This window comes from Silurus meridionalis, chromosome 16 (assembly GCF_014805685.1).
Source record: "Silurus meridionalis isolate SWU-2019-XX chromosome 16, ASM1480568v1, whole genome shotgun sequence".
NCBI classification, from domain to species: domain Eukaryota; kingdom Metazoa; phylum Chordata; class Actinopteri; order Siluriformes; family Siluridae; genus Silurus; species Silurus meridionalis.
In genome coordinates, this window is record NC_060899.1 from 2,909,681 (window position 1) to 3,053,859 (window position 144,179).

The 144,179-nt window shown below is 35.2% G+C and overlaps 4 protein-coding genes across 10 annotated transcripts; all 4 read right to left on the reverse strand.

The window, feature by feature from the left end:
* Positions 1 to 7,341: 7,341 nt before the first annotated feature.
* Positions 7,342 to 25,463, reverse strand: LOC124398676 (cadherin-13-like). 3 transcript variants are annotated; one of them, XM_046868921.1, is made up of 18 exons: positions 25,387 to 25,463; positions 25,160 to 25,242; positions 23,406 to 23,519; positions 22,716 to 22,865; positions 20,516 to 20,657; positions 20,261 to 20,433; positions 19,060 to 19,191; positions 17,427 to 17,609; positions 16,863 to 17,161; positions 16,509 to 16,651; positions 15,211 to 15,441; positions 13,521 to 13,739; positions 13,128 to 13,246; positions 12,215 to 12,289; positions 11,514 to 11,567; positions 11,088 to 11,135; positions 9,579 to 9,662; positions 7,342 to 8,235 (listed from the first exon to the last, which is right to left on the reverse strand). In XM_046868921.1, exons 2-18 carry the CDS (start codon positions 25,199 to 25,201, stop codon positions 8,011 to 8,013), a joined length of 2,433 nt encoding a protein of 810 aa, XP_046724877.1. In that variant the 5' UTR covers positions 25,202 to 25,242; positions 25,387 to 25,463; the 3' UTR covers positions 7,342 to 8,010. The 3 variants fall into 3 exon arrangements, with proteins under 3 accessions (XP_046724877.1, XP_046724878.1, XP_046724876.1); XM_046868922.1 differs by lacking the exon at positions 25,387 to 25,463 and having other exon boundaries at positions 22,746 to 22,865; positions 25,160 to 25,288; XM_046868920.1 differs by lacking the exon at positions 25,387 to 25,463 and having other exon boundaries at positions 25,160 to 25,288.
* A 7,223-nt stretch (positions 25,464 to 32,686) lies between these two features.
* Positions 32,687 to 60,292, reverse strand: LOC124399357 (cadherin-like protein 26). The gene is made up of 17 exons (XM_046870229.1): positions 60,213 to 60,292; positions 47,736 to 47,849; positions 46,592 to 46,741; positions 46,273 to 46,417; positions 44,843 to 45,015; positions 42,692 to 42,823; positions 42,332 to 42,514; positions 40,519 to 40,838; positions 40,213 to 40,355; positions 38,507 to 38,731; positions 36,468 to 36,689; positions 36,132 to 36,253; positions 35,160 to 35,267; positions 34,744 to 34,806; positions 33,794 to 33,841; positions 33,420 to 33,500; positions 32,687 to 32,925 (listed from the first exon to the last, which is right to left on the reverse strand). The coding sequence occupies exons 1-17, from the start codon at positions 60,246 to 60,248 to the stop codon at positions 32,713 to 32,715; spliced, it is 2,478 nt and encodes an 825-aa protein (XP_046726185.1). The 5' UTR covers positions 60,249 to 60,292; the 3' UTR covers positions 32,687 to 32,712.
* Positions 60,293 to 69,776: 9,484 nt separating this feature from the next.
* LOC124398679 (cadherin-like protein 26) lies at positions 69,777 to 91,448 on the reverse strand. 4 transcript variants are annotated; one of them, XM_046868928.1, is made up of 20 exons: positions 91,370 to 91,448; positions 86,474 to 86,530; positions 86,257 to 86,352; positions 85,325 to 85,479; positions 85,085 to 85,227; positions 84,352 to 84,533; positions 83,471 to 83,599; positions 82,251 to 82,436; positions 81,536 to 81,816; positions 80,649 to 80,791; positions 79,870 to 80,100; positions 79,531 to 79,749; positions 76,839 to 76,960; positions 76,301 to 76,342; positions 75,014 to 75,088; positions 74,292 to 74,356; positions 73,935 to 74,000; positions 73,826 to 73,891; positions 73,453 to 73,494; positions 69,777 to 71,082 (listed from the first exon to the last, which is right to left on the reverse strand). In XM_046868928.1, exons 5-16 carry the CDS (start codon positions 85,215 to 85,217, stop codon positions 74,318 to 74,320), a joined length of 1,782 nt encoding a protein of 593 aa, XP_046724884.1. In that variant the 5' UTR covers positions 85,218 to 85,227; positions 85,325 to 85,479; positions 86,257 to 86,352; positions 86,474 to 86,530; positions 91,370 to 91,448; the 3' UTR covers positions 69,777 to 71,082; positions 73,453 to 73,494; positions 73,826 to 73,891; positions 73,935 to 74,000; positions 74,292 to 74,317. The 4 variants fall into 4 exon arrangements, with proteins under 4 accessions (XP_046724884.1, XP_046724883.1, XP_046724881.1 ...); XM_046868927.1 differs by having other exon boundaries at positions 73,671 to 73,891; XM_046868925.1 differs by lacking the exon at positions 73,826 to 73,891.
* Positions 91,449 to 106,024: 14,576 nt separating this feature from the next.
* On the reverse strand, positions 106,025 to 123,440 carry LOC124398667 (cadherin-like protein 26). 2 transcript variants are annotated; one of them, XR_006928094.1, is made up of 20 exons: positions 123,311 to 123,440; positions 120,956 to 121,015; positions 120,738 to 120,833; positions 118,035 to 118,190; positions 117,796 to 117,943; positions 117,337 to 117,518; positions 116,592 to 116,720; positions 115,854 to 116,039; positions 115,299 to 115,579; positions 115,013 to 115,155; positions 114,546 to 114,776; positions 113,304 to 113,525; positions 111,911 to 112,035; positions 111,139 to 111,201; positions 110,112 to 110,177; positions 109,750 to 109,812; positions 109,023 to 109,079; positions 108,856 to 108,918; positions 106,656 to 107,837; positions 106,025 to 106,554 (listed from the first exon to the last, which is right to left on the reverse strand). XR_006928094.1 is itself a non-coding variant. In XM_046868903.1 (19 exons), exons 1-19 carry the CDS (start codon positions 123,386 to 123,388, stop codon positions 107,616 to 107,618), a joined length of 2,571 nt encoding a protein of 856 aa, XP_046724859.1. In that variant the 5' UTR covers positions 123,389 to 123,440; the 3' UTR covers positions 106,025 to 107,615. The 2 variants fall into 2 exon arrangements, 1 of the variants encoding a protein (XP_046724859.1); XM_046868903.1 differs by having other exon boundaries at positions 106,025 to 107,837.
* Positions 123,441 to 144,179: the final 20,739 nt, after the last annotated feature.

Consider the following 144,179-nt stretch of genomic DNA (forward strand, 5'->3'; position numbering starts at 1 on the left):
GAGAGAACGGTTCTGTAAATTTATTTGTATGTGTAAGTAACATGGAGTGGCAGGAATAGTGAAAAAAATAAGGACAAAGAGGAGACAAAGTGCTTACACTTTGAGTGAAATGAAATGCATTTTATTTGTGATCAACTTGGAACAGTTTCAATAAAACAGATTTGTATTTTTTTTTTTTTTTGACAAAATAGTCATGACAGTGTAACATTATGATAATAATCAGAAGTTGAATACAGAAGTAAACTAGATATGATTATGTACATATAAATTACATATGTTTAGCGTTTAAATCGGTCTTCTTTTGATCTTATTTGAATAAGTTGGTCAATTTAAATACATTTAAGCAAACTGCATATAATCAAAGACAACTCATATTTGACATATAAGTGAAAAATAGAAACAACAATTTAAATAATACAAATATCTCAATTAAATAAATCATATCTATAATTATTTTTTTAATTCATAATAATTATAATGAAAAAGAATAATTTTATATATATAAATATTATAATCATGATTGTAAAAAAATAATATAATATATAAAAAATATAAAATAAATATATAAATACAGTATAATTATTTATAATGATATGTGTAATGTACAATTATATATATATATATTTGATATTTATAATTTCAATATTCAGTAATTACAGCCTAGTTAGTAGTTAGATGTTTTACTGGTACTCATTTGTTTCTACATCCATGCACTAAGATACAGTATAACTTAATTTTTACATACAAATTGTTCACAATCATTTAATTTTGGGACTATAAAATGAAGAGGTGAAGGCAGATGAGTGTCTAGCATCTTGGTTTCCTTGAAAATCATTCAATGAACCCTGTGTATAAAAGTGTAAAAAAAAGAAAAGGATCTGCTCATGATGCAAAGCTCAGCAGCAGAATGATTTCGGAAATCTACAGTAACACTGTGTCTGCTCAGAAAAGCAGCTGATCTATTTTGTAGGACGCTTATCATGCAAGATAATATCTAAAGCACACAATCTGAATGAAAATATGGTTTTAGACTGGCCAGGTCAGTCAGCACACCTTAACCCACCCGAGCGGCATTTTTACCTCGTCAACAGGAGCTTGAAATAAGAAACTTCCCAAAAAAAAAACAAGCAAACAAACGAAACTGCTTTGCATGCCTCTAAAAGCTTAAAGAAAAGGATCTATACTCAGGTACAAGGTGTTATTTAATTATTTAATTACATTATGATTATCAGTGCGCAACTTTAATTTGTGTAGTTCGCCATGTTCCAAGTTTTTTTAACAATCCTGTCAAATCATTTTCAGCACAGAACAAAGTAAAAAGAATTGGTCTTTTATATAAAAAAAATCAAAGGCTACTTTTGATCTTTTGAACTAGATAAATATTCGAGAGCAGAAAATATAATCTTATCGTAACTTTTATATATATAATTTTTTGACGCCTTCACATGAATCTCTGAACAAATAAACGCACAAGGAAGCAGTAAGACTTTGAGCAGGATGATTTCAGTTTCCCATGAATAATAAATACATTCCAGTGCACACCTTAAAAAAATAAAGTGTACTTACTGTCAATATAAAGAGGAAGACCATGAAAATCATCGTCCTCATGTTGTCTGCAGTGAGACTACAATCTGGTAATAGGAAAAAAAAGTACACAAAAAAGTCTTTGTATGTAGATATGTAGAAGTTGGATGGAAGGAAGAGTTTTTTCTGGCTTGCGATAGATGTCTTGTTTTCTTTTTTTTGTTAGTTTGTTTTTTAAGAATTGTTTTCTTCCTCTTTTCGGTGTAAGTTGTCCTCCTATTTGCTTTCCTCTTGTATTTGCGTTTGGCTTTCCAGTTCTTGGCCTTCTTTTATACTGTAGCTGTGGTGGGAGGAGAATGAATTTCTAGTGTCGGAAGAAATTCTCCTGAAATGAGCTTCATCTTAGATAATGCCCCCATGGCATGTGTTTTAGTTTCAGTGCCACTGTGTAACCTTAAACCAGCACTCGCGCAATCATCTGCTTATCATATAAAGTTTATTTCCATTCAATCTACTCAAGTGTCAGTGTTTTTTTATTTTTAATAAAATAACCTTTAGACTTAGTCTGTTGTAACATTTCTAACTAATCAGAATTACAGGGTTTTATGTTACCGAAGTGCAAAGAGGCCGAAATTTCCATTGACTTCCATTGAAAACCAATGAACCATAAAATTCTTCAAGCCGTCAAAACTCCCACAATTCCACGCTCACAGCTTAAACCACTCTTCTATTTCTTTCATTTTACCTGTAAAACAAACTCTCACTCTCATCTATCTTTTTATAAAAGCCACAGTATCTCACTCTTTCTCTTTCTTACTTTCTCCATATTTCACAGAATCACTTCCAGTCCTGTCTTTGTTTCACTCTTTCACTGCATCTGCCTTTTTACTTTTATCACTACTGAATGTCTATTTTTATACTGATAACTGCATCTTTCTTTCTTTCTTTCTTTCTTTCTTTCTTTCTTTCTTTCTTTCTTTCTTCTTTCTTTCTTTCTTTCTTTCTTCCTTTCTTTCTTTCTTTCTTTCTTTCTTTCTTTCTTTTCTTTCTTTCTTTCTTTCTTTCTTTCTTTCTTTCTTTCTTTCTTTCTTTCTTTCTTTCTTTCTTTCTTTCTTTCTTTCTTTCTTTCTTTCTTTCTTCCTTTCTTTTCTTTCTTTCTTTCTTTCTTTCTTTCTTTCTTTGATAACTGCATCTTTCTTTCTTTCTTTCTTTCTTTCTTGGTTTCTTTCTTTGATAACTACATCTTTCTTTCTTTCTTTCTTTCTTTCTTTCTTTCTTTCTTTCTTTCTTTCTTTCTTTCTTTCTTTCTTTCTTTGATAACTGCATCTTTCTTTCTTTCTTTTTTCTTTTTTTTTCTTTCTTTCTTTCTTTCTTTCTTTCTTTCTTTCTTTCTTTCTTTCTTTCTTTCTTTCTTTCTTTGATAACTGCATCTTTCTTTCTTTCTTTCTTTCTTTCTTTCTTTCTTTCTTTCTTTCTTTCTTTCTTTCTTTCTTTCTTTGATAACTGCATCTTTCTTTCTTTCTTTCTTTCTTCTTTCTTTCTTTCTTTCTTTCTTTCTTTCTTTCTTTCTTTCTTTCTTTCTTTCTTTCTTTCTCTCTCTCCTTCTTTCTTTCTTTCTTTCTTTCTTTCTTTCTTTCTTTCTTTCTTTCTTTCTTTCTTTCTTTCTTTCTTCCTTTCTTTCTTTCTTTCTTTGATAACTGCATCTTTCTTTCTTTCTTTCTTTCTTTCTCTTCTTTCTTTCTTTCTTTCTTTTCTTTCTTTCTTTCTCTTTCTTTCTTTCTTCTTTCTTTCTTTCTTTCTTTCTTTCTTTCTTTCTTTCTTTCTTTCTTTCTTTCTTTCTTTCTTTCTTTCTTTCTTTCTTTCTTTCTTTCTTTGATAACCACATCTTTCTTTCTTTCTTTCTTTCTTTCTTTCTTTCTTTCTTTCTTTCTTTCTTTCTTTCTTTCTTTCTTTCTTTCTTTCTTTCTTTCTTTCTTTCTTTCTTTCTTTCTTTCTTTCTTTCTTTCTTTCTTTCTCAAAAGCTGTGGATGGTGTATTTTTTAACAAATAATTTCACTACTGTACTGGACTTTTTTGCATGATATGACTGATAATAAAAGTTGGGTTATTGTACATTCAGGTAAATTCTTTGTAACTTTTTGCATCGCTGAATGAAATATTTATAAGTCGATATAAAAATCTTTAAAGTTTCAACTTCAAACTTTTTTTTTCTTTTTTTATTATTTACATTTACAGCATTTGGCAGATGCTCTCATCCAGAGCGACTTACATTTATCTCACTTTGTGCACGGGGGCAGTGCCATGCTGGAGCAGGTTTGGGTTTCCGAGTTCAAGTGAATGCAAAATGTTATTATGAAGCATCTAAAGACGTCCTGTACAATTGAGTGCCTCATATATATATATATATATATATATATATATATATATATATATATATATATATATGAATAAACCAAAAATCCTTTGCATATGTACGATTAGCAATAAATCCCCTTCTGGTTGTGATTAGCACATACCCTTAGCAGCAACATTGTCATTGTGCATTGATACCTGAAGAGAAGAATGATAACACATTTCCTGAGAGTCATACTTTACATTTTTTGTTGCAAGAGTCCTAAAGTATGCCTTTTAATGTCATGAAGATGAAAAGGATTTATTTGGCGGTTCATTTCACCATATCAGGATGAACTTTAAATGCATGAGCTATTCTCATGAGCCATTAGGAAGAAAGAAAGACGTTGGAACCTGTTTGTTATGATGTAGAAGTCACACTGGACATTTTCGCTGCTTTCTTAACATTGCGTGAGAAGGAAACGAAAAACAGAAATGCACAACCGATCAGCCGTGTAATACTGAAACGTTCCGCTGTTCAGATTGTTTTTGCCTGTGTGTTTATACGGCACTGTTTTTAGATTTTTACATAATGTTTTTACGTGGGCATGTGCGCACGTGTGTGTGTTTTTTTGCAACTCCCCGATCTCACCCCATTTAAGTAAAGCCAATATTTATCTTTAATTCTATCACGTGATATCTTTCTAAAAAGAACTTGTATTGCAAGCACTAGCTAATCTATTACAAAAGAATTAAATAAATAAATATAATTAAAGCTATTTTTTATAATATACAATGAGTGTCCATGTCAAAATGAGACTTTGGGGTTTAGAAAATAAAATAACAAATTTAAAATGAGTGGAAACTGCATTTATTGTTTATATTTTATTATACTCACCTGATACATTCATACACTTATCCTAGCGTTTAACTAATGCCTGGAAAGCTTCGACATAGAAAGATTTGCCGGTACGCCTGAACTGTAGGGTCCATTTTCAGAATTTTTTGAGGACTGCTGTGGGCTGAGAACCACCACGACAGAGATCATCACTGACAGACGCACAGCCATCTTTAAAATGTTTACACCATTCAGATATCTTGCTGCAGTTGAACTTCTCATCACTGTATTTTGCTTGAAGTCTTTTGTAGATATCTGCACCCTTGTTCATAAAAAACTTCAGCACCACACACTGCACACACTAACTCTGTTGTCTGCCTTCTTGATTAACGGCCTCAGGACCAGCCCACGTCACGTGCGTCACCTATCAGTAATAGGACACACTGGGCATTTACAACTGCATGTAATCCCGCCACGCCAGCATCCATCTTTAAACGTGTAAAAAAAAAAAAGTCCCGCTTTGACTTGAACGCCTCTTGTACAAGTGCTAGCTCTATTGGACTTCTCAGAAGGTTGTTAGTTTGAAGCTGGGCCATTGCTGAACCCTTAAACAAAGCCCTTAACACTCAACTGCTTAGTTGTATAAATGAGATAATTGGGAGTATAATAAATACCGTATTATATTAAATACCGTAAATGTGAACGTTTTCCTAGTGAGATTTTAACCGTGAGATTGATTTTAATACGTAAAAAATCTTAAAAATCCTAATCTTAAAAAAGATTTCTAAGCCACGTTGATGAAAAGTGTTTATTTCCACTGATGGGCCCCTAAGCAGGGCCCCTAACTCTCATTTGCTCAGCTGTATAACTGAGATAACTGTACTGTCAGTCGCTCTGGATGAGGGCGTCTACCAAATGCTGTAAATGGAAATTTCCTCTATGCATGTAGTTGCATTGATATTCAGCGAAGGTCTAGACAATGTAATTACTTTATATACGACTGACTTTTATCTGTTTTATCGGCTTTCTTATTCGATTATTTGAAATCCATCATTATTAAGCAGCATTCAGGTACGTTTTTGTTCTGTACATCGATACCTTTCTCATATCTTTACCTCCAGAATGTTATATTAACACTGACAATGTCACTGATATTGACGATAAAATCGAATCAAACCTGACTCTATATAAAGGTTAACTCAGGTCGTGTCACTGATAATGAAGTGAAAATACAACTTCCTCCATGATCACTGTCAACATTTCACCACCTGTGTGTGTGTGTGTGTGTGTGTGTGTGTGTGTCTTTTTAAAGCCTGACATGACTGTCATTACTATTGTTTTTTTTTTGTGTATTCGGTTCTACAGAAGGGATTTAATTCAGGATTTCTTATGCGGAAACCTTTTCAAAGATCTTCCTAGACCTGTTTGTAGCATGTAGAACTTTCTAGACCTGCTTATTCTATCCATCCGAATCACATAGTAACAGATCGGACATTAGTAGCTTGACAATGCGACTCAGACCTGATGGAAATAGCCTGTGTGAGTTGTGTTTTGTCATTTTGTTCAAAGTGAATGCACACCATTTTGTTTATTTTTACACTGTAAAAATAAAAAACCTCAGTCTTCTACGAAGGATTTGCAGCATTAAAGTGACGATAATAAAACATCTCAATATAATGCAGTGTAGTTTGGAAGTACTGAGAAACCATTCATGACGTTGATTATATGTTGGTCATTTAAGAGGGTAGTGCTTACATGACAATAAGGTGTACCGGCTTTGGCATTGTGTGAAACCTGTCCAGTGAGTTCCTCAGAAATCCCTCATCTACCTCGTCCGATGCTAGATATAGAACATAAATCTGGTGCACAGGCCTTTAGTGAACGTTTGCCTTGTAAATATACTAATGCTCTTAGTAAAGCTCTTCAAAATAAGTTTGATTTATGGACTTGAAAGATGCAGCAATATGCTGGATATAGTTTTCGGTATATGAGCTGTTAGTATAGAATAGATCACATATTAGAATGAGGAAATTAATACAAATACTAAAGAAAGTGGAAGATCACTGGTTAGGTTCTGGCTTACTGATTGGAAGGTCATGGGTTTAAGACTCTGCAACTTTTGGGCTCTTGAGCAAGGTAATTAACGCTCTGTGCTCCAGGGGGCGCTGCATCATGAATGACCACAGCTTCCTAACAGTGTTGAGATATGCAAAGATAGAATTTCACTGTGCTGTAAGGTACATATGAGAAGTAATTTGACTTAAACTGGTCTGCAACCAGAAGAAAATGAGCAGTTGAAGCTCAATGAGCTCGGTAATGCCAAAGTTATCATTTTATTTGGTGAAAAAATCGGGCCATTTTTCACAGTTTTTTGTTCTGCGTGCTGAGCTCCAAAAATGTTTCTTTTTTTAATAACGAGGTTGTCGGTCATTTCGATCCAGAGCTATTTGTCGTTCGGTGCACGATTCGGATTGATGATGGTGCAATGTCTCATGAAAGAACGATCATTCTACGTATTTTGTTTGCAAAATTGGGACCGCTGGTGTTCAAACAGTGTGACTGGAACTTCCTGTTTCAGTCCTGTATTCGGACTGTTTAACCTCATGTCATGCTTTAAAATTAATACAAAAATAATAGACACTAAAAGATTCTTTCCGAATGACATTTTAATAAATCAGCAGCATTTTTTTAAAGATTTATGTACAAAGCTCAACTCAGACTCCAGTGCGACAGTGTTTTTACAGTAAAAAACTATATCCAATCGGTAAAGTAAAAAATACTAGAACTTAAATAGAAATCGCTAAAAAATGACAATGTTACAGAAAAAACAAAAAGGTAACAGGAAGTCTAGAAATAATGTCAACGGATGACAAAGTTTACGGACACGCAACACAGCAGCAACCAAACATTAAAAACAAACCACAAAAAGCTTCAAGTGTAAATACTCTTGAAATGATGCAGCGAGAACATATTTGTAATGAAAAGTACTTGTTTGATTCGATACTTTTTTTGTTTTTGTTCGATTTTTAAAAAAGGTACCGCAACCTTTCGTTTTTTAATTATTTATTATTATTATTCTTTTTTAAATTAACTTCGGTTTCTGTGGTTCGAAAATTCATAGGTGAAATTCGTCCTTTTTTTTGTTGAATTCTTCTTTGTTTTCTTCTCGAAAATGAATTTTAATTTCTCACTGCATTTGTGTTTGTTCCAACTGCATTTTGAGACAAAATAAGATTCATTTTATTTAGTGAACGTCCTCGTGCGTCTTCGCACTGGTTGCAAATTTAGATATAGAACACACTTTATAAGAATTGACCCTAAGTCTTTTGGGGCGATGACATTAAATCAGGTCTGCACACAGCTGCCAGGCTGCTGAAGCGTAAATCCAGATCAGTGAGGATGTCCGGATGAAAATCAATCTCAGGAATGGAGATGGTATCGGGGTTTTCATCGGGGTGTTCGTCGGGGTCTCCTTCATACTTATAGCAGTGAGGCTCGTAATCGCCAAGCTCCTGTTCTGGAGCCTGGAGCCTGTGCAGGATCTGGAGTGAGCAAGTAAAAATGCATGACTATTTTTTATATGATTTTATTAGTTACTATAAAAATCATCTAAAAGTAACAACACAGAATCTGAATATATATATTTTAATTGTATTTGTTTGTATTTCTGCATTTCTTCAGTTAGATTAGAAGTTATTTTTATGATACTGTACACTACAAAGATTATTAAACTTGTATAGTATAAAATCCTCTTAAATCCTGCTTTTCTTTCAGCTGATTTAACCATCAACTGTACAAATGAATGTGTATTCAATTACAATCATCTCTTTTTTCTTTCTTTCTTTCTTTCTTTCTTTCTTTCTTTCTTTCTTTCTTTCTTTCTTTCTTTCTTTCTTTCTTTCTTAAACTAACCTGGTTTGCAATTTAGAGTTTTATATTTGTTAGTAGTAAATGTTAATTAATCAAACATTCATGTAAACAGTTGTTTGGTGGCAGTTTTTAGTTTAATTGCCGAATTGTTGAACGCAATAGTTATGATTGAATATATAAATCTCCCATTTTGCTACATTTTTCTGCGTGACCATCCGCTGTGACAAAAACATAACAATACACTGCTTTTTGCTGCTTTTAAAAAAGGGCCTTAATTCGATCTACATTCATGCAGCTTCCTTTCATATAAAGTATGACTTTGGATGAAAGCATAAAGGATTATAAAGCATTATATTCCAGAATTGTGACTTGAATCTAATTATGACTGACTTTCCAATCACAGTTATGTAATAAGTTGTGTTACATTGTTACAAGTGATCGCAAATGTTGAGCTATTTTATGAGTTGCTCAGTAGCTCCTGGTTCCATAACCTCAACTGACTGTAAAAGACTGTAGAAAGATCATTACTCATAATCTCACACTCCAGTGCTCATGTTAGTTCTCACTCTCCAGTGTTCTGTATTGTTTAAAGACTATAATCACACTCTTGATGTCACCCAAATGAGGATGGGTTCCACTTTTGAGTCTGGTTCCTGTCAAGGTTTCTTCCTTATAACATCTAAGGGAGTTTTTCCTTCACCACAGTCACCATGGCTGCTCATCAGGGATAAATACACATCGTTCTCCTTAACTCTTAAAACTCTGTAAAGCTGCTTTGAGACGATGTCTGTTGTGAAAAGCGCTATAGAAATAAACTTGACTTGACAAGATACTTTGGTTCCAATGTAGAGCAATAAGCTATGTTTAGAATTCAGGTGTGTATTTTTGATGTACTGTTCTGTGCTATTTTATGATACGCACATTTTTTTTTATTTCATATGTAATTCATTCAGTCTCATAAATCCTGTAAAGTCTCATAAAATGTAATAAAAATGACAAAATAGCAAACCATTACCTGATCAATTTGTTTTGAGAGGACTTTGGAGAAATATTTGAAGTCCTCTATGTTGTGAGTAGTAAAGTTTTTGCTCATTGATTCCTGTTTGTAAAAAAAGGCAAAAATAAAATCAATACAGAGATTTGCAAACATCAGCAAAAAACACCAACAAAATATAACAATTAAAATATATGTTTTATAGCTCTTTCAACAATAAACTTTGTTTAACACTGGACAAAACAAAGTTGTTTTACAAAAATGCAAAGATTCTGGTATTAAAGTTTTAATCTGATACATTTGTCTCTATAAAATTTTCCTTAAAGAACAAAGCAGAGGTTAAAGTGGACCGGAACCTGTCGTCTGGATGAAATCTAAAATGTAAAAGATTGAGTAAAGTATGTATTAAGGATGTGCATCTCCATAACCGAGGCTGATGTAATTCGCATCTCGATGCATAGCCAATGATACGATACATTAAAGATACATATGAAGCAGCTACCGATGCGATGGGATACGATTCACCCCTTTTCTATGATCTAATTTTATTTTATTTATTAATAAATAATTTCAAATAATATTGCAGCTCTACCTCTGCCATGTTAATCTATATTCTATATGACTCTCAGGACACGCCTCGATCTCTGTAGTGTGAGAAATCAATCTACATAAAAATATTGGGCACATATTATTGCTATAAAAGAATAGCACATCAACTAATAATTATATATAAATAATTTTTTTTACTATTTCTTACTGATAAAAATATGTAAAAAATATATTTATCAATTGATTAAAATAATGAATATTAACTATTTAATAAATATTTTAAATAATCACGATTATTCACATGATTGTTATAAGTTAACAACATCTTAATTGCATGTTTTTAATCCATTATAAATTAAATCATTTAAGTTTTTAATACTCTAATTCACATGCGCATGGAAAAATATTGATGCTTTATGCAAATGTATGTTTATTATTAGTGAAACCAAACTCAACATAGAGCATTAAGACAAAATATTCTTGTACATGATTTAAAGTAATTATGGTTTTTAAAATTGCGTAAATCATCAGAACACTAAACTGAACTTTTGATATGTTTCCACACGGACAGTTTTGATTGCCGGATGTGCGCATCATGGCAAATTTTGGTGCTCGATTTGAGACGTGGCGCATCAAAAGAATTTTTTGCTAAAGTTTATTTATTTATTTTTATATCTGAGTAAAGAAAAGACGACGTGAATCAATGTGTGTTGCGTTGAAAGGTTTCCTTTCGCCTTTTTATATTTATATATTTATATTTTTTCTGAAAAACTGTTTCTGAAATTTTTTTTTTTTTTAAGGATCAATTACATCTTCTGGTCTGATCTTTTCTTTTTTTCTTTTCTTTTCTTTTTGTTTTTCTTTATATGTTTTTTTTAAATCAAAAATGGCGTGTTGTTGAGTTATTGTTCTGATATTAATTTAACATAACATAACATAATGACCTAATTCAGTAAACATGTCAATACTTTTGGGTCTTACCGCCATGCCACAATTTTTTATCAGCCGATACGAATGTTGTGTAGAACCCTGAAATGTGCAGACAGAAGAAATAGTATGTCAGATAAAAAAAAAAAACAACTAAGGGTTAAGGGCCTTGCTCAAGGGCCCAGCAGTGGCAGATTAATGGTGGGGGGAATTGATCTTACAACCTCCTGATCGAATGTTCAACATCTTATAGATCTATCTATCTATCTATCTATCTATCTATCTATCTATCTATCTATCTATCTATCTATCTATCTATCTATCTATCTATCTATCTATCTATCTATCTATCTATCTATCATCTATCATCATCATCTCAGTACAAATGAGTAAAAATGCAAACATTAAAACAGTTGAAATTTAGACTAAATCTAAATTATATAATAAGATTATGTTGCAATATTGAAATACAGAATTTACCCTCCAGTGTGTTTTTCCCAGGACTTGATTTTCAGTGGATGTTGCAGAACCTCCCTGGAAATCCCAAAAGAGAAAAAGAAAACAAAGACTTAAACAAGACCACAATGAACACAGTTTTTATAAAAAGTGCTGCCTGCTGTGTCTCCTGTTTTAATCGGGCTCTGGCTCCAGTCTAACCACAGCCTTTGACTGCTTTGCCTACTCCAATATCTACTTCCAGTTTTGTCATTTCTGTCTGCATGCACCGATCTCATTATTATGGTGTAGTTTTCAATGGAACTGCACGCAACTTAACTAGAAGTCTAAAGAGAGTTCTCGCCGTCCTTCGACTTCAAATTAACCAAATTTTTGCCATTTGATTGATAATGTCAGATATTTGAAAGCTGCAAAATAACTGTAGTGACAGATATCAGGTAGCTTAAAAAAAAAATCCCTGTGTGTTCAACAGGTTTGAAATCAGCTACCAGCCAATCAGAATGAAGCATTCATTATGCAATACGTCAACTTTTTAACAATGCACAGCTCATTGCACACTAAGGGGAAGTGGTATTTAAGTACAATTTACATTAATGTTTGCAAATGTTTTCTTTTTTACATAACGTTACTTACATACATACAGAGAAATCAGTTGGTTTTATAACCGTCATTTAAAAACACAGTAAACCAATTGTAGCCGTTTAATGGTGAATGTAATTACATACCTTGTGCATTGAGTGTTTGGAAAATGCTTCAGACATCACACCATTCTTGTTTATGTGTAATTGGTCAAATGGGACCTGTATGAAAGAGAATGAGAAACTTTATCAATATGTTTAATGCAATATCCAGAAAAAAAAAAAAAAAAAAAAAATATATATATATATATATATATATATATATATATATATATATATATATTAAAATTCCATATAAATGCTGTGCATTAACTGGATAAATACAACATTGCTGAATTCAAGTATATGAAAAAAAAGGGAAATTATAAAATGGGGGTAAAAGGTTTTATACTTGTCACATTTACATTACAGCACAATGAAATTCTTTCTTTGCATTTGCATATGTCCAGGAGCCGAGATCAGCCATGAAAAGACTTAAATCCCCAAACTTCCAGTAATGTTTTCTATTTTTTCCATCTATTGTTATATATTTATCTGTATATTATATTCATAGTACATACATATCTGTAAATTACTATAGTCCTATAATACCATTCTATTTAATTTATGTAAATCATGTAAACACTATATATCCTGCACTTGCTGTTATTGCACTCTGGTTAGACCCAAACTGCATTTCGTTGCCTTGTACTTGTACATGTGTAATGACAATAAAGTTAAATCTAATCTAATCTAATCTAATCTAATCTAATCTAATCTAATGTTTACAATTTACAACAACTGTTTAGCTTCACGATTTGAGTCTATAACATATATATATATATATATATATATATATATATATATATATATATATATATATATATATATACATATATATCTTTTTTTAATATATAAAACCTACATCTAGAATCCTTAATAATTCAACTTTGTGTGAAAAAACAGAATATAAGATTATTATTTCCAAGGAACCCCGCCCTTTTTTGTATATTTTTCGTACCTCACAGTCTGTACCAGGCATCTCGATGTTACATTTAATAATATTCCCAGAAACATCATCATGCAGGATCAAAATTTTCTTTTGTTTTATGCACTGCGGGAAAGCCATCAGGAGTATCGCTGTCAGACAAAAACACATTTTTAGCCATTTCATCTGCTAGAAACAAATTTATCAGATTAGATTTTAATTGTAATGTATGTTTTCATTTGCAACATTTGTATTCTGCACCTTCTCTTCTGCTCCTTTTTCCTTTTTTACTATGTAATAAAAAACTAACAGAGATCTAATCATTTACATCAATCCACAAGAACAACCTCATAAAACCTGCATATTGCATTGGGTTTAATATTAAAGTTGTGTCAGTATACAATAAGTCATGCATATGAGTCTTACCAAGAAGAAGCAGGAAAGCGAGGACCATCATCCCTATGGCACTGAAATTTGGTCCGGCCGTGAAACTTCCAGCACCGCACTTGGGATTGGTGGTGCAGTTACACACACTGATTGACAGGTTTTGAACTGATCCATGTCCTTGTTTGTCTAAAATTTTGATCCTAATGTTGTAATTGCCTGTGTAGACTGTGTTCTCTGTGACTAGGTTTGCAGTTGTCTCTGCAGGAAGATGCAGAAAAAAAAATCCATCTTTTCTTTTCATAGTTACAGAATATTGTTTTTTCTTTACATTATATTCATTTGTGGTGGTATGGAAGCCCATTTCCGTGACATTGAAATTATATACTGTAATTTCCAGACTATAAAGCGCACCCATGTATAAGCCACACCCACTGAATTTTACAAATATTTTTATTTTGAACATAAATAAGCCGCACCTGTCTACACTAATGTACTTTACACAGGCTTTAACGAAAGACACGTTACACACGGTGTAACGGGTGAAATATGTTGCACTTCCTTTAGGAGCAGAGCGGTATTTTGGGAATAGCATGCCACTGCATTTTTCCGGTATTACTGCATGTGTTCAAGACTGAGGAATATGTCCTTATTATTTTCTGATGCTCATTTCTAAGTTTCTTTGACTAACCTGTAACGCTGTTGGCAAGAAAAATAAAAAAGCACGAGTTTTGGAAACCTGTCTGTGCTTATATGATTTCTGTTGTAACTGGAGTTAGCGAGCTCTCCCTTCACCCAGACTCAACGCGCTACAACGGCTCGTATCTAAACAGTAGCCGACCAAGAAAGTCATTGTTCACTGTCTTCCTCCTTCCTTTCACAACTATTTCTCTCGGGAGAGTTTATATTTTTGCATCGTCGTGCGTTTAAAAATCACCCGATGGAAGTTTTTTCTCCCGATGCTGTGCAGCTCAGAACACAGGTGAGGTGCGTTTTTTCGTTTCCCTTCGGAAATTTTATTGGTCTAATGTTATGGGGTTCAGTTTTTTGGCTTGAATTTTGTGAAACCGGGAAAAACCTAGGAGAAATTCATAAATTAGCCACTTCGTTGTTTAAGCCGTGGGGTTCAAAACGTGGGAAAAAAGTAGCGGCTTATAGTCCGAAAAATACAGTATATATTTTTCAAGTCTCCTCTTGAAAAAAGGAGACTTTATTTCTTGGAATTCTGTTTTTATTTCTCGCAATCGTTACTTATTTCTCATGATTCTGATTTTGGCAATTCCACCTTTTTTTTCTCACAATTCTGACTTCATTTCCAATGAATCTTTTATTAACTGCCAATTCGGAGTTATTTTTCTTTTTCAAAGTTCTCTCCAGGGTTCGGAAGTTTTAATTTGATACCATGCAATTTTCCCAGTAAAACACCACACCTCAAACAGTCCTCTTTGATTCATAGATCGATCTATAGATTGCAGCCCAAAGCTTTCTGGCACTACAGAGACAAATTGGCCCGATTGGCAAAAAAAGTCAGAACTGTGAGATAAGTCAGAATTAGGCAAAGCTTTTTTTTTATGTAGTAGAAATTCTAAATACATTTATTTTATTTATATCAATAAGATTTTTCAGAAATCAGGAGAGACTATACTTTTACAAATATTCTGTTATATAGGTTCATTGTTAGTTTAAGTTACATTGGCAAATAAAACGTTCAGAAAATGTTCAGAAACTGTACCATTTATTTTCAGAATCTTCCATTTCCCTTCTACTTGGTCATTCTCCAGGAGCTCAAATTCGAATGGTGCACTGTATGGTGGAAGGTCCACATCTACAGCTGAGATTTCAGTCATGCTTTTCTCATCTGATAAACACATGCTTACTTTATCGTCCACTAACAGTGGGATATTATCGTTTTCATCTATTAAGTGGATTTCCAGTGTCCCTGTACCGGTCTGTGGAGACTGAGCTGTGGGAAAGAAGAATAAAGGGCTTTAAAAAAAAATGTGAATAATAAGTTCAGAATACTAAGTTAATACAATAACTATTTAATAATACAGTAATTCAAATTTAAATGTATTTAGTAATAATTATTTAATACAATACAATAATTATTTAATAATACAATAATTAAAATCTAAATGTATTCAGGAATAATTATGTAATACAATCATTATTTAAGAAAGCAGGAAATGTTCCAACCAAAGCTTGTATATCTTGTCCTTTAGAGTTATTTGAAGCTGCTCATATAAAATGTGTATATATATATATATATATATATATATATATATATATATATATATATATATATATATATATATATACATACTGCATTTTACTATCAAAGTTACTAAACGTTATAAAATGTTACCCTATGTTATACATATGTTCATACTTAATTACGTTCCATACAATTTGTACTTTTGCGCATTTAAATCTATTTAATCATTCGCAAATAATTCATATTTATTTTTATTTATTATTTGATGCACAATTTTCTAAGCAGCCAATTAGAGTGACATTTTACTACAAACTTTTTTTACTTTACTTGCATAGAGGTGTGATATTCTTCTGCCCAGCAGGGGGGGCATACGTTTGTTTTAAGTTATTTAAAAAAAAGTAGGCGTGGCATTGACAAAAAGACGGCTGGAGGTGAAGATGGAGTTGAAGATGCTTAGATTTTTATCAGAAGTGAGAAGGATGGACAGGATAAGATGTCTTTTTTTTTTAGACAAAGTCAGATGTGGTCATGTGGAGGGACATGGGGTATATCGGTAGAGGAATGCTGAGCATGGAGCCACCAGTAAGGAGGAAAAGAGGAAGACCAAGCAAGAGGTTTATAGACATGGTGAGAAAAAGAAGAAGAAAAGAGAAAATGCTTTAGGCTTACATTTCAATCAGGCAGAAGTCACAACCAACTATCAAAATTTGGCAGAAATTGAAGCTTGAAGCCACATCGACCTTTTTTATTATTTTGAATGAATAGCATTAAATAGGAAGTGAATAGGATTAAAGACCGAATGTACAATGTCTTACCTTTTTCCTCAGCATACACGAGGACGGTATAGGGGGCGCCGTTTACTAAAGGTGATTCTCTGTCCATAACACTGGCCACATAAATCTGACCAGTGTCTGTTTCAACGTTTACCCAGTTACCTTTATCTTCTCCTTTAACAAAGCTGATGATGATAAGAGATATATAGAGAGAGTTATAACAACATTCCCAAAAATCCCAAAAAAGAGATTAAATTCAATAAAAGCCTCAAATTTATTGCAGTTTGTATGAACCCCACACACATTCAACTGAACTATTTCTTACACTTTCTCACAATAATCTTAATGACCATATTTCAAGGGTCAAAGACACAACACGAAGGCAGTTGCACTTACCGAAATGTGTCCCCAGACGTTTTATCAGGGTCAATTACTTCGAGTTTTCCGATGAGGGTTCCTATTTTCGTATTCTCCCTTATATATATTTTTTTAACCGGTGGTATAAATTCTGGAGGATCATTCACATCTTCGACAGTAATGTTGACAGGTACGGTTGTGCTGGACCTTTTGGGAAACATGTCTACTTTCCATAAGCCCCCCGATGTACGAGATAGAACCTCACAGTAGAAGTAGGGCTCTTCATTCTCTACACTGATCGTCATGTTTCTTAATGCGTTCTCCTCGTAATCCATCGCCTGCATATTTAGTAGACCAAGAAATAAAGTTGAGTAGCACTGCATTTGAAAGGTGCCTTAATTGTTCACATTTCCGTAAATGACTGAAATAGCAAAAAAAGCTGCAGAATTCACGAAAGGCTGATCTTTTTCCTTTTCTTTTTTCTTAATCTTTTTTTTTAGACATGAAAGATCTTTGTAGTAGTAGTAGTAATGTTGTATCGCCACAAGACGACATAGTCAGTTTTCCAAAATGCATATATCCTTCAGAAAAACACAGAAATACCTTTATAACAGTCAGGATTCCTTCATTCGTTTTGGGATCTGTCTGGATTTTGAAATTGTTTCCCGGATCTCCATAAAGAGTGAATTTCGCTCTCCAGGCTGGCGAATGTGAACTGTCTTTGTCCGTTACATGCAAACGCAGAACTTCCACTCCACTCTCTCTTTCTTTTATTCTTCTCGGACCCTGAAACATGTATAGATACACTAAATGGACAAAAGTATTGGTATAAATTGATTTCTCCAGCCACATTTGGTTCTTTCCCAAACTGTTGTCGCAAAGCTGAAGGCACACAATTGTACAGGACGCCTTTGGATGCAGAAGCATGACATTTTTACCTTCACTTGAACTAGGAAACCCAAACCTGTTCCAGCAAGACATTTTATTTTCCTTGTTTTTATATTCTATCATATTTTTATAGCACCAGCACACCATGATTAATTCATTGTACATGGTACTTTCCAATAAAATTTTCATCTAAATTTCCGCCTGCCAATTAATGGTGTAGAGAACCTGAAAATCTAACTTGAGTAAAAGTTAAGATACTTTTTCTTCTTAGACTTTTGGCTTTTCCTATTAGGGGGCGCCACTGCGGATCATCCGTCTCCACACCCCCCTGTCCTCTACATCTGCCTCTGTCACCCCAACTACCTGCATGTCTTCCTTCACAACATCCATAAACCTCCTCCTTGGTCTTCCTCTTTTCCTCCTTCCTGGTGTCTCCATCCTCAGCATTCTCCTGCTGATATACCCCATGTCCCTCCTCTGCACATGTCCAAACCATCTCAATCTCGCCTTTCTCACCTTGTCTCCAAAACGTCCTACATGTGCTGTCCCTCTAATAAACTCATTTCTAATCCTGTCCATCGTCGTCACTCCCAATGAACATCTCAACATCTTCAGCTCTGCTACCTCCAGCTCCACCTCCTGTCTTTCACTCAATGCCACTGTCTCTAAACCTACAACATCTCAGGTCTCACCACAGTCATATAAACTTTTCCTTTCACTCTCACAGATACTCTTCTATCACAAATCACTCCTGCTATCACTCTTCTCCACCCACTCCACCCTGCCTGCACTCTTTTCTTCACTTCTCTAACACACTCTCCATTACTTTGCACTGTTGACCCCAGGTACCTGAACTTCTCCACCTTCTCCACCTCTTCACCCAGAAACCGCACCACTCCACTGCCCTCCCTCTCATTCACACACATGTACTCTGTCTTACTCCTACTGACTTTCATTCCCCTTCTCTCCAGCACATACCGCCACCTCTCCAGGCTCTTCTCAACCTGCCCCTACTCTCACCACAAATCACAATATCTAAAAGTTTAAATACATTACTGCAAAAAAAAAATCACCAATGCCAAAAGAGTAAACGTCTTAAAGTATCTGATTTTAACAGTACTTTAGTATTTGGCTCATACTGTACGTAGGCTCAAAGATGCGCTAATCATTGCATTTTTTTTAACTTTTTAAAATACATATCAAATTGTACGCCACAACAGCTTCTCCAACATACCAGAATGAAAGAAAGATCAAACATATTGGTCAAAATAAACTCAGTAAAACTAAATAGTAGCAAGAAAAATGACTTCAATACAGTAATAAAGTATATTTACTGGTAAGTACTCACCGTTTGACCCGTGATTTCAGGGAGGTGATTGTTTTTGTCGATAATATTCAGGACCACGGTGCATGTGCTGGACAGCTGGATTTTGTCTCCATTATCCGTGGCTTTAATGAGGAGAGTATATTTCTGTGCTTTCTAAAAATATGGAAAAATTTTAAAATATATTCAGAATGTTTTTGTTTACCAAATTTAGCTTATAGTAATAATAATAATCTTTTTTTTCATTAAAGTCTTACTTTTAATGAGCTACAAGACTAAAGATATATCAGTTATACATCTGCTGGCATGCATCAATGTACAGCATCCTAAAATTAGCTGCATTTGTGTATTTTTTGTTACTTTTTTGTGTATTTTTTTATTCTTTGTATTACTTTATATACATTTGTTTAAACAGTGTAGTTCAATATATATGGTTGTGTCTTACTTTTCTTTAAAAAACATACAGTGTGAGCATTTCAAAAATTAGCTTAATGTATAAATCTATAATTTATAATGTGTTTAATGCTTAATCTATTGTTCATGTAACCAATATGTAAAAAAACAGAGGTGCCCGGAATTTCAACCTATAAGGAGCCAAAATTCAAACTTGACTGGGTGGAAAAAATTGATAAAAAAGTCAGGAATCCTTTATATAACTTAAAATAACTGATATATAAAAATGAAAGCTGCCATTGATCCATTTTATTTACAATTTCATTATATTTAAAATGAAGTAAATAAATAGAAAACTTTAATTTATATTCTGCTCAACTAATGAAGTTTTATTTTCAAATTTCTCCTTCAGTGAAACTGATTCAATGTCAAAATCCAATTATTTTGTAAAATAGAGTTCAATGCATAATACAGTTATTCAGTGACCTCCAATAAGAGACATGAAGCTGCTTCTTATATTTTCAAAAGTTTTTCCAAATGGCATATCTAATTTACAGAATCCTAAAATTAGCTGCATTTGTGTATTTTCTATACTTTTTTGTGTATTTCTTTATACATTTGTTTAAACAGCGTAGTTCAAGATGTATGGTTAAGTGTCTTACTTTTCTTTAAACATACACAATTTGACCCTGTGATCATATATATATATTGCATGACAGGTCAAATGAAGATTTGTAAAAATGTCATTCTTTTTAAATAAGTATAAATTTACTGTAAAATTGTCATTTAGCAATAAATCACCACATAAAACTGAACACTGATCTGAATTTACCTCATAGTCCAAGCAACCTTTGAAATAAATGTTCCCGATGGTGTTGTTTTGCTTGATATAAAATTCAACATTATCTGTTTTTGGGGTGACCGAATCGATCAAGAAGTTGAAGGTGCCATTGGGGGAAGTTGGTTCGTCTTTATCTGAAGCAGAGACTCTGATCACCAGTGAATCTGTAGAGAAGTTTTGAGTGTAAGAAAACAAACCAACATGGTGAATTACTGTATATGAACACAATATGTAGTGTTAAGTCACCTTGAGGTACAGATTCCGTGAGTGTTGTTTCATAGTGATTTTGGGTAAAAACAGGAGCGTGATCGTTTATATCTAAGATCTTAACCTCAACTCCAAGGTTGGTGTCCAACTTGTGATTTTGATCCCTGGCTTCAAACTTGAACTGCAACAGAGACATAGATATAGTGTTGGATTTGAGTATCACACTGCTGTAAATGCCAGCTACAGTCCCTGACAAAAAACTTGTCGCTTATCTATTTTGTAGAAACACCTGCCATTACCCTGACTTTTAATTAATCAATTGGTGTTAGAAATGGCTCATATGAAAAGCCAAAACCCTCCCAAATGATGTTTAATGCACTAAAATAAATTAGTTTTACTGAAAAAAGATTTATCATTTAATCAAGACAGAAAGGTCAAATTTTGGCAAGACAAAAGTTTTGGCGCCTATACAGAAATTAAACAAATTTACTGCAAATACAAAAATATGTCTGCAAATTAAGTAGTGGTGCTGTGAGATCCAAATGTAATATCTTGTATGACTTCCATGAGCTTGAAGGACTCCATCCATGCGGTTTGGCAACGATTCATACAATTTATTGATGAATTCATCAGGAATAGCAAAGAAAGCAGTCTTGCATGCCTCCCAGAGTTCATCAATATTCTTTGGTTTCGTCTTCCATGCTTACTCTTTTATCCCACTCCACATATGCTCAATGATGTTCATGTCTGGTGACTGGGCTGGCCAATCCTGGAGCATCTTGATCTTCTTCGCCTTGAGGAACTTTGATGTGGAGATGGAAGTATGCGATGGAGCACCATCCTGCTGCAGAATTTTGCCTCTTTTATGGTTGGGAATATAAGAGGTAGCTAAGATTTCTTGGTATTTTAGACTATTGATGTTGCCTTCCACCCTGCAGATCTCTCGCACACCCCCATACTGGATGTAACCTCAGACCATGATTTTTTCGTCACCAAACTTCACTGTTTTCTGGGTGAATCTCGGATCCATGCAGGCTCCAGTAGGTCTCCTGCAATATTTGCGGTGACTGTGGTGTAATTCAACAGAAGATTAATCTGAAAAATCCACCTTCTGCCACTTTTCCAGCGTCCATCCTTTCAGCAGGCTGTGGGCCTTGGTTTTTCAATTGTCTTTTGTTTAGTGCTGGCTTCTGGTCACTGATTCGACCATGGAGGCCATTTCGAGATACAATCCGACAAACTGTTCTGGTTGACACAGGGACTTCAGGTGACCAGGTCTCGTAGATCTCTGCTGCAGTGGAAAATGGGCTGGCCTTGGATTTTTGAGCCAACAAACGGTCCTCTCGAGCAGTTGTCTTGCAGGGTCTGCCTGACCTGGGCTTGTCAAGAATGTCTCTAGTCTCTTTAAATCTTTTTTTTATCCTCTGTACTTGACGCTGGACACATTGAAGGTGTCTGCCACATCAGCAGCGGATCTGGTCTTCAGCCTCTTGATAATCAAAACTTTAGTCTCAGGGTGAATCTTAGGCATGTTTGCAGAGGTCTAGTTGCAGTTGATGTGAAGGTCTAGTGTACTGGGGTTCTTTCTATACACACCTGAGACCTAATTGATCCATTATTAGTCACAGGTGAAGCTCATATGACAAGGTGACAACACATATCTTTGCAAAAATTGACTCACCGGGCTTTACCAAGCTGTGAATATTAGAATACTTTTTGACAGTTTCGTTTTGCACTGAAACATTATTACAGAAGCTGTTGGGATTAAAATGAGCCATTTCATGTAAAAAAAATCTTGATTAGAAATATATTTCAGCGGCACTTCAGGTCAATTTGTACACAAGCGACAAGACTTTTGTCAGAGACTGTATACCATTTCCTTCTGACCACAATAAAATGTTAAATTGAGTATAATATAATAATACTATGCACACTGATGGTGCACTTTTTTCAACACATGACATAATTTAATGTTACTACTCAAAAGTTGATTATTCTCCTGTACCAGTACGTTTTTACATAATTAACTTTACAGTTAATTCCATATCTGTTTGTGAACACTATCCACATTACAAGGTCCTGTGAATTAGATGTTACTATAAAAACAAATATATATTTATACGTGATTTACAGAGCTGCAATTTTATTTTAAGAAACCAAAACCAACATCTTCTGACAAATTAGAATCAAGAATTCAGCAGCATCGTGGAATGGATTTCAAATGACACATAAAACGTACTGAGAGATTTTTATGGGTCTCGTAATCGACCTTCTTATGCACAAAAACTTGACCAGTTCTGGCGTTGATGCTCAGCACATCTTGAGGGTCTTTATCAATACCTGGCCCTGTCAGAAAGAACCTCACCAAATACTTTCGCTCCACGTTGATCTGAAACAAAAGCATAGAGTGAATAATCAAAATTTCACAGTAACTTATGAGCAATATGTGGCTACTACAGGGTTTGTACTGCAGTGGTGTAGAGCAGTGGTCCCCAAACTTTTTTGCACCACTAAAGTTAGACGATATTTTTCTGGACCGGCCTTTAAGGGTGGCGGATAAATACAACAAAATAAAATGATACAACCACCATAAAAAGTGATATTTTCTAAAAATTATAATAAATGTGAATCCACTGTGTTGTTTTTTGTTCATTTTGCTCGCTTGGGGGTTTCAATTTAGCGGTAATGTATTATGTGTTAGGGCCCGGAGCAGCCCCTTTAAGAAGGTAGTGGATGAAGGTAAGACATGTGACCGAGGCATCATGACATGCATCAAGAGTGAGTCATAAACAGATATTTTCCAAAATAAATCTTCGTTCAGAATCAGATAATAAATAAAACAAAAATAATGTAAGTTATGTATCCTTTCTGTGCGGCCCAGTAACAATTGACCCACGTTAAATACGAATTTAGGAAATGCAATACTCACCGTGTCGAGTATATATGGGAAAGGGCCAGGGTTTTCTTCCTCTATAGTGAGTGAATCAATGATCCATGCTCTCTTCTTCCTGATTTTGCTCTGGGTGGATATTATGACTATACACTGAGAGAGAAAAAGCAAACCTCTGAGATATATGGTGTATTTAGTTACTTTCTTTAATAAAAGAAATGAGTTCTGAGCTTAAAGTCAAATAAGGAAATGGGAAAAATCGGCTTGTGACAAGATAAAATCAACATTTTGGCTTTAACCTCAGCATAAATTCCACAACTGCTTTTGTTTTGGCGTGCGGCTTGAAATCGTCTGATCTGGTTGCTATGAACTTCTGCTTTCCGTTAGCTACTTTTCCTTATCAGTGCCGTTCGCCATTTTTCCAACTGGGCAAATGTTACACGCCTGATCACAGCTGATCGACTACATTTTGCTTAGCATATTTATTTAGTTTATGTCCAACCTGTAAATATATTATTAAAACAGCCCCAGTCATATTATTCCTTAAATTACTACAATCTCGTAGATGCGACACTGTATGTGGGAGCAGCATCGCATTTGATCTACAAATGTAATAATCGGAGGTGAAATATGAAATACTCAGATAATAATATACAAATATACAAATATTTTGGTCTCTTATTTAATGACATGGCCTATTCAAATAAATGCTATTCGATAGATGAATACATCGGTCATAAAATGGTAAATACATTTCAAAGCTGAAAGAAAAGAAATAAAAAACAATGTATAATAAATGCAGAGGCCCAGAGATATGTATTTAAAATTAATGGTGTAAAGTTAGCTTTATATTTTTCCACCAATTACTCAATATTAATATTGATTTCTAAAAAGCGGTCTACATTTACGCCATTTAGAAATGCCCCTTATTCAAAACAACTTATATCTGAGCCGTTGAGGGTTTTGCTAACTGCAATGGAACAGCCCTGGGATTTGACCTCATGACCTTCTGGTCAAAAGTACAACACAAGTCTTAATTGCTGAGCTACCACTATTACTTTCGTTACTAATATCTGAAGTTTTTTACATTTATTTCTTTACTTAATTTAAAAAATTGTAATGATATTTTAGCCTGAATTACGGTGGAAAAAACAAACAAACAAACAAACAACAAATTAAAGTAAAGTCATGACGCAGCAACATTTTCATAATAAACTAAATCATTATTATTGCTTACTGAGTAATTAACCAGTATTCACTGGTATTTTGTAGTAATACTAGTACCAGTTTGTATGACTTTTTCCCTTTAAGTAACATTTAAGTTAATAAAATTATTGTTATTGTTATTGTTAAATTAATTTTTTTCATATATATAACATATATATTACATATTATACATTAATATTCCATATATATATATATATATATAAATTATGAAATATATATAAATTCACATTATGGTCACATTTTATATATAAATTTTATATATATTATATATTATATTGCGAATATAATTTAACAAATGTAGCTATGGGTTGAATTATATTCGCTGCATCACATGCTTTAAATGAACCTGAAATAAAAGCAATGACGTTAATGCCTACGGATGCAATTTTTATAACTAGAGCATATTTATTGAGTGGACTGTGAATCCTGACCCAAATGAATGTTTTTTAGTTCTGTAGGTAGTGTCTGCATAAATCCACATTCTTTATAAAAGCACAGAATTCACTGTTAGTAATAAAACTTTTGTTTCTACTGCATTTATATGTAAAAAATGTACAAACACTTACTGTCAGGAAGAGTGTGATCATCACAGGATTTATTGTCCTCATGCTGGCTCTGTTGCGTTCCTCCTCTAACCTGAGTGTCGTAGCTAAAACAGTGAAAGGGTGATAGGGTTAAGGGTGAGTGTGTTTTTTGGGTGGAGTTATGGTCGTTCTTTTTATCAGTTCCCAGCCTTTTATAGTAGGTAGTGGGAGGAGAATTCGGCTGAATTTCTTTCGAAATAGAAGCTCACCTTATCTCTGGTAACACCATAACCGTGATGACCTGCAATACTGACATGAAGGCTGTATTACAGCCTTCATGTCACTTGATCTTCTGATTTTTTTTTTATAGCATTTTATGGAATTACTGGGTAAAAATGATTCACATCCCAAACACGGAAGTAAACACGGTTAACAAGGGCAAAGGATCCGGGATAAGAAAAACACACATTTCCTCCTTAAATTTTTTTTTTATGTTGGTGAACTTTGATCTGTGAATTAATGACGCTCAGTGCTGTGAGCCAACAGAAATCTAGAAGGCGGGTCTTTGGTGTGTTTTGGTTGTATAAAAAAAATGGAGAAATGAAATACTTGGAAGTGAAATACCTTCAAAATTTTATTCACATTATAAATATATATATATGAAACATGTAAATCTTATTTATTCATTTGTTTGGTGAAATTCATCACAGACGTGTGCAATAATAAAATCTTAGAGAACCACAAGTCTGGAGTGTCAGACTAAATGTCTGACATTAGTCTGAATAGTCTGGGAATAGTCTGGGTTTGGCATTGTTCTTAAGCCATGATGGATTCTTTGAAAAATTATTAAAATTAATAAAAAAAAAATTAATTCAGTGTGGCAAAATGACCAGGGTTTTGTAGACAATACTAAAATGCTATCAGTATGTTTTGTCTGGGTCTGTAGCTGTAGGAATGTCAAACAGGGCTTCTGCTTGCATGTTGTCTTTGATTATTTAATTTCTAAACGTTATTCCCCATATTTCTGGAAGGTTTCTAGAAGAGCCAGAAATGCATCAGATTTATAGTGAATTATACACTTCTTACTGCCCACAGAAAGGATTCTGTATTTTTGTATATTGGTCAAATCATGCCTTGCATACAGTAGTTACTTCCTCCATCTGATGTTTAACAGAAGACAGAATGCGAAGTGTTTAATCACAAAAGTAAATGATAGTTTTCACATATCCCAGCTTGTCAGGAGGCCATGATACAGCAGCCTGGAGCAGAAATTGTTAATATGCGTTGTTCAGGGGCCCAAAAGTGGCAGCTGTTGGGGTTGAAGCTTGAACCCCTGATCTTATGGTCAGTAAGTCAGAGCCTTTACTGCTGAACCTTTACTGCTTGTTGACCCTTTTTGCTTTACCGAACAATTATATTGAACCAGGGAGGATTAGTAGGTAATTGAACCAACAGATATCAGATTTTGTTTACAGACTTAAATTATTTGAATTGTTTCAGGTCTGTGTAAATTCTAAAATAGTTTACTGAATAAATGAAGCTCGTTTTATTTGTCATTGACCTGCATATGCAGATCATTTCACTACGCTCTCTCGTTCTTTTAACATTCTGGGATTGCAAGGATAATCTAAAGGAGCTGGCGTTTGGCGTTTATTTAAGGTGATATGCTTAAATATATACACATATATGTATATGGTGGAAGATGTGTGTATGGTGGATTAGTAGTTATTGAGGCAGGACGCTTTTTGTTTTTTTTGCCACCTGTCTGGTGACAGGTATTTTGTCGAGATCAGCAGCTTTTGGTGTATACATTTTTGAGTTACTTCATAGGAGAAATGATCTGTAATAATTTACATACATTATCATGACTTATTTTACATACCATATTGGTTTTAATATTTAAAAAACATCAGGACATGCTGTAATAAGGAAAAGAATCGCCATGGTGTAGTAACCACCAGTGGTAGATTCCGGAAATGTACTTAAATTTAACTCCAATAAAAGTCAAACTCCTCTTTGGGCAAATTTTCACTGTTAAATAGACTTGAGTATCAAAATTGAAAGTACAGTTTTATATTTTAATGATTAAATATTTCACTTTCCTGCTCATCAGAACTTTTTGAGAAGGGATTTTTCGACAGTTGCAGACACTGTGAGAGAACCCTCACTCCATACACACTCTCACCAGAACCCTGTGGTTACGCTTGTGGTTAAAATATAATGAGGTAACAGTTTCCCAAAATGAAAATACTCCGCTAAAGTATAGATGCTCAAATTTTTTTATTTTATGTAACAGTAACTAATCCTAATCCTATTGTAGATTATTTTCCGATATTGGCAAGTGTTTTTACTTGCCATGTGTTTGAGATATTTCCAACAAAAAACAAAGTTCAGGAGAACCCGTAGACTTTGAAACTTCAAATCATAGAAAATGTCAGCACGTCAACTATTTTCCAAGTTCGCCATGACGGTGTTTTCCTATTCAGATTGGACAGAGGAGTTAGAGGGCGGGGTTACATTTTATACGGGCACACATTCGCTTTTTTTTTGCATTGCATGCCCAGACAACCACCTCGTCGCCCCTTATCAGTTTATCGCTATATGCAAAGTGTACAAACAGGAATCAGTAGTGCTGTGTAAGAATAAGTAGTGCTGTATGTTGCTTTTTAATCTTGTATGTATTTTTCTTGGTATTTAAATCGTAAAAATTTGAAATGTACAATAAAAATTCCGTGTGGTGATAAATACTAAGTAGGAAATGTACCCTGAGCTGCCAATTTATTATTGTTAGTGAAACTGAATCCATAGCCCTCTCATTTTTGTGTAAATTGGATTGCATTTTGTAATTGTATGATTTAATGACTAATTAGCATTTCTTTATCCAGAATAGTTTTGGCCGATGCATAATTACATTTCAGGCATTTGGTGTACGCTCTTATCCAGAGCGACTTCCTCTTATTTCACTGCTTATAACTACTTGGGCATCTGGTTGGAAACTTCACTTTCTTTCTCTATCCACTTGGTTTCTTTTACAGAAACCGCTCTTCCTTCACCACTTCTGCCAAACGTATTCTTATTCAAATGACCATTCTACCCATGTTAGATGATGGAGACACTATATACAGGGTTGCTTGTAAGTCCACCCTATCAAAACTTAATGCTCTTTACAATTCTGCTATCAGGTTTGCCACAAATGCTCCTTTCAATACACACCACTGTGCTTTATATTCATCTGTTAACTGGCCCTCCCTTCACAATCGCCGTAAAATTCACTGGTTCACCTTCATTTATAAGACCCTTCTCGGCCACTCACCGCCTTACTTACGTCACTTGCTGCAGCTAAAGCCTGTCACATATAACACCCGGTCCTCAACTCATTTTCAATTAAGCATTCCTAAAACCAACTCTTAGTTGGTCTCGCATCTTTTCAATCGCGACTGGAATGCTTTGCAAAATACTCTCGAACTGGATAAATTCATTCCAATTTCAACCTTTAAAAATATTATATCATATTTGTACACAGATATATGCAGTTGCTTTTCTACATAATTTTGTTTTAAAATATATTTATGTAATTGTAAACCTGTATGTATTTTTAATGTTTTGTATTTATTTTAGCCCTAATTCCCTTTCCCTAAGTGGTTATTCCACTTGTCAGGCCGCCATTGGAAATAAGAACCTGTTCTTAATGACTTGCCTGTAAAAATAAATGTTAAATAAAAATGAAAAAATAAATTATCTCATTCATAGGGGCTCAGGAGTGCAGCTGAGTGTGACTGGGATCTGAATCCATGATCTTTGGAGCCAAAGTCCACTGCCTAAACCACTAAGCTACAACCTCCTCTGAATGATTCTGGTGAATAATGATGGGTGCATCTGTATTCATCTGATATTCTGCCAGGATTCTATTAAAAAGTGCTTTTTGACAGCCCACATTTTTATATAACAAAAAGGATTCGATTAAGTGCAAAATATTAAAATAAACACAATTACATTGCATTTAAATGTTAAATGTTGAAGGCGCCATAGACACCAAGAGAGATTTTTCTCACCACTGACTTCCTCTGCAGTTTGTACAGTTCATGTTAACCGCATCCACCAACCTGCATGTATTTACTTCATTTTTTCTTCATTGTCAACACTGTGGTGCCAACAGCAGATGCTGCAAGCTGTGGCACATCTGGGATTGCTTTTGTTATCGCAGTAGTGGAAAACTATTTGAGTTTACTGAGCGTTTGAAAACACTTTATTGGCAAAATAGAATTTACTTGTAGGCTACAGTATAAATTTTGTTAAGGTATTTGGGCTGTCAATTGTCAGGGTTTGGAGAGAGACGAGGCTGAAACCCGAAGTAAGAAAAGTCGAGGTTTTATTCAGGCACCCAGAAACATCATACAGTGTGGTGTAGAATCCGAAAGTACTGTGAAAGTCCATATAATCCGAGAATACCTCTGGAAAGTTCCTGCGAACGTGAATAATCCAAAGGAGTTAGTCCAAGAATGTTCTCCTCAGTGATCTAGTAGAATGGACGATGACTCTGGGGAGAGTAGGTGCTTATATAGGGCCGAGTGGCGATGAGCGCCAGGTGCCGGTACTTAGTATGATGGATAGTCGCTACGAGCGTGCGGAGTGTTGAGGGAAGGCGTGGCAGACTGTTCCCGGACATCAATTGATTAAAATATTTAAACGCGATTAATCGCATGATTGTCATAAGGTACCTCGTGATTATTTGCAATTTAATCGCACATTATATCTGTTCTAAATGTACCTTTTAGCATTTTACCGCTCCTATATGCAAAGTATACTAACAGGAATAAGTAGTGCTGTATGTTGCTTTTTGATCTTTATGTATTTGTCTTGGTATTCAAATCGTAAAAAATTAGATAAGTATAATTAATTAAAAAAATAATTGTACATTTCAAATTTTTTACAATTTGAATACCACGATTAATCGTTTAATCACGATTAATCGCACGATTGCCATGAGGTCGTTCGTGATCAATCGCAACTTAATCCCACATTTTTATTTGTTCTCAATGCAATGCACCTTAAATGAATACTTTTCAAGCTTTTTTAACCTCTAATCAACATGCGCATGGACAAATCTGGATGCTTTATGCAAATGTATATTTATTTTTAGTGAAACCAAACTCAACATGAAGCATTAGGACAAAATATACTTGTAAAGGTTTTAAAGTAATTATAGTGTTTCAAATTGTGTAAATCATCAAGACACCAAACGGAACTTTTGTTTCCACACGGACTGTTTTGATTGACGGATGCGTGCGTCACGGATTTCGGTGGTTGATTTCAAACTTGGCGCGTCAGTAAAACAAATGTTTAGTGATTACAATGATTTTTTGGTGGTTTATATATATTTTTTTATATCTATACTTCTTTTATATTTATTTATCTATATTTTGATAAAAAATGGTCAAACAGAAATGCACGTTAATAAAAATTTGTGCTTTTAAAATTAATTTTTGGTATATGATCATTGGTTCACACTAAAACTCACACTTTACTAATGTTCTATTTAAGCTGAGCATTTGGGAACACATGATGGGAATTTACTTGTATGGCTATAATTTGTAGAAAACAGGATGTTGAATCTATATTTTATGTCCTGTTGGACCTAGACCATGATACAATAAGTATATACAGTATTTAATGCTGAAAGATATTGGCTGTGAAGTGCAAGTCCACACCTGCGTTATGGTAGGGAATGCGGAACGTGGGCGGTCACTAAGCTACAGGGTCTAACATAAATCCTAAACAGTGAGGTAATGCTGAGTAGCACTGTAGGTACAATGGCCCGAGTGTTGTGACTCATAATCTCAATTCCCCATTTACTGCCACACAGTGTCGAAAGTGACATTTGCTATAACAAACATACAGTTTATGTAAAAAAAAGACGTGTATACATTTTGCAGGGACTTGTATCCTTTCATATGAGACGGAGTACAATTTTGTTGTGGGCTCGAAGACCCCAGAGAATGATTACAAAATGGATCATTCTTGGATAATTCATGTAAATGCATCCATGCAAGTTTGCATTTTTTGCAAGTTTGCATTTATATTTTTTGCATTATTTTTAATAGAAAACTTGACACAAAGGTTTACAGAGCATCTGGTTGAGGCCTCTCACAGGGAGGAGAGGAAGAAAAAGATATGAGAGTCGTGCAGCATTCATTCCATGAAAAATACAAGATACAATTACAATATAACTTTTTTTTTCTCCATTGTCAGTGGTTTTGTGAGAATATTCCAAACCCTGCCTTACTGAGCTCCAAAAGAACACCATAATTAAATTATATACTGTATTTACACAAACTGGCCTGAAAATTGTAACAGAAATAGATTTTATTTGATATTTATCCAGTGTTCGGATGGCATCATGGCCACATTTCTCTGCTGAGGTCTGATGAATATACATTCATTATGCATTTTTCTTTGCTTTTCTAAATAAATGTTCTCTGGCACTACTCAAAAAAAGCAGCAGCACAAAGTACATTCTGACCTCAGGTCAAATCTCTATAAAGATGCAGATATTCCGATCTCTATAGATTGACTTACTGCCATTGGACCACATCATCTATCATGTCTACATGATCACCAAAATAACATTCTCTACAAATAAATTCTTCGATGTTTCCAAGTAGTGTGAATCTTTTCAGGTTGAAATCTTCCACTATCTCCTAACTCCTAACTTTACAGAATTTTTATAACAACCAAAGCTGTTTTTCTTTCAAAATTACTTCTGGTTTTCATTCATTCTTTGTTCTTTATTCTTTTCAGTGTCCCAGTGGACTCAGAGCTCATGCCAGAAAGAACAGAAGAAAGGCAGGCATATATCCTTACTGGGACATTAGTTCTTACACACACACACACACACACACACACACACACACACACACACACACCTACAGTGCATGTATTTTTTATAATGTGGAAGGGAATCGGAAATCTACAAGGACGCAGGGAGAACATGTGAAACGTCACACAGCTAGCAACCTGATCTTGGAATAATATATATATATATATATATATATATATATATATATATATTTTTTTTTTTAATTGTAGGAAACATAGTGGTTCAGCTCATTTTTGCAAGTGAGACTGAAAAGCGGTGGACAAAATCTTTCACTTAAATTGAATAAATTCCATTTAAAAGTACAACTAGCTCAATTTTGCACACTCATTTTCACACTCTCAATTAAATGCATTTTTAGAGGCAAACTATTGTATATAATAGAGTTTTTTTTTATAAGTCAAATTCAGCTTGAAAACATTTGGCTTAAGACTTTTTCTACCAATGCAGAGCTCTATGTAAACTCGCATACGGCTTTTTTGTCCCTAAAATGTTTTTTTTTCGTACGGCTTCCCCCCTTTTTTTTTTCTGCAAGAAACCACAACCAGCAGAACACAATCATGCTGTCTATCCATCTATGAGGTAGGCATGCTAATTCAGGATAAACTGCATATCCCTGTGTAAGCACACAACACAATCCATAAGCTGCTCTCAGAGTGAGCAAAAAAAAAAAAAGACTGATTATTACTGTTTCAGTGTTTTTTTGTGTGTTTTTTTTTTTTTACTCGATCCTCGACATTAGATCGGGTTTGCACACAGCTGCTAGTTTGTTAAATTGGAAATCTAAATTCGTAAAGATTTCTGGACGGAATTCCAGCTCAGGAATGGAGATGGTATCAAGGTTTTGGCCTGTCTCGGGTTCGCCTTCATCTGCGTAGCAGTGAGGCTCATAATCGCCAAGCTCGCCTTGTGGAGACTGGAGTTGGAGGAGAATCTATAAGGAGATAAAATTAAAAAAAATTAAAAATTAAAAATTAAATGTTATATATTTTACAGAAATATCAGATATGCATGTAAGATTTAATGACCTGTAGCTTTTCTTTCTTTTAATTTATTGGGAAAAAAAAAAAAAAAAAAAAAAAATAAAAATAAAATAAAATAAAATAAAATAAATAAATAAAAAATAAAATAAAAAAAATTAAAATTAAATAAAATAAATTAAAAATTAAAAATTAAATAAATAAATAAATAAATAAATAAATAAATAAATAAATAAATAAATAAATAAATATTTATTTATGGTTGGTACATTTCCTGCTTTCTTAAATAATGATTGTATTAAATAATTATTACCGAATACATTTAGAGTTTAATTATTGTATTATTAAATAATGATTTCATTGTATTTAATAATTATTACGGAATACATTTAACTTTTCACTTGCTGTCTTTCTTCTCTCTCGAGAGCAAAAACAAAGGCAGCATTACCTGATCAAGCCGAATCAGCAATGCCTGTCTCATATGAAGGTCTTCTGCGTAGTGAGTAGAATAGTTTCGGCTCATTGAGTCCTGGACGGGAAAAAGAGATACCAGCTATGTTTAGATCTTCCTTATGCTCATACAACTCCTTATAATATAAACTTCACAACTTGTGTAAAACTTTCCCGCTCTCGATTTTCCGTGAAGCAGAAGAATTCGAAAAAGGCTTTTACTGACCTCTACTGTCATAATGACTTTTACATCCACATACAAAAAACTCAGATTTCAAATGATGTGCATTTTCTATAAAATCATAACAATGACAAAGTACAAGGTCTAATAAACATTAGAGTTTGAATGTTAGAAACCTCTTCAGCTCTTACCATCGTATCATAGTTGTTGATCTGCCGGTAAGATCTTCTGGTCGAACTCTGAAATGTGCACACAGGAGAATCGATGAAGTACAACCATGTGTTCAAGTATGATTCATTTGTCTTTAAAATATCTTGCTATGATCAGGTCTTAAATATTGTCTAAAGATCATGTTAGCTTTCTGCTACATGGTGCCAAAAAATCTAAGGTTCTTCTAGATTCTCCCATCAAGCGATGAGCGGTGCCTGGGTTCCTCTAACGTTGGCGAAACAGATAAATCTGGGACTCATCAGACTGGAAAATCTCAGAACAGTCTGAGAAACCTTCAGGTGCCTGTTAGCAAACTCCATGGGTTTTGCACTGAGGAGATGCTTCTGTCTACCCACTCTATCATAAAGCCCAGATTGGTGGAGGGCTGCAGTGATGGTTGTGTTTCTGGAAATTTGTCTCCTCTCCAGACAGGATCACTTCTCCTCTGATTGCTAACTTTGGCCAGGCAACCAGTTTTTGTAAGAGTCCTGGTTCTTCCATTTAAGAATTATGGAGACTAAAGTGCTCTCGGGAATCTTCAGTGCAGCAGCAAAGTTTTTTTTGTAGCCTTTCCCTGGTCTGTCTCTAAATCCTGTCTCTGAGCTCTGCAGGCAGTTCCTTTGACCTCATAGTCGAATCATGTCCAATCAATTTAATTTACAACAGGTAGATAAAAATCAAGGTGTAGAAACATCTCAGCAACAATCAAGAGAGAACGGAAGTACCTGAGCTAATTTTAAAGTGTTGTGTGTAGATTAATAAGAAAAAAAATCTATCTGGACATATATATATACAGTATATTGTTTACACACCAACCAGGCATAACTTTATGACCACCAATGACCTCCTAAACCACTACCTCTTGATCATATTTACCACTAATCTAAAGTTCAAGTTTCAGACTTTAAATGGAAAATGAATAAAAAGTTACCCGTCTGAGAGATCTCCTGATCATTTGCTGTTCAGCAGATGATGCGAAATTCTGATGGACACCCTGCAGGAGGGAAGGAAATGAAAATAATGAGCTAATTTACGAGCTGTGTTTGATTACAGAGATGCTCAGGATCGATTCGTTCTAAGAAATTAAAGCCTGTGTCACATCATTTATTTATTTTGTAATCCTACTGCTATTAGGAGCAATTTGTAAAGAATTTTGAGCTAAAACCTGAGATCTCACACTCGCCTAAATGACTTTTGCTGGCGATTTAATAAATAACAACAACAAGCAACTTAAATTTTACAACTTTTCTCTATCATTCCACAAAGGACAAAGTAGTTATTGTGACGATACTGAATTATATACTGTACAAATGTTATACTCAGTTTGTGCTTAGTGATGCTACGTACGTTTAGAAGCATCATCTCCTGTGTGGAAATCCCATTTTGAACTTCCATGGTATTGGACGTCTTCACAATGTTCTCGGTCAGGTCTGTTTGGGCTATTTTAGGTGGTATCTTTATGGAAAAAGTAAATGTTAGCAACACATGTAGCAGAGAGTTACTACAACAATACAACAATGGTTTTATTGAAAGCGTAACAAACAGAAGACAAAGTAAAAGCGTATAAAAACGCAGGGCCTCAATTTCCATAAATGTTTTGATTGTTTAATAGTTATTAAATAAATAATTTTATATATATATATATATATATATATATATATATATATATATATATATATATATATATATATATATATATATATATAATTTTTAAATATTTTTATTAATATTTTATTAATTTTTTTTACAAAAAAAAAAAACAAACAAACAAACATATATATATATATATATATATGTATAAAAATTTTATATATTTTTTATTAATATTTTATTTATATTAATTTTATCACTTTTTTTTTTTTAAAGGAAAAAATATATATATTTTTTAAATAAGCTTTTTATTAATATTTTATTACATTTTATTTTTACACATTTTTTTGACTGTAGATTGATCCTGTATTTCAAATAATTTGTAAAAAAAAAAAAAAAACAATTGAGAATTTTTTAGAGTGGTAATTATAATAAGGATTAAAGTTAAGGATTTTGACCAACACATACTAGTTACATCTAATCAGAACCAATAACATACTAAAATGATACTATTCAGAAAAATAAAATTTGTATAAAAAGCTTCCAGATTTCCTCCAATGAAATTACGCTCATGTGTAAAAGGCTTTCCCAGTTTCACCAGTAGAGGACACCGTGTACCATGGTTTAATTTTAATCTTCATTTTCCCTTGCTATGTATATTTTATATAAACGTATTTATAATAAAAATACATTATACATGGCAAGAAATGATAAAGTATATTCAGTAACCTTGCAGTCTGTTCCAGGTGTCTCAATGTTGGAGCTGATTAGGCACCAGCCAGGAACATCATCAGTTGGGATCATAATTTTCTTTTGCTTGCAGGAGATCAGAAGAGCCATCAGAAGAACAGCTGTCAAAAAAAAAAAAAAAGAGGGTATTGCAGGGGTTTTTATTGTGAGACAATTCCCAAAATAGATTCTTAAGATACTGATGTGCCTTCAAATATGAATTATTATTCATTACATAATACTGTTAATACTGTTATAATACTTTGAATTGATTTCTGTATTTTTTTCTGTATTAAGCTTAAGAATAACACGAGTTTGGCAGAACCTCAGCTTTACCTAGCAGTAATAACAGAGCGAAGATCATGATCCCAATGGCGCTGACGCTCGGCTGTGCAGCCACTGATCTCTGAACATGGCAGTTAAGTGTAACTGTGCAGTCACACACGGTGACGGATAAATTCTGGACCAAACCAAAGCCCTGGTTGTCTGAGATTTTGACTTGCAACTCGTAATGGCCGGAATAGATGTTCTTCTCTCGGACCAGGTTCACAGTCGTTCCTGCAGAGAGATCAGATCGTCCTGTTAGTTCAGCGTTCGGATTTTCCGTCCTTTATTCCTTCAAATCTGGCAGAAACTGTAAACATGCATAGCTAGAATTTGTTTACAGAATTAGATTTAATAAATATTATATAGAAAAAAGGTTTTCAATCAGTACAGAGGGTATTTGTTTGTAGAGTTCACAAGCTGTGAAGTCTACAGTTTCTTCTAATGTACAGTGAATTGATCTGAAAAATTCTTAGCTTGTAACAGGAAAAATCAGGATCATGTTTCTTATCAAAGATCAATAAATAGCTGTAATGATCATTGAACTCTATTGTTATTACAGTTATTACATTTTATATAAAGCATAAATCAAAGGATTGATTTTAATATAATGTCTATTATAATGTGTAGTATAATCAATATAGTATAAGGCCGTAATCAAGTTATTTTATTTTTTTTTTTACAAAAATTCGTTTTGTAGATACACGTCAAAAGAGGTTTCGTCAAGTTGTTCTGGGAAATACTTTGCATTTTTGTTGTTCAATTTCTGTATATATCTTTCCTATTAGTTTATTAGAGGCAGGATGAAATGTTTAGTACTAATTAAATATAATACTCTTTATTTTCTATATCCAACGTTGTGTATTTTAAATGTGTACAAAAAGTCACGAGGCCCTTTTCAGGCAGTATTTGTTTTTTTTCCGGAATTTTGTAATACGATACTGGCATTTTCTATCCGTGATCAAATGACCAAGTATCCTTTTCTAAAAAAAACCAAAAAACAATATATTTATTGATTGATAGGTCGATATATAAAACGTATAAAACACTCCGTGTAGCAGAATGCGTCATATAAAAGCCAGTGTAGGAGTGGCACTTTTATTATTTTCTATATTTTTTATTGATCTAACTTCCTCACTGAAAAGTGGTGTGTGAGTGTGTGTGTGTGTGTGTGTGTGTGTTTGGGTGTGTTGCCATGATCAGAACAAAGCAAAAAGTGCCATGCAAGCAAACCTTTACTTTGCCAACAGTTCAACTAAAAGCTCACAAACGTTCTTATAAAAGATTCTTAGCCGAGTCAATATTCACTTACTGTAGCTTTATTATAGCCAATCTATGTAAAAGTGTCATCTTTCGATTTGATATTCTATAATCTCTCCTCCGATGGGCCCCTCAGCAAGACATTAATTTAAGTTTTGGCTTTTTGTGTATTTTATGTGTGTTTTTTGCTTAAAACACACATTCAGTCAAGTCAAATTCAAGTTTATTTCTATGGCACTTTTTTACAACAGACATTTCCTCAAAGCAGCTTTACAGAAGTTTAGAATTAAAGTGAATGATGTGTGTTTATACCTGATGATGATGGTGACTGTGGTGAAGTAAAAACTCAATTAGATGATTAAGGAACCGTCCTTGAGAAGAACCGGAATCAAAAGGGGAACCATTCTCATTTTGGTGATATCAAAAGTGTGATTGTAAATCTTTAAATTTTTAACGCAAATATAACATACAAGTGAGAGATTACAAATCTGGGAATGGGTTTTGTAGAGGACGTTAGCGTAAGCACAATGGTTTGGATTTTCATACTCAATGGTACTACATACTACATAGTTTCCTTGGTTGTTGTTAGCAGGAGATGCTAGTTAGCGATTTTTGCCTAGTAACATTTCTTATTGCTACAACCTATTTGTTTTCTCTCAGGGAAAAGGGATGCACTGAAGTCGTCTTGGTTCCTAACACCTCTTGCTAGCCAGAGCTCCTACGATACAATACAGCAATACCGTTAGCCCAATTTGAGCTAATGAACACAAACAATAGAGAAAGTTTTGTACCATAGTTTGGTTCTATTCTCCATTTTCCCTTGATGTCTCCCAGTAGATCGTAGTGGAATGGTGCACTGTATGGAGGAAGATCCAGATCTACAGCACTGATGTTAGTTGTGCTTTCCTTGTCTGATAAACACACATTGACATTGTCCATCTGCAGCAGTGGTATGTTATCATTCTGATCTCCTAGATGTAGGATCACTGTCCCTGTGCCAGTCATTGGAGGTTCAGCTGCAGGCCAGATGGTGATAAACAAACAAAGAAATGGTGATTATGTATAAAATGAAGTGACAGAAAGAGAATTTGTCTTCAAAATACCTGCTTTTACTATCTGCGTTCTTGGGACTCTGGGAATAAACAGCGTAAGAGGTGCATAAGGAACTAAGTTGGAACAAACCTTGAAGCTGAATATTTATAATATTCTTTTAAACTTGTTAATGAAGTCTTGGTATTTCCTACAGAAAACATAAATCAAGACAAGTCTTTTTTTTTAAAACCTTATAACCTGAACCAGGATTTATTTTTGGTATGTAGAAGCCATTACAGATCTTATATCCAATATATACACTGGTCTATAGCATTTTTCTGGCAGGGGGTGTCTAGCTAGGTTTCTAGGTTGTTGGGTTTTTTTTTCTTGTGTTCCATGTTTGTTCCCACTAGATGTCGCCAGAGAGTTTAACGAGTCCCTGATTGGTTCTCATTGCATCCACCTGTATCCCATTACCCCCTGTGTAACACAGCATCCCCTTTGTGACTGTCTGTTGTTTGTTCATTGAAGTTTGTGTGGTACATTTTTCTGAGTCTCCAGATTAGGTCCCTGTGTTTGAGTATGTTTTTGTTTTGCTTTTTCTTGGGAAGAATTAGTTTTGAGTTATTTTTGCCACATCGAAAGAGACTTTGTGTAAGATTGATCTTTTCCCTTTTTGTTTGAGTTTCTTAGGATTTTCTTTTCTTCCATTTTTTAATTGTGGGCTTCTTTTGCGGAAATTTATAATTTCTGTTTTGTTGCCTTTTAGACTTTTAAAATAAAAAACTAATTGGTCTCTGCTTTTATGCGATCTCTTATGCACTCGACCCCTGTTTTAGCCCTGATCCTAACAGTTTTCTTCTTCTGAGAAGTGTGTTGATTTATTTATTAATTTTTAAACAGATCATGCAACATTTTTTTGTAAGGCTCTTTATATACAAGTTTGTATATCAAAATAAAAAAAGAAAACATTTTGATAAAAATGGGTCATAGTTTTCATAGCACTGTTAAATTGTACTGCCAGTGAGGTCGAATAGGTAAAAGTCTCTTTTAAATTGCTGAAAAAAATCAACATAAAATTTACATTGGCATTTGATTGACTAATTTAACCAAAATGACATGAATGGACAGGATTAGAAATGAGTTTATTAGAGGGACAGTGCATGTAGGACGTTTTGGAGACGAGTTGAAGGAGGTGTGATTGAGATGGTTTGGACATGTGCAGAGGAGGGACATGGGGTATATCAGTAGGAAAATGCTGAGGATGGAGCCACCAGAAAGGAAGAAAAGAGGAAGAACAAGGAGGAGGTTTATGGATGTGGTGAGGAAGACATGCAGGTAGTTGGTGTGAAAGAGGCAGATGTAGAGGACTGGGGGGTGTGGAGATGGATGATGTAGGGGCTCACTGTTAACATCTCAGGATATTAAAAACAAAAGGAAATGCATCACGCATGCTGTTTCTTACCGTTGTCCACCACATACACAATGACAGAGTAGGTGCTGTTCTTCACCAGAGGTGATTCTCTGTCCATGACCTTGGCCACAGAAATCTGGCCTGTGTTTGGATCTATATTCACCCAGTTATCTTTATCTTCTCCTTTAATAAAGCTACACACAGAAAGAAATCAATATGCTATGAATATTCATGTGTAGTTTTTGATCAGAATCTTAACTCGATGTTAAAATAAGGAAATATTCAATATTTTCTTGGTTGATTGCATAAAAAAAGCAAAGTTATTTCATTTGCTGAAAAATTTCCAGTTCCACTTACTGAAATGAGCTTCCAAATGATATGTCTGGGTCTTTGGCTGTAAGGGTTCCCAATACGGTTCCTACTTTTGTATTTTCCATGATCATTATTTCTTTAACAGGAGGTAAAAATTCCGGCGGGTCGTTGATGTCCTCCACGGCGATGGTGGCTGGATAAAGCTTAGGAAGGTTAGCAGAACGTGTGCCAGACCCAGCAGAGAAGGTCTCTACTTCCCATAAACCCTGAGAAGTTGGGTTTATCACCTTACAGGAGAAGTAAGGAATCTCATTTTCCACACTGATTGACACGTTTCGAAAACGTTGTTCCTCGTAATCCATCTCCTGTTCAGTAACGAAGGAATAGAGTTCTTATTGTAGAACAACATAACAAAAAAATATATAGAAAATATTCTAATTTTGGCAAATTGTGGAAAATTTTACAGAATTTCACTGCACCTGAATTCTAGAAAACCCAAAAATGTCTAGTTAAAGAATTTCCATTTTCACTAGAAATAACAGTGGTTTGCAGAAATATTTTCCCCACTTGGAACTGAAGTGAACTATTATGCCATAAGCATCTATAGAAGTGAGGAGGAACTGGAAAATTTTGAAATCTAGGTAGAAATAATGATCCTAGACGTAATTACCGAAATGCCAGAAAACACTATACCCAAAGTTGTTTGGAGATGCATAAATTGTTAAATAAATTCATGAACACAAAATAAATGCACCTGTTCTTGGAAGTCTGCCGTTTTTTTTTTTTTGGTTTTTTTTTTTTTGAGAGACCAAATCATACAAACAGGATCATTAAATAAAGTCTGGAGCAACAATCTGGAAAACTATTATTCAAGGTTTTGATTAAAAAAAATAAATAAATATGCAAAGAATTTGATGAAGTGACTCTGCCTAGCAGATGATGTCCCTCAAAATTTTCTGACAGTGGGGAAATAATTTAGTCTAAGGTAGCTTAGTGGTTAAGGCAATGGACTTTGCATCTGAAAGTCGTGAGTTTAACTTCTTTCTTTGCACATCCAAGCGATTTTAGGAAGATAGAAGTCAGAGAACAAGGTTTAGCCGTGATCCAGCGCCCCTGGAGCACAGAGGGGTTAGGGCCTTGCTAAAGGGCCCAAGAATTGCAGCTTGTCAATAGACTAAGGGCAAACAAAATGCTACCAACACTACATTTCACTATGGAGATTCTCAGAATGATTGGATTTTGTGCCAAATCCAAAACTTGACATTTTTCATTATTAACTTGTCTACTGAAAATCCAACATGCTCTTTGGGGAACTCTAAATAGGCTTTTATATAGATCACCTACTTTCCACAAAGTCCAGCATTGTGTAGTGTAATTGGGACTATGTTTGTCCTGTGATTATCTTCTTCCACCTCGGATGTAGATTTTTACAGGTCATTCATATTTTGTCCTTGTCTTTTTTGTTTGTTTGTTTTGACTGCCTGCCAAATTGCCACTTTAGAATTAAAAGCTATTTGGTGTAGATTTATGATACATAATTCTAATCAATTCATTCTGATTTGTAGAGCACGTTTTAAACATTGTTTCAAAGCAGCTTTACAGAGATATAATGGTTATAAGGTTGTTTAAAAGTTGTATTCCTTATATTTGCAAGTTTATTTCTAATGAGCGATCCAGTGGCGACTTTGGTAAGAAAAACATTCCCTGTGATGGCATTAGAAGAAAATCCTTGAAAGGAATTTTCAAAACTCAAAAGAAACCGATCCCCATCTGGGGGGCAACTGAACTCTATTTCAGGTTCAGGCTGTATTGCAAAATATCAATGTTGAAAGTACGTATGGTAGAAAAAAAAAAGTACCCTCATAACAGACAGGATCCCTTCATTAGTGTTGGGGTCGGTCTGGATTTTAAAATAGTTCTCCTGATCTCCATGAAGAGTAAATTTAGCTCTCCAGGCTGGTGTCCCTCGTGTGTCTTTGTCTGATACCTGCAAGCGCAGAACTTCCACTCCGCTCTCGCGTTCTTTTATCTTTGCAGGACCCTGAAAAAATACGTTATCATATAACTGCCTGCAATATGAAGATTGTGTTTTCGGAGATTAGCTTAAATAATGTATTGCATTTTCATGTGTTTATTTAGTTGATAATTGTATTTGAACTTCAGTCTAATCAGATTGATAAGTCAGTTTGCTTAGTGGTATAAACAGTTTAGCACTCACAGTTTGGCCAGTGATTTCAGGGAGGTGATTGTTATGGTCAATGATCTTCAGGACCACTGTGCTGGTGCTGGACAGCTGCATTTTTTCTCCTTTATCTTTGGCTTCAATCAGGAGGGTATATTTCTGCGCTTTCTGGAAGTATTTCATAATCATTAAACCAGAGTTACATGGTTACTACAACCCCGATTCCAAAAACGCTGTGTAAAATGTTAATAAAAACAGAATGCAGTGATTTGCAGATCTCATAAATCCATATTCTATTTACACTAAAGCAAATAAATATATTTGAACAAAGAACATATACTATTCTAAGGAAATATATTCAATTTGATGGCTGCAGCACGTCTCAAAAAAGTTGGGACAAGGGCATGTTTTCCCACTGTGTGGCATCACGTCTTATGTTCGCATACGTCTGGAAACTGAGGCGACCTTTTGCCGAAATTTTGGGAAAGAAATGTTGTCCCCTATGTGTCTGATTCTAGCTGTTCAACAGTTCTGGGTGTCCTTTGTTGCGTTTTTTTTGTTTAATGATGTGCCAAATGTTTTTGAATTAGTTAGAAACATTAGTTAGAATTGTCTTGCTCAAATATGCAAAGCCTTTCCTGAAAAAGACGTTTTCTGGATGGAAGCGTTTTTTGCTCTAAAACCGGTATATACCATCCAGCATTAATGGAGCCTTTCCAAATGTGCAATCACAGACACTAATGCACTCCCGTGCCATCAGAGATGCAAGATTTTGAGTGCTGATTACAAGCGAGATGGTCCTTCTCCTCTTTAGTCCGGATGATGTATTATCCGTGGTTTCCAAAAATAAATGAAACATTTATTTACATGACAACAAAAGAATTTTCAATATTTATTGTCCCTCACTTTGTCTCCAAAACAATCTACATGTGCTGTCCGTTAAAAACTAATTTGTAATCCTGTCCATCGTCGTCACTCCCAACGAAAACCTCAACAACTTCAGCTCTCTTACCTCCAGCTCCACCTCCTGTCTTTTACTCAATGTCACTGTCTCTAAACCATACAACATCTCAGGTCTCACCACAGACCTATAAACTTTCCCTTTCACTCTCACAGATATTCTTCTATCACAAATCACTCCTGCTATCACTCTTCTCCACCCACTCCACCCTGCCTGCACTCTTTTCTTCTCTTCTCTAACACACTCTCCATTACTTTGCACTGTTGACCCCAGGTACCTGAACTCCTCCACCTTCTCCATCTCCTCTCCCTCCAACCACACCACTCCACTGCCCTCCCTCTCATTCACACACATGTACTCTGTCTTACTCCTACTGACTTTCATTCCCCTTCTCTCCAGCACATACCTCCACCTCTCCAGGCTCTTCTCAACCTGCCCCCTACTCTCACCACAAATAACAATATCGTCTGCAAACATCATAGTCCACGGAGACTCCTGTCTGACCTCGTCTGTCAACCTGTCCATCACCACTGCAAACAGGAAAGGGCTCAGGGCCGATCCTTGATGCAGTCCGACCTTCAACTTGAACCAGTCTGTCGTTCCTACTGCACACTTCACCCTCACATACTTCTCTGACACACCTGACTTCCTTATACAATACCACAACTCCTCTCTCCACCCTGTCGTACGCTTTCTCTAAATCCACAAACACACAATGCAACTTCTACTGACCTTCTCTATACTTCTCCATCAACATTCTCAAAGCAAAAAAGCATCTGTGGTGCTCTTCCTCGGCATGAAACTATACTGTTGCTCACAGATGGTCACCTCTTCTCTCAGCCTGGGATCCACTACTCTTTCCCATAACTTCATGGTGTGACTGATCAACTTTATTCCCCTGTAGTTACTGCAGGTCTGCACATCTCCCTTATGCTTAAAGATCGGTACCAACACAGCTGAATTTACTTTTAAGTTCTAACACTTTAAAATGTGAAAGAGTTGATCGAGGGGTCAATGCAAGCCTGTGTCCATGTTTCTGTGTACAAAGGAAGCTTCAGTTGATTGTGGATGTATAAATATATTTTTTGGAAAAGTTGTTTGGAATATATAATAAAGTGTCCATTGTCTAAGCCGGTCTTTAAAGGTTCTCAGACAGATGATCTGGAGAACCAATAATACATTTATGTTGGTGGAAAGAATAAAACACTGCATACAATTTTTTTTACCTCGTAATCCAAGCAGCCTTTGAAAAAAACATGTCCTGTGTAGTGGTTCTGAGTCATATAAAATTCCACATTGTCTGTTTTTGGGGTGACTGAGACCAATCTGAAGTCGAAAGTGCCATTGGGGGTGGATTCATCATCACCATCTGTTGCGAAGACCGTCGTTACCAATTTGCCTGTTGAGATTTTTTGTTTTAGTACCAAATTGCACATTCTTAGAATTGGAAATAATTCTGAACACAGAACTTGCATTAAAAAATGTGTGGTTAGAATTGGGATTCAGACTGTTTATGCAAACTGTGGTCCCGAGCCATTGTAGGTGACTGTTGATATTAAAAACAGTCCAAATCCATTTTTGAAAATCTTTCAGTTGCTCAGTGTTTAGGCTTTTCATGTGGAACCATCCGCAACTGCGCAGAGTGAAGATGTTGGGCACCAAATAATAATTATATTAATTATGAGCTTATGATTATTTCTAGATTGTGAATTGTATAATTTACAATTAAAGAACAAATTCTTTAGCAGTAGGCACACCGTGTACCCCATGATTCCATTGTCCTTGTTTTTATTTTTTTATTTTTTGCATCTGTATTGTACAATTACTTACGATTAACAAATTCTCCAGAAAGGGTATAATGAAAACCAAGACTAGGATTTTTAGTTAACTGATGACTTTCGCAATGGCATTGATATGATTGTGGGATTATGTGCTGCAAGTTGACTGATGAAATTAATGCATTTATTAAAAAGAAATTAATTAATTGAATATTAATCGATAAATGAGAAGTTACCGAGCAACTCAAGAGGTTTGAGGATGGATTGGATCAATGTTAACAGTCTACTACAGTGTTTCAGGACCACAGGTCGTATCTAAGCCCTTAACACTGAACAGAACACCTCAAAAAAACAATGAAATGTAATAAATGGACATTCAGTGATAATGATAGGTTTCCCTTTTGGATTTTTCCTTGTTACACTCGGCACTGGCTCACTCATTAGGGATAAACTTGGAATTATTAGTAACAAACTTAGAGGCACTAAACTTGGACACTCTTTTATACAAGTTTTTAACATCTTTATCTCTTTAAAGCTGCTTTGAAAAAATGTCCATTGTTAAAAACACACTATTAATAAAAAAGTAATTAAATTAAACTTATTCTACCACTTTTTTACAGACAACAATGATTTAAAATCACCAGGATCATGACAATAAAAAGACATTTAATTCCAAAGTAAAAAAATTGAAAACAAGTAATAAGGTGAATAAATAAAAAAGATACAGTCGATACTCTATTCTAACTGTGTTATTTTAATGTAATTGATAACTCTGTAAGTTTTTTCCGATTTCCTGTTTATCTGATTGTAGCTCATTATTCTAAAATCATATCCAGTACATGAACATGGTGTGTATGGCGTGAATAGCGTTGTGTCACCTTGAGGTACCGATTCGTTGAGTGTTGTTTCATAGTTTGGAGGTTTAAACATTGGTGCATGATCATTTATATCTTGAATCTTGACCTCGACTCCGAGCCGCGTGTCCACTTTGTCGTTCGAGACGTTCTTGGCTTCAAATTTAAGCTGCAGAAGAACCAAGTTTTTAACGTATTAGTTAAAAGAGATTTAGTATTTGTGAATGAATTTAACTTGTAAATGTAATTTTTTTTTCTTCAATTTAAAAAAGCTTCAAATTGTGAAAGTATTTTAAACAATTTTATTCAGATTGTTATGGTCACTCTGATTGTTCAAACCCACCCTGAGAACTGGGAAGGTCTCATGGTCGACTTTTTTATGCACAAGGATTTGACCGGTTTTCCTGTCGATACTCAGCACACCTATGGGCTCCACATCGACCCCACTGCCACTGAGGATGAAATTTACCAGATATTTCTTGTCCACAGTGATCTGAAACAGAGGTTTGGCTGGTGGGTGGAAATCATAAAACGATCATATTTGTCAAACTAACCTTATTCTCCCCTCTGACTGGTCAGACATTGTCGATTAAGGTTCGTTTGACCATATCTGTCATACCTTAATCAACAACATCTGACCAGTCAGAGGGGAGAATTCAGGAGGTTATGAAGTGGGTTGAGTCCACAGCCCGGGTACTGGTCTACGGCTTAGTGGTTGGGGACCCCTAGTCCAGCCTGTGTTAGTGCAAATGAGGATATGTACACATGTGCACATAGAATTATATGATACAAGATATAATATATTTAATATCGCTTTCAGCGTTAGTGTTAGTGTTGTAATATCGGTTTGTTGGGATTTATTTAGTAAAAAAAAAAAAAAAAAAAACAATCCGAATGGTTGGAATAAATACTTAAAAATCCATTTAAGAAACCAGAAAAAAAAAATCAGCTTCTGTAACTGAAATTACGAAGTGGCGATCATAAAATATCGCAATGTTGAAATTATATTATATAGACATTTTTTTTAATAATAAGGTTGAATAGATTGAATGTTAAAGTATGATAAATGGGCTTCAAGAACACAGAAATAAATAAATACATTAAAAAAAAAAAACATTCGTAAAAATCAGTGATAATTAAAAACACTCCCCTGCCATTGCAGGTTCATTGCTTTCCTTGTTCTTTGGACGATTGACTTCACAATCGGAAGACTAAACCCACTTTTACACCATTACACCAGCGTCAGATTTATATTGTATTCTAAATATTTGTGGGTTTTTTCTACAGTGAGTCTGAAAATGTAAATCTTGCTGCGGGTAAAACACGTATCGTCTCACGGTATATGAACTCTGTGTTCCATACTCTGTGTTCTCAGCATACATTAAAACTAATGAACAGGTTGTAACCTCAGTTGTGTAATTGTGTGAAATTCCAGTTTGTCTGCTCACAAAGATTCCACGTGTGCAGGAAAGACTGACGATACTCACGGTGCCGAGTGGATATGGGAAAGGCCCAGGGCTTTCTTCCTCTATAGTGAACGAGTCGATGATCCATGTTCTTTTGTGCCTGGATTTACTGTGGGCTGATACTGCAGCTACAGCCTGGTAGAAGGAAACAAAACCTCTTAGAAACTTCACTTAGAAAAGGGCTCAGTGTTTAAGATATCGGACTTCTGATCTGGAAGCTGTTACTGTGGGGCCCCTGCGCAAGGCCCTTAACCCTCAAATGCTCAGGTGTATGAATGAGATAATTGTAAGCTCTGGATAAGGAGGAAATCTGCCAAATCTTATAAATTTAAAATGAAAACATGCCATTATTATTTGTGATAAATAAATAAATACTTTACAATATATTTGGAAAAACGGGACCTAAAGACTGTTCCGATAAGTAGATTAATAAATTGCATTATGGTTTTTTTTTGGAGAACAGTTTAGCATGTTCTTCAAGTGTAAATAGTAGTTTTAGTTTTGTGCAAAGCAAACATACAGTAAATAAATAAAAAAAACAAGGTTATGGGTGGTGAAGTTGTACAGAAGCTTATTAAGCAGAATGTAATAGAAAGTAATAGAAAATTGTGATAGTTATATAAATGTATGTAACTATTATTCAGTAATATAGGGTTGCCAGGTATGTGTGTAAAAGCAAATATTCAAATGATTTTTTTTCCAGTCATTTTCAGTTGTTTGTTCTTTGAGCTCGAGGAATGCAGGGAGAAAGCAGTCTAATTTTAGTCTACAGTGACCCTCTGTAGACTAAAAGAACGAGAGTTTGTTTTCCAAAAATGAAGACGTTCTCATTATTTCAAAACTCATTTTACACATCGATAAAAACATGACTGTAATGTCTACGTTCCCAAAGACAACTTTCAACTGCTGCAAATTTGACAAGCAAATTTGACTCTTGCTTAAAGACCCCTGTGGTAAAATGAGACCGTGGCCCAACCTCACCCAAACAAGCTAGACTGGATTTTCAGTTTGCTTCAGTCGTAATGGGAACTCTAAAAGACTCATAACAAGATACAGTCGAGGGAATTCTACCGTTTTCCCGCACACAAATTCTGAACCAGATTTCTACAATAGGTGAACATGTACCACAATCAGAACAAGTTTTAATTTTAAGGTAGATCTTGAGTTTTTGGGAACCAGGAATAGTCACATTTTATTTAAAGTGTATATATAATGTCACTAAGATTTTCACATTTACTTGGCAGGCCGCTTTATCCAGAGTTACTTACAACTGCACAGGTGAGGGTCAAGGGCCTTGCTTAAGGGCCCAGCAGTGACAGCTTGGATATTTAAACTCAAGACCTTTTAATCGAAAGTACAACATCTTAACCACTGAGCTACCACATTACATTTTTTTTAATAAACTGTCACTTGTGTATTTTTCTCTTTTTTTCCACAACTGATGACCCACCATCATCTCTGATCTATTTTCTATCTATCTATTATTTTATTTATATATATATATATATATATATATATATATATATATATATATATATATATATATATATATATGTAACTATTATTTAGTAATATAGGGTTGCCAGGTCTGTGTGATTGTAAAAACTTCACATAAGAAGCATCAGCAAGTTTTGGCAACCCCTGGAGTATATATATGCTACTAAGCACAAGTTTTTTCCCCACCAGAACTGGGTTACATTTTAAAACATATAAAAAAAAAGCTATAATACGAGCCCATTTAGGGGAGTGGTGAAAGAAATAACCCGAAGCTGCCGTGTACAAATAGCATCCCTGCTCATAGCACATACACGCTCGTTATTTTCCTCACATTAACTAATACCATCAACACAATAAACACCATGGTCATGGTCAAGCTGAAATTACTGTTTACTTTCAATCCCAAGCTTTTTTTTGGAGAATTATATACAGAAATAACAATAGCTGATCATTTGTTCAGGTGACTGTAGGAACAATATTGAATATTTAATGTGTGTTTGTATTTTATGTATTTATGTAATATGTTTTTTGATATTCCACTTCAGGAGGTTTCGGAGGGGTCGTGAGATATCTAATTAGAACAACCTGAAGGGTTCTAACTCTTATACGGTACCTCAGAAATGTTCATTGTTCATGTAGGTTATTGATTATATTTTCTCATTTGTACTTTACATGGAAAGATAAAGCTTGTTAACTGAATAATGGAAAAACATTTCTGATCCTCTTTGAATTTACAGCTTTATCTTTGACTATATCAAAGTACTGACAGAATTATACCTACTGTAAAAGCCTTTATATTAGACAAACAGCTTCACTGGAAGAAGGAAAGATACAAGAAAGTGGTAGTGGAGCTCAGTGGGTACGATACTGGACTTCTGATAGGAAGGCAGGACATTGAAAACATTGATGGAGCTGTAATACATATGAGATGCTGAACATTAACATTTTTTACTTGGGTTCATTTGTTTTTTGATTTATAATTTAAGCACAAGATGTGAACTAAAACACCTTCGTTCTTTTTTTATTATTTAATATTGAAAGCCAAAACAAAAATGTGCAAAAGATTTCCAATCTAATATTCCATTTCAATGGGAATTTCATTGGCGTCTTTTCTGAGGACGAAATGTCCACTCTGGAGCCGTTTGCATGAACAATAATTAGTATGATTCAAACCAAAGCAGCATATTGAGAGAGATGTTTAAATGAAATCTAGAACATGGGGCAGGGCAGGATGGGGTAGGGTGAGGTGGGGGTGAGGATGTTCTGGATTGTTCTGTAATAAGTGTGAATTTTGTAAGATTTTGTAAGATATTATATTAAGAAGAGGACATGTGTCCCATTTCCTGTCACTCTATTATTGTTTTTTGAAGTCATCCTTGGATAAAGCCACTGATGGATTATGAGCTGATGGTGCACCAGTGATTTTAGGGTTGATCAGGACTCCCAGAAACCGAATAACTCCATCATAAGATAAGATGGCAAAAAACTATAAATCAGGTGAAACAAACAAAATAAATCGTTTTGTTTCATAACAAAAAAAAAAAAAAATCATTTGTATTCTGTACTGAAACCACACACCACACACATACACACACCCACATACACACACACACACACACACACCGACACACATACACACACCACACACACACACACACACACACACACACACACACACACACACACACACATACATACACCCACATACATACACACACCCACATACATCCACACACATACACACAATATCTATACATTTAAATTTTTATTATTAGGGTGGTCAAATTTAACAATACGTTAATGCGAATTCCATTTTAACGGCACTCATTTTATTAATAAACAATCAATGCAGCTTTGACCATTTTTATAAAAAAATATAAATTAAATAAAATATAAGAGGTGAAATTAAAACACATTTATTCACAATGTCTTTTCTTTACTTTACTTTAAATAAAAAAAAAATGTAATAAATCCGGCATGTTGCTGCAATTAAAACCGTCCGTGTGGAAACATAGCAGACGCTCTGTTTGTTGTCCTGATGATTTACGCAATTTAAATCACCATAAATGCTTCAAAACAGTCACAAGTATATTTTGCCTCCATGCTCTATGTTGAGTTTGGTTTCACCAATAATAGAAACATACGTACATTTGTGTAAAGCATCATATTTGTCCATGTGCATATTGATTAGAGAATTAAAAACTTGAAATTTATTAATTTTAGGTAAAATTAGAATGGATAAAAATGTGTGAATAAGTAATTAATCACGAGTTACCTCAATGATGTGATTATATATATATATATATATATATATATATATATATATATATATATATATATATATATATATGATTAATATAAAATCTATGCAATATTGTAATTAATCATTATTTTATTTCTTTTTTGTCGATCTGAAAGGTAAGGAAGTTAGAATTTTGACAAAACATCATTTGTATCATTAGAAAATTAAACAATTGTGGCCAAACATGTCCTGTTGCATCAGGTAGCATGACTTTTTCTCTGTTCAGATTACTTAATCCCTCCTTTGTCTGCTTTGACAGAAACAAGTTTCTAACCTCTGGCTGTTTACTTTCACACCAGCTGCAGTAGCACATATTCAGCACTGTCAATTACATACTGATCACCATCCAATTTTTTCCCTCAATCCCAATACGAGGCGTGGAATAAAAACTGCCACTTAATGTGACGTGTTTATAGATAAATTATATATATTTATAAATGAAATTATACACTATTGGGACACCAGATTTTTTCATTCGTATCTGCACATGTATTTGGATGTGACCATAAAATTTTCCCTTCACGTGAACTTGAAGACCCAAACCAATCCACCTGTGCACAAAGCCAGCTCCATGAAGATCTGCTTTAAATGGTTTGGAGTGGAAGATATCCTACTATAGTGCTCCAACCCTATCAATCACATTTGGGATGAATGTGAATGCTGCACCCCAGGCCTCCACACCTTCTCACATCAGTACCTGACTTACTAACATCTGGTGGCTGAATGATCACAAATCTCCAGAAGAACATGCCAGAATCTGGTGAAGACCCCTTCAAAAACAGCAAATGGAGTGTAAATATGGATTGGGATTTAGAAAAAAAATCCCGGCAGTTTTATGGTCAGGTGTCTCCAAAATGTTTGTTCATATAGTTGAGTTTTTTTTGTTTGTTTGTTTTCTTGTTATAAATGATCAGTATTTTGTTTTAGCATGAAACTGCTTAAATGCCACTTTCATAAAAATAAGTGTGCAATAATAACAAGGAATAAAAAGCTACTGGCATTATGGGAAAGTTAATACGCCTAGATTGTAGACAGGTTTTTTTTTTTTTTTTCTTCAATCAGTTGTGTTTGCTTTTTCTGTTGTTTTACCTGATCTGAACTTTTCACTAGTGCATTTTATTGTAACAATTATATATTATAATATATATATATATATATATATATATATATATATATATATATATATATATATATATATATATATATATTCTATAATCTTTTATGGTCAAATATCTATAAATAGCAAGAATTGTAACAAGAAATTTTAAAAAGATTTAGATAGATAGATAGATAGATAGATAGATAGATAGATAGATAGATAGATAGATAGATAGATAGATAGATAGATAGATAGATAGATAGACAGACAGACAGACAGACAGACAGACAGACAGACAGACAGACAGACAGACAGATAGATAGATAGATAGATAGATAGATAGATAGATAGATAGATAGATAGATAGATAGATAGATAGATAGATAGATAGATAGATAAGATGTTGGACATTTGGTCAGAAGTATTTGTATATTCAGTGTTACTCTGTTATTCTTGGTTATAAATCCGAAACTAATACGTTATAAAACAAATATTACAACGCTAACATATGGTCACGTCTGAGCAGGTCTGTGTTTGCTGTTAAGCAACTGTTTTTATTTCTCAAAAAACACATTTCATTTTCTTAGAAAAGCCGTTACCCGATAAACAAATGAACCAGGACCGGTTTTTCAGAAGAGTTTACATTAAAGATTTTGTAAACTTCCATTCGCTTCCATTTGTACAGCGCTTTAAACCCTGTACATGGTCGGCATGAGCCGCTTCAAGAAATGTTTAAATAAATGAAGTGGTTAAATTTCATAAATTTGTCTTTATCAGTTTTTCCATAATGAGCGAAACCAGAGGTGACTGTGGTGAGGAAAAAACTCCCTGAGATGATATGAGGAAGAAACCGTGAGAGAACCCTGAAGGAAACCTAATTTTATCTGTGTGATATCCAGAGACGAAAAAAACATTTCACAGCACCACAAATGTATATTCTTATTTTGTTCTTGAATAAAAGTAAGTTAGCAATTGTGTTCCAACAGGCCTCGATTATAAAGAGTTTATTTGTACATTTTAAAAAAGAAAATTGGTGGTCACCAAAATCACGTCATCATTTTTTTCTTATATCTTCCCAATCTCATTTAAGTTAAGGTTCACATCGATTCAATTCAATCCAATTGTATTTGTATTTATTTTAACAGTTTATATTGTCCCAAAGAAATACATTTATACTTATGGCATTTGGCAGATGCCCTTATTCAGACTTTCAGTTATCTCAGGTATACATCTGAGCAATTGAGAGTTAAGGGCTTTGCTCAAGAGCCCACCAATGGCAGATTGATGGTGCTGGGATTTGAACCCATTACCTTCCAATCAGAAGTCCAAATCTTATAGACTATTCTTCTAATTCTCCAGATTAGGAACATAAATTTCAGCATCATAAATTTTATAAACGTATCAATTGTGGCAAGAAAAAACTCCCAGAGATGGTCCGAGAAACAAGCCTTAGGAGAAACCAAACCCAAAGGTGGAACCCATCCTCATCCAAGTAAACATCACCTGGTTAACTTGTATAGATTGCTTCACTTTTTTATCTGGAATATACGATCAGGGTTATATTGCTCATATTTTATTACACTTACAGCATTCAGCAGAGCTTTGGAGTTTCGATCAAAAACACATGACAGTTCAGCTGGTCCTTGATTACCAAATCCATTCAATCTTTCTGTGGTATTGATGTTCACAATTTTATTTTGGGTTATTTTTGAGGATGAAACCTTGTATATAGATCATTTCCGTTTGCCGCTGTGTCTTTTAATGCAATGCAACTCTTCCAGCACATCAGCTGAGACTCCAGACACTTGTTTTTACATGTGCATGAGTACAGTTTAGAGTACCTTTGTTATAACTCTCCCTTCAATGTGACCATTTAATCATCAATCAGTGGTTTTGTGGGCATCATCAAATGCAACCTAACTGTTCTAAAGTCTAGAATCAATACGATCTGGTGGTAAATTTGTGCTTGCTTGTTTATGTAAATAATAAGGAATAAATAATGAATAGTGCTAGCTTATTGGTTAAAACATTGGACTTTGGATTGGAAGGTTGTGAGTTCAAATCCCACCCCTGCAAAGCTGCCCTTTCTGGGCCCCTGAGCAAGGCCCTTGGTTGGTGAGTTGTATGAATAAAATTACTATACAGTATGTCGCTCTGGATAAGGGAATCGGCTTTATTTTCATTTTGATCAGGTTTCTTTCTGTCAAGATCCTGTGGTTTGACAAACATATATACAGTTGAAAGAAATTTGGATAAATTTGAGTTCCTTTAGACAGCTGGCTTTGGTCAGGCTTTTGGACAGATACCTAACGTCTAATCAATTCAGTTTGTAATCAGATAGCGGTCAAAATATCCACAATACTTCTGTGCCTTCACATCATCATCAAAACAGAGAAAAGTCCACGCTTTCTAAGGGAATGATTTGGGTTTTATTACGCAAACCGAAACGTGTGAAGAGACAACAAGGTGACTTTTTAGCTCGGTTGCAACTCCATCACTATTTATTAGCTCTGTTTTATATTCCGCCTTGAATGTGGGCAGGATTTTTTACGTGATCCCCTGTGACAGCTCAGAATGTAAGGTGATGGATGTTTTCATTCTCATACACTGTGGAATGTTCAGGTCCAATCAGCTAGAAGATTCCAGTGTTTTATAACAACATTTAATAAGATCACATGATCCGTCATGTTTAATAAAAAGTGTTTTCTTTTAGTTTTTCTGTTTTTTTTTGTTTTGTTTTGTTTTTGGCTGAAAATTTTAAATTAACAATCATAATGTCACAATATACAGTAAATACATTTCATGCATTAGTAATAATAAGTTACTTAAGGATTTTTATTAGAATTGATTTTTAGATTTTCATAGAATTTCAGCATTTGTAAAATAAACACATGAAAGGAAACATTTCAGTTACATTTGTTATTACTAAATGTATTTTTTATTAATTTTGGATTTTTTTATACTTAACCAAATAAGTAAAATAATCAACAACTTCAACAACCAACATTCAGTCTAAAGCTGAGTATAACAAACACCACAATAATTAATACACTAAAATCGACTTTTTTAGTGTCTTTTATTTTCTGAAAATTAGATGTTACAAGGTAAAAGATCCAAGTGTGATATTTGATCCGAATTTGTGTTCTACTACTTAATACGGTTCTGAATAAAATGCAAATCAGTCTGCATTGACAGGACAATATAAAAAAATAAAAATAAATACTTTTATTTGGAAATGTAGACATCAACCTTAAAACTGGATCCCAGTAGTTTTTAAAAGAAGACATTCAGTTTTCAAATGTCCACAAAAAAAAATAGTCCAATGAGTTTATCACTTTATTAAACAACTTTTTAAGAAATCTGTTGCGGTTGCAGTATATTATAATTGAAAGTGAATATTTCTGCACTGAAATCACTTAATTCTTTGCTCTTTATAGACTAAGACCAAAGCTAATAGAATGCATCAGTTCTAAATCTTGCTGTATTGACCTATTAAAGTAAATATGCATAATATTAAAATATTATTCACTCTGAATCAACATCGAAGTTGAAAAGATTGTATTTTTTATGATGTGGCATTTCTCACAAAAAAAGGAGAAGAAGGAATGCAATACCAACGACCCCCACCCCCCATCTCACACACACACACACACACACACACACACACACACACACACACACACACACACACACACATCTAAACCTCATCTGTTCATGTCCTCAGGTGAGCGAAAATGTTAAGTGTCATGCAAAAGTTATGAACCCAAATTCTTTAGGTTAAACTTGAAGTGCGAAATATTTGATTATTTTTTCCTCAAGATGTATCAAAAAAAGGGCAGCATGAATCGCTCTAATGAGGCACGCGATTACAACAGGTCTTGACTCACAGGCTGGATCGACAAAAAAAAAGTGCCCTTGTTTTTAAATTTAAAGAAGGATTAAGGCTTTGGGTGGCTGTGTATAAATTCATAGACAAACTAAAACATCACCACTCCCTCTAAAAATATATTGACCTTAAAAACTGGAGTAATTCTATCTGAGGCTCAAGTATTGACTAAAACCTGTTTTTTTTTTTTTGTTTTTTTTCCGTTTTGATGTATGTGCCATGAGGTGACATATGTCGCTCGCATAATTCATTGGTTTAATGTATTGTATTGAGCACATATGCATAAATCGCCTGTTCTATTATACACCACACTAAATCTGGCCGAGTTACAACATGGTTAATCTTCTTTATAGAAGCTGAAATGTTTACGAACGATTTCTGACGTCTTCAGAAGTGATGGATGTGTGTTTATACACAATGAGAAATGTTAGGGTAAAGTCAGGCCACAGAATTGTGTAATAATGTGTGCTGTAAAAACATTAAATTAGACCATTTTACTTAAACAACGTCTCTTCTTGATTTGTTTATGACAAAGAGCATTTAATGGGTTTTTGTCTTGGACTGAAGAAGCAAAAACACAAGTTCTAGACAGCATCGTTCAATTGCTTGATTTCTTGTATGTTGATTTCTTGTATATTGATTATAGTGTTCATTCGAATGCATTATTATTTCCATGGCAAGAGTCAACTTCCTATTAAAATGCAGAAACTTCCAGAAAACTGAATATATTATATTATTATATTATGTTATTATTATAAATATTATTTGTGTTCCTAATGTTAAGATTTTAGACTTTTGATCAGAAGGTTGTGAGTTCAAATCCTAACAACACTTACAGCCCACTGCTGTGCCCTTGAGCAAGACCCTTAATAACCTTCAACCGCTCAGTTGTATAAGTGAAAAAGTTGCTCTGTATAAGGCCGTCTACTTGAAGCCGTAATTGTGAAAGTATTTACTGGCAAACGGCTGTAAATACTCTAATATACACAAAGGAACAATTGAGGATGTGTTGTTTTAAACCTATAGAGAAAAATGTTGTGAATAAATAATGGCATTGTATAATGTGACTTGAGTTAAGCTACGTAATGCTAATTTAGCTTTGCTAGCCTCTGACATTATTAGTTTAATGGGGAAATAATCAACTATAAAAAATCTAGTACAAGGAAAATATAGAATATTGAAGTAAATGCAGATTAATATATAAAATGAAGCAACATTGAATTTAATGTTCTAAATTGAACCCCAGTAGAGTTATTTGATGACTCGCAATGTTTCTTAGCAAATGTTGAGTTGCCACTCTGGTCATCGAGTTCTCTAAAAATAAAATACTCTTTAAGTAGTCTTAAAATACCTACAAAAACATCTAAATCAACCTAAACAGTAAAAGCAGCTGCCTAATATAATTAAGGCATTGGAAAGGCACCATGGTATCTGGCTCCATGATATTAGAGTCAAGTCAAGTCAAGTCAAGAGGCTTTTATTGTCATTTCTACTATACACATTGGTACACAGTACACAGTAAAAACGAGACAACGTTCCTCTGAAACCCTAGTGCTATGCTAAACAACAACAGATGTTCTGAGAGTAGATCTTCTGTAAGTTCTGTAAGTTTCTAGGTGGGGCCAACGTCATCCCATGGATACTGTGCAATTTTGGAGGCCAATTTAACATTTTGTCATTTTCCTCAAACCATTACTTAACACTGCTTGCACCTTAGTACAGTATATTCAGTGCATTATCCTGCTGAAAGACGCTACCATAAGGCAACACCGTTCAGTGTTTGGCTACATGACACTGTACATGTCAAAGCCACATCCACATCCAGGTTTCCCAGGAGAACATTGACCAGGGTATCACATCGTCTCCTTCAGCTCGCCTTCTTCCCATATTTGATCCTGGTACCTATTTCCCCGGGTTTGCAGTGCACATGATGCAAAAGCAAATATGATCCATCAGCCGAGGCCACCTTCGTCCATTGTTTCATAGTCCAGTCATGATGCCCAGAATCCTATCGACTGGTAAATGGTTGTCTTTTATTGGAGCATTTTTGCTTTTTATATGAACCCTTGCATACTGGAATAAACCCCATAAGACTGTTTTAGAGAAAGCTCTGACCCAGTCGTCTAGACATCACAATGTTGTCCTTTAAATCAGATTCTTACACTTTGCTCAATTTCTATGCTTCGTATGCACTCGATACCTCATAAATCCCACGCATGTTAATCAATATTATTCACATTACAGTGGTTTTAATGCTATAGCTGATTTGTGTGATGTGTATGTCCATATACAGTATACGTACAGGGAAATGGGGAATTGCGGAACCAGGAGTGGTGAGGGCTCCACCAATGGGAGCTCAAACAACCTCAATAGTTTCTGTTCTGTGGGCCATTCAACAGCACCTGGGAACTTCTTTTTGATGGCGGAGCCTATTTCTTCTATATTAGCAGATGGGACATTATCATGACATCCTAACTGGTAACAAAGCCAAAACTCCTTTCTTACTATCACCATTTTTATCAAAGGTTTTACAGCCAATGTTGATTGCGCACCACTTCACTGCTCCATTATAACTAATAGCAAGGGCTTTTAAACAAGCTCGCACTGGTTCCAAATAAATGCCAACAGCCCACTTCCTAGTTCCAAAAATTCCTGTTTCCCTGAGCCACTCTGTATGTACATATATATACATATGTATGTTTAAGAGAGAGAGAAAATCTATTACGTACAGAAAATAATATAACTTTATAAAAAAAAAAAAATTTGAGAGTTTCTGGAAATTGTTTGGAATCCTTATGAATAATTGATGCACCCAGAATGTGGCGATGCATCTGCACATATTGTTTTGTCAAATTAAGTTTTTACCCAGAAACCTCTGATTTCATTCTGGCAGTTATCGATCTCTTAGTTCTCACGTCTTGTGAATTATTTATCCAAAAATTCAAAATAAAACTGAAAGAGAAAAGATCTTGACGAGCTTTAGCTTTATGAATTCTGTATAAACGTGGTTCATTTGTCTTCAATTAGTTTCTACTTAAAAAATACCTTAAAAAGTCCTCACTATGCTTATTAGTCTTTCTGAAAAATTATATTCGATTCAGTTCTTTTCTAGTGTTGTCTTTGAATAGAATAATTGTATAACGTATGTGCAAAACATTTTAACTTTATTTCTTTCATAAACTTAGATATCGCAATATCACTTCATCCGAAGTTCTAAGTACTCTGCAATTTAAATTTATGTTCATGTTATAACCTAATCTAATTAGACAAAATTGGGCGTGTTCCTTGTATGCAGCACTAAAAATGGTAGTGACCACACCCCTAACCCACCCCTAATCCCCAGCCTTTCTAACTTCTCACCTGACTTGAGTGTTGTATAACAGCGTATAAGTGTGAATCCATGTGAAAGATCATTATTATTATTATTTAGTATAAAAAGGAGCTTTGAGGTATTAAGTACTTGACTTGAGTGCAGCTTGCCCAAGGCATTATAATAAATCATGTCTGTTGCAACATATTTCTAAATGTTTAGAGAATTACAGCTTGTAATAGTTATAATAATAATAACAATAATAATAATTAGGCATTACGTTATCATTTCGAATGAATCATCATCAAATGCAACCCTGTACGACCAAATTCCAGCGTGATCTTCACCAAAAATATAACAACCTCATTAGCAGTAATGAGAAAACATGCATCGTGAACACTTACCACTGTGAGCATAAGCACAAAGATCCACGTCTTCATCGTTGTAGCACTGAATAACCAGGTGTGTTTCACGGAGCTGTGCAAACTTCACCAGTCTTCTGTTACAGTGAGGAGGAGGAGGAGTGTATTTATATATATGTAAGCATGCTAGGTGGGTGGGTGGGTGTGTGTGTGTGTGTGTGTTAAAATTAAGCATGCTGATGTGCTGTCATAAAAAAACTTCTCATTTCCAGGAACAGGTTTTTGGTAATGTAATGGAACATTTTCTGCTCCTAGCACATGTTTAGAATCTTAGCAAAATGTCAAGAAGTGCAGTGTTTAAAGCTTTATTTAAAGCAGCAAACAAAACAGACGTATTTCGAAGGCAAGGTTGAGGTCAAGGCGAAGGGTCTGGTGTTGAACAAACAGAGAGAACGAGGACAGGCGAAAGAGCAAGACGAGAAAACCTGAATTAAGATTTAAAAAGAAAAACAGTATAAAATGGTCAATAGAAAACCCAGAGCGTAAACTTCATAAGAGTTCTTGAATACTGTGAGGGTATGAGTGTGAGTCAAGTGAACGTGACCAGTAGGTGAACATGAACGTGAGAGAGTGTGGGGGGATGGGTGTTGTTCCTTTTGTGAGGGGTCCTGGAGGGACTAGTTCAAGGCAGGAGACATGAAAGGAAGGTCTTTGTGGTGTTGAAGAACCTGATTATAGCTGACGTAGATCATGTGCTGGATAACTTTTAACACAGCCAATATCATCATCATATATATATATATACTACTTTATTGATCCCATAGGCGATTGTTTGGTTGCAGTTTATTCAAAAAAGTAAAACAAATTGAAATAAATATGAATTATGGTATATATTAAGTGACTATAAATGAAATGTGTAGCAGCAGAAATAATTTGGAGCAGCAGTAAAAACCAGATGGCAGAAAAGTCTACAATAGTAAAAGAGAAGACTACAATAATTTTGATGAAAGTTATTGTACATTATTATTATTGCACATAATTGCCCAAGATATCAACAATATATAAGTGTGGCCTAAAAATCTATAAATATAGCTGTATTTATATTATCTACTGTATATCATGGAGCAGCTGTTTCACATTCAGAGGGAGGAGTTATATAAATTGATCACCGCAGTCAGAAATGTTCTCCTGCAGCGCTCTGTGGTGTGTAGTGGTTGTATGAGTAATAAAGCAGATTTCTGCATCCTTTACTGACCTGCAGGTGTCTGGTGGAGAGTCATATGTAATGACCTGGTTTATAGGTTGGTCTCTCTCTCTCTCTCTCTCTCTCTCTCTATCTTGCTTTCTCTCTGTCTTTGTCCCTGGATTCTACTTGGAAATGTCTTGGATGGTCTGCCTGCTGTAGGTGCTGGTACCACTATTCTGCGTGAACCAGCAGTCTGTAGCATTGGCCTTATATAGGAACAGCAGAGGTGTATAGACTAGCTAAAAATCCTACTTTAGTAAAAGTACCTGACTGCAAAACTCTTACAAGTTCAAAGTCAATACCAATATGATTTGAGTAAAAGTCTTTCATAAGTACTTGAGTATTTGACTCATATTAAACGTAGGCTTAAAGTTGCGCTCGTCCTCGACACACATGTTAATGAAAAGCCCAAAACAGTTGATTTATGACGTTTTAGTTCCTAAAATACAAATCGACCACATTAACCAAGATCAGTACAACAGCCTCTTCAACATGGCAGAATTAAACAAAGAGCGAACAAGTCGGTCAAAAAAAAAGAGACAAAGATCGGGTCAAAATATTTCTTTAAATAACAAATAAAATGACAGTATCATGTCACAAAAAGTTGAAGAACCGTTTGTATTCAATGGACAAATGAAATTAAAGTAAATATCCTCTCTTTTGCTAAATAAATAGGCCGGGGCAGATAAAGCTGCTGTGCCAAATGAAATTTGGAACGCTCATTGTCAGTTTAAATATAGTGGAGTAAAGATGACATCTACTGAATCATAAATCAAAAAGTAAATTAGCTAACTATTGCCACAATTTGCACTTCTTGCAAATGCTAAAGTGCATTTTGCTACTATGCAAATGCAATCTATCTATATGCAAGTGAGTAGAGAGTAAAAGTTGCTTATATATTTGATCCTCAGTAAAATTGCAAAGTAGCCAAACTGCACAGTCTTAAGTGCAGTAATGAAGTGCATTTACTCAAGAACTTTACACCACTGCTGTATAATTGGTGGCTAAACAGTGTTTCTGGCCACAGAATGATTGCAGGATGTGCCAGTCTCTTTATTTGCCTGTTCTCCAAGCTTTAGCTTGAGTATGATCACTACCTGAGTGTCCGAGTGTCCTGTGGCAGGGGGTGTGTTCAGTTGTTTGTGAGATTGTCTTTCCCACTGGCCACTAAGTTGAGATTCCTACCTTCTGAACATTCTGGATCTCCTTGTCAATGTCAATTTGGAGCTCGCACAAACCATAGACGCTTTTCTTCTGAGGTTTCCTGAAGGGGCAATAGATACTTGTGGGAGAGGGAGTCAGCTTTGAAATCAATTTTTTGGATTTTGGGTGAAAGTACAGGGTGAAATCAAAGTGGCAAAGAATTTACCCTACAATTGTTGGTATATTGATAAGACAAGTGAAATTATTTACATATATAAACACAACTGTAAAATTGCTTGTCTTCAGGGTGGGCCATGGCCAAAATAATAAACAACAAATTTCTGAGTTTCGAAGCTTCCTTAGCTGAAAGAATATAAACAAAAATACAATAAGCTTCCTAAATTCCCTAGTACAAAACACAGAACAATCCCCACCCCAAAGGAAATGGCAGCCACATCGCTACTGCCAGTGAACTAAGTGAATATGTACAATGGAATCTATCTACAGAAAGTAACCAAGTTCAAAAGAGCAATCCAAACTCAGGGTCAAAATACAGGCCGAAGTCGAAACCAGAACAAACATATATGACTAAACCAAACAAAATCTACAAAATCTACAACAACTACACCACAACTACACCACAACTACACCACAACTACACCACAACTACACCACAACTACACCACAACTACACCACCCAACAACCCTCCTCTGGTGGCGTCTCTTCCTCTTTCTTAAATAGAGGCATGAGTCATGAGGTCATTAATTGGAGGAGGGACCAAGGAAGGCTAAGGCAGGCTGGAAACTCTGGGTGGGAACGGGACCTGTGCACAACACAACATACACAAATGAATACAAGCACAGAAACATAAGGTTTGTTGATAGATACATTTAATTTATATACCCTTCTCCTTGCAGTATGACAGTAGATCCTGGCTAAATGGTTAAAGAAATCGTGTAAATACTAGTTATAATTAGATAGTTTTTACTAAAATGTATTCCAGTATCCTACTATAGTGCTAACACAGCTATCATATATTATATAAGACAATATGTGGACTTGACCATTCTTCACAAATATGTGTTTTTCCTAAACAGTAGCCAATAATTGGGAGTACAAATTTGTCTAGAATGTCTTAATATGTGTCTTCTGCAACATTACAAGTTCCATTATATTTATGTCGAATCAGTGCCTATAGTTTGTTTTTATCCGAAATATATGGCAAATAAAGAAAATTATGTCATTTTTATTTTGTATTTTTTAGTTCAAAATGTGTGTGTGTGTGTGTGTGTGTGTGTAGATCTTTAAAATGAACACTGTTTTAACATATAGTATAATGTAACTAGCTACCTCTAGTTTAAATAGTATAACTCGTAAATTTAGAAGTTAAAAAAAATGCAATTAAATCTTTTCATCAGTAGAAATGTTACAAATTCTCATAATAATAACAAAAAACTGCACCCTGAAGCCTGAGCCAAAAAAAACTGGCTGGGCAAGTAAGCACAAATACCCCATTTGCATGAATTGTGTGAAGAAAGAAGAACATTCTTATACTACATATCAGAACTTGTGTAATGGGTGACAGAAAATTGTCACCAAATTTGTTAATGGTTGAACGTATAAACCTCTATTTGTGTGTGTGTGTGTGTGTGTGTGTGTGTGTGTGTGTGTGTGTGTGTGTGTGTGTATATGTGTATATACAAATATATATGCGACATGCCATGCCATATCCCATCTGGTTTGGACTTAATGGAACCATCATTAGTTTTCCTGCAGAACAATGACACCAAACACAGCTTTAGATTCTCTATTTGTTCAGGAAGGGTTAGGGGCATGAAGGAAAAGTTGCCAACAAGCACTTAACATGTCAGGGAACTATAATGTTTACATTTATGATGTTTAGCAGGCGCCTTTATGCAGAGTGACTTACAATTATCCTAGCAGTTGAGGGCTAAATGTCTTGCTCAAGGGTGCAGTAGTAGCAACTTAGTGGTGGTGGGATTTAAACTCATGTCCTTCTGCTCAGAAGTCCAACACCTTATCCAGCTTCTGCTTCCCATATAAAAGTATGTGATCTTAGTGAGATATAGACATGGTCATGGTTATAGACATGGTTATAGGTTTGAGATGGGGTGGTTTATTTGGCTGATTGGATCGATTTTGGGTAAAAGGAGTATAAATCCTGACTATAACTCTTAATCTGGATTTTTTATTAGGTATTTAGAAGAAAACTTGTAAGTGAAAGTGTGGCAGCTGATGACCAATTGGAGACCATTGTGTGCAGTAAAAAACAGACTTAGGGGGTCCCCAAGATTATTTTAGTAAAAAATATATGAATTACACACAACGGGGAACCCCCATAAGACTTGTCTCAATTCAAGAACTGGACATGAGCGTCTGCTAAATGCTGCAAATTTAAATGAAAATGTAATAAATGCACATTTGGTGATGAGGATGAAGTTCCGTTTCGAGTCTGGTTCCTCTCGCAGTTTCTTCATTAGGGACCTTTATAAGGATATAAGGATAAAACATATAGACATTAAACTTATACATTCTTTAATACAACTTTATAATTATAATTTATAACAGATATATTTGTGTAAAACTAAGGAGTATGTATACTAATATGTGGGTGGCAAGGACAAATTTCCTGAGATGGCATGAGGAAAGCCCCAGGCTGCTCTTCAGGGATAAATAGACATATTTCACTTTCATTCTTAAGTTCTGTAAAGCTGCTTTGAGACAATTTCCAATGTAAAAAGCTCTACAGAAGTAAACTTGAACATGAGGAAGAAACCATGAGATAAACCAGACTCAAAAGGGAACCCGTCCTCATCACCGAATGTTCATTCATTACAGTTCCATCATTGTTAAAGTGTGCAGTGTTCCATTATTGTTAAAAATCCAGAACTGTTCACGAAAACTGCGCCATTGTAGCAGATTGTTAATGTTAGTATTATTATCACACACAACATGAACTAGGAGACCCAAACTCCTAGAATGTTCCAAAATCACAGTCAAATGGGACGTTGAAAATGCAAGCGTGAATCTTATGAATGGGTGTCCGCAAACTTTTGTTTAAATACCTCAACGATTATAAAGAATACAGTAAACATGGACGCCCAAAAATGAGGAAAAATTCTGCACGTAGATTTTTTTTCTCATGAGGAAAAGACAAGAATCAACAGTTCATTGCCATTTTAATTACCTTCTGACACATTTGAACATTTTGTGAACTCGTTTCGGTTTTCTTGACAATACAAACCGATATCTTAAGGGTTAAGTTGATGACTGTTGAGCCGGCTTCTATCATGGCTAGGGGGCTTCAAACACTCGTATAGAGAAATTTCGCACAAACGAAATGAGAATGAAACGTGTTCCAGCATGATGAAAGCTCATGCTATAACCTCTGCTTTATGAGCTGAGATTTTTCTTTATCACTTTACCAGTTCCCCCCGATGCTGTTTGGCAGCTGTAGGTTTTTATTTAAAAAAAAATTCCGCTTCATACTAACAAGAATTCTTCACTAATTACTGTCATTGTAACGCTGACACCTGTATATTTTGGGTGCAGTGAGTAAAACCTGGTAATTGTTTCAGATACTTGAATAACTTCTGCCACAGACACAGCAAACAATTAACTGAGCGAGCAATTTTTATTAATTATTCCTCATTATGTTATTAATGTAGATTTCTAATAAATACATTGCACTAATCAGTGAAAAATATCCTTCATACACCATTATTATTCATTCAAAATGGCCATATCTACATTCCTGGTCCTTAAATTCCAATCCAAGTTTTTTTTTTTTACTGTCTTAACAAAGCAATGACCAAAAAATAATTAAATAAATGCAATTCCAAAACCATTCATAGTCCCATTTTTTTGAGTTTGGCCTGTATTTGTGTGTGTGTGTGTGTGTGTGTGTGTACTATCCTTCTTCATCCATATACAGTTAGACTTCATGTTATAAAACATCCGTGAAACAAGTCGGCACGTGTTCTCACTCGCATTATAGCAGGTATAAAGTGTCGGTTCCAAGATTGTCTCTCTTCTAGATCTCGCTTGAGGTTAATAAGGCAGAAAATGCGGCTTGTCATGTAACCGATGAACCGCAAAGTCCTTTATACTGAAAACGTGACTAATGTCTCATTTGACAGACGTTATATAAGTGTCTCTACACACAACATTTCAACAGCAAAACAGGAAAAAACGTACATTATATTGGGAAATCAAAATTTTGATTAGATTGATTTGAAACAAATTGTAGTTTAATTTAAAGCTTGAAATTGTCTTATTTTCCTGGCAGATCATTTTGCTTATTCTATACATTTACAATTGAATTTAGGCTTAAAATCAGGAAATTTGTGTAGATAAAAATTTTATTGTCTTATACTTGTTATAACAATTTGATAACAGCTAATATTCGATAATTAGGACATTGTTTGCTAAGATATTTTTTCCTTATTTTCTTTATATGACAAAAAAGAAATATATATATATATATATATATATATATATATATATATATATATATATATATATATATATATATATATATAAAACTTTTTAATGATAGATTTTGGGATTAGATTTGGAGTAAGGTGTTACTATAGAAATGATCATATGAAGAAGTTTATTCATATAAACATGGGATTTCCAGGTGGGTTCCTGTCAGAGCTGCTGTTATCCAAAATCAACCTTGTGACCAACCAGAAAAAAAAAAAGGAATGAAATTTTCTTTTTAGCCCTGCCTTCAAATGCTTAAAGGCAGAGCTGGATGAAAAAACTTTAGATACACATGTTGAAACATATAGTTTTATGTAAAGTTTGAACACTATACAGGGATGTTGCAAAAGCCAAACAAAGCCCCTGTGTGGCGGTTTTTCCCTGTGGGCTAAAGTGGGGAAGCTCATGAGAGGAATAAAAGCCATCCCATTAAAACTTTGGAGCATGTGGTTCCCATGTTGTGATTCAGACTCACTGTATTTGTTAGGGTTTTTTTTGTTTTGTTGGAAACAACCAAAGTCATAAACTCCAGTATGAGAAGGGCGTAAATGCAGGCACTGCTACAGGATCAGGAGACAGTGGGATTACAGGTTCTTTGCACAGCTGTAGTTCAAGGGCTTAAATATTTCATTATAAAATCTCTTCTATTTTTATTACATTGTTTTTTTTTTTTAAAGGAGATTATGCATCTTGTTGCTCGAAGCAAGGAGCTTAAACAGGATTTGTCTGAGCCTAAAATACTAATTAATTGTCGCAGACACCCTATCATTTTAAAACACCTTTTTGTCTTGGGTATAAAAAAAAAAAAAAAATTATATATATAAAAAAATGAAGCAGTATTTACCTTATTATTATGAGTGTACAATAATGTTATAATATAATGTAATAATCAATTTGCAACATAACAACACAGAAAAAGGCGGCCTGAATATATAATATAATTATCATTATATATATATATATATATATATATATATATATATATATATATATATATATATATATATATATATATATATACACACACACACACACACACACACACACACACACACACACACACACAGTAATCAACAGAGTAATTTCCCGGTCTCTTGTGGAGATCACACTGGGGAATTGTTTTTCTGGAGATTTATGTTGAAATAATGAAATTTATCAATAAAAATATAATGAGTGTATTCTTTCAAATGTTTTCTGTGTGTGTTAAAGGGTGTGGGAGGATGATTTATGGCTTAAACAATAAAAATAAATAATTTTTGGGGTGGCGTCCATTTATCGCGGTTTCTCATTTATCACCGGCGGTTTCAGAACGTAACCATGGCGATAAACGAGGGGATTACTGTATACACTGGGGGATATACTGTACACACCTCAGAGCCTTTTAGTGAAGAGCATTTTAAGACGAGTGTCATTAAACTTTGGCAGTTGTGCACGTGAGCCTCTACCTTTCTACATTTTATAAGAGAACTTACACCTGAGGCAACAAAACGACACTGATTTAGCAGCATGTAAGAAGGTGTGTGTGTTCATCCGTGCTCTCGTCATTGTCGTCTTTTACAAGTGAGGCCAAGTTTTACTATGTTTAAAATTGCAGGTGACTGTTTTTGAAGTACACACGCGAAGCCTACGCTCAGCTCTTTCTCGCAGTGAAACAAACTAGTCCAACGACCTTCACCCAACACCTCGGGGGAAAAGTTACCGCCCTTTGCTTTTGGGTTGCATTCTCTTTACTACTTAACACACTTTAATAAAAAAATACATCTATACTTTATAATAATAATTATTATTATTATAATATATTTCTAGATCCATTATGATATAAATTTCTATATCCAGTTCAGTTTGTTAAAGTCTTTTTTTATAAATGCTTAATGATTGTTCTTATTAATAGCAATGATATATTTTGTATTTTTTAAATACAATTTAGACTAATTAATTTAAGACTAATTAAAGCGGTAAATGCTCAACACTAACGCCAAAATCATCTGGTTCATTTTGGCTTGGTTTCAACCAAACCTAGCATCTAGCACAAAGAATGTTTATACTCAAATGTCATCCATTTTGTGTACCCACAGCTAACAAATAAGCTAGCTAGCTAACAAAAATCTGAATACGCATTCACTAAAGGTAAAAGTTAACACATAATCCACACCAAAAGCACACACGTTTCTAATCATCGAACTCATGCCGCCATTCCGCTTACTATTTGCATTAACTTTATTGTCATATTGTTTTATTCAGATAAAACAAAGAAAAGGACGCTAGCAGCTAATCCAGAGAAGAGCTAAGAGCCATCGGCTGATCACTCTGTCCACAATGATGAAAGTTTGTGCAAATTCCCACTCCTTCATTTCACTCATTTATTACCGTACCATCACTAGCTTTGACCTTCTACTTCCTGATTATTTGCACCTTGTTCATTCTCACGAGGGGCGGAGCCTTCCTAAGAATTACGATCTACATTTGCTCTGACGTGAAAAAGTGTTTAACAGTGTCACAAGCCTGCAACTTGCCTGTCAGCTCGTGGTTGTGAAAGTGCTGAGGTGTTTCGTTCTGCAGAGTAATGCCTCCCTCTTTCAATTACATTTGTTATTACATTGTCCTTGTTACAGTATTTCAGGCAGCTCATTTAAATTTGCAGCATTTTAGACTTTAAAAGCAACAATATTAGTCAATGAAACTGCCACATTCTTTATTGATGGTTTATTTACAGCATGAAAGTCCTAATACATTTAACAATACATATGGTTCTGAAGCGTATTTGGGGGTGGGGGTGAGGGCGTGATCAAGTGTCTCACATATTGTCTCACATTGTCTGTTTTTGTCTCATCTTGTCTGTTTTGTCTTGTGTAGTCCAAGTTGAAGGAATAGTTTTATTTATGTCTGTACATTGAGAGTCAGAGTAACAGCTGGAGAGTAACAGCTGGAACCAAATTTCTTGTGTGTGTAAACACACTTGGCCATTAAACCTGATTCTGATTCTGAAGTGCCGGCTGTGAATGAGGTATGAGTTCTCAGACAATGAGTGAGGAATCATCTGAACTACTCAGATAATTGAGATAATTGTAAGGGCATCTGCCAAATGCCATAAATGTAAAAAAAAAGTAAACTGAGATCAGGTTTGAACCTGGTACTGTGAGGCAGCAATGCAACCTTCTGCATCCGTTTGAAGACTCCTTCATACGGATATGTGAAGACAGTGAAGTAAATCCACAGTAGAGACCAGAAAACCATTGATGTTGGGGTGACTTGAAGTTTACTGTTATCCAAAAAGTCTACTTTATATTAAACATGAAAATCAACAAAGATTTCCAAACATCCACAAAAGATCTTCTTGTAGTTGCAGTCTTCAGTATAGGGGTAGACCAGGTGCTGTTCCCCTGAGGATCTGACCTACTATACTTCTACCAAGCTTCATCTTCTCCCCTGACTTTCAGTAACACAGCATAATACTAACAACTGACATATAGTGGAAATAATTAAAGTGTTCTAAGAGGAATTCATGTATATTAGTGATTACTGCATTATAAAACAGCAATTTCATTTGCCTGGCAGATCCAACACTTGTAGAAAAATGTTCTTTTGCTTATACAATACTTTCTACCTCATTGCAAACATCAATGCTGAATTAGCATTTGCTGCTTTTGTGGAACTGTTTCATAAAACAACATGTATAGTTCCTAAATAATTATAAAATCCTCCAGTTTTCTTGAGTATGGCGTATTATCCACAAAACATGATGAATGTAAGGAAAACTGCTTCAAAATGTGTAAGATCCGAGTGAAAAGCAACTTCTATTTAAAAATGATCTTCTTCTCTTGTATGGTTTGTTGACAGATTTCACCCAGAGTGTTAAATTTGGGACCCAAATCTTCCAAAAAGTCCAAATCCTCATCAAAGCAGCAGAGGTCTAGTGAATCGATGTCGAGGGTGCTGAGGTCAGTTCTTTCACAGCTATAATCTTTTGTGAATTCCAGAAAGTCCTGCTGCTCCTTCTTTTCTAGATTGTGCACCTGCAGTAATGAACAATCAGGAGAAAATAAAAATCATTAACATGAAGGTTATAAACACTGACTTTGTCATTGACCCATATATCAGATTTCTGAATTTCAAAAATTCTAAATTTTTACTTTTTTTGAACATTGAAATTATTTCTGAAATAATTAAGATATAATTCTCAACTTTAAAATAATAATAATAATAATAATAATAATAATAATAATAAAGATGATAATGATAATAATAATATTAATGATTGTTATTATTATTATTATTATTATTTTATTATTATTATTTTATAATTGTTATTATTTTAAAACTGAGAATTAAAATAATAATATTTATTATTATTATTATTATTATTATTATTATTATTATTATTATTATTATTATTATTGCTGTGTTTTTTTAAATTAACTAGCAATTTCTGAATCTAGAGTAATAGTAGTAATAGTAGTTGTAATTGTTTTAGAACTTGATTGGGAGTAAGAATTAGATAATACTAAGGTCACATTATTTGTTAGGTAGAAGAACATTTTGCTCTCCACATCAGTTTTCTGTTGCGTTCCTGAGAACCTTCAAACTGCTTTGTTCTACCAGCATATATTACAAAATGCTCACACTGGAGACGTTCCTAGAGGTTAAATAAACGTCACTATTTTTTACTGTTTTAAGTATTATGCTTTATGTTGGAAAAAAGATAAAAGTTATATATGTTCTTCAGCTGCTCTGCTTTTATAGAAGAAGCAATATATAGAAGGAGTTATTCAAAATGAACTTCTTCTGGCCAATCAGAATCAAGACTTCCTCAGTTCTGTGGATCAATAACCAATCAACCAAATAACCACTACAACTACAACTACTACTTATAAAAATAATAATGATAGCCAGGGTTCAAGCATTTAAAGCATTGTGGCCCATAGGAAAAACCAAAAAAACATAATGAGCATGCCCACTGAGTTTCATTCCGATTGGCCTCCGTTAACCTTAGGTGCTCAAACTTCGATGGGGGCCATGTTTTTTGAGAAATGCGAATGTCCTCATATACCCTTGTGACACATTGGACATAGACACTAAAGCCAATTTGTTGGGAATAACAGATGTACAGTTAACTGTTTTTAGTTTTATTCCTTCTTATAGCGCCACCAAGTGGTCAAGCACCACAATAATTTTAAATTTGATCATCGAGTGAGCTTATACACGTCTACTCAGTTGGGTGAAGATATCTCATTAAAATGGATATAACTCCTGAATGGAATGAGATACTGTATCTTCACCTAACGGAGGCCAACAGAATGAAACTCTGTGGGCATGTTGCTAATTTTTCTTTTCTTATGAGCTTTAATGCCTTGGTTGCAGCTATATCTATTATTATTATTATTATTATTATTATTATTATTATTATTATTATTATTATTATTATTATTATTATAGTTATTATTATTATTATTATTATTATTATTATTATTGTCATTATTATTATTATTATTATTATTATTATTATTATTATTATTATTATTATTATTATTATTGTCAATATTATTATTATTATTATTATTATTATTATTGTCAATATTATTATTATTATTATTATTATAGTTATTATTATTATTATTATTATTATTATTATTATTATTGTCATTATTATTATTATTATTATTATTAATTATTATTATTATTATTATTATTATTATTATTATTATAGTTATTATTATTATTATTATTATTATTATTATTATTATAGTTATTATTATTATTATTATTATTATTATTATTATTATAGTTATTATTATTATTATTATTATTATTATTATTATTATTATTATTATTATTATTGTCAATATTATTATTATTATTATTATTATTATTATTATTATTATTATTATTATTATTATAGTTATTATTATTATTATTATTATTATTATTATTATTATTATTATTATTATTGTCAATATTATTATTATTATTATTATTATTATTATTATTATTATTATTATTATTGTCAATATTATTATTATTATTATTATTATAGTTATTATTATTATTATTATTATTATTATTATATTATTATTATTATTATTATTATTATAGTTATTATTATTATTATTATTATTATTATTATAGTTATTATTATTATTATTATTATTATAGTTATTATTATTATTATTATTATTATTATTATTATTATTATTATTGTCATTATTATTATTATTATTATTATAGTTATTATTATTATTATTATTATTATTATTATTATTATTATTATTATTACAGTTATTATTATTATTATTATTATTATTATTATTATTATTATTATTATTATTAGAGCCCACTAAGGCTTTAGTAAAGCACAAGTTTGTATATTTGGAAGAGGGAGTTTTTACCTGTACAGTGATTAGAGTGTGAAGAGTGCTGCTCAGTCCGCTCTGAAAAATACAAATATATGTTTATCCTCAGAATATAGAAAAAATAACCACAGAACTTGTGTGAAATAGATTTTATATTTTTCATTAGCATGATTTCTACTTATTATTATTACATCTAAGACAACATACAACAGACAACAGACAACAGACAACAGTGCCATATTTCCAATTCGTACCATTTCTACTCCATGCCTGACAGGACACAACACACAATAGTTATACTGTAGAAAGAACATGACTCATAATCACACATTCCAGTGCTCATGTTAGTTCTCACTCTCCAGTGTTTTGTATAGTTTAAAGATTTATAATCACACTCTTTAGGGATCACCTGCTTAGGGAAAATATTGCAATCGGAGACAATAGAATATTCGTTGAATCCGTTACTAGGAACCAGTTTGTGTTTGACAGTTCATAGATGTAGCCTTTGTAAAACTCACTTTGTTCATTCTGTAGGAGTAACATGAGTCAAGTCTGTCTCCAAATCCATATGTGACCTTGGTGTCCTGTACAAAATGGGGGGACAGCATGAAAACCTTAAGTGACAGTAACTCTCTTTAAATATATACAAATGGTTGGCAAATATTGGAAAAACACGAATAAATGATGCAAAAGACATAAGTAAAAATAAAACAATTGCATAAAATAATGTGAATATTAATAGATATATGAGAGAAGTAAAATTTTATATATATATATATATATATATATATATATATATATATATATATATATATATATATTGCTATATAACGTATTGCTAAATATGTAAGTGATTATATACTGTAAATACACACCTTAACAGCATCTGTCTTCAAGTTGTTTAGATAAATGTTGCGTTCGGATGAAAATATGTTGCAGGCTAAAGGGAGAAAATATAAATCAGAATTCAGGTGGTGTAGTAAATGTGTGGTAGGATGGAGTTGGGTAAATAAAGTTATAGTTGTGCGGGTACAGTAATAGCGTGAGATGTGTTTTTCACAATCTGATTCACTAAGTGCTGGTAAAAAAAAAAGAAATTACACAAATGTCATAAGTGAAGATAAAACAATTATGCAGGTAACATCCTGTGCATACTAGCAAGCTTTTACCACAAAGTCCGCTTAGCTATCTGTGTTTCAACACAAACAAGTCCAGTGTTGGAGTCTGGATTTAAGACTATACGAAAAACAAGGGAAGAACATCTCTGAGAATGTAGAGTCTAATAAGTCCAAAAACAGACCATGTACATTTACATCCTGTAATACGCCACTCATCTATACATCTGTATGTATGTATGTATGTATGTATGTATAGATAGATAGATAGATAGATAGATAGATAGATAGATAGATAGATAGATAGATAGATAGATAGATAGATAGATAGATAGATAGATAGATAGATGATAGATAGATATTAAAGTATTTATATGTGATATTAAAGGATATATGTGTGTGTGTGTGTGTGTGTGTGTGTGTGTGTGTGTGTGTACAGTATGTATGTATGTATGTAAGTATTATATACTGTAAGTACACACCTTCATGTTGATGACAGTGTCTGTCATCAAGTTTTTTAGATAAACAGCATCGTCCGGCTGAAAAGATTTTACAGGCTAAAAGAAGAAAATATAAATCAGTATCCAGCAATTTCAGGTGGTGTAGTAAATGTTTGATAGAATGAAGTTGGTAAATAAGATTATAGTAGTGCGTGTGATAGCGTAAGTGTTTTTTATTTTTACAATCTGATTCATTAACTTTAGACACTGGACTTGCACAGCACAGTGCACTTTACACCACACCTTACTGCACACGGACACTCATGGACACTTTACACCACACCAGACCGCACACGGACACTTTATGGACAATCAAAAACCATGCTTAACTGGTTTACTGTTGTTTACTGTTTACTGTTTAACTGCACACTGCCATAAGCATTTTTGTATATATATATATATATATATATATATATATATATATATATATATATATATATATATATATATATATCCTTATTTATTTGCCTTCTTTTTCTTGTTATATATTTCTTTAAATTTTGTTATTATATATTTTTTTATTCTCCTTTTCACCCCATTTTATTCCCTCATGCCGGACCGTCGTAAAAAGCATTTCACTGCATGTCGTACCCTGTATGTATGTGTATGTGACAAATAAAATTTGATTTGATTTGATTTGATTTGATTTGATTGCTGGTGTGGACAGACGTTGGAATTCCAATCAAGCAGAAGACACTCCTGATACTATCTGTTCAAACTATTAATCTTTGCTTTTAACAACTTTAGGTGTAGATTCTGCTTGCTTGCACCCATTTTTCAATAAGATCTGACCCCCATAGGATATAGTAGAGAAGGTAGGCAAGGTAAAGTTAGCATAATGTGTGGAATAGAACCGAATGGAGAGTCTCTAAGATCAGGTGGCTAGGAAGTTAACAATGTAATTAAGTGGTAAGAAATGAACAGGATCAGGAAGGATGCTTAACAGTAGGATAACATCATGTAAAGTTTTATACATTAGGATGGATTAGTACTAGTTTGGGAAGGTTACTGTCACGTGAAATGAGAAACTTGAGAAAATTAATATAGTGATGGTTTATTGCACCATTTCATTTCATTAGATTTATCTATTGGTGCTGTTAATAGGCCGTGCTGAGATATAAGTATTTATTAGAAAGAATAAATTATTTTGTTACACTTATTGTCTAAGGTGGTTAGGAAGCATAAGCTGTGTTGATTCAGAGTGAGTTAGAATAATCATTTTGCATACATTAATAAAGAATAGGGAAAATCTAAATTATTAATACGCACGTGTTTAGGTTTCACCTGTAGTTCCCATTTTTCATAAAAATCCTGAAAACAAAATAAAAAAAGGTAAATTGTGGTAATTTATTAATATGCGATGTGTATCAGTCCAGAAAACACTGGTCACTGGAAAACACCAGTTCATGAGATTGCTCCTTTACCATCCACATTCACACATATTTCTAACTACTTATTCTACTGGTATGGTTTCAGGAAGTAGGAGGAAACTAGAAAACCTGGAGGAACGAGATTATCTCTTTGTTCTTACTGCACATATTAATTGCCCCACTAAAATGTTGAAAGGGTAAAACGACTACCATTAGTATTACTACCATTTTTATTTTCATTTATAATGTATATAACATGTATTTATTACAGCTAGACATTTTTGTCTAAGTCCAGCATGTTCCAATATAATAGCTTAATAAAAAACAAATATATATGCTATTGGCCTGCCAGTGATAACATAAATATAAACACCCAGTTGTAGATTATTGCTCTAATAAACCATATAACCATGTATGTACGACTGTATTGCACACACCTTGTCAAAAGAACCTTGTCCTTCCTCATTAAATTTTATCAGGCTTTGGATATTTCCATCATCTTCATATGCTGTGAATTGTTTCTTATTTTTTTCGCAGAAGAAAGTAAAGCAGAGCAGCACTAAAAACAAAACAAATGTTCTGTAAATAATTGCCTCTTTATTCAAATTAGTTATTAAGAAATGATGAGTCAGATCAGTGTGGAATGTAGAGCTGCAGTATCAGTCTATCCCATTTTGCACTTTCATGAGGCTGCCTACTATTGATAACTTTTCTAACCATGCAGCAGTTTAAAAATAAAACAGTGGCTAAGGCAATGGGTTACTGATTGGAAGGTTGGGGGTTCAAGCCCTGGCATTGCCAAACTGCCACTCTTTGGCCCTTGAGCAATGTCCTTAACCCTCTGTGCTCCAGAGGTGCAGTATCACAGCTGATCCTGGTTTAAAGTTTTGAAAAAAAGGGCAATGGTTTAGATATTTATTTATGGTAAATCAGTAGATCAAATCCTATTTTTAACAAAGATATTTAAAGATAAATATCTCTGGTGTTTGACTACATCTAGGGCAGGGGTGTCCAAACTACAGCCCATTTTTAATTGGCCCATATCAAAGTCTAAAAATAGAATAGTCTATCTTCTAGAGAAGTGAAGAAAAGAGTGCAGGCAGGGTGGAGTGGGTGGAGAAGAGTGATTTGTGATAGATGAGTATCTGAGGGAGTAAAAGGGAAAGTTTATATGACTGTGGTGAGACCTAAGATGTTGTATGGTTTAGAGACAGTGGCATTGAGTAAAAGACAGGAGGTGCAGCTGGAGGTAGCAGAGCTGAAGACGTTGATGTTTACATTAGAAGTGAAGAGGATGGACAGGATTAGAAACAAGTTTATTAAAGGGACAGCGCGTGTAGGATGTTTTGGGGACAAAGTGAGAGAGGCCCAACTAAGATGGTTTGGACATGCGCAGAGGAGGGACATGGGGTATATCGGTAGAAGAATGCTGAGGATGGAGCCACCAGGAAGGAGGAAAGAGGAAGATCAAGGAGGAGGTTTATGGATGTGGTGAGGGAAAATATGCAGGTAGTTGGTGTGAAAGAGGCAGATGTAGAAGACAGAGTAGTATGGAGACGGATGATCCACTGCGGCGACCCCTAATGGGAGCAGCCGAAAGAAGAGGAAGAAGAAGACTTCTGAGTTTCAATACTAGGTGGACCTACTGTCTTGAACAAGGCAGCACCTCCACAAGGCAAGCAATCAAAGAACATATTTGCTCAGGGTCACCAGAAATGGCAGAACTAAAGAGACCTGCCAATCTGAGGCTGTCACTGAGAGAATTACCTGCCAATCTTTTTGTAAAAAATTAAATGGAAATCTACTAATGGAGAGCTCTGATTGAGACTTTTTTCCTTCAAACATGTTCAACTATCAAACGTAATTTACCTGCATTTGATTGATTTTTAGGAATAAGATGCATTAAAAGTAAGGCAGTATAGGAAAATAGCTTGGAAACCCCTCATCTAGGGTAATGGAGAGACTGTGTAGATTTCATTTGCAGACAAACTGTACTTTAAAAATAGATGAACAACCATCGCTGCAACCATCCATATAGCTGGGCTTTATAGCAGAGATATCTAGGCGGAAGCCTCTCTTCAGTGCAAAACCCATGGAAGCCCTAAAGGCCTTTCAACAAGATTTTCTGGTCTGATGAAACCAAGATTTAACTGGTTTCAAATCTATATGCTATGTCCAGAGGAAACCAGGCACCGACCATCACTTGCCCAAAACCATCCAAAAATTAAAGCATGATGGTGGCAGCACCATGCTGTGGTGGTGTTTTTCTGCAGTAGGGACTGGGCAGCTGGTCAGGTTTAAGGAAACCTGAATGGAGCAAAGTACAGAGATAACCTCAATTATCTTGAAAGCTCAGGACCTCAGACTGGGCCAAATGTTTATCTTCCTACATGACAACAACCCTAAACACACACCAAAGACAACACAGTGTGGCTTAGGGACAATTTCTAAAGAAAAAAATCCCAGAGTGGCCAAGCCAGAGCACTTTTTAGAATAGAATAGAATATAGAATAAAATAGAATATTTGTCAGATATACATTATAGCACAGAGAAATTCTTGTGTGGAAGCTGGGGTCAGCCATGATGCGGTGCCCCTGGAAGGTTAAGTGCCTTTCTCAATGGCCCAGGAGTGGCAGCCTGGTGATAACAGGGCTTGAACCGACTGACCTTCTGATTTGTAACCCAAAGCCTTAACCACTGAGCAACCACTCACCCTGACTTCAACCCTATTGAACATTTCTCGGGAGACCTAAAAGTAGCTATCCACTTACGATCCCCATCCAACAGCTTGAGAGGATTTGCCATAAGAAAGGCAGAAAATCTCCCAGTCCAGGTGTGTAAAGCTTGTTGCGCCATACACAGAAAAGACTTGAGGCTGTAAATGCTGCCAAAGGGGCTTCAAGAAGTAAGTACTGAGTAAATATGCCTAAATACTTATGTGATTTTTTTTGTTTGTTTGTTTGGTTTTTTTTACAGAAATTTGTAGATGTCTGTTTTCACTTTGTTATTATGAAATGCAGATTAATGAGAAAGAAAAGCATTTTGAATGATTGTAGTATCAGGTGGCAACATAACATTGATAAAAGAGAAAGTGGGACGGAATATTTCCATATATATGGAAAGACTCACCAGTCATCAACAGTATCGCTCCCAGTATAACTACTATTGCTGCTACTTGGAGCCTGGAAGTTCGAGGAGATTGCAAGCACCCGTCTCCTTCACCGCAGTCACACAACACCACATGCAAGTCGTCGTATCCTACTCCCCCTTGTAGATCTACAATCTTCAGTGGAACTGTGTAGTTCAAATATGGCAGAGGCTTCCGGCAAATCAAAAAAGTTTCAGACTCTGAAGCAGAAATTAGGTTTTTTTTTTTACAAATACAGAGGACATCCAGGCAATAAAAGCAAACAATGTGGTCAATATTTAGACCCTAGAATTTTAAAACAAGTTGTTCTCTATGCTTACTTATGTTTGTGTCAAGCTTCCACTGGCTCATCAGCTCCTGATCTTCTTTGCCAAATGTAAAGGTGAAAGGTCCACTAAACGGAAACACGTCCGCATCCTCGGCAGTCACTTTCACCTGGTCAACTTTGTTCCCGCACATCACTAACGTGTTGGAGACCAGATGTGGTGTATTATCATTCTTATCACTTAGACGTATCACCAGAGTTCCTGTACCTGTGGCAGGAGGCTCCCCTGAGACACCAAACAATGACAGAGACATAAAGAGAACAGCAAGTGGACATAATTAGTTTTGGTAGATGGTAGTGTTTGTGGACACCTGACTATCATACCCATATGCACTTGTTGAACATCCTATTCCAGATTTAATTCCTCTTTTCTGTTTTAATCATTCAATTCTGTTCCACTCTTGATGATTCAAATCATCGCAAAGGTGTTCAATGCGGTTGAGGACAGGGCTTTCTGCAGGACACTCAAGTTCTTACACAAGAACCTTAACGCACTTGCTTAGTGTAGTAGACAGGAACCCAATCTGGCCATATTAAGTAAGGTGGAATGGGGAGCAAGTTTTTGAAGATACAAATATTCTGCATATGACTATTATGCCATTCATTAATATTACAGCACATACACATTTGTTCAGAAAATGCATCAATATATCAATAATTACACCTCACAATAACAGCAATTTCCTATTTGTTTGAGGTTCATGTGTTTGCGCAGTCAACCTATAGATTCCAATCGAACATAAAATGATGGAAGTCTACGTTAGGAGAGCATACCATCATCAATTGCTCGCATCACAACAGTGTAGGTGCTGTTGCGGACATACGGTGACTCCCGGTCCATCTTCTTGACCAGGGAAATACTGCCTGTCTTTGGGTCCATAGACATCCAATTAGCCGGATCTTCTACTAGCTCATACCTTGATGCACACACAGTTATTTTGTTGGATCAACAAACAGGTTATTGGATAGTATTTTATGTGTGTGTGTGTGTGTGTGTGTGTGTGTGTGTGTGTGTGTGTGTGTGTGTGTGTGTGTGTTTATACAGTATATAAATATACATATGTAAATACACTGATCAGGCATAACTTATGACCACCTCCCTAATATTGTGTTGGTCCCCTGTTGCTTCAAAAACAATCATGACCCATCGATCATTAAAAGCATGAACTTCTTCAGCATTTTAAGTTACAGGAGTTCATCTGTTGGATCGGACCACACGAACCAGTGTTTGCTCCCACCTGCATCAACAAGCCTCGGCCACCTACGACCCTGTCCCCAGTTCACCACTGTTCATTCCTTGGACCACTTTAAACAGATACTGACCACTGCAGACTGGGAACAGCCCACAAGAGCTGCAGTTTTGGAGATGCTCTGACCCAGTCGTAGACATCACAATTTGGCCCTCATCAAACTCACTCAAATCCTTACGCTTGCCCATTTTTCTATACCATCAACTTTGAGGACAAAATATTCACTTGCTGCCTAATAAATGCCAGTACCAATTATTCAATATACTCATAATGTTACAATGTCATAATGTTATGCCTAATCAAGGTGTATAGATAGATAGATAGATAGATAGATAGATAGATAGATAGATAGATAGATAGATAGATAGATAGATAGATAGATAGATAGATAGATAGATAGATAGATATTACCTGATTTTACTTGGGTCTGAATCCTCATCTGTGATTATGGGCATGTACAACACTTCCCCTGGATCTTCTTCCTCAACCTTGAAAACCTTCTGAATCTTATTCTTAAACACGGGGGGGTCGTTCACATCAACAATTTTGACAGCGACTTTAGCAGTGCCGCCAACTTTTACATCTTTTGGTACTGGACTGACCGGCTTCCAATTATTGCATACAAACAACGGCTCTTCATTCTCCACACCGATTTCCAGTTCGGCTAAAGTCGTTCTCTCATAATCCTTTCCCTGTGGAACAAAACATACAGATCCATGTATTGAATCTCCTCCTCACAGCGCTCCTTAATTGTTCTTTTTCTAGAAAAGAAGCTGAAGGAGATTCACTAAATGTTTTGGTAATGCTGATGTTCTTTGTAATTGTCCATATGATCCATAAAGGACCAGAAAGGCAAATGTTTAAAAGGGTAAAAAGTTGAACATGTTTGTGTATAATATCAGTTGATGATTTTTTTGAAACACATTTCTTGTGCAAATGCTCTATCAGTGATGAACAAATGTGTTCATATCCAATTAAAAAAGACTCAAACATGAACAGTACAAAATGCAAAATAATACACTGGAAATTCTTCTAAGGTCTAAAGTACATAATTCTGCTTAATAGTATGTTCATATTCGTACTTCTCCAACATGGATACCTAAGAACACCTATTTCTTCCATCTACCTTGATGACACTCAGCACTCCTTCGTTGGTTACTGGGTCTGTCTCAATCTTGTAGTTTCCATCCTCATTTCCCTTCAGAATAGTGAACACTGCATTGGATCCTGGAGTATTTGGTGTGTCCTGATCTTCAACAGGAATCCTCAGAATTTCTTTATTGGTTGCCATCTCCATAACCTGAGCATTGTGCTGGACAAAAGACGTGGATGTTAATTAAGTTAATACAGAATTGTTTGTCTTTTATCTCGATAAATTATTTTAACCAACTTTCTTGGCAAACATATTGTATCTAATGTGGTGATGTCATTCTTTTGGACAAAAGTTTGTGGACAACTGACCATAAGATTGGTATATCGTTTGTCAATATACCAACTAACATTCACCTCTTATAATAACCTCTACTATTCTGGGAAGATGTTCCACCCAATTTGTTTGGAGATTTGTGCTTATTCAGCTACAAGGGTGTTGGTAAAGTCAGGTACTGATGTAGGTGAGAAGATGAGGAGGCCTGGGGTGCAGTCAGTATTCACATTCACCCCAAAGATGTTCAGTGGTGTTGGAGCTCTATAGCAGGAGATATTCCATTCCATCTCTTGTTGAGCATATCTTCATGGAGCTTGCTTTCAGGGTCATTGTCATGCTGAAACAGGGTTGAGTCTCCTAACCCAAGTGATGGGAAAAGTTCATGCAACTGTACACCAAAGTCCTATATAAATGTGTGCCTCCAAATTTGTGGGAACAGTAGCTGTTAACACACATAGCTGAAAAAGTCAGGTGTCCAATTTCTTGTACATAATGTATTTTTGTAGTTCAGATAGTTAGTTAATTGTTTATTGATATAATTAAAGGAGATTTGCATTATAAACATAATCTATCTATCTCTATCTTAGGGCTATTAATATTTACACATGTTAATTATGCCTCCAAAATTATTATATTAAAGTATTTAATATTATTTCAATTAAAATTGTAAATTTTTATTTTAATACTTAATATTATTAAATATTACAATTAAAAAGGCATAGACAGAACCCCTTTTTATACTGCAGTACCACTCCAAATAATGCAAAATTAATTTTATTCATTTATTTTTAACCTTTGCCCTTCATCTTTGTTATATTTAAGCCCTATATGGGCTGATAAAGTAAAACACTCAGCATGTCCACAGCCTATCAGACTCCAGTATATCGCAGTGCCACTGTACCAGAGATTTGCAATCTTACCTTCTTAGCAGTAAGAACTGGTGCATGAGTGTTGGAATCAGTGATGAGGAGGAAAACCGTCGCAGTGGATGATTGTTGTGGCGTTCCGTGATCTCGTGCTTCGACGAGGATTTGATAAGTCTTTACTTTCTAAAGAGAAAAACAAACGGTCACATGTACATCACAGAACCATGAAAAAAATTGTCTTTCTTCACAAATCCCAGCCATGTTAGAAAGCTGGGGTCAGCCATGATACAGCACCCCTGGAGCTCAAGTTTTGAGAAGTGATTCTTATGCCTGTCTTTCAAACCAATCACCTGCATGTTTTTCTTCACTAAATCCATAAACCTGCTCTTTTGCCTTCCTCTTTTCCTCCTGCCTGGTGGCTCAGCATTCTTCTACTGATATATACTTTTCCATAAATACATTACAATTACATTTATGTCATTTGGCAGATGCCCAGAAGCTAGCAGAGGTTAAAGGTCTTGCTCAGGGGCATTGAACTCATGACCTTCAGATCCAAAGTCCAATGACCTAACCACTAAGCTACCACCTCTGGTATTGATTTATTGATTTATTAAAGTCATTAAAGTCATTAGGCAGACGCTCCTTACCCACAGCGACTTATAATAATCTCATTCATACAACTAACTGAGCAGCTGAGGGTTAAGGACCTTGCTCAAGGGCCCAGCAATGGCAGAAGAGTGGTGCTGGGATTTGAACTCATGTTCTCACCTCTGTGCACTGCATACACCACATATCCTATTTCTGCCATTTAACAATAACAGAACATTAAATCAAGTCGAACTTTTTCCGACTTGTTTTCAATTGGTTTCAGTATAAACAGAATCAATACCGTGTACATTGTGAGGGATGGGTGGCTGAAACCATGTCACACTCACATCGAAATCGAAGCAGCCGGTGAAGGCGAACGTTGCGGTGATGGTGTTTTGTACGGCGGAGAAGGATTCGATGAAAACTTTGGGCAGTGGTGGGTCCTGGGACACGATGCTTAAAGAGATACGAGAGTTGTCATTGTCCAGCTCGTCTTTGTCGCTCGCGTGCAGTGAAAATGGAAGCAGACCTAATGCAGGGAGAGCGGTGATTAGAGAGCTGGAAATATAAACGCAGGTAAAAATTGAAACACTTTAAATACTAAGACTATTTGAGAGCCATTTGGGGCTATTATTATTATTATTATTATTATTATTGATAGTAGAGTTAGTAGTAGGTCAGGTTATGCATAACTGCATGACTAATTATCTTCCTTTTATTTTTTATTTATGTTTATTTGTTGTTTATACAATACTACTACAACTAATAACAATAATAATAGTGAAATTTGTTATTCATTTAATATTTGATTTGTACTGTATTAAGACTAATATGTTTTTTTGAATGCAAATTAACATTTTTAATTGAATTAAAACTTTTATTCCTTTTAATTTACCAGCTTAATTTACACATTCACCTCATGTGTGATAAACAGGGTAAAATTTCTTTGCATTGTTTTTTCTTTCTTTCAATCAATCAATCAATCAATCAATTAATCAATCAGTCAATCAGTATATATATATATATATATATATATATATATATATATATATATATATATATATATACAGTGATTCTTACCTTCTTTTATATTCTCTGGAACTCTTACATTTAAAACATTGGGTGTGAAAAGAGGGGGATTGTCATTCTTGTCTCTTATGATTACATCGAAAGCCAATGTTTTGTCAGCAAATTGTTTTGTTGTCCAGCACATCAAACTGTACCTAATTATAAAAAAATTAATATATAAATATTATGGGGGGAAAATGGCAAAAAAAAAACAACACAACAAACATTAAACAGGTTTAAACAATGACTTACTTTTAAAATGGGGTATAATTCTCGGTCTATGGACTTGTGAATGTAGATTTCACCAGTCATGTCTCGAAGATCGAAGATATTCTTTGGCTCCTCTAACACACCTGGCCACTGATGCGGAATTTGTGGGAAGTGTTCAGGTGTTGATCGTTGTGCAACTGGAGCCAAAAGAGTCAAAAGTAAGAGGAGTTTCACTGTATTTCATTCTAAAACTGGCAAAAATTCTGACATTATATGTGTAGCAGCCTGATGTAAGTATAACTTTATTTTTAGTTTCCTGAGGCATGTAGAAATGCTACAACTTTTGAAATTACACATGTCTACTGATGTCTAAGAGACATTTTTAGGCAGCGAGGCAGTTTGCACCATTGATACACTGGTGTCTTATACATTTTAATATTTGTAAAAGTATTGGGACATCTAACCTTTCCTGCCATAAGTGGTTCTTTTCCAAACTGTTACCACAAATCTGGAGGCTCTCAATCGTACAAGACAAATTTAGATGGCGCTATAATCAAATTTTGCATTCACTTGAACTTGGAAACCCAAACCTGTTCCAGCATTGCGATGCCCCTGTGCACAAAGTGAGCTTCTTGAAGATCTGGTGTACATGCTTTGGAGAGGAATATCTTGCTGCTATAGAGCTCTGATCTCATCCCTACTGAACACCTTTGGGATGAATTTGAACGCTGATTGCACCCCAGGTCTCCTGGGAATGCGATGCTCAAAAAATACATGCAAAACTTATGACCAGGTGACCCAATACTTTTGGAAATAGTGTATAAATGTAAAATCAGATTAATACAAATATAATATGAAGTTTAAAAGTTAAACGTTATATATATATATATATATATATATATATATATATATATATATATATATATATATATATATATAGAGAGAGAGAGAGAGAGAGAGAGAGATAGATGTACCTCTGTGAAAAATTGTGGAAAAGGTCCATCACTTTCCTCATCCAGTTCAAAGGTAGACAGCACCCATCTTCTCTTGGATCGAATGAGAACTTTCTCCTTAGAAAGAAATAAAATTATTATAATAATCACGCTACATTAAAAGTGCCATGATTTTTAAAAAGGTTGTAATAAATGTAAGATGGTGAGAGAAAGTACATTTTTTATAATGAATACCTACACTTTTCTCTTGTTTCTTCTCCAGACTCCTCAGTTCGCCGAGTGAATTCTGAGCCTCCTGCTGAAAACATAGGGAACTTGAACACAAGCAGATACTAAGCTGAAATGTTCACGTCTAAAACTACTGGTCTGCTAATGGTACATTCACAGTTCCATTATAGGTTCAAATAAATATATTTCAATATAATTATGTAATATAATATAATTATTTAGATATACTAATATAATAATACATAATATCTAAATATAATATATATATATATATATATATATATATATATATATATATATATATATATATATATATATATATTGCACACATATAATATATATATATTGCACTTTTTGACTCACTGTATGTGTGCAATATATATATATATATATATATATATACAGTGAGTCAAAAAGTATTTAGTCAGCCACTAATTGTGCAGGTTCTCCCACTTAAAAAGATGAGAGAGGTCTGTAATTTTCATCATAGGTACACTTCAACTATGAGAGACAAAATGAAAAAAAATCCCGAAAATCACATTGTCTGATTTTTAAAGAATTTATTTGCAAATTATGGTGAAAAATAAGTATTTGGTTATCAACAAAAAAGCAAGATTTCTGGCTCTCACAGACCTGTAACAACTTCAAGACCACTGATAATCTCCCTCGATCTGGGGCTTCACGCAAGATCTCACCCGTGCAGTCAAAGTGATCACAAGAACGGTGAGCAAAAATCCAAGAACCACACGGGGGGACCTAGTGAATGACCTGCAGAGAGCTGGGACCGAAGTAACAAAGGCTACCATCAGTAACACACCACGCCGCCAGGGACTCAAATCCTGCAGTGCCAGACGTGTCCCCCTGCTTAAGCCAGGGCATGTCCGGGCTTGTCTGAAGTTTGGTAGAGAGCATTTGGATGATCCAGAAGAGGATTGGGAGAATGTCATATGGTCAGATGAAACCAAAATAGAACTTTTTGGTACAAACTCAACTTGTCGTGTTTGGAGGAGAAAGAATGCTGAGTTGTATCCAAAGAACACCATACCTACTGTAAAGCATGGGGGTGGAAACATCATGCTTTGGGGCTGTTTTTCTGCCAAGAGACCAGGACGACTGATCCGTGTAAAGGAAAGAATGAATGGTGCCATGTATCGTGAGATTTTGAGTGAAATCATCAGCAAGGGCATTGAAGATGAAACATGGTTGGGTCTTTCGGCATGACAATGATCCCAAACACACCGCCCGGGCAACGAAGGAGTGGCTTCGTAAGAAGCATTTCAAGGTCTTGGAGTGGCCTAGCCAGTCTCCAGATCTCAACCTCATAGAAAATCTTTGGAGGGAGTTGAAAAACCGTGTTGCCTAGCGACAGCCCCAAGACATCACTGCTCTAGAGAAGATCTGCATGGAGGAATGAGCCAAACTATCAGCAGCAGTGTGTACAAACCTTGCAGAGACTTACAGAAAACGTTTGATCTCTGTCATTGCCAACAAAGGGTGTATAACAAAGTATTGAGATGAACTTTTGTTATTGACCAAATACTTATTTTTCACCATAATTTGCAAATAAATTCTTTAAAAATCAGACAATGTGATTTTCTGGATTTTTTTTCTCATTTTGTATCTCATAGTTGAAGTGTACCTATGTTGAATTACAGGCCTCTCTCATCTTTTTAAATTGGTGGCCCCACTGTATTCACCCTATTCATCACACACACACACACACACACACACACACACACACACACACACACACACACACACACACACACACACCCCATCCCCCACACCTTTTCTGGATAACCATTTTATAATGTTAATTAGTTCAAGTGCAATTGAAAGAATTTAAATAAATGAATAGAATCAACATACCGTACGTGTAATTACAATTATATAAGTGGCACAGGACATCATTATAAATACATCTGTTCCTGGAACAGCCCAGTAATAAAGACCTGGAGCTCAGGCATGTTTTTGGAATAATACGTTGGATTGTCATTTATTGCATAATGTTAAAAATGTTTATTTAATGTAATTAGGTACACTGGAGATTTTATAGTTCATACAATCCGTGTTTGTGAGTCTTTTTTACTGCCATAAATCCTAAGAAACTACTTGCGATTCAAAACCGGCAGAGTATATTTAGACAGTAGCTTTTGTTTAGCCCTCAAGGCTTCTTGTCTTCATTCCTGCTTGACTTCCTTGTAAGTATTTACGCTGCAATAATAAATAATAAACGCTTTCGTTGGAACTCTAAACCATGGCACAAGCCCTCAGGCAAAATGGTGTCAATGTGACATTCTGAAAAGCCATGCAAATTTCTGACCACCTTTTATATTGCTCATTGTGGAAGGAGACTCTTTTCAGGAGGGGCTCGACCCGAAAAATTGTAGGTGTTTTGTCTGAAATTCTCAGACACTTTTGAGCTCGTCGCCTTTTTGATGACATCATTTACACCATTTTTTCTCCTTGTTTTGCTTATTCCGTCATTTTATGTGACATGATAATTAATGCTTTAAGTGAAGGTCACAAAGTATCGAAATGGCGGAACGTTTAAAAGTGAGTGAAAAGGAAACGAGGTAAAAATGCTTAGCAATGAGTGATAAATCGCTCCAAACAAATCTGAGGAGAGAGAGAAAGATTTTGAAATGTTTCAAAAAGAAACGAGTGCATTAACAACCAGCAATCAATAGAAATGGAAAACAGAAATGACAAACACTATTAAAACCATGAATAACAACTCAAAACAGCAGTCAGCGGTATCATCACCAAGAACCCCCACAGAGCAGGGATGAAGCTATCACAATCCAACATTTGAGGAACATATATGCAGAAATATAGAAGATACAATCAGGCTGGATTCAATTCACAAAGATGAGCAACAAAACTTCTGGAACCGGATTAATCTCGACTAAAGGAATGCAAAGACCAAAGTGTAAAGAAAGGAAAGGATTTGTTCATGATCCAAAGCATACAAGTTGTAAAACATGGTCGGGGAATTGTCATGGCTTCAGTTTGCTTGCTTCTGGAATGAGCTCACTAGTCTTTATCAATGATGGAACTCATGATGGAGCCGCAGAATGATCACAGGAGATCACAGACCCATTCTGTCTGATCATTTACAGTGAAACCCATTCAATCAAATTAGGAGGAACTTCATTGTGCGGCAAGAGAATGACCCGAACACGCTGCCATCTCAACAATGCACTTCATTCAAAATGTATTTCAATTCATTTTTATTTGTAGAACACATTCAATAGATATTGTCTCAAAGCAGCTTATAAAAGAATGTAAAGTTTAGCAAAAACTCTCTGAGACGGCATGACAAACTGAGAGGAACCAGACTCAAAATGGAACCTCATCCAAATCACCCAATGTCCATTTATTATAGAAAACAATGACAGACAAAAAAGACCAGCAGCAGTTTGATGAAGGCAGTGTGTGAAAAACTTCAGTTACACATGCATACACACACACACACACACACACACACACACACACACACACACAGATATATATATGCACTAAACTTAAACCATTCATTTAAAAGCTGTTTTGAGACTATATCTATTGCTGAAAGTGTTCTACAAACAAAAATTTATTGAAATAGTTTTTCAAGGCTTTTACTGCAGCTTGTTTCAAATGTTGGTGAAATGTATGTGTAAATGGTCTGAGGTCTATATTCAGGTATTCACTGTCTTATGATGGAGATGTGATCCTTTTAGTGAAAATTGTAGTGAAAATATATTGGATGTCGATACACGGTCTGGAGTCTTGAAGAATGGAGCTCACTAGGGGGTAGTGCACTGTAATGTGTTAACACATGTAAATTACAGTACATCATTTGGCAAAATAGAGCAGTTTACACTACAGTACGTATAAACTTTACAGTACAGTGCACGAGCGGTGGTTCGCGAGTGGATGGTGGAACTCGCGAGAACAAGGCATCTCACACGGTGGGAACATCCTGGCAGCGTCGTAGTAAATGGTACAAAAATTTAAATGGCATGCAAAGCTGTAAATATTTGTACGATTTTATTTTAAATTATTATAAATATTTTTTTATATGCAACCAGATATGGTGTTATTTACGCTAACTCTGAATCTGTTCCGATACTTTTGCTCATCGATGGATCGGACAGTCTGAAAACCACGGTGCCGTGTTCTAAACTGTTTCAGGCATGTAACGATAGCTAAAATTCGTAACGGTCATATTTATATTTTAATAAAAATATGCCTTGCCGTTCCAAACCTTCTGGAGGACAATGAATGTACAAAACATGTGCACCAGTCAACTCCAGGCTAAGGGTTAAGGTGGAATAACAATAATGTTTCAGTGCAGCAGAGTTCATAGGAATTAGAGACAAAACCTGTCAGATTACTGTTATGGTACTCCGACCAATTACATACTTTCGATTTCAAAAACCGAGAAAAATATTCAACCAAAGTGATGTAGAAATGTAATTATTTTTTTTACTTTGTAAGGAAAATGTTGAACAAATGCAGTAGGTGGAAATAGCCAGTGTAAAGAGGACACAAAACTCGGTATTTCCTTACACATTTCTTACACACACTGATCAAGTTATGCAGTTATGTCAAGTTTAATAAATTACTAGCTGGCAAAAGGTACGTTACAATCCTGCACTTTACATTTTAAGGTTTGCCTCATTTTTACATTTTCATTGAATAGGCAGACAATAAAAAAAAATAAAAATAAAAAAAAATTTTTATATATAACTTTGGGTTTAATATATAAAATAATAAATAGAGTTTTTTTTCTAAATTTGACCATCTGATGATCCAAGTGGCAGATTAAAATATGATGCAGTAAGCAGTGTAGGTGTGCAGTACAGGTACATTTAATGTAAATTAGCTTAAACTCTACTTAAACAAAACGATTCCTACTCACAGCCAGAAGCAGAAGAAAAATGATCGCTCTTCTCATCGTGAAGCTTGTACAAGATGTGTTAATGCTCCCAATCTCACCAGTGCAGTGTGTGTGTACTGTGTGCGGTAGATACCCATAATTAAACCCTCTGTGATGGGTGTGGTAAGGATGTGATGGAGGGAGGAAAGAAACTTGCATCCTGCAATGTCAATGAACCTGAAAAAATTGTCATGTTGTCACGATGAGGAAACCCGTCTAACATGCGCATTGTGTTAGAGTAGAGTTTATACACTAATGAATGTCTGCCTGTCTGTTTTTTTTTTACACCTGGACCCTCCACATTTGATAGTGGACTTGCTCTGCAAATTGCATAATGAGAACCTATACTTTAAAAACAGATGTTAAAAACCACAATAGTTATTTTTTTACACTCTTTGTCATACCCTGGTGTGTGTGTGTCACGCAATGCAAACACTGGAGGAAGGCTTTGAAGAGCTCGTATTGGACCTTTCATTTATTTACATAATTATTTTTAATAGTTCCTTTTAACCAGAGTGCGTTTACTTCTGTGCAGCCAAGATTCTATCCAGTGTTTAAACATCTAGTCTTTGTTGTTTTTGACACACGTGTTCCCTTTGTTTATATGCAAAGGAAAAAGGCAAAAACACACAAGAAATAGAGAGTGACTGACTGGAAAAAACTTATTTGTAGTCCAAATTGGACATCTAACAGCTTCAAGAACTTGTGGAGAACAGGAGAGAAGATCTGATCAGACTTCCTCACCCACACAGTCGAACATTTAGGTGGAAACTTAATAGTTTGGGGTTGTTTGTAGATTGATTACGGAAAGTAAAAGGAAACAACATGGCAACCATTTCATACTTCATCATTACACCATAGGGTCCCGTCTGGATTGCGACTCATTGGAACTGACTTCACCGTACAACAAGAAAATGAGCCGAATTGACGAATATTTCGAGAGCAACAGTCGTCAAGAATGTTATCTAACAGTCACGGCACCTAAATCCGATTAAACTGCTCTGGGATGAGCTGGATCACAAGAAACTGGATCGCAAACTCCAACTAGTGAAGAACATCTTTGGCAGGTTTTACAAGAGGTATGGCAAAGTGTTTCAGCTGAATGTTTGGGGAAACAAACTGTCGACAATCATAAGAAACTGATGGGGAGGTACAGAATTGCCTTTATCTTGTAAACAGAGCTTCAGGTTTCTTGCATTGTCCCAACATGTCCATGATACATGTTGCCTCTCAGGTCATATAATCCCCCATACAAAGGGAACTTTCATAAAGAACTGGACACTCCCAACTGACAGCACTCTTTCAATGGATAAGGCATGGGTTAGTGATTGGAAAGTCTGGGGTTTAAGCCCCTGTATCACTAAGCTGCACATATTTTAATATTCAACCTATTTTCTGAGAAAGCTCCAGTTTTCTTACCTTCTCCAGTCCTACTGCATTTATACAACTGAGCAATCGAGGGTTGAGTCTCGTTTTAAGGCGTAGCAATGGCAGCCTGGTGATGCTGGGATTTAAATGAATGACTTTCTAGTCAGAAGTCTAATTTATTCACTTAGCCTCCACTTCTCTTTGTAGTCTTGACCAGGGACGGCTGATCAGGCCTTCTTTTAACCTCGAAAGTTGGAATCTTCTGGAAATTATAGTGCAAGCTTCACATATATTGTGGAAAGTCGATGACCAATGAAAGATGTGAAACCTCAACATCCACTGAAGGCCTTTACTTTTTTTCTTCAATTTTAAACCCATTGCATTCTCCTGGACTTCTCTCCATAGCTGCTGATAAGATTGCTCCATCTTTAACTAAAAGATTTGTCAAATCTGCCAATCTATCACTTGGAACGAGTCTTTAATCATGGACATAGTTATTCTCCTTTATTAACAGAACCTGGGCTTGTCTTCAATTCCACCACCTGTGTGTATCCCATACATACAATTTCACAAGATCTCCTCTCCATAATTTTTATTTTACTCAGAGTCTTATTAACATCTGGGCATGTAACACCTGCAATTATGACATCAAATGTTATTCCCATTCTGAAGAAACCTACTCTGGATACAAGAAGATTATTTCCCTTTTCTATTGTTAAAATCCCTGACCATTTACTTTACTATCACCAGTTTCGCTGTGTCATTCTGAATAACCAGATCAGAACCAGCTTCGTTTCATAGTGAAACACTCAACTGCTGCTTCCATTGTAGTTGTTATTGAGAACTTGCTGCTAATCATCAGTCACTAGTCCACATTTTTTCCCTTTCTTAAGTCTTTGATAAAGTCATTACACTTCCTTGAAAGTCTTGGAAAATTCTGACTCATGATGTAGGTGATGGGGAGGAGATCCACATTGACTCTTGGCAAACTCACTGGTTTCTGTTGAGTTCCTGACATGGGTTTTTATACAACTGCTTTTTTCTGCTACTCAACATAACAAAAGTTATTTTTTTTTCATTATGACTAAATAATATATATATATATATATATATATATATATATAACTTAATTTTCATGTGATCTTGATCTAACATCATAAGTTAGAAAATTCCAAGACTCACGGGGAAGTCTGATGACTGTATCAAAGACCTCTAAAAGATGTTCTTTTCTCATTTTCACATCAGATTCCTCTAGACGTAATTGTATCGTGAAAAAAATCTCGCAACTTGGATGTTTCTGGTGCATATCATGATGTATGTGTTGGTGTCTGAAATCTCGATCAAAGTTTATCATTTCCTGCAGCTAATATGGACTTTTAACACCAACAATACGTTTCCTAGCAACTGTTTTGAGAAATAATAAGTCCTTACTAGTTGTCATTAGTATTAATAAGGAGAAAACAACTCATGTTGAGATCACGAGAAAACAATTTTTATGTCGAGATCACAAGAAAATTAACTTGTGATAACATGAAAACAACTTTTGTTATTTAAAGAAAACAAGAAAGAAAAATATAATAAAATGCATGGCCTCTTTGGCCTTCCATGCCAAAAAACTCACCAGATAACTCTAATTTAGACTGCACCTTTATCAAAGACTTCTGGTGAACTTTGTTATTAATCAATAAATATATTTGGCATCCTTAACTTAGTAAATTACCATAAGGATTTTTTTTTATCTTAAAGGCCATAAATTTCACAAGACACAAGACTATTTCACAAGACCTCCTCTCCATAATCTCTATTTTACTCAGAGTCTTATTAACATCTGAGCATGTAACAACTGTAATTATGACATCAAATGTTATTCCCATTCTGAAGAAACCTACTCTGGATACAAGGTCATTATTTCTATTTTCTATTGTTAAAATCCCTGAACATATTTTTTACTACTGTGTCATTCTGAATAACCAGATCAGAACCAGCTTCGTTTTATAGTGAAACACTCAACTGCTGCTTCCATTGTAGTTGTTACTCAGAACTTGCTGCTAATCATCAGTCACTAGTCCACATTTTTTTACCTTTCTGAAGCCTTTGATACAGTCAATACACTTCCTTGTAACTCTTGGAATTTTCTAACTCATGGTGTAAGTGATGTAGAGGAGATCCACAATGGCTCTTGGCAGAATCACTACTTTCTGTTGAGTCCACTTTTGTTCATCCTCTATACCTCTTTTCTTGGTCAAACTATTTCCTGACATGGGTTTTTATACAACTGCTGTATTGAAGACACTCAGTTCCCCTTCGGGAACTCGAGCTGCGTGTTAATGCTTTGGGAACGCCCCAAAGGGGAACTAGGGTTACGGTCGTAACCTAGAGATGTACTTTCTGCAGTTTCCTTGTATTGTAATCTCCTTGGACACTTTTCAAATCTGTCACTTCATGCAACCTTGGAGTAACCAAAAACTTCACTCTCTTTTTTTCCACTGTGGCAATAAAGACATGGTCAAGATTAAGCTGAAGAATAGAGGCAGTTTAATAAACCGGAAGCTACCTTATGATTCTCATTACCTTATGTGTTTGCAGTGTTTGATTGTGTGTGAATTTGTGCTTTCAGGGTCCTGTGTGAGAAATTGAAAGATTGAGCTTCTAAAAAAACAAACAAAAAAACTAGGGATGCACCGAATATTCGGCCACCGAAAATTTTCAGCCGAAAATGGCCCAAAAGTGCATTTTCGGTTTTCGGCCGAAAGACTTTGATCACCGAAAAAACACGGCCGAAACAGTTTGTTGTAATGATGCAAACAGAAACCGCTGCCTGCGCGTGCATGTTTAAAACAACATGTCTGCGGTGTGGACGTATTTCAGTATATCTGAGAAAGACCCACGGATAGCGATTTGCAAAACCTGTAATGCCAAAATTTCGTCTGCAAAAACTTTCTCCACGTCGGGTTTAATTTGAAATCCAAACATCCCGATCGCTATGCTGAATATGAGAGGAACGCAAACGCACAGAAAAGCAAAACCTCCGAGCACGTGCACTCCGTCTGTGGTGGACGTTTTTGAAAAGGCAGGAAGTTTCCCAGTGATAGTGTTGTAGTGTTGTGTCTTTAAGCAGTTGCACTTGTTCTGAATGCATTTTGTTTTTTATGAAAGAACATATTTAATTGTACAACCTTTCAGCAGGCCAGAGAGCCTGTACATTATTATTTAATGTACACATGAGTGCATTTAAGTTAAACATTTAAGACTAAATTTTAATTTATTTTAACTGTGCATTGTTGCAATTTGCTATAAATAAATATTTTAATAATTTGTAATTGATTAATTCTTTGAAACTTTAACATTAATTTATGCAATTGAAATGCCTTGATTTTAGTGAAGTTAGTACACAGTCATAGCCATAAATGCAATGGAAATAATAATTGCCATAATTTCTTTCGGTGTTTCGTTTTTTTTTTCGGTTTTCAGCCTTGCTTTCCTCCTTTTTCGGTTTTCGGTTTCGGCCAAGAATTTTCATTGCGGTGCATCCCTAAAAAAAAACCAGATCAGTCCTAATTACATCCAGCTTCGCACCTCACATCCTTCAAGACTTTGGCACTGTTTTATTAAACACACCATTTCTTAGTGTACAAGGATGACATCAATGCTTTTCATTGTCCTGACGTATTTCCAGCAAAACAGATAACAGTGGAATGGTGTTCGAAATTATGAAAGTCCAAGAACTCCATACATTATAATGTATTTTTCTTTCTAGTTTCCTCCTGATTACGGATACATTTTCTTGGTGTGACATATTTATTATCATGGCTTAGTTTTATGGTGATCTCAAAATAAAAACTCGTTTTCTCACAACGTAATTGCATGGCGAAAAAATCTCGTGCCTTGTGAAGGTTTCTGGTATATGGAGTACGCATTGCCTTCTGAAACCTCCATCATAAAGTTACAAATTTCCCGCATCTAATATGGACTTTATCTCTGCATTGAGAGAGAGGGAGGTGTCCCAGAGAAGAACCTGACAAAAATAAAGGAAGAGATGGTCGGCTTGTTGTTAAGATTCAAGCTTAACATGAGGTTTGCTCAAAAACAAAAAATAATTTCAATTTCTTTCTTTCTTTCTTTCTTTCTTTCTTTCTTTCTTTCTTTCTTTCTTTCTTTCTTTCTTTCTTTCTTTCTTTCTTTCTTTCTTTCTTTCTTTCTTTCTTTCAGTCTGCTGAAATTTTCCCACTGTGGGATAAATATCTTTTATCTTATCTTATCTTATTTTAAGGGTTAAGTCTTTGCTCAAGGGCTTAGCAATGGCAGCCTGGTGATGCTAGGATTTAAACTCATGACTTTCTAGTCAGAAATCGAATTTATTCACTTAGCTTCCACTGCTCTTTGTAGTCATGACCTGGGACGGCTGATCAGATCTTCATTTTCAAGGAAAGTTGGAATCTTCTGGAAATTATAGTGCAAGCTTTACATATTTTGTGGAAAGTCGATGACCAACAAAAGATGTGGAACCTCTTCAATTTTAAACCCACTAAATTCTCCTGGACTTCTCTCCATAGCTGCTGATAACATTGCTCCATCTTAATACCAAATCTGCCAATCTATCACTTGGAACGAGTCTTTAATCATGGACATAGTTATTCTCCTTTATTAACAGAACCTGGGCTTGTCTTCAATTCCACCACCTGTGTGTATCCCATACATACAATTTCACAAGATCTCCTCTCCATAATTTTTATTTTACTCAGAGTCTTATTAACATCTGGGAATGTAACACCTGCAATTATGACATCAAATGTTATTCCCATTCTGAAGAAACCTACTCTGGATACAAGAAGATTATTTCCCTTTTCTATTGTTAAAATCCCTGACCATTTACTTTACTATCACCAGTTTCGCTGTGTCATTCTGAATAACCAGATCAGAACCAGCTTCGTTTCATAGTGAAACACTCAACTGCTGCTTCCATTGTAGTTGTTATTGAGAACTTGCTGCTAATCATCAGTCACTAGTCCACATTTTTTCCCTTTCTTAAGTCTTTGATAAAGTCATTACACTTCCTTGAAAGTCTTGGAAAATTCTGACTCATGATGTAGGTGATGGGGAGGAGATCCACATTGACTCTTGGCAAACTCACTGGTTTCTGTTGAGTTCCTGACATGGGTTTTTATACAACTGCTTTTTTCTGCTACTCAACATAACAAAAGTTATTTTTTTTTCATTATGACTAAATAATATATATATATATAACTTAATTTTCATGTGATCTTGATCTAACATCATAAGTTAGAAAATTCCAAGACTCACGGGGGAAGTCTGATGACTGTATCAAAGACCTCTAAAAGATGTTCTTTTCTCATTTTCACATCAGATTCCTCTAGACGTAATTGTATCGTGAAAAAAATCTCGCAACTTGTGAATGTTTCTGGTGCATATCATGATGTATGTGTTGGTGTCTGAAATCTCGATCAAAGTTTATCATTTCCTGCAGCTAATATGGACTTTTAACACCAACAATACGTTTCCTAGCAACTGTTTTGAGAAATAATAAGTCCTTACTAGTTGTCATTAGTATTAATAAGGAGAAAACAACTCATGTTGAGATCACGAGAAAACAATTTTTATGTCGAGATCACAAGAAAATTAACTTGTGATAACATGAAAACAACTTTTGTTATTTAAAGAAAACAAGAAAGAAAAATATAATAAAATGCATGGCCTCTTTGGCCTTCCATGCCAAAAAACTCACCAGATAACTCTAATTTAGACTGCACCTTTATCAAAGACTTCTGGTGAACTTTGTTATTAATCAATAAATATATTTGGCGTCCTTAACTTAGTAAATTACCATAAGGATTTTTTTTTATCTTAAAGGCCATAAATCTAAAACGCGATTTGACAGGAACGTCAGTTACCTGGAACTAAAGAGGACATGCTTTCTACACCCATGAATCATTTCGAAAAACATTTGCCAAGACTGTACAATGGCTTCAAAAGAAAGAAATGCAGAACGGTTAGAGAGATTAATTAACAAATAGAAAGGTGTGGAACAATATTATTTCCGAACTTTTTCAAGCTACAGACAAAAATGAGTAGAACAAAGCAACTAGAAGTTTGAAGGTCATCAGCACATGTAATTGTTGAACATCGAAATGTTCGTAAACTGTTAAGGTTTAAATGTTGAATAATTCAAAGGTAACATATTAAAATGTTGAAACGTTGCTATGAGAATATTCCTGGTGGTTAAATGGCGAGGGTGTTAAAAAAGTCGAAATGTTATGTTCGAAATTAAAATGTTTTATGTTGGGTTCTTTAACATCTTCATAGTTTAAAGGATTCTCCTGATCTAAAGGTTGTGAGTTGGACTCACTGCACCGCCAAGATGCCACTGCTGAGCCTTAGAGCAAGACATTTAACCTTCAGGCACTCAGTTTCTAACTAAATAATAATAAATGGTAGCTCAGTGGTTAAGGCTCTGGATTACTGCCTGGAAGGTTGGAGTTTCAAGCCATGGTATTGCCATGCTACAACTCTCGGGTCTCTCAGCAAGATTCACAACCCTCTGCACTTCAGGGGGTCTGTATCATGGCTGATCCTGTGCTCTGATATGCAAATAAATAATTTTGTTGTAATGTACATGTCTTCTTCTTCTTTCGGCTTCTCCCATTAGGGGTCGCCACAGTGGGTCATCCGTCTCCACACCCCCCGTCCTCTACATCTGCCTCTTTCCAACCAACCACCTGCATGTCTTCCCTCACCACATCCATAAACCTCCTCCTTGGTCTTCCTCTTTTCCTTCTTCCTGGTGGCTCCATCCTCAGCATTCATCTACTGATATACCCCATGTCCCTCCTCTGCACATGTCCAAACCATCTCAATCACACCCCCCTCACCTTGTCTCCAAAACGTCCTACATGCACTGTCCCTCTAATAAACTCATTTCTAATCCTGTCCATCGTCGTCACTCCCAACAAAAACCTCAACATCTTCAGCTCTGCTACCTCCAGCTCCGCCTCCTGTCTTTTACTCAATGCCACTGTCTCTAAACCATACAACATCTCAGGTCTCACCACAGTCATATAAACTTTCCCTTTCACTCTCACAGATACTCTTCTATCAATAAATCAGTCCTGCTATCACTACTATCATTCGATGCAATTTCCACTTTAAGCATATAAAAAAATAAAAAAATAAATAAAGGAAATTGTTGATAATAAAAGACAGTCTTTCCAAAATTGTATCTTCTATTATGATCAAATATTCTGAAAGATTAGTATAGTATATAAACTTTTTATAGCTGCTATAATTTATGCGATACTGAATGCTACATATAGTTACAATGGATAATTAACAAAGCTTGTAGGCACTTTGTATTTAAAGTGCGTAATTATGTTGTTAAAATATTAGCTTTATAGTGTAAGGGGTAAACAGTGTAGAGTTGACATGGGCACACGGCTGTGCTGGAGTGCACGCAAACGCCTTTTGGCATGTAGCGTCTCTAAAGAGGAAATAAAAAGCAAATCCAGAAGACTCCACCCATTTCCACAGAACTGTTTTCTCCTTCTATAATTTAATGTTTTTGTGCACTAGAGCAAAGTCTGCCATTCAACACTCCACTATAAAATATAAACCGACCAGAATGTGTCCTGACCACATTATTTGTTTATATCAGTGTACACGCCCTGCACATGAATTTCAATTGAAACTTTAACTGTTTCTGGGAATTAATTTCTCTTCATTTAAGTCCTACACACATATTTAAATTCGTTTAAATTGGACAAAAGCGATAAAAAGATCTGTCATTATTTTCTTGCCTGGATTTTAATGATCTTTTATTAAGAAACCCGAAATAAACAAAGCAGTCAACCGATCAACCGACCAATCAAAACTAACAAACAAAATTGAAAAAAAAAACTGATTCGTTAAACCTGGCGCATTTGTCCTGGGCATAAAATTGGAAAAAAAAGGCTGCTATATGATATTTGCAGGCAATTTATTAGTACTGGGCAAGATATTTATTTTAGAGAAATGCTGAACAGAATTCATTATTTCAAAATAATGAAATCGAACATAAAAAAACCCATTAAAAACAGTAATAAATTCAATTAAATACATCCAGAAAAGTTCAATATTCTGCAATCCTTTGGTGTTGGATTTTCGAATCTAATACATTTTGTGTGATTTTATATAAAAAATAAATAAATAAATAAATAATTGCCTGATATGTTTGGAGAATCTGCCAAAGTTCTTCTGGAGTATTATAGTTATTATTAATATTATTATTATTGTTAATTAATTAATTAATTAATTTATTTAATTTTATTTTTTCGATATTGAAACCAATTAGGCTTCATTATGTATTTTTGTCAAAAAAAAAAAAAAAAAGTGGACTGTTATATAATATGTTGCTTTCTTTCCTGACATATTAAAATAAAAAAAAATAAAAAGTACAAAAAAATAAAATATATATATATATATATATATATATATATATATATATATATATATATATATATATATATATATACAGTACAGACCAAAAGTTTGGACACACCTTCTCATTCAAAGAGTTTTCTTTATTTTCATGACTATGGAAATTGTAGAGTCACACTGAAGGCATCAAAACTATGAATTAACACATGTGGAATTATATACATAACAAAAAAGTAGGCATCAAGAGAATGCCAAGAGTGTGCAAAGCAGTGATCTAAGCAAAAGGTGGCTACTTTGAAGAACCTACAATATGACATACTTTCAGTTGTTTCACACTTTTTTGTTATGTATATAATTCCACATGTGTTAATTCATAGTTTTGATGCCTTCAGTGTGAATCTACAATTTTCCTAGTTTGTATTGGACACTAGTTGGTTCACTTTTGTGTGATTTTATATAAAAATAAATAAATAAATAAATAAATAAATAAATAAATAAATAAATAAATAAATAATTGCCTGATATGTTTGGAGAATCTGCCAAAGTTCTTCTGGAGTATTATAATTAGGGCCCGAGCACCGAGGAGCAGGCCAGAATGGCCTGCACCAGAGGTGCGAAGCCCTATTGTTTTCCTTAGAATTTATTATTTATTTATTTATTTATTTTTCTTTTTTTTTTATTTTTTACACACATTGGCAATTTGGGGTCCCTTAACATACTTGAAAACTCTTGAAATTTGGCACACACGTCAGAGTCCTTTGTCACTAGGGCCGGACAAAGGCCGGTATTCAGGCGTGGCAGGGGGGCTCTGTAGCGCCCCCTGTAATTAAAAAACAAACATTCGTGCACAGATCGGGCAATTATGTACGCACATGTACGAGAGTTGGTACGCATATAGATCTCATCGAGCCGAACAACTTTCGCGCTCTAAACTATGAGCTACGCCCAACAGGAAGTCAGCCATTTTGGTTTGTTTTATAAGTGCATGGTGAACTTTTAAATACTCCTCCCAGGATGTTTATGCGATTGACACCAAACGTGGTCAACATGATGCTGAGACATTGTAGATAATAAATTGCCAAGGGATTTTTGATATCTCGAACGCCGTTCCCATGGCAACGCCTCAAACTTTCATTTTCAGGCGTATTGAAGCACTTGGCATGCACTTTGGGTGCCTTAACATGCTCGAAAACACCGGAGATTTGGCACAGACGTCAAAGTCGTATGCCATTAAGACCTGTCAAAGGCTGGAACATAGGCGTAGCAATAGGGCTCTGTAGCGCCCCCTGTAATGTAAACAACAAATATTGGTGCACAGATCAGGCAAACATGTACGCACATGAACGAGAGTTGGTAGGCATATAGATCTCATCAACCCGAACAACTTTCACAATCAAACCTATTAGCTCTGCCCAACAGGAAGTCGGCCATTTTGGATGGTTTCAAAAGTGCATGTGGTGAACTTTTAAATACTCCTCCTAGGGAATTCATGCGATTGACATCAGAAGTGGTGAACATGATGCCGAGACATTGCACTTGCGAAATTGTGAAGGGATTTTTGATATCTCGAACGGTGCTGCCATGGCGAGGCGACAAATTTATGGCGAATTCAGAGAAAAAGGAAGTGTCTAATATCTAAAGCAAAAAAATTTCTAATTGTATGACACGCGGTTTGTATGTTCGGCCAAGGATTCCGATCGCATCGATGTGCCTATTGTGAATCTTGGACATAGCGCCACCAACAGGCGCCAGGAAGTGTGTCAGTCACAAAAGGTGGATTTTTTTAGAGTTGCATGTGGTGACCTTTTAAATACTCCTCCCAGGATATTTATGCGATTGACACCAAACGTAATCAACATGATGCGGAGACATTGTAGATGATAAATTGCAACATGATTTTTGATATCTCGAACGCTGTTCCCATGGCAACGTCAAACTTTACTTTTATTTCAGGCATATTTAAGGCTTTTGGCGTGCTTAGATTATCTTGAAATTTGACACATACATCACATTTGACAAGTCACATACATCACAAGTGTGGACAAAAAGGTCGGACAATAGTGTGTCTCTTAAGTGGCTCACTAGTGCCCCCGTTTGTCTAAAATGTGGGGTTTCTTTTACCTACAGTCCACAAATGGGTCAGTAACACCATAAAATAGTCCACTGATATTTACCCACTTGATGCACTTGCACACCGTGCATTGTTTTCTGGGGGGCACCGTATAGCGATACACAAATGTGCGAGGGCCCGCCATCGCTGCTTGCAGCTATATTTATTATTAATATTATTATTATTATTATTATTAATTAATTAATTTATTTATTTATTTAATTTTATTTTTTCGATATTGAAACCAATTAGGCTTCATTATGTATTTTTAAAAAAAAAAAAAAAAAAAAGTGGACTGTTATATAATATGTTGCTTTCTTTCCTGACATATTAAAATAAAAAATAAAAGTACAAAAAAAAAATATATATATATATATATATATATATATATATATATATATATATATATATATATATATATATATATATATATATTTGTTCTTGTGTACCATTTGACAATTGCTAAAAAGTATAAATTACAATAACTATTATTCATTTATATGCACATTATTTTACATTTATTTATTTTATATATATATATATATATATATATATATATATATATATATATATATATATATATACAGTACAGACCAAAAGTTTGGACACACCTTCTCATTCAAAGAGTTTTCTTTATTTTCATGACTATGAAAATTGTAGATTCACACTGAAGGCATCAAAACTATGAATTAACACATGTGGAATTATATACATAACAAAAAAGTGAACCAACTAGTGTCCAATACAAACTAGGCACATTTAACCTTTTTAAAATTAACATATAATAGTAACTATTAGACAACTGAAAGTATGTCATATTGTAGGTTCTTCAAAGTAGCCACCTTTTGCTTAGATTACTGCTTTGCACACTCTTGGCATTCTCTTGATGCCTACTTTGAAGTTCACTTTTTTGTTATGTATATAATTCCACATGTGTTAATTCATAGTTTTGATGCCTTCAGTGTGAATCTACAATTTTCATAGTCATGAAAATAAAGAAAACTCTTTGAATGAGAAGGTGTGTCCAAACTTTTGGTCTGTACTGTATATATATATATATATATTACTATTATATGTTCATTTTAAAGAGGTTAAATGTGCCTAGTTTGTATTGTACACTAGTTGGTTCTACAGTAACTCACTCAAAAGTAGTTAAATTCTCTCTTATGCAAAAAAACTCTATTAAATCAAGAAGTTATTGTGTGTTGAAAGTTTTTACCATATTTTTCCCAACACTTTATTGCTACAGTATCTCTTACATTTGTGATTCAGATCCTCTGGGAATCTTTTGGTTCGAATTTTTAACACGTTGTATTTTTATATCAATTCATATCCGTAATTCTGTGATTTATTTATTTATCTTTTAACATGAGAATATTTCGAACTACAGAGTTGAGCTGTTAAATTTTTGCACCAGATTTCTGTGTAGTTCAAGAGGGCTTTAAATTCACAATATTTCCTAAACACACTATTCCTTTATGTTTTTTAAGGTTCACTGACAAATTTAATATATCAAAACTATTTTTTTTTTTCCAATTTAATGCAGAATGCAGCAGGCAAAATCTTTAATAGATCCGAAAATTATGACCATATAACCCCTATCTTATACATATTGCACTGTTTTCAAGTAAAGTTTTAATTTTATTATAAAAAAACAATAAACAGAGAAAAGAAACCCCACAAAAAAACCTCCTGTTGACGCATATAAAACGTTGAATGGCCTCACTTGAATGCATTACAGTACCTGTGTGTTTTTTTCAGTTTAACTCTTTCCTTTCACCCTCGACTCTCTTAGATTTACGCCATTTGGCAGACGCCCTTTTCACAGTGACTGGCATTTATTTTGGGCCATGCTCAGGCCCAGGAGCAGCAGCTTGTGGCTGGGATTTAAACTCACAACATTTGGATCCAATGGCCAACCACTAATCTCCACCTTTATCATTAGATCTGGCAGATATCTCATTGTGGATGGAGGCTCATCAGCTAAAGCTTAATCTCAAAACAACCAGATGGCTTTTCATCCTAGGCGATTTATCTCCACCTCTCTTTAATCTCACCTTAATTCACCACCACATGCAACCTTTGGGGTAACCATGGACAATTTTTCTTCTCACATGGCTAATGGAAGGTCGGTGGTTCAAGCCCCAGTATTGACAAGCTATCACTCTTGGGTCTTTTCGCAAGGCCCCTAACCCTTTGCACAACAGTGCTTCTGAAGCTCGGACCCCAGTTTCCCAACATTACTGGGACATGTGAAGAAACAATTTCACCGTGCTCTAATGTACATGTGACATTTATAAAGTTACTTTTCATTAATTGAATTTTTCATTAATAGAAGATCAATGATTTATAGTTGTGCTTTTCAGGGTTACCCAAATGGGTTTTCTTTTTGCCAGTTTCCTACTTTTACCTCAGGAAATAATACATTTAAATTTGAGAACAATTGTTGCGACCCACCTGAGGGTTAACCTGTTAGGTCACACCCCTACTTTTGAGACTCACAGCTGAAAATGACCCACCTAACGAAGGCTATACAGGGTAAGATAAGGCAAGGGGTTGTATGGAAGTTATAGTAAATTTAGTATTGGGTTCATTGAAAGTAGCCAGAAATAAAACACACACACACACACACACACACACACACACACACACACACACACACACACAGGAGTTAACTCATATTAACATATTGACATAGTGCATTATATATATTCACTGTCCACTTCAATAAGCAGATTTACAGGTTTTATTGTTAATATGTGAAATCATGCAGATACACTGCAGGCACTGCAGAGTGTGTTCTCTGTGACTTTAATCGTGTCATGGTTAAATTTACACAAAATGCTGCGATAAACTGTTCACTAATATACCTAAAAAACACCAACTTAAGACAATTTCCTTTCCCGAACTCGCTTCCAAAATAAAAACAGAGCCTAAAACCACACACCCAATACAAATGACAGTTGCACGTCTACGACCACTGAATACCCACGTTTTGACTTTTACAATATCGCAGTGTGATGGGCAGCCAAAAAATAATAATCAAGCTTGTAATCAGGACAGGCACAAAACAATAATAAAAATCTGACATTCAAACAAACTAATACAGCCAGGTGAGCATTGACAAATCAAAGCTGAAGGCAGCGGCTCGCATTGAAATATACTGCAGTGAGCTACCATCGCCCAGTAATGGCGCCATTGTTGGCGGAAGCGGAAATGCAATAGGCTAACGGAGCAGCCAGCTGAAGCAGACCTGAACAGACTGAAAACACACATATTACAGGTATTATTATATAACAGTGCTATGTGTTGTTAAAAGTGCCATATAAATAAAATTGTATTGAAATAATGTCCATGATTTACCTTATAATAACCTCAGTATGATGATATCCCAGTGCCCGATAACCTTAATGTATTTCAATGTCCTCCCCATTTAGTAGATGCGAAGCCATTAGATCACGCTTGGGGTTTTGTAGAGTGGCAGATTAATGACACAGCTAGCAAATCTATGGAACGTCTGATGCAAGTTCACATACACTAAAGTGTCTTCAATGGCTTGAAATATCCATCCCATGGTTTTTCTGAGAGCAAGATGTCCAACGTTACTATGGTGTTTCTACATTCTTTACATGAAATGTTGTTTCTGCTTAACTTCTTGCTATCATTAATGTTAAGTGCTCCAATGATTCAACCCTGTGTGTCCTGTTGCTACCTAAAACCGCTCACTTTGTTGAGGGAACCCAGACCCAATTAGCCGCCTTAAAGTGGGAATAAATCAAAGTTTGAGTGAAATCGTGACGTCACAGGTTTTTAATTTGAGTCTAATTTCATTTAGTCGTGTCCATATATGCACAGAAATTAGGACTCGTTGATCCGAGACGACTTGTAATGCTAAAACAGACCACGGTTAGCATAACGGCTTAAACTGGACTTAACGAATGACAAAATATTGAACCAGTCACCAGAGAAAGCGAGGTCATTAGAACAGGAAGGTGTGGCCAAATGTGGAAAGTTCATTTAATACACTGAAAAGCTGCAGTAGATGTAGAATGTAGACACAAAGGATTTATGGCTGTATCATAGAAATTGTGCTAAATGTGTGCTCTTATAATGTGCCAGAAAAAATGATCAGTGTCCATCATGGAAAAAAAAAGTCATTGCTGCACCATTCTGGAATTATGATTCCTTTTTGTTTGCTTTTTCTCCTTTAGAAGGACATCGTTGCAGCTGTTGTGCTGGCAAACAACATCTCATACTTGTGACTTTTATCCATAGGGAAGGAAAACTATTTAAAAGCTGAAAGACCCAAAATGTATTTTTTATTTATTTAAACTTTATGTTGTTCTCTTTAATTCCTTGATGACAGATCTCATCCAGAGTGCTAAACTTTGGCCCCAAAGTCTGAAGAAATTCCAGATCATCTCCTTTGCTGTGGAAAGACAGCTTGTCCAGCGTCTCGTCATTGGCATCGGCTCCTTCTGAGCTGTAATCACGTGGTTGATATTCAGGAAAGTCCTGCTGCTCATTAGAAAGTTTTCTGAGCATCTGCAGTGATGAGTCATAGAAATGAACAAACATTACTGTGGATTATTAATCAATCATCATTAAACCAAAGAAACAACTGTAGACATTTTTTGAAATTTGGATGATGGAAACATGTCCTAAGGGACCATATGGGGGTCCTAAATGAATGGTATCCACGAGATATAACACACTTCCAATAGAATGCAAAAGATGAGCAGTAGAATGTCATAGGGTTACACCATCACAGTTTCTTTGGACTGATACCCATTTTAACTACTGAAACATTAAATCATTTTCCAAAAAGTGAAACTTGTATGTTCATATTAGATGCTTAGATAACAATCTGACACAAATCTAACCGTCTAATTGGATGGTGACTTTCAAATCAAATCATTCAGACTAATTGTTTTTTTATTAAGCACTATATTGTATATTGTATATATTTTTATAAGCACTTTATTGTTTTTTTATTAAGCACTGAAAATCTTTATTTTCATCAAGTTATGTTTCTATTTTATTTTATGTATTATTTCATACAAGGTGTTTTTTTATCAGACATTTATTTTGTTATTATTATTATTATTATTATTATTATTATTATAATTATTATTATATTTTTACTATTATAAGTAGTTGTAGTTGTCGTCATAGTAACCTTAAGCTGGTAGCCTTGATTTACAAACGCATGAAAACCTACATTTGCAATGTGCAAATTTTTATGTCAGAAAAAACTTTTTTATAATCATTTTTATACAGAACAATTTCACTATATCAATAAATTAAACGTTTTCTTTCTTGATGAAATCATAATTTGAATTAAACTTGAATTAAATTCATTATGTAACACGTCTGCCGAACAACTCCTTGAGAATTCATTCACACTTACTATAACAACAATAACATACAATATTCGAATACGGACATTGGAGTTGCTGTAGGAAATATCGGACCACTGTCATCTTCTGACCAATCAGAGACCACTGTAGCTTCAATACAGAGCAGGAGAGCATGTGGACATGAAAAAAGAGCAACATTTTACCCTTTCAAGCTGTTCTTCTACATTCCACTCCGACTGTGAGCTAAAGGATCTGCTGAATCCCCTCTGAAAAGTGCAAAATACAAGAAAATCAGAATATGCAAAAACCATATATGTAAAAAAAAAAAAAACTATTCATTTTAAAGTAACGTGGGGCCGTGTTTTCGTACATCAAATCGATTTCCCGTTGTGGTGCCATTTGTGCTGTTCCTGCTTCTCGTCCAGGCCTAATGGGACACAAATCACAGTTGATAGAAATAATTTCAGTATAAAAAAAAAGTTGTTTTGGACAGATAGCAGACATTCTATAGCATAGGTTTTCAACCGGGGGTCCGTGACCCTTAGGGGGTCCACGGCGGTACAGCAGGGGGGCCCCACTAATTAATGATGAATTACAAATAATAATAAATAACAAAAAAACATGGGTAAAAACATCAAAGATAAAATATTTAATTTTACAAATATTATAATTATTACATTTAAATTCTATTCAACTTAACACAGATGTTCATATAAATGTATAACAGGCCACTTGATAGTAAAAGGAAAATGTATGAAACTGCAAATCTATTACAATAAAAGACAACCGTGAACAACTTAATAAAATTGTAATTTCAATTGCAAAATATATTTGTTATGATGCATGAAACTTTTAGAAAAATTTGAAAAAATAGGAAAATATACAGACAATGATGTATGTACTGTACGACAGCAACATAGTTCTAATTGTCTTAACATAATACAACTAGCGTAATATGATTGGTTTCTATTTTTAGCAGTGGCTACATTTGACACATTTTGTATCAGGGGGTCCCTGCCCCATGTCTCTCTTGCCTAAAGGGTCCTTGACCTTAAAAACGTTAAAGACTTCAGTTCTATAGTTTTTGTAAAACTCACCATTGTCTTAGCATAGCTGTTCCTCGAGTTAGTCGTGTCATTTCCGTTAAGGACCTGTGTGAGCTTTATGGCAGAAAACCACCAGTCAGACAGACTATTTTGTCTTTAGTTTTAATATAAACATATGGGTGATGAAATAAAGACAAAAAACAGAAGGAACTACTGAAAACAAGGCATAAGAAGTAAAGCTGATGTCCTTCCGAGATGGAACAAGGAATGGCCTAAGCAAAGCTTATTATGAAGTCCTACAGCATATGCAAACACGAAAAAATTCAATAAATAGTGCTGAAAATTGTTTTTTTCATGTGTCCTGTAATATATCATCCATCTGTCTATACAAAACGCAGATGTATGGTACATACCTGAGTAGTGTTTAGCATCTGGTTGCCATAATGATTGATGGTATTTTGTTGAAACTGTGGATCAAACTAAAAAGGCGAAAGAAAGAAAAGAGAGTACGGTAAATTAAAGAGTGGGTTTGGTGCGGTAGAGTAGGGAGGCAGTAGGATAATAATAGAATGATAGTTGTACTTAATCTTATATGTACCACTGGGATGTGGTGTAAAACAGAAAAGATGGGTGAATTTGGGCAAAAAGGATATAGTAAAGCATGGATGAGGGTAGTAGGAAAGGCACAGGTTGGTGAATGTGTAAAGGAAGAATAATGTAGGATAGGGTAAAGTAGTGATAAGGATGATCTTGTATAGCAGAGAAATAAGTTATAGAAAAACAGGGTGAAAAATGAACATTGTTCAGGTTGGGGTTGGAAGTGCAGTGTATGGCAGGGTTTGTAAAAATTGACTATGATGATAAGAGTAAAGACGTAAAGACTTGGATAAGGTTTGGTGATATACAGTAGGGATGGCTGATTAGCATCGGTGCATTAGCATAAATGTTATCAATGATGCATCGATTAATAAAGTGTGGATCGAATACAAGTCGGCGTTTGTATGACGATGCATCGGTTTGAAAATATTTAATTTATACATAATTTTTAATCAAAGTGCTGTACTTTTATTATTTACAAAGTGACCAATAATTTGTGACCAATATTTTTTATGTAGATCAAAACAACAGAGACTGAGGCGTGTCCTGAGAGTCACATGGAATACAGATTAACATGGTAGAGGTAGAGCTGCATCTTCCTGCAGACACAGCTGGAAAAGAACCTCTGGTTTTATTTCAGCTTTTTCTTTTCTTTTTTTTTGCCCTACAAAGGTGTGTTTGTGAAAGGATGCACATCCCTAATAAACAGTGCAGAAGAGGTCTACAGTGCAGGTAAGGAAGGACAGAGTAAAGTAGTTACATTTTTACACTTTTAACTGTAATATGTGCTCATGCATATAAAATGCACATGCACTGAAAAAATATTAAATATCCAGTACACACCTGAAGCATTTCCGTGTTCAAGCTCTGATTAAAGCTAGTTGGGCTCTGGAGTTTTAAGTCAGACTGAAAGAAGAAATATAATAATTTTAAATGAATATGTATTGAAGTACATATACTGTAACAAAATAACACACACAATGCATACAACACAGATTGCATGCTTGTACTGCAGTTCAGGCTTCTTATAGCTAATATAGATGAACAAGCTTTTTTTTATCAAGTAGTGCATCAATTAGCAATTCCCCATACGTCCTCTGTGATGAAATAAATCATTTCAAATAGTAGTGCTCAGATTCCTGCAATGTTCACAAAACTTAGTTTGCTCAGACTTGTCCAGTAGTCCGATTTGAGTAAAAAAATAAAATAAAAAAGAATTTAAAAATGTAATGTGTAGACTGTGCAAAAATAAAGGCTTGAGTCTTCAGTCTTGAGGACTTCAAGCACCTCTAAGCATGTTGACCAAGTCCTGTATAGGCTGAGACAGAAGAGGAGTAACACACCTTTATACTTTAGTCATCTGCTTTCCTACACCTCCAGTGCAGCACCTGAATTTATTCAATAATGTCTAAAGCGTCTGTTACTGGAGAACAAACAGGATCTGCCTGCACTATAAACTGTATGGCACAAGGACCCGATGCACTTCAATACCAACTTCCCTGTTTAAGCTTAATAACTTTGGGACAGTGCAGAAAGTGAAACATGTGACTAGCCTGACAGCTAGCGTTAGCAAGGAGACAATGCTACAGAGTAAAATTAGTGACTGAGAACACACCTTGCACAGTGAACCTCCTCCTTCCTCGTTGTAGATGATCAAGGTTTGGTTTCCATCGTCTGGCAACGCCTGCTTGAAATTCTTTTTCTCTTTACACTCACAGAAGAAAAACAAGCAGAGCAGCACTGGGGGAAAAAACAACAACAACAAACTATGCCTTTAATAACCTCTTGATTGATATGACTTTTTGGTTCAATGAAGCAGAAACTGATTCCGTTCCGCTGTTTAGCATCAGCCTCGTCCATATTATATATTTATTTTCTAAATCTGCCTGAATGCCTACATACAATCTAACCTGAACTGAACTGAACTCACACACACACACACAACTGTGTGACAACCCGGACTCAACACACACTCGTACTCACTTCACACATCCATAAGTTCAGTACCACTCACATTACATCACTTCATTACCATAAACTTTTTAAATGCTTTCTTTGCACATCTTTTCTGAACTGCTGCTATACTGCTCATTTGCACAATATTTTTGTTTACATTTTGTACTGTTCAATTTTGTTCACTTTGTCTTGTCACAACAGGTTTACTGGCAGAGCTATTTTGTGTTTGGTCCTGCACTGTCTTGTGTTGTCTTTGCACTGTTTTGTGTTGTCCTGAACTGTCTTGTGTTGTCTTTGCACTGTTTTGTGTTGTCCTGAACTGTCTTGTGTTGTCTTTGCACTGTTTTGTGTTGTTTTGAACTGTCTTGTGTTGTCTTTGCACTGTTTGCACCAGGTTGCACACATGCACTTTCTGTGGCGAGGACACCTACTAGTCCTTAGCCCTGTGTTTTCGGTTTCTGTGATTGTTGTTGTATGTAGCATCAGGGTTCTAGAGCAATGTTGTCTCATTTCACTGTGTACTGCATCAGCTATATATGGTTGAAATGACAATAAAAGCTTCTTGACTTGACTAATGAATTAATTTGCATGTCTTTTACAATCGTTTGGGTTTTTTACCCTAATAACTGTCCATATTATATATATTATAATTTACCACGTTACCTTTGTGTTCATAAGACCGTATTACCTGTTCCAGCCACTAACCGAGTGTGAACGCAGCTTAATTCAACTATATTATACTGTTTATCTTGGAAAAGCGTTAATGAGACAAACGATGTCATGAGGTGAGGTGAATGGCCGTCAATTTAGACATGCAGTTTACTAAATGGTAAATAAAGCTTTTGTATGTTTTAGCTTTATTAGTCTTTGAGCTCCAGTTAAAAAAATAATACAATAGAGGTTCAAACACAAACTTTTATCTATTTTTATAAAAAAAATAATTATTTATAATGGTGAGAATTGGGCACCTTTTTTTCTCAGCCAAATGTAAATGTAAAATGTTTTATGTAAATATGTTCTGATTTAGCTTAACTCTTCTGGAAAACACTTACAAGCCAACAAGAACAATGCTCCCAGTAGAATTCCAATAGCTCCTCTGTGGAGGCTGGAGGATCGAGGTAGCAGACCCTGACATACGTCTCCTTTCCCGCAGTTGCACACCACCACATGCAAAACGTCTTGTGCTACCACCCCCTGTTGGTCTGCGATCTTCAGGGGAACTGTGTATGTCCCGTAGGGCAGACTCGTCAGGCTGACCAATGAGGTTTCGGCTCCTGAGGTAGAACCACAGCAGAAAGGCAAACAAATGATCATCTGGTACAGGTATCTAAAATAATAGTGCATTAATCTAAACCTGCAACACTGACAGAGGTCTAATAAACACCATCTGACCAATCAGGGCATGTCTGTGGGATAAAATTGGTTTGATGCTTGTACAAGTTCCGATAACTTTGATATATTATATTATATTATATTATATTATATTATATTATATTATATTATATTATATTATATTATATTAGTACTATATTATTAATTATAATTAGTACTAATATTTATTAACGCATGATTAACGCAGAGCGCATTTTTTTTGACCATTTTTATTTAAAAAAATAAAAAAATTAAACGTTCAACGCAACACATTTATTCACAACGTCCTTTTTTATTCAAATATATAAAAAAATAAAACAAACTCCACCGAAAAATAATTTTTAATCACTAAACATTTGTTTTACCGATGCGCCAAGTCTCAAATCAAGCACCAAAATCCGCCATGATGCACATCCCGCAATTAAAACCGTCCGTGTGGAAACATAGCAAAAGTTCAGTTTTCGTTTTCTGATGATTTACGTAATTTAAAACACCATAATTATTTTAAAACATTTACAAGAATATTTTGTCTTCATGCTCTATGCTGCTTGGTTTCACTAATAATAAAAACATTTGCATAAAGCTTTAATATTTGTTCATGTCCATGTTGATTAGAGTATTAAAAACTTTTAATGTATTCATTTAGGGTACAATTAGAACAGATAAAAATGTACTCATGACAATAATTAAATATCAATGAATAAATATTATAATCAAGTGACAGCTCTAGCTTTATTATATTATATTATATTATATTATATTATATTATATTATATTATATTATATTATATTATATTATATTATATTATATTATATTATATTATATTATATCGCTCACAATAAAACCTACACCAGCAGCTCCTGCAGTTTCTGTTGACTGTAAATATAATGATGTGACTAATCCTGTTACTCTCTATTCTTACCTGTGCTTGGGTCAAATCTCCACAGTCTCTTCAGCTCCACATCATCTTTTCCAAGTGTAAAAGTAAAGGGTCCACCAAATGGAAAAACATCAGCATCATCTGCAGTGACTCTCCCTCTGTCTGCTTTATTCCCACACATCACCGTGGTGTTGGAGGTGAGACGAGGTGTATTATCGTTCTTATCCCCAAGATGGATCACCAAAGTTCCTGTTCCTGTGCCAGGAGGTTCTCCTGTGTCGCAAAACAAATGAGAGAATGAAGAGTTGACATTGTTATTGTATATATTTGATTATTTTATACATATTTTTACATGTTCACCATTATTCATGGAACACGTAAGCATTATTTAGGAGATACAGCTGAAAGCTTTGCCATTTAAAAATATATATATATTTTCTTTGTTAAATAGTATTATCTTTATTTTGGAACTAAGTTTTGTATAAAAACCTGGTTTTACGTGGTCGTACCATTATCAATTGCTCGCATCACGACAGTGTAGGTGCTGTTGTGGACATATGGAGACTCCCGGTCCATCTTTTTTACCAAGGTTATCTTGCCTGTCTTTGGGTCTATGGACACCCACTTAGCTGGATCTTCTACTAGCTCGTACCTTGAAACACACCAACAGTCATTCACATGTCCGTAAGGTTTTATTATTGTTGTAAACTTCTACAAAAGAGAACCTTTTGATTCTAAAGAAACTCTCCAAGTTATTAACCTGAAGAAAAAGATTGCTTGTCACACACACTGTACCTGATTTTATTTGGGTCTGAATCCTCATCTGTGACTATGGGCGTGTACAACACTTCTCCTGGATCTTCTTCCTCAACCTTGAAAACACTCTGAATCGTATTCTTAAACACTGGGGGGTCGTTCACGTCGATGACTTTGATGGAGACTTTAGCAGTGCCGCCAACTTTTCCTTCTTTCGGTACAGCACTGACCGGCTTCCAATTATTGCATACAAACAAGGGCTCTTCATTCTCCACACCGATTTCCAGCTCGGCTAGAGTCGTTCTCTCATAATCCTTTCCCTGTGGAACAAGAACATACAGATCCATGAATTAAATAAATCATATGATATAATATATATATAAGTATATATATATATTTTTTTTTTCTGTGTATCTAATCTAGTAACTTATCTATTATCTGTGTATCCAATCTGTTATCTAACTGCCAAGCTGTTACCTGTGTATTATATACCAAATTATTCTATTTAATAAATTGACGATTTTTGGAGCAAATCATTTTTCACATGAAAAGATTAATATAATGACTTTGTGAATGTGACCTTCTGAAATCTACCTTAATGACAGTCAGCACTCCTTCATTGGTTACTGGGTCTGTCTCAATCTTATAGTTGCCCTCCTCATTCCCCTTCAGGATTTTAAACACCGGTCGGGACCCTGGAGTGTTCGGAGTGTCCTCGTCTCGCACCCGCATCCTTAAAATCTCCTTATTGGTTTCCATTTCCATAACCTTAGCATTCAACTAAAGCATAGAAATCAGCCAGTTAATACTATAAGTTTATAACAAACCAATAGAAATGCATTGATATTATATTTATATCAAATTATAAATAATTAAATTGAAGGTCTGGTAAATGGTGGAGCTTTATAATAGAATTTGACTGGATCCTGTTTCAGGAGTGCCTCAGGGCTCAGTTATAGGACCATTGTTGTTTATTTATTTTTATATTAGAGTTTATTACACAAATTAAAGGATAATCCATTAAGGCTTTTATAGCATAATTGGCATTTATTGATTTGTTTTTTTCTGCCATGGTTTGGATTTGCTGTATTCTCGGGACTTTTCACTTTTATCCATTCATGTGTCATTTCTTTTCTTATGGATGTGGTCTCCCATTCATAGCACAACTTCCTGTTCACCATTATTTGGAACGAAGTGATAAACAGCGCTGTAAGAGCAGCTTCAGAGAACAGCATTATTTCATTTTATGATAAAATACATGGATAAGTCGCTCTAACACATGAATCTAATTTGTCACCGATAAAGAAGATAGAGATAGAAGCAAATCTTTACCACTGGAGCCGTGAACACGGGAGGGTGAGTGTTGGAGTCAGTGATTTGGATGTTTACGGTCGTCGTGGAGGAGAGCGACGGCGTTCCATGGTCCTTTGCCTCGACGAGCAGTTTATACTCTTTGACTTTCTACAGCACATGAGCAAAAGCAAGGGTCAGAGGTGTGTTTTTGTATATACTAACTGCAGTATTAATAGTCTAATCGACCTTCCGTACAATATTTTGAAAAAAGGACATTTTAATAAAATTTTACATCATAAAATATTTTTTTTCTATAAAAATTCATCTGTATGCAACTCATTTACAGGGTTTTGTAAAAAAAAAAAAAAAGAATAAACATTATTTGTCATATGTACAGTACATTTCAGCACATTAAAATTCTTACACAGTGCAATTTATTGCATATGACAAAGGCAGAGGAGTCAGAACACTGGATTGGCATATAATACAGCACAGAGAGTTAAGGGCCTTGCTCAAGGGCCCAAGAGGGCAGCTTGGCGATTCTGGGGCCTGAACACCTGACCTCCAGATCAGTAACCCAGAGCCTTAAGCACAGTTATTACCATTCCATTATTTTTTTTTCCTTTCTTCTTTACTTATCAAGAAAGGATTTTGAAATTATTTGTAGTCATCAGTGTAACATGTTAAGCAGGTCAGAGTATAACTGCTTTTACGCTACATAAGAAAACCACGATAATCCAACTGCGTCCTGCAAGTACTGAATTTTGCGCATGTTGAGACTCACATCGTAATCAAAGCATCCGGTGAAGGCCAGTTTCATGATCATGCTGTCTCTTAAATCTGAGAAGGAATCCAGGGTGATCTTTGGCAGCGCTGGTTCCTGAGACACAATCCTCATGGCGATGCGCGAGTTATCGTTGTCTTTCTCATCGTTGTCTTTTGCTTGGAGTGAAACAGGAAGTTGGCCTGAGACAGAAAAGAGAGCAATTAGGAAAAAGGGAAGGTTAAATGATGTGATCTTTTTTATCGGTTACCTAACCCTAACCCAAAATAAAATATTTTGTGTGTGTGTGTGTGTGTGTGTGTGTGTGTGTGTGTGTGTGTGTGTGTGTGTGTGTGTGTGTGTGTGTGTATAAGAGAGATTCTCACTTTTCATGTTGTCTAAATTCATTATATGTGTGTGTGTGTGTGTGTGTGTGTGTGTGTGTGTGTGTGTGTGTGTGTGTGTGTGTGTGTTGCTTACCTTCTTTTACGTTCTCTGGAATTTTGACGTATAGAACCTCAGGTATGAAGACTGGTGGATTATCGTTCTTGTCATTTATAGCCACATTAAACGCCAACGTTTTGTCCAGAATTTCACCAGTTTTTTCGTCCATCACATCAAAATTCACCTGGCGGAATAAAACAACTAAAGATAAAACGACTGAAAATGAAATATGAAATAAATTTAAATACCCATGAACGATTTGATTGGTTACTCACATGGAAGATGGGGTACTTTTCCCGGTCTATGGGCTTGTGCACAAATAACTCGCCCGTCTTCGCGTTAACAGTGAACACATCCCGCGGATCTTCGTTCACTCCCTGACCGCTGATGCTGAAGAGCACAGAGTAAGTCAGCGTCCTGTCGTTGTGCAACTGGGGACAAAAGAAAAAAAAAAAAGAAAAATGGGATTCAATGATTCATACAGTTTATCATCAACTTTGCATGATGTCTGATGAGCAAAAACAATTGCAGTGGATGTTATTGACTGCACTGTGAGCAGTATCAGGTCGTGTATTTCACCCCCAGACCTTCAGTGATGTTCTACCTGAATCAGTCAACCTTTAATAGCATCATGACGACGCCACGGCTACAGAAAGCATCAGTATTATAGAGACGCAGTAGAACAGAGCGCTGCATCACACACAGGAATCTCATACAGTGACAATGAACGTCATCACTGAAGATAAAACCAAATAAACACAATTCAACACGTCTCCTTTAATTTTTTCTTATAATGTATTTCTTTCTTTCTTTCTTTCTTTCTTTCTTTCTTTCTTTCTTTCTTTCTTTCTTTCTTTCTTTCTTTCTTTCTTTCTTTCTTTCTTTCTTTCTTTCTTTCTTTTCTTTCTTTTCAGTGGGGTGACAGGTAAAAAAAATTAAGATAAAATTGTACTTATTTATTTGTTTGTTTGTTTGTTTGTTCTTTTCTTTCTTTCTTTCTTTTTAGTGGGGGGGTGACAGGTAAAAAAAAAATTAAAGATAAAATTGTATTTGTGTTTTTTTTTTTCTTTGTTTGTTCTTTTTTTCATTCTTTCTTTTTAGTTGGGCTGACAGGTAAAAAAAATACAAATAAAATTTGATTTATTCATTTATTTTTTGGCTTGTTTTTTTGTTCTTTTTTTTTTTTATTTTATTTGGGCTGACAGGTAAAAAAATATATATTAAAGAAAAATTATTTTCTTTTTTTCCTTTTGCTTTTTTCTGACAGGTACAAAAATCATTACCTTCAAAAACAAACTTTATTTAAAATTAATGAATTAATGTATATGTAAAAAAAAAAAAAAAACCTAACAAAAAAAAAAGTCCCAATTTTTGTATTTTATGAAAGTTATGAGATTATTTATTTCACTTTAAGTTTACTTAACTTGCATATTTGTGGAGGGGTTTGTGCTTCGTATCTCAGAGTTAGTTTTAGAGGACGTGTGTGGAGGAGGTGAGTGAGATGTAACATACAGGGCAGACGATTAGACCAAACAATAGACAAGACCAGACAAGGGAAGAAACTCGCCATAGACTTGGTAATTATCCACACAATGGGTTGGGGGTGGGGAGCGTGTGCAAGCAGGAGAAGTTGTAGCACCAAAGACTTAACTAATAAATGCAGAACACCAGCAATGTGAATATTGTGTTGTGAATGCCTGAGATGTGTGGTGTGGTTTGGGTAATATTACTTATGCTACATTCTGTAAGATCATACACTATATGTGTGACTTTCTTCTGTAGATCGATAAATAGATTGATGAATTAATTCTGGCAAACAGTCCGAAATGATTGGAACTGGAATCCATTGATTGGTCTTTATGGAATGATTTGGTCTTTTCCCAAACCACAATTTTTTATTTAGATCTTGATAGATAAACACAACACGCTTCATCTTGTCTTGAAACTGGATTTTCAAAAGAAAAAGGTTTCAGAAATGCCAATAAATCATCTGTAAATTGCAGTGCATGTGTCTGACACATATATGCAGACAAAACACCATAAATGGTAAAGCATGCAGACGGCTGGAAACACAAAAAAAGATTTCTCAATTGTGAAAGAACAGGAATTTGTTCAAAGCAGATGTTTTGACTCGTTATGATACAAAAAAAAAACAAGTTAGCAGCAAAACCACCCCAAAAAAACAAATGACAGAATAAAGCTGAATGACAGTAGGTGTGCACTGCTTTTTGGAAAGAAAAGGGGAAAATAAAAGGTGATATCGACATCATATCGAGTTCACCATCATACAGGACGATTATTTTCCCATTGTTTTATGCTTTAGGTTACACAGCGTAAAAGAGATGACATGGCAAAAAAAAAGAATTTACATGCCAACTTTTACACTTACAACTTTTTTTTTACATTTTAATTTATTTTTGTTATTATTACTACTACTGATAATAATAATAATAATAATAATAATAATAATAATAATAATAATAATAATAATAATAATAATAATAATAATAATAATAATAATAATAAGGGTCTCTATTGAAATTTAGTTAGAATTAATTATTATTATTATTATTATTATTATTATGTTATTATTGTTATTAATATTATTATGGTTATTAATGTTATTATTATGGTTATTATTGTTATTATTATTATTATTATGGTTATTATTGTTATTATTAATACTATTAGTATTCTCATTGGTGGCATTTCTCTTATGTAATTCTTTAAAAAAAATACATAAATTATATTTAGCATATTTATTATTACTTTTTTATTACTATCAAGGGTCTCTTTGGTTTCATCTGATTTACTTTTGGATGTTCAGAATATAAATCTTATATAAAATGCATTCATTTATAACTACATAATTTGCATCTGGACAGTGGCAGTGTATTACTAGTTTTTCTTGTTGTCTTACTTTTTTTCTTTTTAAAGCGATTTTACAAATCAATACATTAATTTACAAGTTGCCAAACCTCTGTAACTTTCTGAGGAAAGGGTCCGAGACTTTCTTCCTCCAGTTCAAAAGTAGACAGCACCCATCTCCTCTTGGAACGAATGAGCACTCGCTCCTTAGAAAGAAAGCCACAAGGCAATGTTCAAGTTTTGAAAATCACAAAATATACTGAATATTATTATTTCATGGAAATCACTTTGAATACATTTTGGGAGAAAGTTAGTAATATATACATACGTCAGTCTCTTTTGTGATCTTGTTCTTGCTTGGTAGCACATGTGAACTCTCGGCCCACAGCTGAAAACACGCACCACACCAAAAAACAGAGAAATGATGTATAAATGATATAATACAAAGTGATTTATGTTTAAAACTGAACCTGTTCATGTATCCAGAATTTGCAGAAATTTCTACAAGAATATTCGATCATTATTGAGTAAATCCATATAAATAATACATTTAATTTTATGAATTTTTTAGCAGTTTAACAATGGAAAATTGCCCCAAAGCTGCGTTACAGGACTACATTTGTTCGAATATAGTCCATATAAGTTTATATTTAATGAGTGAGCCAGTGGTGGTATGAGTGATTGAAACACTCCCTGAGGTGGTATGAGGAAGAATCTTTTAGCGCAATCAGACACATCAGACCAAATGCTCATTGATTACCATTTCGTTGTTGCGATTATCTAATGTTTACTGATGGACGCTTGAGTGCAAAACTGCAATTCCGAGCCATAAACCAACACCTCAGTGGGTTCAATAGCATTCAGAACAGCCATCATCTTAAAATAGAGATATAATATTGGATTTGACATTCACACCTCGCTCTAATTAGGCACTTTAGTCACAAATCATTTTTATGTGTTATAGTTACAATCGCAACACTGTATCCAAGGTTTTCCGCCAGAGGCTTAACAGTTTTACTTCTCTTAATTAAATGTTATTTAGAGTCATTTAGTGTTGCATAAGGATCTAAAATGCGCTTAATGCAGTATGTTCAATTCCCTCCTTATTTCATTTCTCCATTCTTAAACACTTAATCATAGTGACAGTTTATTAACCTTTAATAAAACATAATGTCCAGGTGTTAAAAAAAGCTTTCAGGCTCTGTAGATTTACAAACTGGTTTCGATTTCGAGCCCTCGAGGCTCCTTCTTGTCTGGATGCTCTACCTGCTTCATGGGAAATAGTTACAAAACAATACTAAATATAACAGTTAAGTTATAAAACAAACCGTGGCATTTGCCCTTAGGCCGAGGTGTTCACGCGACACAAGCCATGAAACGGAGCCAGATGTGTTGATTTTCCGACACGCGCTAAATTGGCTGTCTGTTCTAATAGCATGAGGTCAGGAGTCACTGGATCACTTTCTCATGCATTTAATGAGCTGAATAATAATGATGTGCTACATGCAAAGGATTGTTTTTTTTTTTATTTTATTTTTATTTTAAAGTAAATCAAGGACTTTATATAAAAGAGCCATCTTTACTCAAAACGCATTTTTACAGGGAGTTTAGTGAATAAAAACTGCCTGTCAATACCTACTATTACTGTTGTTGCACAAATTACAACACCACCACCTCATGTTGCCTTTTGCAGTTATCTTTACTGGTCAGTATACACACACACACACACACACACACACACACACACACACACACACACACACACACCTTATTTTGACTAATGCCCTTCTGGCTTTATTTACTTCCCTTTTGCACATTGTACCATGTTATTATTAATAAATATTGCACTTTGCAACGTATTTATTGTTTTAGACAACAGCACTGAGCTGGTCTCTACATCTCTACCTCACACTTTGCAATCCTATAATAGGTTTATCGTTTATTGTATATACATATGTATATTTAGATTTGCTAGATTTATTTATGTACACAAAAGTATTATTTTTGTTTTTAGTATTATTTTTATTTTATATATATATATATACACAATACTTTTGTGTACATAAATAAATCTAGCAAATATATATATATATATATATATATATACACATACATACATACATACATACATAGAGTATATCTACATTTATAGCATTTGGCAGACACCCTTATCCAGAGCGATTTACATTTATCTAATTCATACAATTGAGAAGCTATGGAGTTAAGAGCCTTGCTCAGGGGCCCATGAGTGTCATCTTGATGTGGCTGGAATTTAAACTCAGATTACCTTCAGATCCAAAGTCAATGCTGTAAACCATAAGCTACCACCAGCTTGAGATACTAAGAAACTCATAAATTTCATTTCACAGTGTAAAGGTGTTCCCCCAGGCCACCACACAAATATACTACACTAGTTGCTTAATCAGTCAAATGCATTCATCAAAAACAGTCTATTTTTAAAACAATAGTTTCTGAAACTAAAAGTAAAAGTGAAGTAAAATGTAAATCAAACCCCAGACTACATCAAGAAGAAATGTCTCAGCCCAGTAAACAGACCCTGACATGTGCAAACTAGAATCCCAAGAGAGCAGAAAACTCCTCCAAGCTCAGCAGTTAACATTCAACACTGATCATGCAAAACAAACGGTGCTACATTCAGTCCTACAGAAATATTCCTACTCACAGCCAGAAGAAAAAGAACCAAAACAATGCTTTTCCTCATCCTGGAGTTTGTACGAGAAGCCGTCGTAGTGTTCCTCATACCATGTGTGCACTATCCTCTCGTTTTTTTTTTGTGTGTGTGTGTGTGTGTGTGTGTGTGTGCATTGTGTCAATTCCTCACCTCAAAGCCATTGGTGTAGGTGTGGCCACGCTGTCATGAGTGAGGGATGAAAGAGGCTGGCTGTTGTGCATCCTACACTCGATATTCATCCATCCATGCGAAAAACAGGACTGTCTAGTTCCAGTGTCAGATGAAGAGCCTCTGTTACATGATCAGTGCTTAGAGTATATACACACTGGTGAGTGTGTGTGTGTGGTGTGTGTTGTACATTGTGTCGCTCGGATGACTTGAAAAACATCCCCAATAGCCAGTTTAAAAACATCTCTTTTTTTTGTGGCTTTCGATGTTTTTTACACTCATTTTGTGCTTTTTTGTACTACTTCTACTACACATTTATTTACTTTGCTTATATATAGATTCATTTGTGAAGCTTGCATGGTGCAAAAGTGAAGGGTATACATTCACTCAACTTTACTCAACTAAGCATCTTTACATAATTACTGTTAGACTACAACATCTGAGACTAATAATGCTGAAATTAAGGCTGAATACAAAGAAATGCTGGATGATATAAGCTACATTTATCCAACATTTCTCTACTGTCAAATAAAAAATGTTACCGTAATTACCGGACTATAAGCTGCAGGTGTCTACAATGAAACTAATGAACTTTACACAGGCTTTAACAAAAGACAGTGTCTGTTACACGGTGTAACGGGTGAAATATGTTGTGGCTCCTTTAAGAGCAGAGCGGCATTTTGGGAATAGCCTGGCACCGCATTTTTTATTACTGCATGTGTGCAAGACTGAGGAATATGTCCTTATTATTTTCTGATGCTCATTTCTAAGTTTCTTGTAGACTAACCTGTAACACTGTTGCCAAGAAAAATAAAAAAGCACGAGTTTTAGAATCCTGTCTGTGATAATAGGATTTCACTCAACGCGTTACAACGACTTGTATCTAAACAGTAGCCTACCAAGAAAGTCATTGTTCACTGTCTTCCTCCTTCCTTTCACAACTATTTCTCTCGAGAGTTTATCTTTTGGCATCGTCGTGTGTTTAAAAAAACGTTTTTTTCTTCCGATGTCGTGCAGCTCAGAACACAGGTGAGGTACGTTTTTTCGTTTCCATTCGGAGATTTTATTGGTCTAAAGTTATGGGGTTCTGTTTTTTGGCTTGAAGTTTGTGAAACCGGGAAAAACCCAGGAAAAGTTCATAAATAAGCTGCTTTGTTGTTTAAGCATGGGGTTCAAAACGTGGGAAAAAAGTAGCGGCTTATAGTCCGAAAAATAAGGTATATGACTGGATTTTATTTTTAATTTTAAATATTCCATTTCATATTCGTGAACAACAAAGTTTCCTGTTTACCATTTTTGTGTAAACTGGGTCGGTTTTTACCCACAAACATAGTTCCCTGTTTTCAAATCCTTCCAGATTCTGCTGTTTTCATGCACTGGTTTTTATAACAGTTTCCGAACTTCAACAATGGATCTCTACTAAACTTTTGAATGTGTTTGTTGTGATTTGGGATTTCGTTCAGCCTATGTGAGCATTTTGACGCCATGTAATTGCTGTTCTAGTTTATCCTGAAGGTGTTTATTTGTTTAAGTGTTTTTTGCTGTCTAAAAAGGTGCAGGTAGGCGGAACTGGTTATGCTAAATTGCCCCTATGTGAACGCGGGACTGTTTGACTGTGAACACACCATGGTTTTTGAAGGTCCTGGCCTCAACCCCACCAAACACCTTAAGGCTGAACTGGAATGCCAAAGACAAGGCGATCAAAGTGCTTTTATGGGCTGAAAGGCCAAAGGAAATGAGGTAGTTCAATGGTTAAGATGTTGGACTTTTGATTAGAAGGTCATTAGTTTTAATCCCAGCACCACCAATCTGCTACTTCTGGGTCCTTGAGCAAGACCCTCAACTGCTCAGTTGTATAATTGAAAGGATAACAGCGCCTCTGTGTACAAACCACGCCAACAGCCCAAACATTCCATTACAGGACCCCATGTGCACTCATTCACTCACTCATTCACAGTTTATCATAGCCAGTATACCCACTTTTACTTTGATTAGAGAGCAGGAGGTAAAAAATACACCTTACACGTGAAAGAATCTTGTACCAGGCGTCAGGAATGCAGGTGAGGGCACACGTGCAGGTAAACAGGTCTTTCAAAGCACCAACATAATCCAGAGGCAGAGTCAAGGTGCAGGAAAGGTCAGGTGATTAAGGAACAGTGTGCTCTAGATGAAGTAAGTGCGAGGTGAGAAAACAACTCAGGGCGTGCAGAAAGCTCATACTGCACAAGTGTGATTGAGTCGAGGTGATTGTGTGAACGTGAAGGTGAGAACACGGGCGATGGCTGCGAGTTGTTTGTCCTCGGCTGCCATGTTTGTTGAAGCTGTTGTTGAGAACATCGTTAAAATGAATTTATAAGGAATTGGGTTACATAATTGAGCTTATGGGCTTATGGCTCCACAGTTATAGGAAGGATTTATTTATAATCGTACTATCCAGTGTCACCGGGATGAGAGTGGATTTTCTTTTTGAGCTTTTAAGGGATTCTTTAATCCCCACTCGCCTCTTTAAGGATCAAAATATTCATGTGAAATATTTTGAAATCTGTTTATTTCTGTGAAGCTGCTTTGTGACAACATCCACTTCAAATGTGATAAGAAAAAAAAAATGCAATTAAATCAACATAAGATCCCCTGCGTTACATTTACATTCATGGTATTTGGCACACGTCCATATCCAGAGGGAATTACAATTATCGAATTCATACAACTGAGCAATTAATGGTTAAGTGCTTTGCTTAAGGGCCCAGCCCTGCAGTGTAGGATTAGTGGTAGTGGGAATTAAACTCCTTCTGATAATTAATCAAAATAATAAAAAAAATATATATTGCATTACATGGATTTATTGTATTTGCTATTTAGATTTTTTTATTTAATATATAAAAAGGGAGGGATTTTATTAAAATAGTTTTTAAAATGTAAAATTTTGATGTCCATAATAATAAACTGCGTTAATAAAAAAACGACAAACAATTTAATGTTTTGCTTTTCTCTCCTAAACTGTAGCGAAATTGAACTGACTTAATACAAAATCGATCTCATTTAACCTACAATATTTAGGGGATATTTTCAAATAATGCATATTTTAATAATTCACATTTATTTATTTATTTTCAATCATTAAAAGTTTTCGAAATTGATGTGCTGGAAGCAGGAAAAAATGGGCAAGTGTTGATTTTAGAGACTTTTGCGATCTTAGCGACTTTGACCAAGCCCAAATTGTGATGTCTAGATGAATAGAGTTTATCCACAAAATCTTGCAGGGTTGTTGGGTTAGAACCCACCAACAGTGCTCCAGGGAAGGACAAGCTCAAGACTAATGTGGAGAGAAAAGTCTAACTGTTTGATCCAATCCCACAGACTGTAAAAGACATTGCTGGCTCTGATAGAAAGGATTCAGAACACACAGAGCATCACATATGGAGCTCAGAGTGCTCATACTGAACCCATCTCACCACCCAAAGCTCCTACAATGGACACATAAGCATCGAAACCATAGTACAGTTTTATACGTGTCTTCTCTGATGGATTACATTTATTTTTTTTTTATATTGTGTGAATGGCCAGGTGTGTGTTCGTCACTTACCTGAAGAAGAAATAGCACCAGGATGCATTGTGGAAATAAGGGTGAGCTGGTGGGGGCAGTGTGATGCTCTGGGTTATGTTCTGCAGGAGGATTATCATCAGTTGACACAATAAACAGAAGAACTTTGGTCATTTTTTAATTCTTTTTTTTTTTTAATCAAACGTGCATTAAAATATAAAAAAAAATAAGACAAAACATAAGAGCAACCAAACCTATTGCTTGAAACTTTTTCCTGAGACACTCAATGCGTACGTTTCAAAGCAATTCCCGAGCATTTCCAGCAGTTGCGTTTTGAAACACTGTTTTTGGAGGCATGGTTCAAACTATCCGGTTACATGATCCTGAGCACACAGAGGTTCCAAACACTTCAGCGTAAGCAGCAGCTCGGGTTTTCGATGCCAAAAAAGTCCCACAATCTTGGAAAAAAACAAAAACATTCCAAAAGCATCCAAATTTGTGACTTTTAATGAGAAAATAGATATTAACATTTGCTCTGTGGTGTGAAATTGTTTGTACCCATAGAACTGTAAGGTACAAAAATATATTAGCTGTGATAAAGCGTGAGCTGGATTAGTATATTTTCGAGTATATCTAAAATGATAAAGTATAGAAGATGCCGTGGTAAATTTATATTTTACAGTTGAACAATTGAGGGCCTTGCTCAAGGGCCCAGCAGTGGCAGCTTGGTGGTACTGGTATTTTGAAACCATGACCTTCTTATTCTTATTCACTGAGCTACCACTTCCCATTCCTATTTAAATGAGGTATGCATAAGAAAGGAAAGAAATTTAAACGATTTTTTCTTTCAAAACACCACAAAACACAAATCCATCATCTCACATTAAAAACCATTAAATCATGTGTTGTTTTTCTTTAGGATTTTTCAGTTGCATAATAACATTCATTAACCACCGTCGTTTTGTTTATCAACTCATATGCGAGTCTACCAGTAAAATGCAAATCCAGACACGTCTCATTTGCATTAATGGCATTTGGCAGACGCTCTTATCCAGAGCGACTTACAATCGATTTCATTCATACAACTGAACAGCTATAGGGTTAAGGGCCTTGCTTAGGGGCCCAGTGACGTGATCGTATGGTGCGGCTGGGATGTGAACTCACAACCTTCAGATTCAAAGTCCAACCCCTTAACCATTAAGCTAGTGGAACTTCTGTAATTCCTCGGCCGACAAAAACGTGTAAATGTGCAGTGGCTTTGGTGGTTTCTTTAAACTTTTGATTGAAGCTGCAATTTTTAACAAGTAGATAAAGATCGTAAGATGAATGCATCTCACGTCTACATCCAGCTCTGGTGTGTGGTTTGTTGTCAAGTCACACCTGTTCTAAGAAAACATTCTGTTTGGGCTTGTTATTAAAGAAAACCCTATCTACACAAACTAGACCGGTTTTTTATAAATCCATAGTTAAAGATACATAAACAAAAGTTTGTGTACACCTGACCATAAACATTTGCTGTTATAATTAACCTCTACTCTTTTGGGAAGATGTTCTACTAGATTTGGTGGATATTTGTGCTCATTCAGCCACAAGGGTGTTAGTAATGTGATGGAAGCCAGGTCTGGGGTGTTCAATAGGGTTGGAGATTTATAGCAGGAGATCTTCCACATCTTCAACAATGTAAAGCAGACCTTCATGGAGCTGACTTTGTTCACATCGTCATGCTGGAACGGGTTTGGGTCTCCTGGCTCAAAATTTCACGCCAATACATCCAAGGACAAGAGTTTGGGGATGAACCAAATATGGCTTGAGATGTCAGGTAGTATAGTTCCAAAAATAATAAAAATGGCCGACCATTGAAACACTGAAAAATAGGTTAAATAATTGTCAATCATTTGAAACATAGTATAAGGGCACATGAAGGTTTATACATTATTTAAAAAATACAAGTACATTTAATTAAATCTCCATATTTCTAATTATTCAGCCCAGTCTAACGGCATTTCGTGAGATATAGTCACGAAATGTAATCTATTGATCTGTTCGTATACACGAATTTCCCAATGATTTTCGTGTCACGGGACGAATTTCTATGCAATGTAATTCGATAGGACATTTTTTGGTGCCTCTGCCAAAGTTTTCTTTCTGCCACTGGACACCACAGACGCTGCATTGTTTTCTTCATGCGTTCCTGATTTTTTTTTATCTTCAAACAGCATTACAGAACATTTAAGCAGGAGATTTTATCCTTGTTTTTATTGCTTCATCTTCGGTAAGATACACACGCATTTATTACAGTATATATTAGCATTTCTGTCAGCATTCCCCAAGATCCTCTACCTCCGTTGCTATAAAGACAGATCCAGACGGAGGCAATCGTGCTGATTTACACAAAAATAATACTGAAATTCGTGTCCATGAACACGAATCAATAGATTAAAGTATAGAAATGCTGTGAGACTCTTTTGAATGATTTGAGGCAACAACAGACCGAAACTCAGGTCCTATAGACTGGAATTGAACTATGGCCTAGTTATATTATAGACAGGTTTTGGGTAAAACCCAGAGTCTGATTATTCACACTTTATACAGTATATAATGAGAATCTTCTCCGTTCTGGCATTCGGAATAAAACTCCAATTAGTAAAAGTAATCGGTTTAAACATTCGTTTTTTCTGTCAGCTAAAAAAGTTTTTAATTGAACTATAAATATCTCTTAGGATTAAATTGGTTGTGTGTTGAGATGTTTAATGTGAACTGCTGTACAATGAAGCAAAAATTGCCTCTGGGACATAAATACATATGAACTCACCTAAAGTTTAAACTGTTCTAATAAACTAGCACTGAATTGGTTAACACTTGAAAAGCAGCTCAGGTGTGGTTGTCATGTTGCTGTGTACTATTTTACCTCTGCCCTGACAAAACACAACCACACACACACACACACACACACACACACACCTGTACATTTCAGACACAACCCCGAGCTATTACTATGGCACGGATTTTACATACCTGTGTAAAATTGAACACAAAAAGCACGATCAGACTTTTTTAACACACAAATGTGTGATAAAACCTAGCCTAGGAGCAATGTATTCTTTCGTTGCATGACATAAAGTATGGAATAAAGATTGTTGAAGTATATAAGGTAAAAAAAATATATACATGGTAGATGTGCTGCCTCCAAAACTGACTTCCGGAAAAAAATCCAACATGCTCGGTCATCATTTTGAAATTTTAATATTACATTTGTTCAATTTGGACTACACGATTTATTTTAGACAAGATTCATGAGTTCAGAATGATTTAGCACCTTCAAACTAGCATAGCATGTAACTAGCTGAGCTAGCTAGCCTATATATAACTGGCTCAACTTATCCAACCTCTTCCTCCCCCCACCAGCTACACACAATGAATACGATGTACATGACACAAAGACGCTGAAAATGAAAGCACATCTGTTCCACACCCATCCAACAACGCTTCAGCCACAGCCCTGATCTGTGTGTACGCACAATCTCAAAAACAAGCTTTCATTTTACACCTTGTAGAAATAAAAGATCTATCAATGCTGCTTTAAAGGATTTCCTTAGAAATATATTTTGGAGACCTTTATAGAATCTGTTTAAACATTAGCAAACAGTCCATCAGATTGGATGAGAGGGTGGACCGGTTAGTGAGAGTTTAATCAAACATCACCTCAAGGTAAAATCCACAATAACAAACATACATGTTGTAAAACTGGATGAGTTACAGGAAGAGTAATTTTGACTTCATAGAATCTATAATCCAATTTTAATCTGACTTGCTTTTGTACCAGATTTTTTCCCATGTATGATTTGATTTATAGTATAGATTATTTTTCTATTGCAGTGTTGCCACCTAGGAAGTGCGCTGTAACCTGCCTTGTTTGTTTATTGTATGTTGATGCCAAATTTCCATTAAAGTACTATGTAAATCACATTATTTACATAATATATGTACTGAAATATATTTTTAGTTTAAACAATGCCAATTAACTTAATGTTTGCAAATTTTTATTTGCCAAAGCTAAATTAACAACATGTCAGTTAGATCCAATTCCTACTAAATTACTGATGGAAGTGTTATATACAACTGGTGAACCTCTTCTGAATATTAATAACTCTTCACTATCGTTAGGACATGTCCCTAAATCCCTCAAGTTAGCAGTTATTAAGCCCCTCATTAAAAAACCTAATCTGGACCCAAACACTCTATCGAATTACAGACCAATTTCAAATCTCCCATTTATGTCTAAAATTTTAGAAAAGATTGTCGCTGCCCAGTTATGTTCCTACCTGCAAGAGAACAATATCTTTGAAGAGTTTCAGTCAGGTTTTAGGCCCCATCATAGCACAGAAACTGCTCTAGTTAAAATCACTAATGACCTGTTTTTAGCTTCAGACCAAGGCTTCATCTCGCTGTTGGTTCTACTAGATCTTAGTGCTGCATTCGACACTATAGACCATGATCTCCTCCTAGATCGCTTACAAAATTACATCGGCATTCAGGGACAGGCATTAAGCTGGTTTAAATCCTACCTGTCCGATCGTTACCATTTCGTAGATTTAAATGGAGAGCTATCCAGGCTAATGCAAGTAAATTATGGCGTGCCGCAAGGTTCAGTTCTAGGACCCCTGCTCTTCACAATATACATGCTTCCGTTAGGAAATATTATTAGAAGGCATGGAATTAGCTTCCATTGTTATGCTGATGATACTCAGCTATATATCTCATCTAAACCAGGCGATATAGCTCAATTAACTCGGATAACTGAGTGTGTTAAGAAAATAAGAGATTGGATGACCCATAACTTTCTACTTTTAAATTCCGATAAGACTGAGATTTTGCTCATCGGCCCAAAAACTAGTATACAGAAGCTCCAGCATCTCAACCTGCATTTAGACGGATGTTCTGTAACCATTAGTTCAACGGTAAAAGACCTGGGAGTTATTTTAGACAGCAACTTGTCTTTCAAATATAATATCAACCAAGTTACATATACAGCCTTCTTTCACCTTAGAAATATTTCTAAGTTAAGAAACATGTTGTCTATATCCGATGCAGAGAAGCTCGTCCATGCGTTTATGACCTCCAGAATAGACTACTGTAATGCGTTACTAGGTGGATGTCCTGCGTCATTAATAAACAAGCTTCAGTTAGTCCAGAATGCAGCAGCCAGAGTTCTTACAAGGTCAAGAAAATATGATCACATAACCCCGATCTTATCGTCCCTACATTGGCTTCCTGTTAAGTTTCAAATAGACTTCAAACTATTACTTCTCACTTATAAAGCACTAAATGGTTTGGCTCCCGTGTATCTATCCAGTCTTTTAACTCGCTAAAATCCGCCACGCTCCCTAAGATCTCAAAACTCTGGGCTTCTAGTAGTTCCTAGAATAGCAAAGTCCATTAAGGTGGTAGAGCATTTTCACATTTAGCTCCTAAACTCTGGAATAGTCTTCCTGACAGTGTTCGGGGCTCAGACACACTCACCCAGTTTAAGTGTAAATTAAAAACATATCTTTTTAGCAAAGCCTACACATAACATACATCACATATCATAACCTTGTGCTCCAGAACATCTGATCACATGCACATTATCAACTTGTGCTGTTAATATCATGAACAGCAGCTACGCTAATTCCTCTCCACTGCTTCTCTTTCTCTCCCCATCCCGAGGCATCCTGAGGTTTGGCCAGCTTAACTGTTGATTTGTGTAAAGCTGCTTTGAGACAATGTCTGTTGTGAAAAGCGCTATACAAATTAACCTGACTTGACTTGACTTGATTTATTTCCACACAACAAGATGTACACTAGCTGGCCAAATGTTTGTGGACACCTGACCATAAAATTGCACATGCGGACTGTATAAGAAAGGACGTTAATCATAATCAAACACTCCGGTACTCACGTTAGTTCTCACTCTGAAACTGTGTGTGTGTGAGTGTGTGAAAATAGTGTTTTTATTGTTTTTTTAAGATTTATAATCACACTCTTGATACCACCCAAATGAGGATGAGGTTCCCCTTTTGAATCTGGTTTCTCTTAAGGTTTCTTTCTCATACCAGAGATGGCATAAGGAAATCTTGAGAGGAACCAGACTCAAGAAGGAAACCCGTTCTCATCTGGGTTGCACCGAATGTCCACTTAATACAGATAAACAATGTTGAGAGAGAGAGAGAGAGAGAGAGAGAGAGAGAGAGAGAGAGAGAGAGAGAGAGAGAGAGAGAGAGAGAGAGGGATATGGATTATTTAGTATTCTTATTGTTGTATAAACGTTAAAAAAACTGTGCATTTGGGGATTCCGCCAACTCGCTATGGCAGCATATCAACAAACACTCGATATCTATGATTCCTCCAGATCTGCTTCTTTACCGCAGAAACACCTACTAAAGGCTTGATTAAATAAATAAATAAAAATAAATAAAAATAAAAATAAAGAAATAAAGAAATAAATAAATAAGAACACTGAGACTGTGTCTGAGTCCCGAACACTGATTGAAAGGCTGTTCCATAACTGTGGGGTTTATAAGAGAAACATCTGCCCCCTGCTGTAGTATTCATTATTTGAGGTACCAACAAATAGCCTGCAATTTTGGTCTAAGTAGGCGTGATACAGAAGTTTACTCAGATACTACAGCGTATTTCAAATTTTAGCAATATTTCTAAGGTGAAAGAAGGCGATCATGGTAATATTATTCATGTGAGCCTCAAAGGAAACACTCGGGTCAATAATCACACCAAGGTCTTTGACTGCTGTACACACTGAAACAGAAACACCATCCAAAATTGCTACGGATTCGGAAAGTTTACTTCTAGCTGCATGTGGTCCTAGTAAAAGTACTTCTGTCTTATACAAGTTGAGCAGAAGAAAGTTATCAAGCATCCCCTGTCTAATGTCCTTTACACACTTCTCAACATTGTTAAGATGATCATGGTGAGCATGTCATATTATGTAAGACCAATTGAGATCACTGATTTAAAGCATTTTCACACACACACACACACACACACACACACACACACACACACACACACACACAAAAGAAGAGAATTTGAAGTTGACCTTTAGGAGCAGCTCTCCTCTCTTTGCTAAATTGCTAGCCTGTCTTAAATAACTGTGTTGCCTGTGTTTAAAACCAAATAAATAACTAAAAACAGTTGAAGACAACACTGTCTCCATTGTGCTTTGTCTCCATTTTCCATCTTTGCCGTTCACAACATGTTAAATACTGATTCCCATGTTTAATTGCTCTAACCCTGAACTAGCCGTCTAGCCCACACTAGCGCCTTATCTCAGCAGATAAGAGTTAACACCTGCTATCAAACCTGTGAGCTACTGCTATAAACAATATAATACTTAGATTAAAATGCGCTACCTTGCTAGCAGCCCAGTCTACTCATTAACAGACAATAAATGCATAAAATTAGCCGCTGATTAGCGCTTTGTTTAACAGTTAGTCTGTCTGTGAACTTGTTTTGCTCAGCACATCCTGTACAGCCACTGTAGCTATTCCACTCTCCTGTCAATGGCATATAATATCATTATATTTTACAAATAAAGCTCTTAATACTGTTCAACTTCCTCTGACATAGGATTCTTTTCTCTCGTATGTTCTATGGCATCTAAAATGTTGTTTGTTAATTTATTGGAGATCATGAATGTTGACTTTGTGCCAGTGATTTGATTTACAATGTTTTTCTTTGTTTTATTTTTTTAAAACCCTGTCATAAGTCATCTGTTATCACCTTATCGTATGCGCTTTCTGTGCCATTTGTACATAAGCATAAAGTATCCAAACACACAGCTTATATTTACATTTACATTTACATTTGTGGCATTTAGCAGACGCCCTTATCCAGAGCGACGTACAAAAGTGCTTTGAATCTCTAGTAATCAATAAATCTTCACTGGTACACCAGATTACAAACTTAATATAAATATAACCCTAGAATTCTACAAACTTGGAAAGTGCTCATTTAAGTATTTCATGAAGAGGTAGGTCTTCAGTCGTTGCTTGAAGATAGTCAGGGACTCTGCTGTACGGACATCTAGGGGAAGTTCATTCCACCACCTCGGTGCCAGAACAGAGAAGAGCCTTGAAGTGTACTTACCTCTCATTCTGAGAGAAGGTGGTACCAGTCGAGCAGTGCTGGAGGATCTCAGACAGCGTGGTGCAGTGCGAGATGTGATGAGGTCACTGAGGTAAGATGGCGCTGGTCTATTTTTGGCCTTGTAGGCAAGTATCAGTGTTTTGAATCTGATACGTGCAGCTACTGGAAGCCAGTGAAGGGAGCGCAGCAGTGGGGTGGTGTGGGAGAACTTGGGCTGATTAAACACAAGTCGTGCATGTGTTTTGGATAATTTGCTGTGGACAAATAGCATTCAGGGGAAGATCTGCCAGCAGAGAGTTGCAGTAGTCGAGTCTTGAAATCACAAGAGAGTGAACAAGCACCTGGGCAGCCTGTGTGAACAGAAATGGTTGAATCTTTCGGATGTTGTAGAGAAGAAATCTACAAGAACAAGACACATTAGCAACATTTGGGAAGAAGGACAGTTCATTGTCCATAGTTACCCCAAGGTTACGAGCAGTGGCTGAAGGGGAGAGCAGAGAGTCATGAAGTGTTATTTGGAGATTTTAACCTGAAGATGAATCGCCTGGGATGACCAGCAGTTCTGTTTTGCTGGGGTTGAGTTTTAGTTGGTGAGCACTCATCTATAAGGATATGTCTGTCAAGCATGCCAAGATCTGAGCGGAAGTTGTGGTATCTGATGGAGGGAAAGAAAAGATTAGTTGAGTGTCATCTGCATAGCAGTGATAAGAAAACCCATGTGAGGATATGACTTCACCAATGGAGTGGGTATAGAGGGAGAAAAGGAGGGGACCAAGTACCGAGCCTTGTGGGACACCAGTGGTGAGTCTGCACGGGGCAGATGTGGAGCCCCTCCATGTTACCTGGTATGAGCGACCTTCCAGGTAGGAAGCAAACATTCCCATGCTGTTCCGCTTATACAAAGGCTCTTGAGGGTTGACAAAAGTGTCTTGTGGTTGACTGTGTCAAATGCTGCTGAAAGGTCCAGAAAGATAAGTACAGATGACAGCTTGGCTGACCAAGCAGCATGCAGTTTCTCAGAAACAGTCAAAAGGGCTATTTCTGTGTAATGTGCCGCTTTGAACCCAGACTGGTTAGGATCATGGAGGTTGTTCTGTGAGAGATAGACAGACAGTTGGTTAAAAACAGTGCGTTCCAGAGATTTAGAAAGAAAGGAGAGAAGTGATACCGGTCTGTAGTTGTTGATGTCTGATGGATCTAGAGCAGGTTGGGTGAAGAACTCGTAATAGATCATTCCCGGGATACCACACAAAGACTTGAATGAGCTTATGGAATCTCCTGAGTGAGGTTTATAAATCCGTGGGATCTCAGATCTCTGAAAAGATCCAATAAGATTCAACACACTGATCCAATAATGCAGATTGGAATGATTTTACACAGCTACTGAATATATCTGGTTTTATACACTGCTATAAATGACCAATATTTTTGCGAACACGTCTAATATGTTTATTAGCCATTTTAAATGTCTATGTTGAATAAAAAAAAAAAAGATTTGAAATGCACAATTTGACCAAAAGTATGTGGACACCTAAGGGTAATGCCAAATATCTGCCAAATATCTGATTCTTATGTTTTGAAGTCTTTATCAATATATTTATTCTGATACTGATACATTAGGACACAGACTAATAATACAGTCTGCCTCAGAACTCGATATCGACTGAGCAAGTTCTGGTTAAAGTATTGCTGGAAAAGGTACGTCAGGCAAAGACTGCTAATAAGTCAGCTGTTTGTAGATCAAGTGGATGCTCGGTTCACCACCTTGTTGCTTGAAAAGACAAAAGTCTTCAATTTTCAAAGTATAGTTGATACTTATGCTGGTCTGTTTTTTTGGCTTTGTATTCTAGCATCAGTGGATTTAAATCTCTAGATTTCACTATTGCTGATATTTTGAGCATGGCTCATAAACTCATGCAACGAACTCAGCACATCCAGCTGGGGTGTGCCAGTGAGCGCTCCCTGCCTGACTGTTGCTTTCACCCTCGCCCATCTAAATTATTTACCTGTTTTCCTACAGAAGTTTGATATAAAGTATACGTTTACATACTTTAGTTCAGGCAATTTTTACATACATAAACTTTTGGCTTCTCCCATTAAGGGTCGCCACAGTGAATCATCCGTATTCATGATCCAAATGTTAGATTTAGCACATGTTTTTACACTTGATGCATTTCCTAACACAACCCTCCCCATTTATTTACTAAGAGTGCACTAAGGCTTGTGCAACCCTAATGCTGGGGTTGGTTCCCTGACCGGGGATCGGACCCGGGCCACAGCATTATTAAATGTGTTTAACCTTGGAAGGTTGCGAATTATCTGTATAGTGTGGGGGTGAAGCAATGTGGTGGGAGGGTGTAGCCACTGGGGTACCACGGATTGGCCTAGAATGCCAAAAAGGCTAGAAACGGGCTTGCTTCCAACTATTTGGCAACAGTTTTGAGAAAACAGGTGTTCGTGTACAGTGTGGGTTTTTGTGTGTGTTTTTTTTTGCACAAACACTGCTGACACTCTCTGGATATGGACATCTGAAAAATATTATAAATGTATTTCATATAAAAAAAATTGCTCAACAAAAACATATCATACATAGCTCTATAATGATTATAATCTAGGCACAATATCTACCATTTAAATTATAATAATAAAAATATATATATATATATAAAATCTATTAAAAAAAAATATATAATATTTTATAAAAAAAAAATAATAATATATATATATATATATATATATATATATATATATATATATATATATATATATATATATATATACAATTTTATTTTATTTTTTGCACTGTTGTATGACACCTAAACTCTGGACTGTTACTTCAATTCTGAACTTGCAAAGCACAGTGTCACTTTATACCACACCTACTGCAAATGGACATTTTAAGGACAATCACACTAAATTACTTTAATCTGTACTCTGTCAATATCTGCCATACGTATCCATCCCTTTTTAGAATTCATGTATATACATATATCTTTTTATACTTTCTTCTTTTTACATTTATTTTCTTTATTTTTTATCCTTATATTCTATTTATTTTTTCATGTTTAAATGTCGTAAAAAGCATTTCACTGCATGTCGAACTCTGTATGTATGTGTATGTGACATAAAATTTGAATTTGATCAGGCATCGGTGTATTCTGCAATGCTACAGATGATCACATCCAGTTCAGTAGTCATTACAGGGGTTTTTTCATTACACTTGGGCATGGACGCATCTCGGGAATCGGTAGCTCAATGGTTAAGATGTTTGCCTTCTAATCGAAAGGTCTTGAGATAAAATTTCAGCATCCCCAAGCTGCCACTGTGGGAAAAGGGCATCTGCCAAATACTATAAATCTGATCTTTGTTTTCATGCAAAAAAGAAAAACATTTGAACCATTTTTACTGGAAGAGGAGAAAAAAAATGTGTCGCAACACATATTTGCATCCCCAGCTGTCGGTAATGCCAGTAAGGTTTGTACATGCAATAATTACGCAATCGAACATCTTTCAAAGCTAATCCAAAAAAGGCAATAGTGAAGCACCACAATGACATTTACCAGAAAGCAGCTTTAATTACTTCGGAGCGAATTGGAACGTCTTTGTATAAAAGTCATGCAATGGTCAAGACAAGACAAGTCAAGTTTATTTCTATAGCGCTTTTCACAACAGACATCGTCTGAAAACAGCTTTACAGAGTTTAAGAGTTAAGGTGAACAATGTGTGTTTATCCCTGATGAGCAGCCGTGGTGACTGTGGCAAGAAAAAACTCCCTTAGATGTTATGAGGAAGAAACCTTGAGAGGAACCAGACTCAAAAGGGGAACCCATCCTCATTTGGGTGACATCAAGAGTGTGATTATAGTCTTTAAACAACACAGAACACTGGAGAGTGAGAAGTAACATGAGAGTGTAAGATTATAAGTAATGTTCTTTCTACAGTCTTATACAGTCATTATGGTTATAAAACTAGGAGCTACTGAGCAACTCATAAAATAGCTCAACATTTGTGATCATCACAGATCCAACACCAGCTTCTCCATGCCAGAGCCTTCAAACACTCAAGGAGGTCCAGTGTCTAAAACTACACATTAAGTGGGATCCAATTGGCACTGGTACGTCTCTAGATGGTTCGGGATGTTGCAATGGTAAGAAAGTCTTCAAACAAACCCCAAAAAGAAACTACTATAATCCCTGCTGAAATTTAAAACCAAAATGTAATAAAATGGATTGGTCCCAGTGATTACACACCACAAGTAAACCATAACTCAAATAGTGTGTGCCAGATCATAAAATAAAGCAAAGTGATGACATAAAAATGGGAAACCGTATTACATAAACATATTATCAGTGGTAGTTTTAACGCGATCACATTCATTAATATTCATTATATAAATGTTGTGTAAATGTTTCTACGTCTCTGAGGCATAATATTTTAACAGCACTCCCAAAAGGTTTATAGCTATTAATACCACAGGTTACATTTTTTTCACTGCACTAAAATTTACATTAAACGTTGTGGTAGCATGTGTAAAACCCATGTTTATAATGAACTGTAATGCCTTTTATAATTATTTCTGTCATTATTTATACTAATTTTTTATCACGAAAATAAAATGTTATATGTCTTGAGACCCAAACCTGTACCAGGAGGACACTGCCCCTGTGCACAAAGCCAGCTACATGAAGATCTGCTTTCCCTCGTTTGGAGGGGAAGATCTCCTGCAAGACATTTCAAACATTACTTAACACCTTTGGGATGAATGTGAATACTGACTACACCCCAGGACTCCTCACCTCACCTACATCACTACCTGACTTTACTAACATCATTGTAGCTGAATAAATTTCCACAAAATCCACAAAAAATCTTTTCAGAAAAGTGGAGGTTATTAGAGCTCAAAAACAAACAAAAGATACAAATAAATAAAACCTTAAATTAAAACAAAGGACAACATTATCAATTGATTGCCATTTTTCAAGCCTAATTTCATGGAAGACACTGTTCACAAAATGTTTTTCATTGCTGCTCTTCGGTGCTTTTTTTTTTTTATATATAATGCGGATGTTTATGTTAATGTTATTAAATGATGGTAATAACTTATTAGTAATGCAGATTTATTCCAATAGACCATAGGGCCGTGTTGTATACTATGTTGAGTTGTGCTGTTTTATAAAAACTTGTATTTACATTGCGAGTGATAATACAGTTGCTATCCTTAAAACATTCAATTTAATGTTATTTAAATAGCACTTTTAACAATGGACACTGTTCCAATCTAAATCGAAAATTAAATACATGATGAATATACAGTAAGTAGGTTTATTCATAATGATGATAAAAGCATCATTAAAGGCCTTAGGCAAAGATTTTAAGCATAAAGTGCATAATGCTGTCAGGGGGCAGCCTGCCAGGCCATCCCTCAGCTCCACACACACACACACACACACACACACACACACACACACACACACACACACGTAGTCTGTCCCCATCATACTAAGTATCGGCACCTGCAGCCCTCACTCTCTCTCATTCTCCGTCAGTTCTATTATCTCACGTAGATGAACACATTGACCTCGACTTACGACCATCTACTTTCCTGTGGATACCGCCGCGATCTCTATTCCTCCAGAGACCGCTCTGTTCTTCCTCAACCAAGAATCATTTTGCTTTTCGTTCGGCATTTCTGTTTATTTACCCGTTGAATTAAAACCTGTTTCTTCACTTAACCTGGGTTTTTTGCTTCAGTCACACAAATGCAATTGATGTAATTGAAATTAAATTTGTAAATGTAACTACTAAACAATTATAATTTTTATAAAACAAACAAACAAACAAAAAAAAAAAATATATATATATATATATATATATATATATATATATATATATATATATATATATATATATATATATATATATATATAAATATATACATATATATATATATTTTAAAACAAGTAGTTTTAAAAATGCAAATAGTTGCAAGGACTTTTTTTTTTTTTTTTTTTTTATGTCACATAAGCAACACTAACTTTTTTTAAAAGACTAATGTCAAATAAATAAAGTGCAGTTTGTGACTGCAAGTCCTGAAGCGTTTCTTTTGCTTTACTTTCTACTTGCAATTTGCTGTCTTTGGAATTCGTCCATTAAAGTCAGAGCTACAACACACACATTTAAACAAGTGCATAAATATAAAACAATTGACTGCCTTGAAGTTAATCTGACATCAGCAAGTTGTATAATAATAATAATTATAATTATAATGATGGTTTTATTTATATAGCACCTTTCCTCAAGGACGCTTCGCAGTAAAGAATAATACATGACTAGCATACCGACATGGACATTTGCCCAAACCAGAACTAAAGCCAAAGCAGTTACATGTAGCAGTTTGATCAAAGTATGCAAATCATTAAACCTATATCATGATATAGACATCTTAGAAAGCAAAAACTATGTAAGTATGTAAACTCAATAAACAGTAAATGAAACATTCTTTTATATTTCCCTCCACTCTTCTGGTAAGATTTTACTAAGTTGTGTAGCATGCTTGAGGACATTTTGTTTATTGGCCACAAGGCTGTTAGTAAAGTCAGGTAGTGATGTAGTCGAGAAGGTGAGGAGACCTGGGTTGCAGTCAGCATTACATTAATCGTAAAGGTGTTCAGTAGGGTTCAGATCAGAACTCTATAGCAGACCACTCAAGATCTTCCACTCCAACCCATGCAAAGCAGATCTTCATGGAGCTTTGTGCACAGGGCAAAGGTGGCAAAAATACACACATCCTTCACTCAAGTAGAAGTACAGAGTAAAAAAGTGAATACTTTTTAAGTTTCGATTACTCAACATGTTCATGGACAAAATTACCCCAAGAGCACAGCGATGACTCATCCAAGAGGTCACAAAAGACCCCACAAAAACATCCAAAGAACTGCAGGCCTCACTTGCTTTAGTTAAGCTCAGTGTTTATGATTCCACCATAGTAAAGAGATGGCAAAAATGGTTTGCATGGCAGAGTTCAAAGACAAAAAATGCTGCTGAGCAAAACGAACATAAAGGCTCTTCTCAGTTTTCCCAGAAAACATCTTGATGATCCCCAAGACTTTTGGGAAAATACTCTGTGGACTGACGAGAAAAAAAGTTGAACTTTTTGGAAGGTGTGTGCCCCATTACGTCTGCCATTAAAAGTAACATCACATTTCAAAAAAAACATTTTTATACACAGGGCCATATACAGTACAGACCAAAAGTTTGGACACACCTTCTCATTCAAAGAGTTTTCTTTATTTTCATGACTATGAAAATTGTAGAGTCACACTGAAGGCATCAAGGGCTATTTGACCAATAAGGAGAGTGATGGGGTGCTGCGCCAGATGACCTGGCCTCCACAGTCACCGGACCTGAACCCAATCGAGATGGTTTAGGGGTGAGATGGACCGCAGAGTGAAGGCAAAAGGGCCAACAAGTGCCAAGCATCTCTCGGGGAACACCTTCAAGACTGTTGGAAGACCATTTCAGGTGACTACCTCTTGAAGCTCATCAAGAGAATGCCAAGAGTGTGCAAAGCAGTATTCAAAGCAAAAGGTGGCTACTTTGAAGAACCTAGAATATGACATTTTTCAGTTGTTTTACACTTTTTTGTTATGTATATAATTCCATATATAATTCCACATGTGTTAATTTATAGTTTTGATGCCTTCAGTGTGAATCTACAATTTTCATAGTCATGAAAATAAAGAAAACTCTTTGAATGAGAAGGTGTCCAAACTTTTGGTCTGTACTGTATATGTACTGGTAATGTTTTTTTTCTTTTTACTTCACATTGTGCAGCTACTTTTTATGCATTCGGAGCTACTGTGTGAATAAAAGAAGCTGTAAATTATAAGAACATATTCTACATGTTGTAGCAAGACCAACTACCTACACATTAGCTCATCTGTCAAGTTCTTAGCATTTTCCCAGCACCTCACCTTCCCTAAATACTAACAGCTCTAGAGATCTGGCATTGCATGAGTGCACAAGAGAGTAGTATTTTGTTTGCGGTGCTTGTGTTTTGTTAGTGCCATAATTTCAAATGATCAGTATGTATTTTTCTTGTGTCACAAATGTGTACTCGTGGACCTGTTTTGCACTAAACTCGCCTTGTCCAAGAACATTGCTAACATGACAAGCATTTTCCTTATTGCAGAAACAAAAGGAGAAGTCTGACTGGTTTGAGCTGACAGGAAGGTTAAGGCAACTCAAATAGCGACTCTTGACAAACTTGGTCAGCAGAAAGGCATCTCAAACTGCTCAAACTTCAACCCTGATGCAGCATATTGGATTCCAATATTGATGGTCTTTATTAGGAATCAACAGACACCGGTTCCCTCAAACAAATGAAGATTAGCAAAGACTTTTTCCTTTCTTTGAAAGTTCAGCACATAAAGCTCGGGCTCAACTGATGGGGTTTTACTTCTATTCAAAATTTTTACCCAATTCATGAGCTTAAAACATTCCTTCCCACCATTTTCGCTGGAAGGGGGAGAAGGAGGTCACTTAACATTGTTTCCCCTCCCATGAATGTGTTGTAGCATGTACTTGCTTCTACCTTTGCCACTAATATAGTAAGGATTGTAACATGCAATAATCACTCAATCATACGCTTCTAAAGAACTCAGACAGTGATGATGATGATGCATTAATAGGATTTAGAAGGTCATCTTGCTTATTAAGGTGATGTGTGATAATCCATTTGCACTCAGCTGGAGCCAAAACATGTTACTGCAGTTTTATCTTTAATCTGGGATTACTTGGGATTGCATGTAGAACTGTTTCTTGTCACAGCTGATCTGTACTGATGAAGTAAACTGATCTCAATCATAGGTTTGCTTGGTTTCCACCATGACGGCAGGTTTCTACAAGAACATGGGGAGAATTAAAATGAGGTAAATTGTCCTTCTATGCTATCATATGAAGTATGATGAAGCAAAGATGAAACAATTTAAATAAAAGAAAAGCTGGTAT

What these genes read in the sequence shown, in the direction of transcription:
- LOC124398679 (XM_046868925.1), bottom strand. Translation starts at nt 85,217, where the DNA reads ATGTGCTGGACAACAAAACAATTTGCTGACAAAACATTGGCTTTCGAT. An exon ending in AGCGATACTGTTGATGACTG is followed by an intron (nt 76,961 to 79,530) that starts GTGAGTCTTTCC and finishes TTTTGTTTTTAG; the next exon opens with TGCTGCTCTGCTTTACTTTC. An exon ending in GACAAGGTTCTTTTGACAAG is followed by an intron (nt 76,343 to 76,838) that starts GTGTGTGCAATA and finishes TTTTGTTTTCAG; the next exon opens with GATTTTTATGAAAAATGGGA.
- LOC124399357 (XM_046870229.1), bottom strand. Translation starts at nt 60,248, where the DNA reads ATGAAGACGTGGATCTTTGTGCTTATGCTCACAGTG. An exon ending in GGATCCTGTCTGTTATGAGG is followed by an intron (nt 40,839 to 42,331) that starts GTACTTTTTTTT and finishes GTTACTGAACAG; the next exon opens with GAGATGGATTACGAGGAACA. An exon ending in TCAACAACTATGATACGATG is followed by an intron (nt 33,501 to 33,793) that starts GTAAGAGCTGAA and finishes TTTCCCGTCCAG; the next exon opens with GACTCAATGAGCCGAAACTA.
- LOC124398676 (XM_046868921.1), bottom strand. Translation starts at nt 25,201, where the DNA reads ATGAGGACAATAAATCCTGTGATGATCACACTCTTCCTGACA. An exon ending in AAGGTTGCTTGGACTATGAG is followed by an intron (nt 19,192 to 20,260) that starts GTAAATTCAGAT and finishes CCATATTTTTAG; the next exon opens with AAAGCACAGAAATATACTCT. An exon ending in TCTCAAAACAAATTGATCAG is followed by an intron (nt 8,236 to 9,578) that starts GTAATGGTTTGC and finishes TGCTCACTCCAG; the next exon opens with ATCCTGCACAGGCTCCAGGC.
- LOC124398667 (XM_046868903.1), bottom strand. Translation starts at nt 123,388, where the DNA reads ATGAGGAACACTACGACGGCTTCTCGTACAAACTCCAGGATGAGGAAA. An exon ending in AGATCACAAAAGAGACTGAC is followed by an intron (nt 120,834 to 120,955) that starts GTATGTATATAT and finishes TTTCTTTCTAAG; the next exon opens with GAGCGAGTGCTCATTCGTTC. An exon ending in TAGAAGAACAGCTTGAAAGG is followed by an intron (nt 107,838 to 108,855) that starts GTAAAATGTTGC and finishes TCATCACTGCAG; the next exon opens with ATGCTCAGAAAACTTTCTAA.